Raw genomic sequence first — 141,553 nt, 5'->3', positions numbered from 1 at the left:
CACTAGCTTCTATTGAGATATATTAAGAATTAAATCTTTTGATCTAATTTGTAAGTTAGTACCTATTTTTATATATTTTTTTAAGTAATTTAAACTCAAATTGATTAAGATGTACATTAAAACTATTTTCGATTAAAATACAAATTTGGAGAAAATTTTGAAAAATATTTCATTTTAGCTGTGCTGTATTTAAAATCGAAATTGGGGCAGCGAAGAATTCATTAAAACAAATATGCATCATTACTCACATGAGTCTCTTTCATCGTCCCATACATCTTTCAAACAATTACCCACACATTAGCCATACCCGAACGTTAGCATATTTAACTTTTCTAATGTAATCAACAGATCGCTTCGACTACTCTTCAGTAGTCATTTCCTAACAAGCAAACTTTCATAAAAAAACTAAACGATCTCGCTGTGTCACAATTATGTATATCGTCGCGGGAGAGACTTGGAGCCGAAGATGTTTCCAAACAAATCGAGGCAAGTCAAATATACAAATGCAAATACGACAGCTTCTTTATGTAAAAGGCGAACGACCCATTACGCCTGGTTTTCCTTGGCTCCAATTCTCTAGCATACATTATTTTTTTTAGAATTTGTAATCCTTTTACACCTTTTTGCCAACAAATAGGTTAATCGCATTACAGCATCGCAACATCACACTTTGCAATATTTCTCGACAAGGATTCTGAAAAAACTGACGGCATTAAGATACACGTAAGAGATAACCACACTTAGCGTCAGAGGATACCTCTGTCTAGAATATTCATCAAATGGACACTTACCGATACCATTAGAAACGGCGTCACGAAAATATCCAAGCATCCACGGTTCCTTCGATTCTTCCCATGTAAGAAGACTGGTTCTCATATCGTGGTCACTTTCCACATGAGATTTACCACACTTTCTTCACACAATCTCTCTGTCATTTCTCCTCAGTTTCGACGGAGCGCATAGGATCCTTATGTCATATCAATTTCGATCGCGGCGTAAGAACAAACGAATCAAATGAAGGAAATCATGAAGGAAATTCGAAAAATTTAGTTCTACACTAAAGAACACTAAACCACATCACAGATTATCGCACAAAGCTTCGTCCAGGGCGCCAAAGCGGAAGCATTCTCCTTGCAACTCCGTGTATCGATTAGCGTAGCGATCGCGTAGCCCCTAAAGACCAATCTCTAAGATCGAGCACAGTGATTTTTACACACTTCAAGGGAACACTTCGATAAGTGTAACTGAAAGCAGCTCGTTCCTAGTTATGCTAGCCTAAGCGTTGCTAGTTCGACAGCCTTGAAAGTTTCCCGTTTCTGGGTCACGTTTGATTAACATGGCACAATTACTGTATGGAACATCGCGATCACTTGACGTCGGACTCCGTTGGTTCCATTGGATCAAGTCACATGGACGAAAATTTACTGTCTGACACTCCTGAACAATTTTAATCGCCTGATCTGATAGCCTCATAGGCGCACGAATCACAATATACTTTAATAAAAGACTAGTAAAATCTACTGTACTCCTTTCCAAGTAATATTAATTTTAATAATGCTATTGCCAGCGGTGCAAACATGTATGTGTCAAATTCTGACGGATTGGGCTATTCGATTCGAGAATGGTAATCGAGGCAAAGCAAAAAAAAGAATGTTCGATCACTGTTCTACGAGAACGTGGTTCAGCTAACGTTAGACTACGGACTGTCACTTTCATCGATTGCTTGCCGGCTGAACAAGCCGGTTACTTACAGGAGAAAGTAAGAAAACTAAGTATTGCGCAATGATCTGAGTTACAGCGACTGAAATGATTTCTATGTAATAAGAGTGAAGATAGAATGGTGGTTTATTTGCACTCTGGAACTGGTAACATTGAATATTGATTGGATATTATCATGCGCTGGCTAATATCTAATTTAATAGATTCAATAAACCATTAAATAGACTTCTGGGTGGTCTTACTTAGAAACTTGATCATTAGAGTCACGGTTAATGCGTAGCGAATGGTTTAATGATCTAGTTTATAATTTAATTTGAGGCTTAGGTTTTTTCAACGTTATTGAATAAGGTAATTGATATTATTAATTTAGATAATAAATACATCTGTTGCGGTTCTTAAATTTCAAGAAATTGTTCTGTTTGTGTTAGACCAAAGAATAGAAAAAAATATATTCGGTTTTACTAATTAATATGAAACTTTTTTTGTGTATGAATAAAAGTTGATATGTATTAATTTATGATTTAGAGAGAATTTCAACTAATGAAAAGAATTTTAAGCTAAAAGAGTTGAAGAATTTCATGACACATGCATTCTTTTATTCTCGAAAAATTGGTTTTAGTAGCGATGATAATGAGCTGCCGCGTTGACGAATATATGATACGTGTATATTCGCACACGCACGCACGCAATAATTAGCAGAAATCGACGATATCAAAGATCCTATTACATCTAAAGTATGGCGAAAATAAAAGGTGTATCCGTGAACGGAGTTTCTTTCCTCAAAAGTGAACGCAGCGTTTTAACTGCATTCAAGCATCTATTTTGCGAAAGGAGAAATTTCACAATCAAAGAAACTCAGTGATGCATACTGTTTTGTTGAGGACTCGTTATGGAATACACATTTTTCGCTTTCTAGAGTTGTCATAATTGTAGCATATGACAATATTTCAGATTATTTTAATACTGACATTAACATTGATACATACTGATAATTTAGATCAAAAAGTCTATTTCAAAATAGATGTACTTATTTTTCTTCTATTTGAGAACTCAAATATTCGAGCTTCCAAATACGCGATATTATGACGATTAGTTATTAGAATTAAGTAAGTAAGTAGATACTGTATTCGAATAGTCAAATAATCAAATATTCGAATAGTTGAGTATTTAAATATTCAAGTATGCTTACGCTTCAAGATTCGTGAACTACCCCATTTCCCTGTTCATCTATCCCAGATCTGAGATAATCTACACAGATTAAACTTAAGTACTCTAATAGTAAATTACGCACATTTTTAATTATTCGAACACTTGTTCTACACAGGTGCCTAAGTGCTCGATCGATTGCATACACATCGACAGATGTTCATGTATTTACATACTTCAGATATTTAAACTAACCATATGTATCTACTTTCATATCCACTGTTTCATCCACTTGTCTATCTATTTTTCTATTTCACTTACTCTATATTATCTACATTACTTATCACAAGTACTTATTAAGTATAAAAATTAATTTAGTGTCATACTAATTCAGTAACATCTCCATTTTAAATCTAAAATCCTTTCCCACTCTTTTCCAATTTTCAAATGTCGACTTCTAAAATGATAAATGGGATAAAATCATCGAAAACTTTGAAGTATAATAAATATTGATGCCCAAATATTTTGTGACAAAGGGTATCAAATTAATTTATACACCTAATACGTCTGACCAATCACTCTTCATCAAATTCGGAAAAATATTATTAAAACATATCATATTTCCATCTATTCAGTTTGCTAGGGTCAGTTCACAATTATTTCTAACTAAATGGTCAGTGTACGATGCGTCGAAAGGGTCATTCACTCATTCACGATGATGAAATCTTTTGTTCCCGATTTTCGTTGCCGATATTGCTGACACAGTCAGTGGTCGAAGTATGGGTCGTTCCATCAAATCCTGGGGGTTATTTCGCGTCGTCGACGTCGAGAGTACGGATCATTGGCAGGAACAACCTTTCCAGCAACGTTTCGAAGTTGTTTCGCGAGTGACATACCCACGGCTCATCGAATGGGAACGATCCAGTAAGGAAGGGTTGCTTTAAGAGGTTGCGAACGTGAGTATCATTTCTTCTATGTTCTTTCCTGGGACTAGTGTATCGGAAAGGGGATTCCAAATAATGTATAAACGCTGCAGCTCACAGACAATTTGGGATTTCTAACGAGCTGATAAGTACAATCGTCTATGCGGGTATCATGTTCAGATCATGTTCAGATCGTGTTCAGATCATCGACGAAGTTCTTAAAGATTTAAATATATGGTTTCTTTTAAATCGTTTTTTTTATAGGAATTCTTCAATATGGACAGTGAATATAAGATTTCGACGTCGAACTTAGAAAATTTGCCAATAATAAATGCAGAATGTTGCGAAAATTTCAGGGATCCGCAAGTTGTTACAGGTATCCATTGATTGAATTAACAGTAATTGTATTCACAGCACACGTTTCTCGTATCGTTAATCACTTACATTTTAATTGGACGAAATAAATGTGATGAATTTAACTTACACTAATTAAACAACGATTCCAGTTGATCCTGAAATTAATACGAAATGCATTAAACCTGTGAAGGTCTCCAGCTGGTGGAAGTTGTACAAATATTATAAATTGATGTTTGTGTCTGAAATTTTGATTGGTATATTCATACTATGCGCTATTGCATCTGTGTTATATATGACTCTGACATCAGGTTTGTGTTCTTTTTGTTGAGTTTGGTTTGCATACTTAGGTGTTTATGATTGATACGTAGAATATAATTAAGAAAGTATTAAGAAATTTCTCAAGGACGAATTTCATAGGTTTCTAATTGATAAAAAATAATATAAAAAATTTACCGTGATTCATTCCCTTCATCCATAAAATTTCAGCATAATGTATGCATTTTAATATTACAAAGTAGCTATGCGATTATAAATATTCAAGTATGCAAATTCTTGTAGTTTTCAAATTTTTAAAATTTCCCTGACAATGGAAACAGTTATAAATATATTTGAGGAATTTAAAAATTTGAAAATTTGAAAATTTGAAAACTTGAAAATTTGAAAACTTGAAAACTTGAAAATTTGAAAATTTGAAAATTTGAAAATTTGAAAATTTGAAAATTTGAAAATTTGAAAATTTAATTATTAATTGTTTTACAAAGATTTATTGTATCGAGCCAAACAAAGGGAAGAATCCTTTCAAGAACAGACAGAAATCAATAAACCACTTCCAGACAAGCAGACAGATGAATGGAACCAACGAAACATGTACAAAATTGTCTATGACGATCGTCTCAGTCCAGAATGGCAAACAATACTATCGGAGTTACAAGAAAACCGTCTGAAACGAGATGCAGATCTAACTGCTTGCCAGGACATCATGGATCTTTGTCAGAAAGTCATTGATTCGACGTGGAGGATCGCGAACCTCGTTAACAGCAGTATGCCCCATCTACAACACTTCTTAGAAAGTTTCTCTGCAACCTCACCAGAGTCCAAATCACAGTTCATGGAGCTGGTCAAGTGTTTGCAATGTAAGAATATGATAACATTCATCAACGCATCTGCTCCTGAGAACAATCATCTTATGATGAATGAAGACACTGACAATAAAATCAAGAACAATATTAACATCATCAGTACCTTATTAAATAACGACAAACTGGACAGCGAGAAAAAGTATTCGGATTCTAGTTTCACAGAACGTCCCAATATTGAAAATATAAAGTATAATCAAAATAGTGCCACTGTGTCAGTTTTCAACGAACCTCAGAACAAGCGCAGTAATCAAACCACAGAGGGACAAGATACAAATTTCGAGGCAACCAGAACCACAGAATACAAATTAATGTTCGCGGAAGTGAAAACGATTAATACAGTGACAAATGTGCCAATGATACCCGAAGCGGAAGGAGCAGCGAACCAGACGATCAGAATCGATGATATGGAGCAGACCGTAATCACCCTGAATACGACGGCCAAGCCAGACAGAGGCAACGTGATGGAAATCGTAAACGACGTGGTGCATCCTCCGATGCATCCTTCAGACGAAGGCCTGGCGGAACAGAGCGAGCCGAAAGGAGAAGCTGATAACGGTAGATGCATTATTTATTATGTTCTTACCATAGTTGTGTATCAGAAGCATTTTGCACTTAAAAACTCAAATCTTTAAGTTAATATTTCTATATACCACTGACTATATACCATCAAAATACGAAATTAGCATATCCAGGTTGACGAGATTTAAAAATTAAAAACTAACTAACTAAAATAAATTCTATAAAACAAACTCACTAAAAAGTGAGGCTCACACTTAAAAAACTCACTCCACAAGAAATTAAATACCATATCATTAAATACTAACAAGTAACGTTACCTCATCGATGATTTTTCAAGCGAACCTTGTCTTGTAATTATTTGCAGATCCGAAAGATGCCCGAAAGTCAGTTCTCTCACAGAACTCCAAAAGAAGGATCGTTTCGAACAATCATTTTCAAGCGAAGGGGAACTTAGACACCGCGCAGGGAATCATTCCCACGGCAGAGACAATAAAATCCACTCAGCAACTGCAATTGACTCCGACGATGTCTTGGATGCCTTACCAGGTTTGCTTCTATGGGCCACCACCGAATGGTGGTCCTATGAAGCAATCGGCGCCAGGTCAAATGATGTACCCACCATCCTCGCCAGGTGTCCCTTACCCTCTATCTATGCCTCAGCAGCGACAGGGTCCACAGAACTCTGCCAATCAATCGCCCAACTACGTGCAGGTCCAGGCGCAATCTGTGCAATTCTTACCGATGCAACCTTACCAGGGGAACCCTGGAGTACCTGTTAACCAGAGACTCGGTCCGACAGGACCTGGAATGCAAAATATGCCGACGTATCCTGGATTCCAGCCATCTCCCAGTGGTGGAGCTGGAGGATTTGGAGGATCTGGAAAGTCACCTTACTATTGCACTTATATCCCTGCACCGACGTTCCAATTTCCAGCCATCCCTGGAGTGTCGGAATATCAGAGATCTGCCTCTTCTGAGAAGAATGACACGCAGAATGTGGATGGAGAAGGTGAGTTTGAGTTAATGATTGGTACTAATAGATGGTTGCTTATGGAATTTGAGGTTGCACTAGTAGCATATGAATTTTAATTTGATTTTTCTGGTTGGGGTAGAAAATCGGAGGAATGTCATTTATTGGGCAACGTGTTAGATATCTGATATCATGCAATGAGTAGAAATCAAGAGAAGACCAATGTAAGGAATTTAGGACCCTATTGCCTCTTCTACACTGTCTTCCCTATGGTTCATATTTTCTTGAATCAGATATACAAACATGTTCTTCTATTTTGATAATCAAGTGTATATGTATATATGTATACTTTTGAGATTAGGGATTTGATATCAATTCATTAGTAGAACGACATAAAGAGAGTCATGGGGAGTCAGCGAAGTTTCTCTGGGTTCTCATTTCTGCATTGTACATGAATAAGTAGTAACGATGTATTGCCTGGAAGTATTGCCAGTAGTACAATTGAGAAAGACTCTCTCTGTGTCATGGTACCTTTCAAGTTAAAACTCATTTGCTAATCAGTGCCTGCTAATAGTCATTTTACTATTTTTTGGGAAAATTATTTTATTTGTGCAGGGTCCTTTATTCCATGCCCTTTCAACAGCATTCAGTGTCGCAATAGTGGAAAATGTATATTGAGATCGCAGTGGTGCGATGGCCAAGTTGATTGCAGCGATGCTAGTGATGAGACGTCGTGTTCCTGTCGAGATCGAATTGCTCAGGAGCGACTTTGTGACGGGTACTTTGATTGCCCACATGGGGAAGATGAACTGGGTTGTTTAGGTAAATATAATTCATACATGCGAATATTAGAATTGTGGTCATTTACCAAGTTGGTAGTTTGATACTGCGATACCTCGACCATCTAGGACTATAGAATTCCAGAACTCTAGCATCCAAGGACTTCGGAGTTTAAAAACTATACTATTCTAAAATTTTAGGAAATAGATAAGATAATATTTTAATAAAACAGTAATTTTCTGACATTAGTAATACGTTGATTGCCATATCATTCATATGTGAGGGATAATTTTAATGGTTGCGAATAAGAATTGTGAATAATATTAACATACACAACTAAATTAAACATTTAACTAAAAACAAATTATTTTAGAGTTAGAATCACTGTCCAATTTTTCTTGAATTTAGCGTGGCATTCAAAGTGTTAAGCTGCACTTGTACATATGCAGTAAAATAGAATCCTACCTCGCCGATAGAGTAACAGCTAAACTTCTTTTTTGATTTAGATGTCAAATAGCAGCACGAAATATAGACAGAATCAATAATTAACGATATAAATTACCTGCCTACATATTTTTGTACATAAAGAAATAAAATTGAGGCTCAGTTGCTAAATGATCGTGCATGCTTTGCACAAGATGGCACCAGGTACAGGTTTTAGTCCTCCATCAGACCTGTCTTATCTGCAGGACAGAAACTGCACTTTGTAGGCACGTTATATAAAATCCCCATGTTAAGCCTCAGACAAAATTTTGAAAATGATACTCAGCCCGAATAACTCTCAATCATTTTTAGAGGGAAATCTTCGCTACATTAGGATAATTTTACTTTTATTTTTGACCATGATACTTTTCAGGCTGCCCAAAAACTGAATTCAGTTGCAACGATTGGAGCAAACGGTACACCACTGATAATTGCGTTCCTCTTTCTCAACGATGCGATGGTGTTAAGCAATGTGCTAATGGGAAGGATGAAATGGACTGTAACATACTTACACCCACGTATATTGAAGGAAAAAACGTAAGATGCGATTTTTCCTACTAGTAATCTGCAATTTTTTGTTATTAACTGAAACTAAGTGTCCATTCAAATTTCTAGGTGTTCACGGTTGGTTACACCGAAGGATACCTTCATAAGAATTATATGGGTCAGTGGTATCCTGTTTGCACAGCGGTGGACTCTTGGGCTAAGGATGCTTGTATCTCTGAAATTGGACCTGATATGAAGTGCGTAATTACATTTCCGAAAGTAATTACTATAATTAGGAGGGAAGATTAAACTTTAAAAATTTGAAATTACAAAATTTTCTAATATTCAAAATTTAAAAATTTGAAATTACTATATTTTGTAATATTCAAAATTTAAAAATTTGAAATTACTATATTTTGTAATATTCAAAATTTAAAAATTTGAAATTACTATATTTTGTAATATTCAAAATTTAAAAATTTGAAATTACAAAATTCTCTAATATACAAAATTTAAAACAGTTAAAGTTAAATTTCTAATTTTTTTGAAGTTAAACCTTGAGCTTCCTCTATACCCTGAACTTCTACAGGAATATCTAAGAATTTTCTAAAGTAATTTTTTAGCTTCGTAGAATTCTTGTTCCTTTAAGATACCTATTTTCTTTAAATCACTGACTCATATGGCCAATTTTATTTCTAGTGGAGAACCAGATATAAAGATTCACTCCATACCAGACAACGTGTATCAAGGCCCATATTTGGCCGAAATTCAGGACGAAATAAAGTTAATTCCGTCGTGCATGAACACTGCAGTCTACGTACGCTGTCCACCGTTTCCTTGCGGAACCAGAGTTTTCTCGAGTCAAGACTCTCTTCTACGTCCTTTCGTTCTGGAGAACGAGGGTCGAGACACTTTACCATATTTCGACTCGTCTTCGCAGATGGTTTCTAAGAATAAAACTGACAAAGAAAACGAAGAACAGACTACAAAAGGAGATGATATTGTTGGTTCGCAATTGCGTGTGGTCGGTGGACGTGCAAGTCAACCAAAAGCTTGGCCGTTTCTGGTCACTATCTACAAAGATGGTAAATTTTATTGCGGCGGAGTTATCCTGAACGAAATGTGGATCTTGACAGCCGCCCACTGTCTAGACGGGTAAGGATTCAATAAAGAAAATTATTGATCTAGATTAGACCTGCATAGTTCGTTATTTTATCGCGAGTAAGAGTAGAGAGTACTCAAGAGCATGCAAATTCAGTAGTCTTAAGATGGAAACGATATATAAACCTAAAAACTTGAATGTCTTCAAGTGGGTAATCTTAGAGATAATGATTTACTTCTGGAGTCATTATTGTTTCATTTCTTGAGTAACCAAGAGCATTCTTGCTTTTAAGATCTCATTTATGTTGGCATAAACTAGACATTGATCATTAATTTTTCTGTATGTTTGTCTCTCAACAATTTAATGTCTAATTTAATGTCTCTGGCATTCCGTCATACAGATACATGAGCCACTATTATGAGATCCACGCTGGACTGCTCCGACGACTTTCATTTTCTCCGATGGCACAGTCCAGGAAAGCTAGACAAACCATAATATATCCGCAATATAATAGCAAGGAACTGAGTAACGACATTGGAATGATCATGTTGGATGAACCTCTGCGTTTCAATCGATGGGTACGACCCGTTTGCCTTCCAGGAGCGGATATCTTGGGTGATATGTGGCGACTGAAGCCAGAGGCGAATTCAACTTGCATAGCGATCGGGTGGGGTGCTATGAAGGAACGTGGACCAGATCGTGAGACACCTTTATATTTAAATATAATTTAAATTTAGCGATGTACGATAAGTGAATCTTGAACTTATTTTTATGACAATTATAGCTGACCACTTGAGAGAAGTCGAGGTGCCCATATTGGAAAAATGCAAATATGAAAGTGATCAGAATGAAGCGACCATTTGCGCAGGATATCCGCAAGGAGGACGTGATGCTTGTCAAGGAGACAGCGGTGGTCCTCTAATGTGCAGGTTATTAATTAATTAATTATTCGAGGATTTGTAATTGGAGTTAGTGCAAACTACTTTGAGGCTTAAAAGATCAGTATTTAACTAATAGGTAGATATTAATTCTACATGATCTATAAACTAACTATTTAGTTCTCTGTAATTTGAAAAACTTTTAAAGTAGAATTTTGCCACCATTGTATGAGTATTTTAAAAAATTCTTCCATGATTATTTGCAGAAATCCCTACTCAGAATCACAGTGGTATGTGGCAGGCATAGTCAGCCACGGGGAAGGTTGTGCCCGACCAAATGAACCAGGGACTTATACAAAAGTCAGCTATTTTCTGAATTGGATTCAAGAAATCTCCAGTACGTTCGCTTATATTACTATTATCTCTTCATAAAATGTTTTCAGAGATTCCTTAGTCTACTATAAAATTTTAGACAAATATTGTAGATGAAGATTTTCAGTTCTAACTAAAAAGTGTCTTTATGGCTCAATTTTACAGTACATCTAAACATTTTCTATATTTATTCTCAGGAATACGACTGTCGAAAATAGTTGGTAAGAGAATAGAGATTAATAAAAAATGTTTGATTTTCAGGTGGTCGAGGAATGCCTCCTCTGAAACGGATTCCTTTGGAAAAGTGTCCTGGGTTCAGCTGCGAAGGAGGCTTAGGAAGATGTCTGCCCATCGAATCGCGTTGCAACCAAGTAGTTGATTGCTTGGATGGAGAAGATGAAGTTAATTGCTACAGTCACCTAGATTATTCCTTGTACATACAACGAAACAGACCCGATCCTAAATTCGAGATTGAACTTCTAACGAATATAACTTCTGTGGCACCTGAGATGCCTTCTAGCAACGGTAGGTGTCCCAGAAATTAATATTAGACAAAAATTAACTTGAAAAGAGTGGTCTAGAGAGTTTACCCAGTAAGTAAGGCAAAACTCAATCCCCTCATTTGAGTCTGAAATCCATCGTTTCGTCAACACAAGAGAGAATTTTGAAAGAACCCTAATAATGCAAATCTAAAATAGGATCTGTGAAGACAGAACTTGAGTTTATCACTTTGGTTTAATTTCGTTTCAGATACCACACTTTCTATGGACAATACTGATACGACAACAGAATCATTACCAACGTCAATGGAACCTGTTACAACATTTACCTGCACAAGGTAAAAAATTCTTTTTCAGAAGAGATTTTACCTACTCGAATATTCTTACAATAAAATCTATTTTTTAAATATACAGGTTGCTTCAAAGTATCTCGATTAACAGAAAATGCGACAGAGTGGTAGATTGCGAGGATAGCACCGATGAACTTAATTGCACTTGCAAGGACTATTTGCTGAATCTCAAACCAACCGCTATTTGCAACGGTTATATAGATTGTGATGACAAAACAGATGAGGAGGACTGTGGTAAGTAACATTCTACATCTGACATTTTTTCAGGAAGACAATGAAGAGTCACTGATTACTCATTTCACAGATATTTGCTCCGAGGACGAATTCCACTGTAGGAACAGTAGAAAATGCATTCCAAAGTCGAAGAAGTGTGATTTTGTATCCGATTGTGAATTTCACGAAGATGAAATCGATTGCTGTGAGTTGTGTACATAAATGTTGCATTACTTCCTACTGACTTTAAAGTTTCATAAAATGTAAAAGGACAGTTAGGCACTAGACACCTAAAAACCTGTTGTATTCCATTTATAGTCTCGCTAACTAATGGGCAAACCGTGTATCTGGACGCGGATGAGCGACCATTTTTTAATACACAAGGGGTACTAACGCAATACACTGCTGGCAAATGGCAGCCGACGTGTCATTATCCGAGAATTCATCAAAATCAATCGACGACCACGCTTATCGGGCAAAAAATATGCGAGTACTTCGGATTTGCGTAAGTTTGCCTTTAATTCATTGACCTTCTTTAGTACTAGATCTTGGTAGTGTTTCTACAACCATGAAATAGATAACATGAAACGATAAATCAATATGAAACAAACAATAAATTCTAAAAAATTAAAAAATAATTTTCCACGAACCTTCATCACGTTTTGAAGACATCCTATCCCAGTGGGTCACTCTGAAATAAATTAAATATTTAGTAAAACTAGCTATAACTTAGCAATCAGAGTAATCAAGTGAAAGCTAATAACATTAAGTGATGTTTTTATTTCTCAAGGAACCTACTATCGGCGGATTCGACGACTGTGAAAGATTCCCAGCTGGAAACGATACCTTGGGATAAGGAAGACACTACGCTTCAAGGGGACCCATCAACTACTTTCCGAAACGACAAGAATAAAACATGTCCAGGGCTTTATATTCGTTGCAGACCGGTTTTCAACAGTAGTCTGAGCGCACACCTAACTGTGGATGCGGACACCGGAAGTCGTGACTACTTCTGGCCATGGCTAGCCGCCATCTTTGTCGATGGAAGCTATCGCTGCACTGCGATACTGTTAGATACTAACTGGCTACTTTCAGCGGCGAAATGCGTCGAAAATGTCAAGTAAGTGAAGATATGTTGTACTTTAGAACTTTATGTGACTATAGAATATTGTATCTATGTCATTCAAGGATTATAATTTTTGAAACGAAATTTAGAGCTAAGCTGCATGTAGTTTATAGTATCTATTTAAATGGCTACAACTGTGGAGTTCCATGAATTAAATATTTATTTTTTGACTAATTGTGTATTAGAGTTAACAATATAATTCAGTAAAGTATTTTTAATACGTGGCTGTTCTTTTTCGTGTATTTTCAGGTTGAACAAGAATTATACTACAGCTGTACTCGGTTATGGCCCGCTGTACCGCTACGTCGACGGTCCCCATCAACAGGTATCGATGATCGACGAGGTTCAATATGTAAATAATTCGGTGTCAGTACTTTTACATCTAAATGTACCAGTGAACATTACTCGTCACGTACGACCCCTATTCCTCGAGAAAAAGTAAGTAGACATGTGTATGTAGATCTGTATATAGAAGATGTGTACGTAGAAGTCTAATACATCTAGTCAAATAAGTAGATACAGATCACTAATTGAATATATTTTAGAATCTATCCGCCAAGAGTGAACGATACGTGTGTAGCAATTCAAACTGATGAGAATTACCAAACGAAATCTGTCTTCCTGAAACCAGTTTTGGAGAACTGTCAGAGTTGTCATCGATGCTTCGTAAATCCTTTCGCCTTGGAATGCTCGGTAAATGTTGTAAATAATTAGAAACCTTTGCTTATAAATCATAAATTACTATTTTGAAATTAGAATGCTAGTTTTCGTTTCTGTTCCAGAAAAACGTAACGTCAAATTCGAGTGGAATAATATTCTGTTATGGTATAAAAGGATGGTACCCTGCAGCCACGTTCCAGAACCAAGATAGTCCCTGTGACTTCCGGAATACGAAAACTTTAACCAGTATCGATCAGATAAATCCTTATCTGACGGAAGCTATAGGTAAATTCACTTTGAGTTCAAAATTATGGAATGAACCTACAGTGTTGAGGCTAAAAATTATTTAAACTGGATCCAGATGGCGCTAGATCCCCAGTTAAGGCAACATGCCATGGGTTCCGATGCAATCTTGGCCAATGCATTCCACTGGATCGCGTTTGCGATGGGGTTGCTGACTGTCGGGACCATGGCGACGAGGATCCAAAATACTGCAGCCGAATTCAAGAACAGTGTGAAAATAGTGTGGAAGGTTGCAGTAAGTACTGCAGTGCTCATTAAAAATAATAAAAAAAAGTGAAGATATTGTATTTAAACAATGGACGAATTGGTAGGTTGCACGAGGTCACAGATGCGTTGCGGCACTGGCAAATGTGTCGACAAAAGTGCATTTTGTGATAGGAATGTTGATTGCCCTGATGGATCGGATGAGCCCTCCATGTGCACATGTGCGGACTATTTGAAATTGTCAGCACCAGAGAGATTATGCGACGGTGTTCGACATTGTCTGGATAAAACTGACGAATCACCAGAATTCTGTCCATGCAGGAACTCCAGTTTCAAATGCAACACGTAAAGAAAAACTATATTCTAATATTTATTTATGGAGTAGAGGTTCAGAGATTTCTACTACATACTTAACTTTGTTATTCGTTTAAGTTATCTAAAATTTACTCTATTTGTTCAAGTCTGATTTTGAGTTTGGATTTAATTGGAGGGACACAATGTCTATTTGGTCATGAAATTCATCAATTTTTTCTTCCACAGAGTAAAAGGTGATCATTTATGCATTCCCCAAAACTTTATTTGCGATGGCGACTGGGATTGCTTGAATGGTGAAGATGAAGCAGTGTGTACAAAATTAAAACAACCGCTAGATGGCAGGTAAGACACAAGATGATGCTTTTTATCAGAGTTTTTATTTATATTTCTTTTAGTGCGATACAACTGTCCAAATTATCTTTATTTGTTTAAATGTACAGTACAATTTTCTTGATTCTCAGAAAATAAAAGTTAGTATTGAATGAAAATACAAATCATAGAATCCTGATAGCGCTCGATTTGAAATTGGCGCGTTTTTTTAACTTAATTAAGAATCAAATATGTGAAAGAGAATATAACAAAATACATATAGACATAATCACTTGTCCATTCTAAAACTCTGCTTTCCTTCTTCGCACATCAAACTCTAAAAAAGTGTTTATTATGCTTATGTTCTTCGTTCCTTGTTGAGATAACTTATATTTTACATTTTCTAATTGATATTATAGTGGAGCTGGAGAAGTAATTCAACGAAGTTACGGTGTGTGGCATTCAATGTGCTTTTCAAGTCCAATTACGCCAGAAGAAGCATCTGATGTGTGCAAAAAGATGGGATACTCGTCAGGAAGTGCTAACAACAATACTGAAATTACAGGAGATCCAATGATCCCCAAACTAAACAATTTTTACATTGTTAGGCTAAACGATTGGAAATGGATGGCCCTGAGAGACGATAAACCATTTATAACTTTAGTTAAACCTGATGACAATTGTTATCGGGCTTCCGTTAACTGTATTTAACATCTTCATGTCAAAAATTACCATCATAGTCGATTTTTTAAATTCAGTAATTTATTCTGTATTTATTAATTATTGCAATTACGTTCATCATACTTTTTAATTATTCATTACAAAATAGAAAAAGAGTGTTTCACCTAAGAACATTGTAAAACACATCACTTATAAATAAAACTGTATATTTGATTTCCAAAAAAATTGTCTGTATTGTTTCAGTATATCTGTAAGATACAAAAGATATAAAAGAACGTATCTCTAAAAGTCAACACAAATGGCAAACAATATTTAGATGCTTTCAGGAAATTTATAAACAATTAATCAAGATGATATCCTTTAAAATTCTTATCAGACCATTTTCGGAAAACATTGACATCACAGCTGTCACACATAAGATACTATCGAGCATAAAAGTTTGCCACGATAACAACTGTAGCTTCAGACAGCACTCTTATATCGAGTCATGTTTAAGGTGGGATTTTCGCGACGACAGATCGCGAAACCGCAGGAAACCGCCTCGAAAATCTCTTCTGAGGTTGTGTCTGCGTCACGTTCGAGGTAACCGTACGGATTAGTCACTTGGGGAATGTGAATGGACAAGCGTTTTCGAACCACGCCGTCCGAAGGCAGTTCGCCAGGAGGAGCAGGCAGCAGTCGTTTACCTTCAACGGCTGCGACCTCATTTGTGACATTCTTTCTGCCCCCTTCTTTCCCGTGCTTCTACGCTCCGCTCGAAAGTGTCCCGCATCGATTCAGTACTTTTGCCTCCACGCAGCCTCGCGTACGGCTTCTTTTTTCTTCCCTGTGCCTCGCTGAAGACACGCGGTGACACGGTTGCGTAACCGAGATCACATTTTAATTTCGAACGATTTGAATCGCGATGAAAGTCTCGAGAGAAGCCACCAGAGAGAAGGATGATGGGTCTTCTCTGGTGTCGAGGGGATGTCTAATTCAATATCTCTGAAATAAGAAAGCTTCTCCTCTACGATCCATATATCCGCAAGAAAGATCATTCAGACTTCTCTTTGACTCGCCAATAATGTTGAGACTCCAATATCCATCAGCTCGTTACATACAATATTTAATCCAGGATTCCTTTGAGAGGTTACGACCTAAGGATCTTCTCCCTTAACGTTGTCAGATAAGATTTTATAGCTCGTTGCGAACTTTATGGTTCAAATTCCGAGCAGGCTAGGTAGGAAAAACGCTCGTCGACTCGTTCTGCCTGGCGTGGTAGGGATTTCAAGCATCGCAAGAACCTTGCAGAAGAAATAATATAGAGTGCAGTGATCTCGAATCGCATTACATGCTCCCTGATCGTCGATCGCGAGAAGAAAAAAAGGAGACGAAGACGTGAGGAAAACAGCGTCGAATGACTGCGTCTATGATCCGAGGATCGGCGTCTACGCGACCACAAAGATGGCCGCTGGCGGTCGACGATCGGACCTTTCTTTCCGATCGTGCAATGCGCCGATTATGTAATCAACACGGCGTACTATGAGTACGTGCAATTTCGTTCCAAGAAGTACCGTTGACTCTGCTCGCTTCACCGCCTAAGGTACTTCGTTTCCTTCTGCAGCGTCCGTGGGGCATCGTGAATGCTCAACTCTCTTTCTTTCTTGAAGAGGAGAGGAGGGACGTGCGAAGAATGCAGTGAAAAATTTGTTCTCTCTAAGAGTACGAAAGAAAATTACTTGTTGAAGCGCCGTCGTGTAGCTCTTTCAAGACGTTTGGCGAGGAATGTTCGTAAAGTTGGAAAGAAAAGCGCGCGATATTTGAAAGGGCTCGGAGTAGAAGGTACATTTTAGCGATGGTGGTGAGCTTCGAGGATTGTAAATTAGGCTGAGTGTCAGAGAAAAATAGTTTTTGGAAGTGTTAGAAGTACAGTGGAGATTACCACCTTTAGTATTAGGTTTAGATTAGATTTAATTTAGGTTTTAATGTGAATACTGTAGGGGTTGGTCTAAAATGAGATAGGTATTATTGGGTTAAGTGTTGATTAAATATATGTGTATATTACATAATATATAATAGAATATAAATATATATGTATATATTATATAAATATACTTCGATTAACTGAAAAGTGTCTACGTATAATTTGGATTCTGTCGAATATAAAAGTAAAAGTATGTAAAGTAGTTTGAAAAAAATTAAAAAAAAAAAGAAAGTCGCCAAACGCACCTTGAACTTATGGTAACCTTTCTCCAGCGCACCTGTGACGCTCCCCTTGTAGCTCACGCAGTTTCTGCTGTTTGTATTGTCATTTTCACAATACTTATTTTTAGAAGTCTTCAGTAATTTAAGTTTCGTTCTTTAATACAAATATTATCTTTACAATATTACGGAACTTCTTTCAATTATAATTCATTATGTAAAAGTACAGCTAATATAATTGAATATTAAAACGTTAATGTTGAAAATTGCTCGTTATAAAAGTTGCTAACTAGATCTCTAATATTTTCCAATTTGTTCTTGCTTGACAAGAGGGAAGACTACATTCATTTCAAGTTGATTTCTCATTAAACTTTGTAAACTAATCGTCCCGAATAAATTAATATCTATTACGTCTGGCTTGGCTTACTCTAGAAGGAATGTGTAAATGAAAATGAAAATTAGGTATGTAATTTAAAAACTTGTGTTTTCTAAGTGAAATGATACCTGTGTATTTTGCAATAATTGAAAAATTATTTTAAAAAATTCTACTAAGTACGATCATACTACGCTGCACGCTATATGCATTTAAAAAAGATGTAAAAAGAGATAAGAGTCTATATGATGTACGAAGCCCATCGTGAGGTGTTTATTGAATCTAAAAACAGAGATCTCATTTACTTCATTCTGCATACCACAAATATTCGCAATCAGATCGTAAGAACCGAACGACAACCTGCTATGGCGAAACCAAATTATTCCATTTGAGACCTTCTTTGGTTTCTGCTCGTTGCTCAATCATTTCCATACCTGAGTAGTTTCTCTTTCGCATTTCTCGCGGTGGACACGCGCAATTTCATTTTCTACGGGAAACGAGCGTCCGACGTTAAAGACCAAACCCGTTGCGCTTCACACATAAAGGCGATATTAACATGCAACTTTTCAGTTTTCTTGCCCCTCTGTCAGCGATTATTCCGTACCTTGTCGCTTTGTCCAGCGGTTACAGTGAAATATCCCTTGAAGAATTTACGCAAGCGTATCTCTGTAGCGCCGATGCTCGCAAAATAGAGAAGTTCGCGCGACTCGGGATGTTTGCATTCAATTGATTATCGCTGATACTAAATAAATGCAAACATACATGTGATTCGTGGGCGATTTATCACATCTAACGCATATTTCCGAGGGAAGCCTTTCACTTAGAGTAAATAGAGGAGGCAGTGCCTCTTGGGCATAGAAATCATAGAAAGCGTTATCGATCCTCAGGTTGTATTACCTTACACAGGAACTATATAATTATGTAAAACGATTTTTTGTGCAAATGTTGTCACCTAAACTTTTTGAGATAATGAACTTTAGATATTTTTATACACAAGCTTCTCCTAAAGTATCTGAGTGGTCTTCTTCTGACTTCCATTAAAATGTTTATTATGTAACAGTAGGCTCATTAATTAAAATATGTTTTTATTATGAAGTCGTTATTACTATCGTATATTTCCTCGCAAAATAAGGTTGAATCATCAACACGTAAATAGTTTTTAAACAGGTATCTGTTTTTCTGTGTAAGCTTACTTACACTGAGTTACGAGCTTACAATAAGTAAATATTATAGTACACTTTCTTCAGTCTATAATTGCTAATACTTCCTACAGACATTTTAGTACCTAATTAACGTAAACTACCGTGCCCTGGCCATTTACAGGCGCCAATATACACAGTAAATAAATAGAGCTCCCAGTTCCCTGCTTCAAGCGCGGGAAAAATGCTTAAACTGCCGCACTTAAAAGGCGATTTATTCTAAAAAATTGCATTTCTCAAGATTCATCCTCAGCTACGCTAATTTCGAATAATCTCCGGTTCATCCATTAAAAATACCACGTCTCACCTTTTCGAATCGTTTCATCTCGAAGCATCATTTACATATATCGATTCGACCATAAATCACGCTTCTAGCATAATCCTCATTACGTAACTACGAGCAGCAGCGGTTTAAAGCTTCGGCGGTCGCAACTTTCGAATGCCAGGGGTCCGTGAACCGTGTGCCATAGAGAGAGGAAAAAAGCTGCCACCGTGAAAAGCTGCCTTTACCTATATCCATCGACGACGTGAAATCGTTCGCGATGCGTGAAGGCTCCGCGCATCGGCGGGGAGTAGACGGGATTCGATACCGTTACACTTGGCAGCTTCCTGCCGCGAGTCCGAGCGGCCTCCATCGGCTGCTCGCCTCTCCTCTGCATACTTATAGTGCCTTTTCGGTATCGTCATTGTCACCTACTCGCGCGCGCGCGACTATACCGTAATCCCTATGACCAACTGATCACAAACGCTCGCTGCACGCTCGACAGTCGACGCGCGGGATCAGCGACAAGCTTCGCTTCTTAAGAGAAGCTGAGCAACTTTTGGTTGGAAGATTAAGTCGAGCAACTCTGTGGTTGTAAGGGCAAACGATCTAACTCACATGTTTCTGTTTTTGAGATATTGGCGTTCATAGTTTCCAGTTTCAGTACTATCTTATGGACTTGGGTCTTCTTGAGTCCTTGTTTTTAGGTGAAAATTCTTTTAATACCTCTTGTTCTGTCTGAAAATATGAATTGTATATTTTAGAGGTCAATTGAGATTTTGACTCGAATTTTTTGAAAATGTGATGTAGGTCATTTTGCCTTGCAACCATTGAATCAAGGGAGCAACTACGTTCAATCGTCACCACTGATCCACAGCTACTAACCATCACCACTAACAACATTTCAAACGTAGAAACAACAGGTTCAGTATCTGTACCTGAGATATGATGAAAATGACATCAATCGGCTCTCTGAGTTCAGGAAACGGATCCAATAAGTGTGACTCGAAAGCTAGGTGCTAGAGTGGTTTTACTTTCCTCGAAACGTGTGTCTCTATGCGAATTGATTGGAATTGGGACGGAATCGAGAATAAATGAAGGGAAATTCGCGCGACGATGAACATAGAATCTTCGATGACAGTTGAGGAACCTTCTGCGTTTAATAACTCTATGCGTTGAATAATGATGGGTTTCTTCAATGGATCGGTTAGATTTCTTCGCATTTTTCAATGTCGGCGGCGAAACGATTAACATATTTTCTCCTAATCAATGAAGAATTTGAGTTAAGGATTTTTCTTTGAACATTCTTCGTCTGTCTGTTTCTAATAAAGGAATTGCATGAGGTCTTTCCGATAAAATAAGTAGAACTTCAGAGGAGATAAAAATGAGAGTCAGGACTTGTAGGGAAGCAAAAAGTTACAGAAACAGTAAGAAGAAGTAGGTGAAAATCGAAGAAGGAACAGATAGGGAGAACTATGTGGAATTAGGGAGGGTCAGAAGGAGTTAGAAAGGATTAGGAAGAATTAAGGAGAGTTACGCAGAGTTAGAGGAAGTTAAAGAGGATGAAGTAATTCAAGGAAAAGAGGGATGAAGAACAAATTTACACAGAAAGTAGTAAAGAATTGTACGAAAAATAAACAACAATAAAGCTGCAAACCAAACGGAGGAACTTAAATCATGACACACAGATTAACAATAACAGAATTAACAGAGCAAAAGGAAAACACAGATAAAAACTGAGTAAAAGCAGCAATGTAAGGAAACAAAAAGCAACAGTACATAGCAATACCAATACATTTCTTCATTGGGGACACACAACGTACTAGAGACGTCATTTAACCCCAAGAAATGAAGAAGAACAATTCAAAAATCCCTTTCTATATCACAAAAAAATGTTTAAAAAATACCATATTCAAAAGGCTATTAAAGAAACACCTGAAATTAATGTACAATAGAGGATAGTTCTTCTTTCCACGCAACAAATAGCCCAAACCCATTAGCAAGCACGAGTTCACCGAGTACACAGAAAAGTTCTACCAAAGGGAATCCACTGACGAAAACGTGGGCCGTTTCACTAACGGAAAAATGTTCCCCTGTATCCGATTTCAGTCGTTCGGCATTCCTCGCCGCAAACGAGCATCGTGCATGCATGTACTCCGGAATAAAGAGGTCGTCGTAAATGTCCCGACGTTAATTTGCCAAGAGTTTTGTAGGACACGGAGGCAAGGTGAGGCGACGGAAGAGACAGCCGGAGGAGCGGCTCTCTTGTACAACCTTGTACACCAAGGTAGCGCACGTTACACCGACGATACACCTGTGTGCACAGGCTGGACAACACGTCGAACGGTTTCTCGCGCAGGTCGATGTCCTACCAAAACCACCTAATCGTGTCGCCACTCTCGACGGTCTAATACGACAAATGAACTTATCGCTTATCGACGATACCACGAGTGTTTCTTTGTTACACTGAATAATGAATTTGAATTTTAGAATAAGTTCAGCTCAGAGAGGGGAGGAAGACTTGAGTTTCGTGTAGAGATTGTGGAATGATATGGAGGGTGTGTAGAAGATTACTCAGGAGCGAGTAGAGGAAATGAGAATTATATGATCGAGAAGACTAGCATGGTATTTCTGTGAAACGGTGTTCAAGAAATGGGCAGTGAACTACTTACGAAGAATGTAATACCCTGCTTACTGCTCTTCTACGTTCTTTTAGTTCTCGCAGGTGTTAATGGTCGTGGTAATTTCAATTATCGAGTAAAGTTAACGAAGAAATGAAGAATAGAAGGAAAGAGGAAAAGAAGAGAATACCATTTCCTTACTTTGATTAAATCGATTTCGTTTCTTCATTTTAGTTTAGTTTATAGTTGAAGCAAATGTAAATTGTGAAATAACATGTGAATATGTAGTCCAATTTATCTTATGGCACCTAATTATAATTGAGTTAGATCTATAAAAGTCTATTTGTGTTCAAATTGACTGACATTTAATTTTAATGAAACATTTTTGCTTGAGGGGTTAAATTAGAAAATTTGCGTTCACATGGTCGTCAAATTTTATAACTAGAAACTGCGATGGTTGAACAGGTCAATGTCCCCAAAAATTATTGATCGTACCTCATTATAACTTCTCTTCGCATCTTCCGCGCCTAACGCATCTAACACAGCGCCAGACGTAGCAATGAATTATTAATGGCTTTTAATGAAAGACAATTATGAGGAAAAAAATCTCATTGCGAAAAAACACTAAAAGAGAAGAAACTACTCCTAAATTATAAAAAGAATCATATATTTTCTCTTTCTACAATAAATTAAACAAGCACGCCATGTTAACATTGCGATTCAGTAATTTCGTCAAGGAAAATTCATTAGTCTGTGGTCTCTCCTCTAAAATTGATTAACGTTGTTCTTTCCGCTTGGACAAATTCTAACACTTTCTAAATACATATGTCACAATTCACAAAATCTTGATGTTCACGGGTTAAGTAAGGCCTATGGAGATCAGTATCCAATTGAAATCAGCGTGTACTTAATTGGACACTCGTCCCATCCATAGCGAAACGTGCAATGATTTAGAAAGTGTAGCGAGATTCGTCTCAACTGCAAAATAGAAATCACAGAAAAAAGTAAACAGCTTTTTCTAATTATCATAAACGTGCCGTGATACAGTTAGCAAACAGTTCTTTAACGTTGAAAAAGGGAATCGTCTGTAACGTTTAAGAACCAGTTGTAATAATGGTGAATTTGCGTTTCACGAAGGTTAATGACCGCCAAAATTGGTCACCTATAACCCCGAGAAACGTTAGTCATCACTTTTAACAACCTTTCTCATTTAAGTACACTCGGCAGTAAAATTAAAGAATTATTAATTTTTGGTCAAAAATATATCGACAATTAAACTCTCGAACTAAGCTTATTTTAAAGGATAAATCTTCTATTCATATTGATAAATAATCCAATCTATTCTAAAATATCTCTCCGTCTTGTTCAACATGAATATTCCATAGTTCTTTTTCGTAAAATTATTATATTTTCTCATTTCGCTTATGTTCTAAATTGTTCTTCATAATTCCTTTAAAACGACTCGAGGAATTTTAAATAGTGTCAAAAACGTTACATAAGGTCATCAACAAATATTGCAGAAATGCAAAGCTGTTGCTCTGCAACCTTGAGGGACAGGAGCTCTAATCGCTTCCACCTTTATCCTTAATTTATTTTACGCTAACAGCAACAATAGGAGCAAATAAGTATGTACCTTGATAATTGCGCGCGCCGTTTTATCTTCTCGTTCGTTTCATACCGGATGTCCTCGTCGTCACGTCTAGACCTGAAAGAAAGGAACGCACGTGAGTCACGATGTTTTATTTAAACCTTGGCTTTAGATGACGTAAGGAACAAAAGAGCCAGGAAGATGCAAAAGAACATATTTCTGTGATTAAGATTCCCCCCGAGAAAGAAGATATTCGATGCCATCTTGAGAGCCTATGGAAGCAACGTATCTGCTCGCTTATACCACGTGAAATTATGGTATGCAAGAGGAAATGATTGAAGAGTGCTGTTTTATTCTTATATCGTTGATCGAGAATTCCAACTGTACCATCGATACGACAGAAGAAAGTCGAGAAAGCGCGTAATCGACGCACATCGAACTCCTATGGTTGTCGAACGAGAGCAACGATGCACGACGGGAGATATTTGCAACTTAGGGGACCATGCTTTACAGAAAAAGGAGAATTTATGTTTTCGATGGGTCTTTTTCTTTCCCTGGGTCAATGATACATGTAAAACGAGATTAAAGAAATGAAGGTAGTTGAAGTCAACTTGTTGGCAATTATATAGAGATATTGATAATGATAGCCTAAGTAAATGAAATAGAATGTACAAGTCAATGCAATTTATCATAAAATTGGTAGGTAAGAAGGAGTTTTTGTTCCAGCACGTGTACAAAGTGTAAAACAGAACTATTTCACTTGGAAAATAGCATTAAAAAAAAAACAGGAAGAACTATTAATATTTCAGAAAACTGTACGTAGTTTCCCTAAACATTGTTACATGCTTTATTTTAATTATTTTTTCGTAGTTCATGCACCCTTTTTCACTGACACAACCTGTATCATAGGAACATTATAATAATTCGAGTGGTCGATTACTGGTGGCGCCATTATCGATCGCGCATGCGCTCCACGTTCCATTCAAACTGAGTTCCCTTGTAAACGGAGTACATACTCTATACAAACATACATTTTAAAGCAAAATTGATTTTCCTAATACATAAATAATATTCAATTCAATATCTAACATAACATGCATTGCAACCTACTAAGATTTTTCCCTCTAAAATTTAAACAAAATGCACGATATGGTCCACCACGTAAAAAATATTCTTCTCAGAGCTTAAATATCAAGTTTTGCTTTCTATCATCGCGAATGACAGAAGTAAGTGAAGCTTCTCGATCCCACAACGATCTCATCTAGGATTACCGTGTTTGAAGACATCATTTTACATACGAAACATTAATCCACCATGACGGCGAAGAAAAGATCCACGATCGTGTTACGTCCGTCGAGCTTCAGTTAAATTCGTTTCCTATACGTTCTAATTGCGATGGACGTAACACTTTTTTCCCGGGTGCTACGGCGTTCAGTTATGCAAGAGAAGCACGCACGAGGTATCGTGCTTAACGGGCCGCGATTGAACGCGATCGTTTTTAGCTTTAATTAACGCCAAGCCACAGAACGTCAATAGTTAAAGAGGATCATAAGGAAAACTGCACGGATGACGACCTGAGCGTTTCTGTGACAGAGAATTCCACGTGAAGTGCATTTCATTATCGTCTTATCAAGTCTATTCCACTCGGAGGCACTGACTGAACTAGGTACTCGTTAAGTGCACACGATACTTTAATGGGTTTATCGCCGTAGCGGTCATCGATGACTGACACTTGGGTTTATAGTGTTTTCTTGTCCTCTTTCCTTACAACGATGAATTACGGTCGTAGAACAATTCAAATGCGAAGTAATATATTGAGAGGAAACATTGGTATATTATAGTAATTAAGAAAGAAAGCAAAAGTGTAGAATCTTTGGGAACTTAAGAGTTTGTTCATTTATCTTGTAATTATTCTCTACCTAGTTAGTTCATATGCTTTTTTATTGTTTCAATTAACTCTAATTCGTACGACCTGAGACAAATCTTAGGCGAAGAAGTACAATATTCACGTGTAGTAAACAAGCCTTAACCTTTGTTAATTTTGAAATAACGTTAAAGTTATTTCTGTTTTCTCCTTCTATGAATCTAACTAATTCATTAAGATTATAATACAATTACAATTCTGCAATCCAAATTCCTGGGTCTCCAAAATATATCGTTAATAGCTTAAAAGTAGATCACTAACTTTCTAAACCTACATTATATAGCTATGTAGACATGCAAACATGTTTCCTTTAAAAAACGAAAATATAATAGAATGAAAATCTGTAACATATAGTTGAGGTTCAATGCTTTGTACATCAATGCTTCCAGAACATGTAACTCATATTGTTCCACCTCACAACCGCATGCATACTCCACATCTATCACTGTTACAAACACCCTTCAGAAGAGCTGTCAGCCACCCGTTTATCGATTATTCACTCCTAAAAAATCCCTCGGTCCGTTATGCAATTAGTCGTGCGCGACGTATACTGCGATCTCACCATCAGTTGTTTCAAGGTATATAGGTATCCTGTTAGACCAGAAATTAATCCGGCCAGGTTAAAGTTTGCGCACGACTGCCATACTTGCCCGCGGCCATTTATGACGTCGCCTGTGAGTACGTGCAACGATGCACCCGTGATCGAGATTCTGCATCATCCCGTGGCAGCCCTGGCGAAACTTACGTCGTTCGATCATTACTTTCATTCAGGTCTGGGCAGGGGGAAAAAGAAATCCGGCGTTAATCGTACCGCGAACAGCGTGACTGGCGTCGAACTCACTGGGCGACCTTTCTTATGCGCGCGTCGATGTCTCTCGCCCGAGGACCTGCACACGCTGGTCCCTCGCGATTCCACAGTCTTTCAGTGTCTAGATAACGTGATATACTGATTGCCTGCTGGAATTTCGGTGCACGTTGAGAGTGATTATTATCTTGGGGATAATTTATATTTATTTTGTAAGTTTGGTGTTTAATATATTGTGAGTGGAGAAGTCATTTTCTCTGGATTTTCAATTGGAGTAGAGCATTAAGATTGTGCTTGACAAGAGGAACTTCCTTAGACTTTTATTTAGGTATTTTCGGGAGGCTAAAAGTATTTTTCATATTTATGATTTTTATATTATAGTAAATGAATTTTTTCAGTCACTTCCTATGTTGCATAAGTTCCTTCGCACACTAGCCTCTTGTTAAAACAAAGCTCTCTTCCTAAAAACGATTTGTTATCGTTCATTCGCCGCTCTTGTAGAATATTCAATTACCAATTACGATATTACTTCACAAGCATTTCTTATCTCCCGTCTGAAGATAGAAGTGGTAGTACCCCGCCCGAAACATTCAAAACGCGTTCCAGAATGCAACCTCGCGGGGTTCCACGCGATAAACAAACAAGGAGCCGAGGATCGTGCTCGGTTCCCTTCGTTCTGCCGGCGACTCAAGCCGAGCACGAACCTCTTCTCCTCCTTCTCTTCCAGCGCCTACGCTCGCGTCTGCTTCCTTTTCTCTTTCTCCTCTCCCGCCACTGTCGAGGAGGGCTCCTTCGCTCAGGTAACTCGCGCCGTTCACCTGGAGAGAGAGAGAACCGGGTGTTCAGTCTCGAACCGGTGGGCCGGAGGGAAGGAGCTCCGTGACCCTGAATCCATTTTCTGCCTCTGCTGCTTCCCCTTTCTTCCTCTTCGTTGCCGGATCTTGTCGCGATTTTTCGTCCAGTAATCGTGAAATTTGTGCCCACGGTTCCATCAAACCCTCCGCGGTTCCGTATTGTGCCTTATTCCGCGAGATTCATCGTCGTGAACGTTTGTGCAGTGAATTGTCGTCGACTCGCGCGAAGACCTTCAGTGGTGTTCATGTACCCGGGACAAGGATCACGCAGTAGAACGTAGGAGCAACAAACGTGAGTTAATTAATAACTTCGAAGGAAAATAACACGTCGGTCGTTCTTCCTCGGAGGATCGTTGAGACCCGAGGAAGCAACACCTGCTTCGTCCTCGCTCCAACTTCTGCCGAACACCTGAATGCTAGTTCTCCCTCCCATCCCTAATCCTTGGACAAACTTGGGTCTATTCACGAAAATATGACGCTCTTAGGTACATATTGCTTTATGGGGGCTGGTTGATTTTTCGGGAACACCTGCTCGCTATACCTTTAAATTTCCCTTGGAGACTAAACTTCTAGTCCTTTGGTGATGGATGGGACTTGGGTTCAGTTTTGGAGTACTTGGGGATGAAATTGATTGAGAAGTTACTTCTTTAATACTTGTAATTTCTACTCCAATATTTTTGAAGAGATTTTTGGTTTTCTTACGACTTGTTTAGCTGGTTTAAATTCTTGTTCTGATGAGAATGGTATTATAAGACATAAGAAGACAATATGCTTAGAATCTATGAACCTTAGAAGCTGAGAAATTATTTCCTATGAAGAGTTAACTCCAAAAGTTTCTTTAACTATTTTTAGACTATTAAATTTTGATGATGATATTAAAACCTTGGAGATTATCAAATATGTCATACAGTACTATGCTTGAAGGTTAAAATACAGGTCTGACAGAAAAATGAGTCGTTAATTTTCTTCGATTCTCGCAACAAGAATAAACCAGCATTCAACTTTACATGTCTTAATATTAAGATCTTGAAAGTCACTACTAGTAATTGAAATCGACGATGAAAAGGAGAAATGGCAACATAAAATATTTTCTTACGTTACCCTTTTGTTCTATTTCGAGCGTTGGAGCGAGCAATGCCGAACGGTACTCTGTTCCCTTCGGCTTCTTCCAGCGTAGAACTTATGCGATTTTCGTTCTGCTCAGTGAGCTGTCGCATACATTGATGCGTGCTATTTAAAACTATGGAAACGGAAGTCTCAGATTTATGGTCTCATCCTTCATCCCACCGTCACTTTTCCATGTGAATTTCCGGTGGATTTACACGAAAGACTAAATACTTTAGAAAATTCTTTAGAAAAGTGATAGTAATATTTTGGGTCCATGATACTTTCCCAAATGGATAAACTATGTTCAGATAACACAAATTTGCAAATCATTGTTACAACGAAAGTGAAACGTGAAACTAATCTTAAAGTATATAAATACTTCTCATAGGTATTCGTTCAGATCTTGGAAGTTTAAAAATAGAGAAAAGTTACCGATTTTAAAAAAATAATATCTTCTCAGAAAAAAAGATCATCAGAGTTATAATTGATTTAATGTAAATGCATCAAATCAATTTCTACACCTAATACCTTCTTTTACATCCTCTCAATTTAATTTTAATCTCTGTCCATGAGTATGTAGTATATCTCCCAAAACCTAGCATTTTTTCTCTAGAGTGATTCTGCATTTTCGTCCTCAATGAGAACCACTTATTTGGCTTACCAAATGCAGGGACCTAAGTCCATGAAATTCGCAACGCAGAACAGGCGTAAGAACGGTTAGGCTGGATTTATGGAAGAGAAAGCTCGTTCCTCGAATAACGAAACCCGAATGCCCACGGCGTTCTGCGTTCCATCGGCACGTGAACCGACAGCAGACCATGGAAATCGAGAAAATTGCGCGTAACTTCCTCGAAAAATGCCCTCTGCTATAATATTCAAACAATTTCAAACCCCTCCGAATCTATTGTTTCACTTCCTATTCATTTCCTCAATTTGTCTTTCGTTCGCGAAGCAAAGTAACAAACAAGGCATCGTTGCGAGTGTTACCAAGAGACAGACCAATAATAACAGACACGAGAAAATAGGTCTGCGAACGATGGCGGCGTATAAATTGCTATCGGAATTCCGTGGCTCGGTACACTGATGCAGTCCTGGTATCCTCGGGTCAGACGTGGGCAATAGGGTGCCATTATTGTAAAGCCAGTAACAAGAAATATAGGATTATGCAGGTTTTAGGTTAGCCTGATAGGCAGGCAGACAGGCAGGTAGAGACTGGTGTGTGGGTGAATCTGTAATGGGAGCTTGTAACGAGAAGCTTAAGGTCTTGATCCCATTTATTGCATTTTTATTCGAGTGACTGGCGTCAACTTCTTGTGTCTTTTCGAGTCTTTAGATATCCTTTTGACTTTTCTCAGAATTAACTATACACTTTGTGCAAATAAGATTGATAAAATATTACATACATTCTTTTCAAATTGTGCGTTTAATTTGAAGTGGAAACAAGTGTCAGGAGATAAAACCAAATGAAAAGTAATATCTATGTGCTAAGTGTAGTTCATTAAATCACAGATTGTCTACTTTGAAATACAATGCAATCCCTTTCTTTGCTTTAAATTGACGAATTTAGCTTTAGGTATTCGAAAGTAGTAACCTACGAATTGTGCGTTAATGTCACGTGTAGATACCAATCGCTACATGTTTCAGAAGAATGCAAACATAAAAATATGGAATCCACTAAATTCGAAATCCACAATATCAGGACTTTATTGTCCCTTTTCTTCTGAACTCCTAATGCTTCGTCATTTGAAGTACTTTGTATCAATGTCACGTGTGCCTCATCGTTTAGGAAACTGAACACACAATCAAGAGAAAAATCCTTTCATGCTGCAGCCTCGATCATGATTTTAACAACGAATTCACGCGAATCAAGGTGTAACTTGGTTAGAGTACCGTTATCTCCTGAAGAGTCCGCTCGTCCTAAGAAATTCCGATCGCGTAACAAATTTTGATGCTCGCAGTCCAATCCCAAGATACCTATCTATATTCAATTCATCGTTCAGTGAGAATTCCTTCTTGCTCCCTGCCTACGAATCGACTTCTATTAAAGGACGGATTTATTAGAGGGAAAATAGTAGAGTTATCAAAGTAAATAGAATAGAATTGGAAGTTCCGAATAAGGATCGACTTCCTCGTTGCAAGAATAATTACATTTCAGTAGTTCATTTTTTATCGCGTAAACACGACATAACTGCTTCAGAGAATCATAAAGCTATGGCCACGCCCTGCGTGCTACTGGAACGTTATTCTTGTTAAACTATCTATCAGGCCTAACTGTACCGGGTCTATCGTGAATTCACTAGTCATGTGACTCCTTCCTTAGACAAAGCTTAAGCTCGTACACCTACCAGCTAGAAGTGTGGGAGTCACAGTTTAGTAAGTGTCATCATTTCTGTTAAACCTATATTCAGGGTGTTTTTGAGGTCAGGATAAAATTGAAGAAGAAGCGGATTCCTGGTAAAAAAATAAATCGAAAATATGGAAAAAAACTTCTTCATATGAGATAGCAGTGAACTTACAATTAGTCCTACTTAGTATTATCTATTAACTACTTAATGGATCCTCGTACATATCAATGAGGGGTTCAACTCTATTTAAATTACGTTATTCATCATTTCACAGTAGAAGTGAATGAACCTGAGTGGATTCTCATGCATATATGAATTAATCTAACGTATGAGCTCTTATTTCATAGCCTTATTGCTACAGTATTCCTCCGTTATATGCTTATTACTATACGTACTACTTAAAACAATTTAGAGCAAACGAGTTTTGCTCGTTGTGTACTGTTCCTCATACCTTCTGTAAAATCACTAGGCTACCGGTACATAAGTTGACCTCAAAAACGTGTCTCTTTATTAACTCGTCAGTGAGTCATGAACCCATAACGAAAAAACATTGTACTTGTACAGCTTCCTGTACTGAACCAGTAATGCCACCATGTAAAACTTATAAATGTTTACTACTTGCTGAAATGAAATATGTATAATAACCATATACCGTCTTCCGTTACCGACTAATTAGGATTAATAGTAGGTACTAAATAAATTAGATTCATTAATAAATTGAAAAGAATACAACCTAACCCTTATCGTATCAATACGAAATTACTTTCATTAAGTTTCAAAGTTTAAATATAGAATTTGAGGAATCTCTGAGGTTGTAGAGAGAAGAAAAAAAATTTAAATGTTTGAAAATTTATAATTCAAATAAGTATGCAAATATTTGGAAATTCAAAAATTTGAAATGCCTTGTGTTGAATAGTTTTGGAGTCTCTAAGTGATCTTATCTCGGTATACTACAGAATTAAGTTCGTGCGAAGATTGTAGATAATCGATTTGCTAAAAATTCGATCGAACAAGGTTGTAGGCAGGAAACCAGTAGACCGAGTTACGAAATATCTTCGCAGGATAAAAGTGCAACGTGGTCGAACCGCATCGCGTCGCAATCCAGACACACCCTGTATAATATGCACGGTATTCGAAGCTAGGCGCTCCTTTCGCGTTTCTGCGTCTCCTTGTCCTCTGTACCTCGCGGTACACGGCTTTCTTTGCACTGTCCACGTGGCTGCCTGTACCAGTCGTCTGGCTTTATCGGTCGACGAACCGCGAGAAATGTGAAACTCGATGGTCCACGGATAGCGTCGCTATAAAAGTGCTGGACAATGTGAAGTTGTTGGTCGTACAGCGTTCTACTTGGGATACTATGCTGTAATTCTAGCTAAATTACCATTCTTCAGGATGAAAATCGTGGAATGGTACTTTAGATTGCAATAAAAGTTGTCATTTCGAAAAGTAATCTTCTAATCTTGTCAGTTCTTTCTTCAAAGTGTTCCAATCGTATTGAATCGACTGGACGCTTCTCCGTAATCGTATCAATTTTACTGAAAAGTGATTCAATCGTATTAGCTCCCTTTAGTAACGTTTTAGTTATATTCACTTCCTTCAGCGAAGCTCTAATCACATTAGTTTATCTTGGTAATGTAGTCACATCAGTTTGTTTCAGTAACTTCTCGATCGTATCAACTGACTTCAGTGGCACTTCAATTACATCCGATAGGTTCTACAAGGCTGCAACCGCATTCGTTTATCTCGATAACACTCCAATCGCATCACTTTGATTTGACAAAGCTCCCGCCATTTTGGTTCACCTTAACGATCTCCAAGTTTGATTAGTTCTCTTTAATAATGTCCCCATTACATCACTTTATTGCAATTGTCCAGTTGCATCAGTCCATCAGAAAACATTTCGAACCTCTCTCAAAGTTTAATCATCGAAGAACTTACGCTCAGCAAATATTTTTGCTCAATAGACAGCAGTTTTTCTAATCGTCCTAGGAAACTTAGGTAATCGCGGAAACAAAACGAAACAGGCCATTGCGCAAGAAACAGCGACACGCTTTTCGAGCCTCGACCCTGAATTTCCACTGGTTCTTTATCTATGACGCCTTCGATATTCACAAATAAACGGTAAATTCTACAGTCCTAACTGAAACGCAGATAACCGTCATAAAACAGTGGATCATACTTTTTTAACGACCATGGGAGTTCATCGTACCTTCTTAAAAAGGAGATCCACCGCTGGAATCCTCTTACAACAATAATCACGTTTGACTTGTTCTAATGAGTCGAATGTTAATGTCGCTGACCAATAATCGATGGTCGCGTGACCAGCAAACGCTGAGTAGACGTTCAACGAGCACGTAACGCAGTTAGACTCCAACGAATCTTGATAATTGCGGGTAGGAATTCAACAAGAATTTATCTGTCCCACTAGCGCGTAATTATCTAATTAACGAGTCTCGAACGAGCTACAATCGAGATACGCGTTCCTGAATCGAGCTAACAAGTATATTTGAACCTCCGCAGTTTAGGACGGAATCGACTGAGGCTGAGGCCTACGTTACTTTGCTATTGGTAGGCAAACTTCGAAGCGTGTGACTTCAGGAATGCGCTTGCACAATTCTTGATACGCGTTGGAAGGAACTCGAACGCTTTGCAGTCGTTCAGTGAACCCCCAGGTGGACGATCGCAATTGAACTCTGCCTCTAACCAGTTAATTCTTACGTTCAAAGTAGGGTCGCTGCGCTTTCACAGAAAATTTATTACTTTTTAGGTTGTTACTCTGTGTAAAGTATCCATGGATGATTCTGCGACTGTAAAGTGAAGCAACGTAAGCCACGTTTTGAGAAAGTTTGTGCCTATGTCTTCTTTGAAGTTTACGAAATGGTACTTTGATACTTTCCACTCAAGTGCATATTGTACATATTTATTCTATGACTGAAGCTTGCGCAAGTGTATCCTTCTCATTACTTAAAAGAACTTAACTCGTTAAAAAGGAGGACACACTGAAAAGAAATTTATAACATAGAATTGAAGTTCAAAGCTCTGGCCATCAATCTTTCGAAAATATAAAAATATGACTATTGTTTCGCCTCATTATGAGATTTCTTATACAGAATATTAAAATTCAAGTGAGTATAAATGCTGTGATCTCTTCGTGCTAAGTATAATAGTTAAATATTAAGGATAACTTGAAATATGACTTTTAAGTTTTCACAATTTAAGATAATTACAGATTTTTTTATCCTTATATTCCTTTTGACTGGATGTATGTGCTATTAAGGTTTCGTCCCCAATTTTAAGAGCAATCTTGCTTTGTTCATTTCTGGCGTCAATAAGCCGTCCCGAACAAGGAAGTTTCGTGTGGGTACGCGTTTATTCGGACTACACCCGATCCTGTGGTGAAATTAAACGCACGCGAGTTGAAAAGGCTGGCTGCATTGTCGCGTGCAAAGCGTCTACAGGGGGACAGAGCGACGGCGACGCGACGCGTCGAGTTCCCCGCATAAAGACGAGTCTTCCCACAGACAAACCTGAAACGTACACCCATTGCCAAAAGCTGCACCCCTTGATTCTTTCTCATAGGTGAGACGTGCGTTTCGAACATGCTGGTTTTTTTATTAATCATAAAAAATTAAAAAATTGTGTTTGTCAACCGAATCTCAAGTAGGATATACAGTAGAGGGTAATAGAATGATGCTAGTTCTCAAGAATACACTTTCATGAATACCTTCATATAGTAGCATAAACCTGGTGTTACACTTGGTTGTTTTCTAAAGCAAACCTATATGTGAAAAGATGCCAAGACTGTAATTTTGATTATCACAGATGGTTATTGCTTACGTGAGAGTAAAATTGGAATTACTGATATTTTTACAGTGGTACAATTTATATAACTATTGCATCATTTCAATTCTATTTAATAAACAAGGCATTCGTGTAAAACTGAATACTGTAAATGAGAAGATAGTAAAACTTTAGCTAATTAGACATTTATATCATCTGCATTCTCTTTTTCATTACTCGTTTCGATTATTCGGCGCGTTAACGATAAGAATACAGTGAGGCTGAGAGTTCAACTACAATTTAACGATGGTCGATCATAATTCGACTTAGTTTATTAAGTTCATTAATCGAGATCCTCTGCTCTTGCGCGTGTTCTGCATTCAAACTAAATAAATTACGTTTCTAAGAAGCAAGCTTTGCGCGAAGAGAACATCCATTACTTAAACATCAATAATCATTTCCGGATAAAACTCTCAAGCAATCTGATAATAAAGCGAGAAAATACGGGATCTTGAAAATAAGACTCGAACCTAACAGTAAATCGAGATAATTCGAAAGAAATCCAAGAAACCATTTTGATTACAGAAAACGAGGAGAAGAGTCTTTAACCGCGTTTTAACGTCACTTCTATGTAGACGAAGAATGGCGATATTCTAATTATAGTAATACGATTACCTCAAAGCGTATCATTAAACCAGCAGTTTTTTTCTTTTTTATTACGACCGAAGGCTGTGTTCCCCGTTAGCTGCGTGTAAAAAGAAGTCGAACATCGGGGCGATTGAGAGCGCATCGATGATAACCGGAAATTAGATCACATCCTCTGACGTAGGGGATCGCACCTTCGGCCATGAAGGTAACCGCGCATGCGCTTCTTACGTTGCTACCAGTGACGCCGCTTGGGGTAATTAGGCCAGGTCGTTCCATTCATCGAAAGAAGCGCGACTTCCCCACAATGAGGCATTCAGATGCCCGTATCTCGTGATTACGATTTACATATTATGAGGTAATATTGGGGCTAGGCGTTCCTCTGAAATGGAGCTGGGTCTCACGGTTGCACCTTAACTGTGTCTATCAAGATCGGGAAATATCCTTTGACGCTAGAATTCATATTCACAGTATAATGTAACAATCTTACTTCGCATATAAATAATTTTTTACCCGGTAAAATGTTGAGAAACGCATTACAGAAATTTACATATTTGAAATCGCTGATACATATCGTAGTCACCTGAAGATACTGTTAGATATCAGACATATTTAAAAGAAAAATTTAATCCTTGAGGAACGGAGCATTAGTACCAATAAAAGCACTATGCAAATAAAAATGGAGCTTACGTTTCTTGAGGCTATTATAATTATTCAGAATTTATTTACAAAAAGTCTCATGAAGACATCGGTAGGATAATACATGCTATATTGTACATTTAGTAATGATACATGAAAAAATAAAGGTCCTTACGATACAAAAGAGTCATCCTCAATAGATTAAATCACTTTTCTGTAATTTCTATATCTCTGACAAAGCTCTACATAAAAATTATAGATGTTAATATAGAATATAGAATTAAAATTCAAGTAAAATAGTATGTGAGTAGTACTGTCCATCTTTTGCGGTGAACTGCGATATGGATACACAGGCGGATATACACGGCGATTGGACTCGCCAATATCCGCAACGAAAGTGAATAAATGCTTTCTTTTTGTCGGTTGTTCGTTCACCCGTGAGAGAATGAAATTAAGACCCATTCGTGGTTATGTAAACGAGCCGCTGAGTACCTGCTTTCGTCTTGGACGACTGAAGGCACAAGTTCATGGTAATTAAAAGTATCGAAGGTAACCTGACGTTACAGGTAGACGAGATATTAGATTGTTCCATTAATGACGCAAAGATGTCACAAAGATGTCTTCGTGTCTCGAATCAAAGCATGGCTCGAGTACCTTATTGTATCGATTACCAATTTCGTCTAAGAGCGGAAGTCACTGTGAAAGTCCATCTAAGGCGGCGGAAACCATCGTTGAACAATACGAACCGGTACCTGGTTCCGTGATCACCGTATTTATAGAGTTCGATGACATTAAAATTTCTTGGTCTGACAATGTAGCAAGTGTGAGCGTATAAGGAGGTGTCATCCTTCTTCTTATGAAGAAGATTATTGTGAATAAAACTATCATAAAACCCTTGCTAAGCAGATGCCTAATTAGTGACCAACAGAGTGTTCAAAATCTGTGAATGATGGAATGTAACAATAAAATGTTAGCAGAAGAATAATTATCCTGAGGGACTTTTCAATTAGAATAACCATTTTCCGGAAGGACAAGATTGAAAACGATTGCAAGCACGAATGAATGAAAGAGCAGTAGTAATTCCACGGACTGAATTAGTTTTATTTGTAAATCTCATGAAAACTTCATGCACATTCCATTGAAAGAAAGTAGTGAAATGGGAAAGGTACCAATGGAGACGCCATTGATGAACAGGTGTGCTCCCAGTAGACTTTCAACTATGTTTTTTTCCTTTAAAAAGGCACTTTTCTGTGCCTTTAAATGTAACATTATCTCTCCTATTTTGAATTATTTTTTTCTATGAGATAAAGAAAGATAATGAATACTACTTAATAGATAAGGATTGGAGGAAAAGTACGCAACGAAGTGTCCTTTGTTAGTGACTGCAATTAGTTCGGCAATTTTCATATTCATCGTACTGATACCATACTTTCACAATTAAAACTACAAGAATCTGTAATGGCCCAATTAAGATTTAATGTTGAGAACTTTTTGTCAGGAGAATGTCTGCATGCCAACAAAATTTTGTTTTTCTATAGACAGAACTGATTCAACTGTCGTTATAAATAACTAGGTACGTAGGTAGAGGTAGCATTTATTTTTCGTATGATCGACAGGATCTTCGATTACCCATCAAAGTAAACGGGCAATCGATTAACTAGCCGCATTTATCTATGTCGACATAACAGCTGTTAAAATTATATCGTACGAAGATCCAGTTAGAAAGTATGTTTCCAGTATCATCGTAATTACCGTTTTACCAAGCACTTCCTGGTTACGTTGAAACCGTTATTTGGCACAGTGTCTAAAGAGATAAATTTCCCTGCAGGATGTGGATACGATACGCCACAAACATTGAATCGATAAATGTTGCAAATCACCACTACTTTTAATTTAACAAGTAATAATTATTTTCACAAAATAAATAAGTTGAGACACAAGATGTGTATGTTCTCGTGAATTAATATAGTAGTTTAAAAATGTTCAATATAGTTCATTTATATTTATAAATAATCATTTATAGTTATAAATGTTCTCTATAGTTCAAATTCTATAGGATTTTAATAATGCATATTTTTCTTGCAGAATTTTCTTTCTTCAAGACTTTAATTTTTATTATAATTCTTTTCTTATGAAAGAAGTAATTTTGTTAACTCGCGTACGTAATATAATTTTAAGTCTTTTTTGTCATACTTTCAATACCTCTAGTATTAACTTCAGCACCACTTGCATCCCCTCTAAACTCACGTTCTCCATAAATAGTTTCTGCATAAAATTCTCATTTGATTTTCTCTTGTCACAAATTTCATTCCTCGGTGGTCATTTCATGGTAAAATTCAGTTTCATTAACATAGATTTGGACGTGTTTAAAATTTTGCATGCATCGTTTCATTGTCTACCAGGAAATCCTAATACTTTCTAATCCTGACCTACAACCTGAGATCCGACAATCTTTCCTCTTCTTCCGTTTCTCTTTTTTCGCGAGTCAACGCGTCCTGGTCGTAACGAACAGCGATTATCGCGGCCCGTTAATGAACCGTGAGGCAAATTGTACGCTCGAATACCTTATCCGCGGTTTAATTAGCTTTTACTTGCCTCCTTCCTGCGCGCCGAGCAAGCCTAGTCTCGTTAGAGTCGTTCCGTGATGTTTCAAAATTTCCTCTGTTACGGAACAAAGTTCCTCCGCCTCTTTTCAGCTACGTTATACACGCGACTCTTCCGTTGCGGCGATTTCAACAGTGTTCGTCTGATTATCGAATCGGCAAGCTGACTCGTGCAAATCGAGGCCTCCTCGCTGGGGAGACCATGTTCCGTGGCAACGGCCATGAAGAAGAACACGAGTCTTAATTTGATATAGTCTAATTGTTGCGTTACATTAATGGTGATAAATTTCTCTGAGCTCTTCTCCTTTTCTAGTCCATAAATCTCCGCTTTTGGAGGTTGCACCTTGTTCTTTTGTTCGTTTTCTAATTACTCTATCACACAGGAGGAAACACGTTGGCTTTTTTAAGAGTCACGAAATAGCGCGAACACTGAAGCTGCAGATTAATTTCTCTGCGAAAAAGATAAAACGCTTCGAAGATTGTTCGATGTGGATACAATTAAGATAAGATTGCATGACACGTTAAGGTCACCGAACACGACTACAAGTACTCAATTCAGCTACCCTTCTACAAGGTGATCCATTTAATTGGAAACCCTTTAATGACTGTTGACAGCACTTACAATGCTACAGCATTTGCAATAAATGTTGTCAACACTCGAAGGGTTTAATTTAAACTGACCATCCTATACTTTGCTCTAGCCTGAAGGCTCTGTCTATAGTCGCGTATTAAGCACCAATTTTCTGCTTATAGTATTTTCAATTCTTGTTACAATTATACTTACAAAGAATTCTTGAATAACATGATTAATTAATTTTAATTCTAATCAAAACTCACGATATCAGACTTACGTATATTTCTACTGCATTTCTCTATCTGTATCTCAGATCTTGTTCAAATGATTGTGTCCCACGCATAAACAGTATCAAAGCAGAAGCTAACAATCTGTAGTTTCATGTCTACTGTCGAACTACACATTCCCATAGTAAAGACAGTATTTCTTCCCAGATAAGACATCTTCCAAGATGTATCTTGTGTGAACATAAAAATTATACTGTGAAGAATTCAATTTAAAATTAAAATAACTTTGACGAAAATATAGTTTTCGAGTTGAAATTCGTTCTATAGACATTTTTTTATTTTATTTGTTTATTTGTTCTATAAACATCATTTTCACACAATTGACATCAGCATCAGGAGAGAAATAATAACATATTCTTGCAAAATTTTAACTGAACAACAACTGGTAGTTAATTTCCCTTTGAATATTCTCTTTTAAGCCATGGGTCTACTAGAGATAATGTTATTGGAGTCCACTATCAGGCCCAGAATGAAATGTCCTTTTTTCACCTTTCTCTCCATCTTGGTTACCGTCATCATGTTGTCAGAAAATAGAAATCTCCCTTACGTTTATCTCTACAATTTTCTATTTCCAAGCTGTGGCAATTTTCTCGCAAGGGTGCACTATGTTCAAGATACACACAAATCGTCGATCGACAGAGCTTAGAAACAAGCCGTTACGCAAGCAGCGATGTCCAGAGCCAGTCTCTACGACAGTTCAACAAGAATTCTTCCCGCGAGCAAGATAGAGCGTCGATTACACGTGCGCCGCACACTGTACGCACGTCCGCGCGACGGGTTTGCGGCTAATTGCCAGGGATACACGGGTGACGCAACTTGGGATCTGACTAGCGAACTCGTGGGAAATGCATCGCACACCCACACCCGCCACCTCGCGTGGAAACACGCCACGGATCGCGAAAGTTTATTATTTCGCGGCTGAAGAGTTCATCGCCGTTATGCGGTCGCTTTTATGCAACGCTCCATTGTTCTTCTTCACGGCGGAGACACGGTTGCCCTCGATTTAAGCAACTGGAATGTATATTCGTTCGTATGCTCACTTTTCTCCTTGAAGCGTTTGGAAACTCTAATTTAAGGAAATCGGATTTTTAAAAACGATAGATGAACACACAGCCTTCTGATGTTGGGAAAAGGAGAAATGGGAAGTTGTTTATTCTTACTAGAGTGTTTGGGTCTTGAATGCTGTGGTATCTAATGGGAGTAATGTTGGTTGTTAGAGAAGTATTGTTGTTTGCAATTATCAGAGATTACGACATGATGACATATGATTTAATGATTAGTTCTTAAATATGTATCTACATATTATGTCTAGTTACGTGTCTATAATCTTATGATACCTAAAGTGACAGGTTCACAATGGTTTTTCATTGTAACAAATGGTTCATTTAAAAGGTGAAACTTTCACATGTAGCAAGATTGCAAAGGTTGCCTTTCTTCAATAAATAATTAAAGTTCCTTACATTTGTGTTAAATCTACACTGTTCCATCTGGCTTACTAAAGCCCTTCTGAAGAAACATTGTTGATTAGCATAGATTTCTTTGCATAAAAGCTTTAGTAATTAGCAATTAATATGCTAGTTATATTTACTTCCTAAATATAGCACAGGTTTATAAGGAGACAGGAAATATGTAAATACGCTTTAAATCTTGGGCTGCTGACAGTAACATCGACCTTTCGAGAGTTAAAGGCCAATCATAGCGGTACTTCTTCTATCAAGGCCCTAATATCAAAATTATCCACATTTCTTCACTTCCTGAATCATCACTTCGTTACGCCTTCTTTTTACGTGCAAAGAGATTTATAAACCCATTCGTGAGTACTTCAGCCATCGGTAAATCTATTTAATCCTTCCAAGCGGTGAATGTGAATCTACGATGCACCATTTATTAAACATATACTACAGGTCAAAAGTTTGAAATCACTTCTCAATCCTCGTTCAAATTACATTATTTACTAAAATACCTCTGACTCGAAGTTAATACTTTCAACTACTTAATGGTCATATTTAAATATCTATAATTATTTCTTGTAACTTAAGTCGGTTATTTAAGAATATATTCTTAATTGGTAATATTTTATAAACAACAACCAAGAAATTTTTCAAGAATAAACACTCTTCTCTTGTTCTCGGTTTTCATCCCACTTACAAGTACGTAGATTTCCTCCCACCTGTGACCAAACACTCAATGCAAATCTCTTAAGATGAGACAAGCTAGACCAATATCTCGATGTGAGCCTCCAGAAGGTTCAGTAATTAAATAGCAGCAGACAATACACCCGAATGCAACGACACCGATAACGGTACCCCGAAGGTGTGCCAGAGCTATCTGACCTCTGCTTCCAAACGTGCAATTAGGTCGCGCCTCTAATCACCGATTCAGTGGTCGATTCATTTCTTCTCATTGCGTGGCGCGCACGCGTTCGGTATTTCTGGGCGCGTAGTCATTCGAACGCGCGATGTTCGCTCGACGAGTGGCCGGAAGACCCGTTAGCCGCGCAATCGACAGGAAGTCTGCGCGGTCTAAACCGGGAGATTACGATTACGCTCGCGAGGAAATCTGGCCAGCCGGACTAGGTATGCGAGTTAAACGCGCCTCTACGCGCCACCTTCACCTCGTGACTCGTCGATAATCGACCGTACGGGCATAACGGTTTCCTCAGGGGGATTCAACGCTGTTCCGTGTCTCTTCTTCGTGACGTGGTCGCTGGCGCGTCCAGCTGTTGCGCCGGACCGAAACCAGGAGAACTGACACCTTTCGGTCGGGGATGATTATTTGATATGGAAGCACTTGAAGTACTGTATCAGATGGTCGAAGAAGTAACAGTTGCAGTTTCATGATGGGAAGGATTAATCATATTGAGTTTAATGGGTGTTTGAAGAAGATTAGATTTCAAGTTTATAAGAATCTAATGCTTCTAGTTTTCTAACATTTAAAAACTTCAATATTTAGGTATTCAATTATTCTAATATTCAAATTCTCAGTTTTCAAATTGCGTAAGTAGTGTTTTAATATTCAACAGTTTTAATATTTAAATATTCAAATATTTCAGTGTTTAAATATTCAAATATTGAAATTTTCCAGAATTCAAAAACTGTAATACACGTACAAATATTCAAAATCTTATATATTCTGACACTTAAATATAAAAATCTAATATATCAACTTTTTGTATTAAAAAATTTTAAGTTCTCAAACCGCAACATCTTCTATTATTGACAACATTCAAATACTCAAACAGTTAAATATTTTAATACTAAAATTAATTTCAAATGTACATGGTGTTTCATAATATGTGTGACCCACTTCAGGAATTGATTGTATGCTTAAAAATAATGAATAAAGTCATCTAATCTCATGTCCTCTCTGTCTTCGTTTCTGAATGTATAAGCACTCCAAGATTCAAAATTTTCAGCTTCTTTAATTGTTCATACCTTTTACTTCATTCATATTCGCACCAATACTTTAAATTTGAAATACTACATCCATAACTTGGACATGAAGTTATGACATACGCTACATCATCTATAATAGACTATGATGCATGAGTTTCTTTCGTTTGGAGAAACTAGCAAATGCGTATAAAGGAATTGGAAAGTTACGGTAAACGACTATCAATATAACAGATTAGAACGATCATTAATTGACAACCAGTCAATACGTTCCCCAGAAAAATCTAGGAAAGAACTTTTTACTTGACTGACAGATTGACCAGATAGAGTAGCCTCTTCTCATCGATGATGAGCGAACGTGGTGTAGCGTTATTAAATAATGACTCGACGTCTGCGGAGATTTATCACGGTTCTCGGTTACGGGGCAAGGTATGCAACCATCGTGCCACAATTCAGCCGCAGAAACCGTAAGGAATTTTATGGGAACCGGTGTGTACATCCTATACACGCAGTAGGAACAACTTTACCTTCCGCATATTTTCTAACTACTACGAAAAGCTTCGTTGAGCTCTACCTGCGTTGCGCATAGTTCACTATTTCCATTGTATTCTTAGTTTTTAGCCCTCGTTCAATCCTGCTCGTCCTCTTTTGGGAGAACTGCGCGGTAGTTGCGTCACGATCTTTCGGTGGTCGAGGAGGTTTCACTTTCTGTAATTATTCCCTTGTTCCTTGATGAGACTACAGCGATTCGTGGTGTATCTGGCTGATGACACTCCAGATATGCACTTTCAGTTTAGAATCTTACCTGAAGGTTGTCTCGATATAAGCCCACTGGAACACTCACATTTCCTTAGGGGTATTATCAGATAGGAACTTGGTAAGGTGAAAGAGTAGTTCTAAGAAAAGCTGAGTGCACCTTGGAGCTTGCATTGACGAAAGGACACTGTATTCTTTCGAACTAACATTGATTTGGTAGACTTATCTTTGACCCTGATTCTATACACATACATATAAGTGTAAATTGAATCTAAATTAGGGTTGCTTGTGAGCTACTTCTGAAAGTCAGTCTCCGAATGATGTCCTGATGACACCAAATTTTAAAATGTACTCACTTTTCTTTCTAATTGTGAATCACAAGAAACAAATCTCCAATGATAATAACAACTGATTTATTCATAGAGAATCTTTCTTTCTGTTATAGGAATATGCTGATAAGGGAATTGGCGGCCGTATGGGTCGCCGTCCTCTTGTGCCATCTTCAGCTAACGGAGTCTCAGGTAAGTGTTCGATTAATATTCCGCTATGGCTTGTCGATCGCATCACCAACACCATTGTTCAAGCTACAAACCGCAATTGTCGATCGTTTCACGCTAGCTTGACTTTGTGACCCGATATTATTGGCAACCATTACAATTTTTACATACAACTTTTTATAAATCTCAGAAGAATAAAAGATTGATTGTAATTGTAAATAGGTACCTATATTACGTTAGTCGTTAAGAGATAATTCCTCCCTTTACTAGTTGATCACCTTTTCGACTCATTGACCGAAGGTAGGGTTTCATTTATCTTTAATCACTGCTTGCAAAGTAAGTGCCCATACTCAGAGCCAAGTGTGCAATTTCTAGTACGCAAAGAGTAGAGATCCTTGAACAATGGACGAACTAAAAATTCCCTCGAGGAAGGTCCCTAGGTTACAAGTTTAAGCTTGTTGATTTGCGTGCAAACCTGATCTCTGAGCATAACGCAACTGTAATTGCAATTCGTGAATGGAAACCGGCATTGGGAATTCTCGCTCCTCGAGCTCTTGCTTAGGATTCTTGGCAAATTGAACCGCGGATTATGAAGTAATTGGCATGTTGGCTTCGCGCAAGAGCCGCTACTGCCCACCAGGTCGCGCAAAGACGTGTGTTGCGAGGTGAAAGTGAATTTCAGCACGGGTTCGCATACATGCGCGTGTGCCCTGCTCGCCAGACAATATTGCGGCATATGTAAAAGGGGTTGTACAGTTGTAATATTTCACATGTAGGAAGTGCTTGAATCGGCAAAAAGATTAAGCTTCATATAGTATTCGTTTCTTAGAGAAAGACAGAATAAATGATAGATATTCCTTATTTGAAATGATAATGAGTCGGTCTGCTGCATATTGGGAATTTGCATATTGGTTTTATTAGACTGAGCCTTCTAAATCGCAAAGTTACATCAGAATTACTGCATCGAGTACAATTTTAGGTCATAAAATATATTAAAACGGAATAAAATACTGAACAGAATTTTTCATTGCAAATCTGTGATAACATTCATATAATGTATAAAGAAATACTAATGTTCAACTTTCTTTTGATCTATCAATATTCACCACTATCTTACAAGCTACACCTACAGAAACATCGAACAGTGTAATATCCGACAAGAGGTAGACTAGGTAGAATGACCATATACCTATTTCACTTCCCATTAATACTATTTAGTACATCCTAATCTGCGTTTGTGGCACAGATTTCTCTTGCGAAAGAGAAGGAACAAATTCCATTACGCCTTTATAAGGCTGTGCATGCTCGATCCTGCGATTACCAGCGTAATTAGCCAACAGACGGCCAAACCCAAGATTCGCAACTGGAGTACAATAGAGTCCCCGTATGCGGGAAATCAGCTCGAATTATGATGCATATTGCGTAAAAAGACACTATTATCACGAAACAGCGAATTATGAGAAAGAAAGTGGATCTTTCTTTTCGTCATCTAAAAAACAAACGTATTTCGTGTTAAAAATGTCGCGTGAAATGGCAAAGGCTTTCAACGAGCAGTTTTATTGGCATTGTTATTCTCCACTGGGGGAAAGTGAAAAGAACTGCTAGATGCACCTCGGTTTTGCGACCATCTTCGGCGAAAGACGCCTGATATACTCGTAGAAACCTCCAATGGATTTCCTCAGTTACTTTTCAACGGGATATCAGTAGCGTTACGGTAACTGCATTCCTGAAAGACTCTTAAGCGACAGCGGGGCGTACAGCCACTGAAATTCCACGCGGTCGTGCGACAATTACTGTTACATTCCACTTGTTGTAATTCATGCTGATTTAAGAGTTGTCGTTGCATGATCATTTATCATTTATCTAATTTTGAACGAACTACCTCAAGCTAGAAATGAGAGAGGAATAAAAAGTGTTGCAACTGTAACAGAAGTAAGAAATGTAAAATTTATTACGTCACGTTTCCCAGCGTTGCACTGAACCAAATTGTCCCAAAGTAGCTTGAACAATCAAAGCTCTGTATATCGTTATCTTAGAGACGATTCTTAATGCATCCGTTTCTCTGTTACAGGTTCCTATCACGAATGTCTTCACCTGTCCGAACGGTGAGTAGTGTGAAGGTTTTTTTCTGGTATGCTGTAGTTATCTGAGCAGGTAACTGTTCAGGTGGACCTTGAAAAGGTCGCGCCTGGTGGTCTTATACCTGTTGTCAGGTAGAGAAGTAAATGTGTGGAGCGAGGTCATGCTTTGAAACGATTTGAACCTCTCTCACGCTATGGAAACATTTGTTCTTATTTTATGTAAGCGATTTTAGACGCGACTCATTTTTAAACATAATAGAATTTATCATAGAGTCGAATACAAAATGATTCTTTATTCCTCTTCTTCCACGATGTTGCATTTTAAGGAATTTAACTCTGACGACGCGTAAAAGAATGCGCGCGCAGGACAGACCGAGAACCACTGGCGCGCATGCGTCCAAAAGACCGCGGCCTTAACCATTTTGAAAGTCGTTTTTCTCGGCAACGAAAGTTTGTGCGAGAAAACGTTATTTCACATTCTCGGCGCAGCTTCGAACAAGAGATCATATTTTATCCTCTGCTCTATAAATTGCACTGTTCCTTTTTCAAAGTGGTCGCAGAAGAATATCGAATCCAAACTCGTACAGCGAATAAATCACTCAACGGACAATGAGAATAAGAGTTCGGCCGTTCGTAACGTTGCTCCACTTTTCCTTGTTACTGGGCGGTACAATTAAGTAGGTTGCACGTATCAGTATAAAGCTTCTCGATCGTTAACCGTATTCTGTCGCATGCGTTAGAAAATACGTTTTGAGTTTGATGCAGATGAAGCCATTTGGTAAGAGAAGAGAAATAACGCGAAGAACATTCCATTCAGCTTCAAAAACAACTTTATTTTAATCTGTTATTCTTGGTGGATAGCCTTGAAGGCCAAGTGTTCTGTGTAGCATTCGATCTACGAAGGTCTGACTAATTGACGGGTAAAAAGTTAAACATGCCCGATAACTGCTATCGACCCTCAGACATTGGTAAAAAAAATATCGCAAAAGACACACTATGAAGGCTAAAAAGTATATTACGACTGGTATGACGTTGTAGAACTTTGTAATCATCAGTTAATTGCATACTTCTCATTAATTAGCGTTATAGGTGGATTCAGATCTAGAGATCGTATAGCTTTTGTCTTTTGATTGGAAGATAAAATGCATTCGTAAATTCATCTTTATTTCTCTAACGCTTTCTCACTCATAAACAATCTTAGATGTTTAACATCAATTTGATGACCAACTGTAACTACGGAATCATATGTGTAGTATTAGATCCAGTGTTACAGAAACATCATAGACCGATTATTCTTTAACAATATAACATGTTGCAGTAAGGTTTCTGTAAACAACATCGATTACAATTAAGTACTAAGATAATCCATCCGATAAATCATGAGTTATTTAAGCAATTCAAAGAACTAGATCACAAAAATCCTTAAGAATGCTATCTTATGTCTGAAATAGGCTAACTCTTTGATAGAAGATGAGTAATTTTAATTCTGCACAGATTCACACCTTACAATCAAATCTGCGCCAACATGTAAGTTACTTACAAACTAACAAACTGTTAGAGTTTCAATATCTCCATAAAGTCAAGCGTTTTCACCAACTCAGAAAAACTAAACTTGTCTGTCCTGACCACCCTACTCAAAGTCCATCCTAACATGGTCCTAAAGTCTCTTAGGCCCATCAAACAGGGAGTATTTTGTATGCAGGTACCCAAGAAGGTTCCCAAGCACCCAATAGTCGTTGCACCGCGGCTGGCCCAAAATCCTCGACCTGCTGCACAGAATAATAGCATACCGATGGCCGGTGGATCACGGCACAGGTAGTTGGAGGGATGAAGGGGCGAGTGGAAGGCGAAGAAACGAGACGGCATTCCTAAACCGTGAATCCTTCTCCTTCCTCTCCTCCATCGGTTGCATCTCCGCGGCGCGCGGTCGTCGTGCATGATCCTAAAAATACACCACGCGAATTCGCGTCACGGTTATCCGCCTTCTTCCGAGGAAACTCGACCATCCGCGCATACATCGACCGCTGGAACGGGATTCCAAAAAGTGGAGCATCCGGCAACGTGCCCGCATCCAACACTCCGTCGCGTTCGATGTGTGTAAACACCAGCATACCGCGTGTTTCCGTCGTGCCTTCTGATCGGTTACCAATAATTAACTTGTTTATAAGATGTTAGTAATATGAGCAGTAATATGGGTGGAAATGTAGGTAATGGCGAGTGAACGAGGTTTAGGTTGAGGGATTGATTGCGAGGTGCTGGTTTAAAGACTTTGAAAAGAGGATCGAAGCTTTTTCATTTTGCAATATATATATAGAAATATTTTTATCGAGGGCCATGTAGATACTGTAGAATGCATAGTAGTTCAGGAGATTTTATATGAGGATAGTTAATAGATTATCCTAAAGTAAATCAATCCTGTTGTAGATAGTGCTTTTTGTAGTTCTTGCAACCTTGCTTTACTGTACTTCTGGAGAACTTCGAACTTATAATCGCTTTTTGTAGCATTGTTTCTATTACATTTATGCATTTTGTTTTTATGTTCACAAGAAAGATCCACAATAGCTATGTATTACGATACTTCCTTACTCTGAACACGTCAGAAGTTAACGTTGAAGTTAATTAGCATTGAAAAAGAATTAGAAACTGATTCATCGGAATGTAATTTTAGTATCGTTAATTATCATGATAGCTTCCTTTAGTTCTGCAAATATAGAATCCTTTTTTTCTTATTAGAGAACACGATGTATTGCTGCGATTTATCGAGAGACATATGTTAATACATTAGAAAATATGCCGTGTATGCTGGAGATTCAGCGAGAAATGTTAATAAATACAAGGGGAACAGCATACGTGGTATGAACATGGCTGTTTGACCTTTTAAAAGAAAGGAAGGCCGTCACCGAGTCTTTTGCGGTGAGCCCAACGCAAGTTACATCAAGAAATCATTGAGGAATCGTCGAGGAATGTGAATAAAATTTATTTTGCGCAAATTATTTAAGATACATTATAAAATTTATAGCAAACGATTTTTAACTCCACCTCAATCCTTCAAAGGATAATTCAGATTACAAGACAAATTGTAAGGAATGAAACAAATATTAAATTCTTTTTATTCGGAGAGCAGAAGCAAGCTGGATTTGATAACATAGTGAGCAATACTGTATTTGGTTGGTAAAAAAGAGAACTACTAACAAAGTACATACAATAGTAATAATATATACTATGTAGGAAATAATAGACTGGGTTACATGCTGCATGTGCGGTAGGCGCCTTATTCAACTCACCATATCTTGGAAACTAAAGTTTAAATATCAAAGATGCTTACAACATTAATCCTCCATCCTCTTATTACGAGCTGATCGTAAATTAAACTGTTGAAACGCTTTGTATATTATATTCCTTAACAATATTCCTTAAGAATTTATTATATCTTCGGTACTAAAATTTTTGTTGGATAACTTATTTCCTGTTAATTCTGACCGAATAGAGTGTCAGCCAATAACTTCTATCTAGCTGCTGTTTCAGCTTTGTAATTCAGTTCTGTATTAAAAAGTATCTTGTCATGTTCGAATACAAATTTTGTTGTAAACCATGTCCACTCACCGAAATTTGTTACTATATTACAATCTTTAATTCATTTACTCCAATGTGCGATGGAGATTCATTTACCCCACAGTTTGTTCAATTCTCAAAAACTCATTCTATTTCCAAGATGCATTGAAGCAAGTAGGATAGTCGGTGAGACGATCTCTCCTGACACTAATCGATTTCCCGGTAGACAGATGAAATACCAGTTTCTCTACATCCGTGTAGACGATGCGCTGATCAAACGAATGTAACCACTTTCGTGTCCACTCCTTTAAAAATAACAATCGTTTATTAAGTCCTCGAAAAAATTCACAAATTTCACATTCACTGAGCAAACATTCAAATTGCGAACACCCGTCAACACAAATTTACGCAGACCTCTTTCAGGATGTCGACCTCAAACGTTGACAAAAACTGCTGGGACTGACAAATGTTGTTTGTTCAACAACGAATAGTCAGAAATGCGCAGAACTATTCACTGACTTCTCAATTCGAACCGTCAACAGCACGCGAGGAGGTTTCACTCGGCGGCGATTCTCTTTTACAATGTTACCCGTTTACCCACCGACCTACCTTTGACTCTTGCGCACATGGTGCATTGCACTAAAAACGATCGAGGTCGTTATGTCCGTCACTGTCTGTACAGGTCACCGATTAACCGCGTTTCCCGTGTCAACGTCACGTTGAAGGCTCCACCAAGCGTGGGCTGATCTACCTGTGTCACGTGACTGTCTTTTTTTCAGGATTAATTTATCTGTTTGAAAGATACTTCCTTCGTCTATTCCTTTTACTATTTACTCGCTATCTATTACCAATATTGGCAGGAACTACTTTATATAACAAATTGTAGGAGGATTGTGATTATTCATTGCTGATGGGAAAAATAGATTTACTTGAGGATTGAGGGTACTTTGTATTTTATGGTTTTTGGAACGTTTCGAAGGTTCTATAACGGAGAACAGGAATGTAGGAGTTGCAAATGAGCATTTTCGAATGTTTTATCACAGACAATTTTTTTAGTTGGTTAGAGAATCCACTGGTTTAGATATGTTTGCAATCATGGTTCGTCTGTGGATTTCTAGGCTACCTACTGTTGCCCAATTATGTATACTTGTAATCGACACATGATAAAAACTATGGTTCTCTTCTGTACAGGATGGGAACTGAGAGGCATACATTGCTACAAATTCTTTAACATCAGGCATTCCTGGGAAAAAGCAGCGGAACTATGCAGAAGGTAAGTAGATGAATCATCAATAAACTTCTTTCCTCAGGGAACATCCATCTTGTGGAAGTAGGTTTTCTAACGCGTGGGAGTCACTATAAAGTTTCAAAACCTTAGAACAATGAAAACTGGACATATGGAAAGTTTACTATTATATTTCAATTCGTAAAGTACCAAATAAATACCAAATCTTTGTTATAAAATCTCGTTTCATCTGGAAATTTGTATGGAAACATTACAAAATTAGTCTCATCTTATAACCAAGTTGTCACATGCTGAGATGGAGCAAGAGGTGAACCAATTGATGCTGCATTTGTAGGTACGGCAGCGAACTGATGGTAGTGGAGTCATACAGCGAGAACAACATGTCTGCGAGCATGATTGGCCGGCATTTGGATCGTTACTGGCTGGGACTGGCATCCCTCGACGATTTACGAACCAACACACTCGAATCAGCCGCAGGAATGCTTGTCTCTCAATATGCTGGTTTGTAAAACCATCATTCGTTTCGTCTTCTTATGAAAAATATGTGCTTGGTCCTACATTTTACACTCCGAGTCCCCTGGTGATGCTGTGGATCTAAAGAGCTCGCAGTCTTTGTCCGTAGCCCAAATTTTTAAGATCCAGAATATTTTTTAATATAGTTTTCTACCGACGGAACTCGTTCGTATGTACACGTGTGTGCACCGGCCGGTTTTCATTGGGGTCACGGAAACGGGGAACTGCTCGCTGTGTGCAGCACGGAGGCACACTTTTCCCACAACAATGGCCAGATACCGTCATGTTTACGTCTGTTACGGCGCAAGTTACAATTTGTCTGTCTGGCGCATCACATTGGCGTTTGCATAACAATTCTCTCACTTTAACTTTCTGCTGGAATATCGTAGCTATAATTTAAGAAGAAGAAATAATTCTTATTTCGATCTATGTTCAAGCAACGACCATCTTTAAGATTCTGGAATCCATAGTATTAAATGTAACGAGTTCTTTTGGGCTTCGAATACATTCCCAATGTACTTGTTTTTTATTTATACAGAGAATATTACTGAAAATCTATTGAAAAATTGCCTGAGCTTTTTTAACTCTTATCACATCAAGAAGAAATCACTCATAACTCAAATATGGAATTTCAAAAATCGAGAATAGAAATGGGTTGTATGAAAAGATTTCGAAGATTTAAATTAAAACTAAAAAATTTCGATATCTTAAAATAATTTGGAACTTGGGACATTGAAGATCTGTGAGACACTCTTTTCTTCCACGGGAAATATTTAAATTTCATTAACCCTCAGCTAGTATGGTATCAATATTATAATATAATTCCATTAGAAAAAATGATTACTAATAAATCATAAAAATTTGCAACTGTTCAATTTATCAATGTTTGAATATTTTTCACACGAAATATTAAACTACTGTCACTATGCTATACCAGTTAAGGATAAAAGCAAACAAAGGGTTGAACCTTGTCGGTATTCAGGTTTCTGGGCGACGAGGCAACCGAATCCGCAATCAGGTGAATGCGTGGACGTCGCCTTGACGGACGACCAACAGACGTGGGAGCTCACCACGTGTGAATCACTGCTTCCTTTCATGTGTCGTGCCAACGCCTGCCCATCTGGTAAATGATTTCACCTATGACGCAAATTTAATCATTGGTTCCCGGTGTCATTCACACCTACTGATTCCTACAGGTTCATTCCACTGTTCCAACGGTAAATGCGTAAACGCTGCTTTCAAGTGCGACAAACAGGACGACTGTGGTGACTTTTCGGACGAAATAGACTGTCCCACGAACTGTCAGTACTATATGGCCAGTAGTGGGGACGTCGTGGAGAGTCCTAATTATCCTCACAAATATGCACCCCTTAGCAACTGCAAGTGGACCTTGGAAGGTCCCCAGGGTCACAACATCCTGTTGCAGGTACCTGTTGCTCAAAAGTGTTCTCAGTTCCTTTGATGAAAGATATGTAGGTGGAACACTGACATTCGTCTGTTCCAGTTCCAAGAGTTCGAGACGGAGAAGAGTTTCGACATAGTACAAATATTGGTCGGTGGAAGGACAGAAGAAAAGTCCGTGAACCTAGCAACGCTCTCCGGCAAGCAGGAATTGAGCAACAAGCTTTTCGTTTCAGCTTCAAATTTCATGATCATTAAATTTAGCACGGATTCGTCAGTGGAGAGGAAAGGATTCCGCGCTTCCTGGAAAACTGAGCCGCAAACTTGTGGTGGGATGCTTCGAGCTACACCTCAGGGACAAGTGCTCACTTCGCCTGGATATCCGCAGAATTATCCTGGAGGTTTGGAGTGCTTGTATATCCTGCAGGCTCAACCTGGTCGCATTATGTCTCTGGAGGTGCGTAGCTAGACTTAATCGGAAACAAAACTGGTCTGAAAATCGTATGCATTGTATCACTACTTGCACTACCGTAAATAAGTGTGGACACTTCCTTAAACCATCACATCTCTGTTTTAATGAAAATCTCTCTAATGTTATTGATGTCTAGACAAGATTCGAAGACTAGACTTCAAATAATGATTTAAATGAAATATTTGAAAAATTAAAAACTTAAAATTAAGAAACTAGAAACATTAATTTTGTTATTTTCAGATCGAAGATTTGGATCTCGAGATGAATCGCGATTACATTCTAATTAGAGATGGCGACTCGCCGATGAGCAGACCTATTGCTAGGCTAACAGGAAAATCCGAGGATAATCCGACGGTAATAATGTCCACTGGAAGCAACTTGTACCTGTACTTCAAGACGAGCCTTGGCGACTCTAGACGCGGCTTCAGCATTCGTTACACGCAGGGCTGCAAAGCCACGATTGTCGCCAGGAATGGCACCGTACAATCGCCTTCCTTTGGCTTGAACGATTACCCCAATAACCAAGAATGCTTGTACAGAGTGAAAAATCCACAGGGAGGACCGTTGTCCTTGAAGTTCGTCAACTTCAACGTCCACAAGACTGATTTCGTCCAGGTAATGTCTTTCAAAATGAAATTCTTCATCTGAGAAACTCTGGATTCTTATTTCTGAATGTTTTTCATAGATATACGATGGTCCAAATACTAATGGTCTTCGTTTGCATCCTGGAAACGGATTCACATCCAACACTCGACCAAAGATTACTCTTACAGCAGAAAGTGGAGAGATGCTTGTTCGATTCACCTCTGACGCGTTGCATAGCAGCTCTGGTTGGCAAGCAGAGTTCTCAGCTGGTAATTACGAATCTTCGAAGGGATTTTTCATTTTTAGAAACAATTCCTCGAATTATTAAAATTTTTGCGTTCCCATAGATTGTCCATATCTTCAGTCTGGTGAGGGTGCACAGGCCTCCAGCAGAGACACGGCTTTCGGCACAGCAGTGACGTTCTCTTGCCCTCTGGGTCAAGAATTCGCAACTGGCAAGTCGAAGATTACTACAGAGTGTTTGCCAGGTGGAAACTGGTCCATCACTTATATCCCCAAGTGTCAGGAAGTCTACTGTGGGCCAGTGCCCCAGATAGACAATGGATTCTCAATTGGATCTTCGAACGTCACTTACCGGGGTTTAGCCACTTATCAGTGTTACGCTGGGTTTGCATTTCCTTCTGGTCGTCCCACCGAAAAAATATCGTGTATGGCTGATGGGAGATGGGAGAAGAAACCCTCTTGCTTAGGTTAGTGTCCACAACTCATTGGATTTCAATCATAAATTAGACACTGCATCCTACAATAGTACTTATGTGTCTCTTTTATAGCTTCCCAGTGTTCTCCACTTCCCGAAGCTCCTCACTCGAATATAACTATACTAAACGGAGGTGGTCGGAGTTACGGAACGATCGTTAGGTTCGAATGCGAACCAGGTTACGTCAGATCCGGGCATCCTGTAATTCTCTGCATGAGCAATGGAACTTGGTCCGATGAAGTACCAACGTGTTCCCGTGAGTGTTAATTGTATTCAAACTACTTGCTTGCAATAAGTTGCAAAACCTGTATCCATGTCCCCGATACGAAATTGACAATGATCTGTCGTGTAGGAGCAAAATGTCCTTTGCTGCCCACGATCAAGAATGGCTTCGTTGTTGACTCGACTAGGGACTACTTTTATGGAGATGAAGCCAGGGTTCAGTGTAATAGAGGCTACAAACTCTCTGGGTCCAATATCATACAGTGTGGGCCTAATCAGCGTTTCGATAATGTTCCTACGTGCGAAGGTATGTTTGCTAATACTTATGGCTTTGAACTGAGGATATTTTTATTCACAAGGGCAATATTTCAGATATAAATGAGTGTGCCTCGAGTCAATGCGACTTAGCTTCTACCGAATGCATAAATAATCCTGGCGCATTCACGTGTAAATGCAAACCAGGCTTCACTCCAACTATGGAGTGTAGACCCATAGGCGATCTTGGTCTAATCAATGGAGGCATTCCTGATGAATCGATCATCGTTTCGAGCTCGGAGAATGGATACAACAAAATAGTGAGTACACATTACGAATAGAGTATAATAACCAAAAATTTGGTTTTCAACTGGCCTAAGTTAATTCTAATTCCGTGTTTTAGGGAGTTCGCATGAACAATGGGGATGGATGGTGCGGCAACAACATTGAACCTGGCACAAACTGGGTGATGATCGATATGAAAGCACCAACGATTATTCGAGGCTTCAGAACTCAAGTAGTTGCGAGAGCAGATGGCAACATAGCATACACATCAGCTGTTCGAATTCAGTACACAGATAACCTGACTGATACATTCAAAGACTATACAAATCCTGATGGAACATCAGTAGAATTCAGAATACTAGAGCCTACACTTTCAGTCCTGAATTTGCCGTTCCCTATTGAAGCGCGCTACATCAGATTCAGGATACAGGACTACGTCGGTGCACCTTGTATGAAGTTGGAGATAATGGGATGCACTCGCCTCGAATGTACCGATATCAACGAGTGTGCCACAAACAATGGCGGTTGTCATCAAAAGTGCATCAATAATCCTGGCAGCTATGCTTGCATGTGCAACACGGGCTACGAGTTGTACAAGGGTAACGGTACGGCTGGCTTTTATATAGAGAAGTATGAAACTGGTGAAAGGGATGGGGATTTGTACCAAAAGAACAAGACTTGTGTACCAGTTATGTGTCCTGCTCTGCTGGCGCCAGAAAATGGAAAACTCTTGTCCACCAAGGTATAATTTAATATAATTTAATCAGACTTTAACTTGAATTATTGAAATGATATTTTCATGATTATTATTCTCTACTTATAGCAACAACATCATTTTGGAGATCTTGTAAGATTCCAATGTAACTTCGGCTATGTACTATCCGGTTCCTCAGCCGTAATCTGTACATCCAGTGGACTGTGGAATGGAACCACTCCAGAGTGTCAATGTAAGTAACCACAAGTTATCACGTGTATAAAGAATTAAAATTTTATCGGTTTGTATCCAATAACTAATATCTAAAATATTTAATATTTTCCGTAGATGCCAAGTGCGTGTCTCTACCAGACGACAAAAACGAAGGTCTATCAGTGCTCCGTACTGACGAAACAAGTGTCCTAGTGCCGTTTAAACAAAACGTTACTCTGAAGTGTGGTAGTAATGGTCGATATTTGCGAAATACAGCTTCCTCGAGCTTCCGTCAGTGTGTCTATGATCCGAAACCAGGCCTACCAGACTACTGGCTCTCTGGAGCACAACCAGCCTGTCCACGAGCCGATTGTGGCAAACCTTTACCAACCCCTGGAGCTGAATACGGCCAATATCTGGACACGAAATATCAGTCATCCTTTTTCTTTGGTTGTCAGGATACATTTAAACTGGCTGGACAGACGAACCGTAATGACAACGTTGTTAGGTGTCAAGCTAATGGTATATGGGATTTCGGTAACTTGCGATGCGAAGGCCCCGTCTGTGAAGATCCTGGTAGGCCCAGCGATGGCTACCAGATAGCTAGAAGCTACGAACAAGGATCTGAGGTCCAATTTGGTTGCAGTAGACCTGGATATATCCTTATCAATCCTCGACCTATTGTCTGTGTTCGTGAACCAGAATGTAAAGTTGTGAAACCTCTGGGATTGGCTTCTGGTCGCATCCCAGATTCTGCGATCAATGCTACTTCGGAAAGACCTAACTACGAGGCCAAGAATGTTCGTCTGAACTCAGTAACTGGTTGGTGCGGCAAACAAGAAGCGTTCACCTATGTTAGTGTCGACTTGGGTCAGGTTTACAGAGTAAAGGCGATTTTAGTTAAGGGTGTAGTGACAAATGATATAGTAGGAAGACCAACCCAGATAAGATTCTTCTACAAGCAAGTTGAAATGGAAAATTATGTGGTGTATTTCCCGAACTTTAATTTGACCATGAGGGACCCTGGAAACTATGGCGAATTGGCCATGATCACCTTGCCTAAATACGTTCAAGCACGCTTCGTTATCTTAGGAATTGTTAGTTATATGGACAATGCTTGTTTGAAGTTTGAGTTAATGGGATGCGAAGAATCAGTGACGGAGCCACTATTAGGTTACGATTATGGATTCTCTCCATGTGTCGACAATGAGCCTCCAGTGTTCCAGAACTGCCCTCAGCAACCAATAGTGGTGCAGAAAGGAGCTGATGGTGGGCTACTGCCTGTAAACTTCACGGAACCGACCGCTGTCGATAACAGTGGTAGTATTGCTCGTCTAGAAGTTGAGCCTCATAGCTTTAGAACACCGCTGCAGGTGTTCGAAGACACAGTCGTGAAATATGTGGCGTTTGATTATGATGGAAATGTTGCTATTTGCGAGATCAACATTACTGTGCCTGGTCAGTAATTAATTTCTCTCCTTCCTTAGTAAACTTTCACGTAATCACATATATCATTATCTTCCTGTAATATTGTGATCATTTGCAGATTTGACACCACCCAAGCTCAGTTGTCCTCAAAGCTACGTGATCGAGCTGATCGATAAGCAGGATAGTTACTCGGTTAACTTCAATGAAACTAGAAGGCGGATCAATGCTACGGATACCTCTGGTCCAGTCAAGATCACGTTCGTTCCTGAGAGAGCTGTGATCCCTATCGGTGGCTTCGAGAATGTAACTGTTTACGCTACAGATTCAAGCGGAAACAGAGCTTCTTGTCACTTCCAAGTATCGGTGCAAGCAACACCTTGCGTGGATTGGGAGTTGAAGCCACCTGCTAACGGAGGACTGAAATGTGTTCCTGGTGACAAGGGTTTGCAATGCATCGCAACTTGCAAGAATAGTTACAGATTCACCGATGGTGCACCAGTGAAGACGTTCATGTGTGACGTTAACAAACACTGGTCTCCGTCTTCTGTCGTTCCTGATTGTGTTTCTGAAAGTGAGTTTCCTTTTTCATCACTTCTGAGCCTTCTTCAATATGGTTAGTAGAAACACAGGTTACATGTGTATTGTATTTTATAGACACCCAACAGGCGAATTATCACGTGGTCGCTGCAGTGACTTATCGTGCCAATGGCGCTGTTTCGAGATCGTGCCTTCCACAATACCAAGATCTCATGTCGCAGTACTACATGAACCTGAACAATATTCTGACCCAACGTTGCTCCGCTGTTAACGTAAACATGAATGTATCGTTTGTGAGGTCTGTGCCCTATTTGCTTGAAGAAAATGTCTTGAAGGTGAGTTTTAAGACTTAAACTTTGAAAATGATCTCTGTAACAAACCCTCGGTAACAATGGATTTATGAATTTCAGATGGACTTCATTCTTGTTATCGTTCCCGCTATACGCCAACCACAGCTCTACGATCTTTGTGGCTCCACATTGAATCTGATTTTCGATTTGTCCGTGCCTTCTACAAGTGCAGTTATAGAACCTCTGTTAAACGTCTCTGCCATCGGAAATCAATGTCCACCTCTTCGAGCTTTGAAGTCATCTATTACGCGAGGGTTCACGTGCAGCATTGGTGAAGTCTTGAACATGGACACTAACGACGTCCCACGATGTTGTAAGTATACACTTTTCTTTATACTTCGTATCATAAATCACCTGTTCTAATGAAATAATAGAGATTCCACCATAGCAGCTGGAAATTAAATTTTATTGTTTCCAATCTCTCGTACATAGTGTCACTACATAACCATGATACTTGCAATTATAGTGCACTGTCCAGCTGGTACCTTCGCAGGAGAAAAGCAAAAGCAGTGTACATCCTGTCCGAAAGGTTTCTATCAAAACAGTGATCGTCAAGGATCCTGCTTACGCTGTCCATTCGGCACGTACACCAGGGAGGAAGGCTCAAAGAGCATCGACGATTGCATACCGGTTTGCGGATATGGTACATACTCGCCCACTGGTCTAGTACCCTGTCTCGAGTGTCCCAGAAATAGCTACACTGGCGAACCACCAGTCGGTGGTTACAAAGATTGCCAGACTTGTCCAGCTGGAACTTTCACTTATCAACCAGCTGCGCCAGGTCGCGATCGATGCAGGACGAAATGCTCTCCTGGCATGTACTCCGACACAGGACTCGCCCCATGCGCTCAATGTCCAAAAGATTTCTATCAGCCGCAACACGGAGCAACTACTTGCGTCGAATGTCCAACCAACATGTACACAGATGGTCCAGGTGCAGTTGGACGAGAAGAGTGTAAGCCTGTGCAATGCACAGACAGTGTCTGTCAACATGGAGGTTTATGTGTGCCTATGGGACATGGTGTCCAGTGTCTCTGTCCTGCTGGATTCTCTGGAAAGCGTTGCGAGATCGATATCGATGAGTGTGCATCCCAACCGTGCTACAATGGAGCAACTTGCATAGACCTGCCACAGGGTTACAGGTGTCAGTGCGCTAACGGATACTCTGGCGTTAATTGTCAAGAGGAGAAGTCAGACTGCACGAATGACACTTGTCCTGAGCGGGCGATGTGCAAAGATGAACCTGGATTTAATAACTACACTTGCTTGTGTAGATCTGGGTACACGGGAGTGGACTGTGACATTACTGTAAGTTCATTTATAATTTAATCTTTTTAGAATCAAAGAACATATTTGTTCAATACTTCCAAATTTGAGTAAATCTTGCTGTGAGAATAAGATATAAGATTATTCTATCTCTTAATAATGTCTTTAATTTCAGATAAATCCTTGTACAGCGAGTGGAAATCCTTGCAACAACGGCGCAACATGTGTAGCTCTGCAGCAAGGACGCTACAAGTGTGACTGTCTGCCAGGCTGGGAAGGCCAAAGCTGTGAAATCAACACCGACGATTGTGCTGAGAAACCTTGTCTATTAGGTGCTAACTGTACTGACTTAGTTGCTGACTTCAGCTGTGATTGTCCTCCTGGATTCACCGGCAAACGATGTCACGAAAAAATAGACTTGTGTTCGGGAAATCCTTGCCTGAACGGTGTGTGCGTAGATAATCTGTTCAGCCACGAATGTATCTGCCATCCTGGATGGACTGGAGCTGCTTGCGAGACCAACATCAACGAATGTGCCATCAAACCATGTCAAAACAACGGCCAGTGTATCGATCAAATAGACGGATACACTTGTACCTGTGAGCCTGGATATACAGGCAAGCAATGCCAGCACACTATCGATGACTGTGCGGCGGAGCCATGCCAAAACGGAGGAACATGCGTAGATCAGCTGGAAGGATTTGTTTGCAAGTGTAGGCCAGGTTTCGTGGGACTTCAGTGCGAGGCAGAGCTGGACGAGTGTCTGAGTGATCCTTGTAGTCCAGTTGGTACCGATCGTTGCGTAGACTTGGACAATACTTTTGTGTGTCACTGTCGCGAAGGCTACACTGGCTCCTCCTGTGAGATTAACATCGACGACTGCGCGTCTGATCCTTGTCTGAACGGTGCCACGTGCAGAGACGAAGTTGGAGGTTTCAAATGTATGTGTCCTGAAGGATGGACTGGAGCTCACTGCGAGATCGACGTTGGAATGTGCCAGAATCATCCTTGCCAAAACGATGCAGCCTGTGTTGACTTATTTATGGATTATTTCTGCGTGTAAGTATCGTTAAAGTTAGTTGTTAAACATTCCCTTCAGTGCTCCTTCATTTGTGATTCAATAAACGTTGTTGATTAGGTGTCCGTCAGGAACCGACGGAAAGCAATGTGAAACAGCACCAGAACGTTGCATTGGAAATCCATGCATGCATAGTGGTCGCTGCCAAGACTTCGGATCAGGTCTTAACTGCACGTGCCCTGACGATTACACAGGAATCGGTTGTCAGTACGAATACGATGCCTGTCAAGCTGGGGCTTGTAAAAATGGAGCCACTTGCATCGACGAAGGTCCTGGATTTACTTGCATTTGTCCACCAGGATATACAGGTGATTTATACTAGAAACCTCAAAACTACTGAATCAGTAGTAGAAATAGAGTGTAATCGAAGTCTTAACTATTCGATAGGAAAAACGTGTGAAGATGATATCATCGATTGCAAAGAAAATTCGTGCCCTCCATCAGCCACATGCATTGACCTCACTGGAAAGTTCTTCTGTCAATGTCCATTCAATTTGACCGGTGACGATTGCAGGAAATGTAGGTGTAGACTGTGTTTTAATGAATAATCGAGTTGAAAAATGATTGATGCTAAACTGTTTTATTTTTATAGCCATCCAAGTGGATTATGACTTATACTTCAGCGATCCAGCTCGAAGTAGTGCGGCCCAAGTAATTCCATTCTTTACTGGAGCAAGGAAGAGTCTAACTGTGGCTATGTGGGTACAGTACACTCAAAAAGATGAAGCTGGAATATTCTTCACCCTATACGCTGTTAGGTAAATCATTGTCTAATGATTTTGGTCATCATCTTAAATTTATAAAACCTCTAACTCTTAAATTTTATTTCGTTTCTGTAGTTCGCCGCATGTTCCAACGAATCGCAGAGTTATGGTCCAAGCACACAGTAACGGTGTCCAGGTTTCTCTGTTCCATGATTTGCAAGATGTCTATCTACCATTTAGAGAGTACGCTACCATCAACGATGGCCAATGGCACCATGTTGCAGTAGTCTGGAATGGCGAGAATGGTGGTGAATTGATTCTTATCACTGAGGGATTAATTGCCAGTAAAACTGAAGGATATGGAAGTGGTAGATCTCTGCCAGCCTAGTAAGTTATTCAAATGTTTCAGTACATTTGAAATATCTAGTACAGATCAGTATATGGAGTGAGTGTAATAATATAATAATACTTTTCAGTGCTTGGGCCGTCTTAGGCAAACCACAGAGCGAAAATTCAAAGGGTTACACTGAGTCTGGATTCCAAGGTCATTTGACTAAAGTCCAGATCTGGAGTCGAGCTTTGCACGTGACTAATGAGATACAGAAACAAGTTCGTGACTGTCGCACAGAACCTGTACTCTATCAAGGTTTGGTACTGACCTGGACAGGATACGACGAAACGATCGGTGGTGTTGAAAGAGTAGTACCATCCCACTGTGGACAAAGAGTTTGTCCTCCTGGATACGGTGGCAGCAAGTGCCAGCAATTGGAATCTGACAAAATCCCACCGAAGGTAGAGCACTGTCCAGGTGATCTCTGGGTGATCGCCAAGAACGGTTCTTCTATAGTCACCTGGGATGAACCGCGTTTCATTGATAATGTCGGCATAGTCAGAGTTCAAGAAAAGAATGGTCATAAATCTGGACAAACGCTGATGTGGGGCACGTACGATATCAGCTATGTAGCTTATGATCAAGCTGGAAACTCTGCTAGTTGCAATTTCAAGGTTTATGTGTTATGTAAGCTAACCTTTGATTAATGTTTTGTTAGTACGTGGTTGGTTAATCATTGAAGAGTGTTAATCATGATTTTCATCCCCCAGCTGATTTCTGTCCAGAACTGCCTGATCCAATTGGAGGCTCCCAGCAATGTAAAGATTGGGGCTCTGGAGGGCAATTCAAAGTTTGCGAAATATTCTGTAATACTGGACTTAGGTTCTCCCAAGAGGTGCCCAAATTCTACACTTGTGGTGCAGAAGGTTTCTGGAGGCCCACTAATGATCCATCTCTTCCACTGATCTATCCTGCTTGCACAAGTAATGTTCAATCCATTTTTATCTTTCCTGTTGTTTCAAATTTCAATATTTTCATTACTTCCATAGATTCTAATTTTACTGCTTTATCTAGGTGCTACACCAGCCCAGCGTGTATTCAGGATCAAAATGAACTTCCCGACGTCAGTCTTGTGTAACGAAGCCGGCCAGGGAGTGCTTAAGAAGAAAGTTCGGGATGCTGTAAACTCGTTGAACAGGGACTGGAACTTCTGCTCATATTCCTACGAAGGTAAACTACTTCCGTTTGTGTTTCATCCGATGTGGGCGTGTTTCACTTATTTCCACTTATCTTTAACTTCACTTCACTTCGTTTGTCTACAGGAACTCGCGAGTGCAAGGACTTAGACATTGATGTCCAGTGTGATCACCGCGTACGAACCACAAGGGAAACAAATGAAGAAGATGATGGAACCTACATCATTTCCGCTGTTGTGCCAGCAGAACCGTAAGTTTCTCTTTTACCTTAAGATCTCCTACATACGCTTATTCTCGGTCGTAACTGAATTACGTTCATCTTCTTGAGAGTCGTTCAGTTAATATTAACTAGTAATTTAGCTACAAGCAAAGCTTCGATCAGTCATTTAATAGAAAAATTAAGTTAGTACTGAGTATTTGTTACTTGTGTTGCATCGTAGAACGAGACAAGCGCGGCAAGGCAGTGATACCTACGAGGTGGAGATTTCGTTCCCAGCGATAAAGTAAGGACAGCTATCGATTTAAGCCATGTGCGAAATGTATCATTGTACATGTGTTCTCGTTATTTGGGGCTCGGTGTTAGCCTGACTTCATCTTGCATTTTAAATACCCATTTTGTGATATAAACATGCCATTTTATGGAGCAATGCATGAAATGTACGCGGAGAAAAATTAGAATCTGTTTTACAAGTAGCCAGTCTTTATCAATTTTAACAAACAAAACTAAGAAAAATGATAAAAAGAGTTCTTCTGAAACAATCAAATATTTTCTCCGTGTCCATCTGCTAAAAGAAAATTGATCATGGCGTAAAAGGACAAAGTTGGACAAACAATTAACGTGCGATATTCTGACGAATATTAAGCTGACTCTAACTGACTGGTATGCACGTTGTTACTAACTGTTCATACATGACCGACTAGTATAAATGGGACACGATCATATGCGGGTACTTAACTAAGTACCAATGTATGAATGATTAAATAACAACTGTAACTCGAACTGTATAACACCTGACAAGAAACTAAGCTGTTAGGTCGAGGCTATGTTCTAAGTATCAATACACGAAGTGCTTTCATAAAATTTCGAATCACGGCCACGTGAATTCCTCTACCCAACAGCTTCTTTTCGCGATAACAGAATATTAAGAGCTGTAATAAGACACTTAGCATCAAACATGTTATATATTAGAATTCCAGGATGTAATTTATCATTAAACATGTATGTAGGTATAAGATTAATAGGTGCCAAATAATAGGTGCGCGGTTTAACCTGCGACACAGTATACTACTGATGAGGATCCGATGGAAAAGCTGCCTGACTATCTTCGCCTTAAGATAACGGCTGTATATATTTGCGCATACTCTCCTTCATCTATCGCTAAACCAGACAACCCATCGATTAACAGACCGTTAACAGAGTTCTGTCTTTTCTAGCGATCCAATCGTGAACGCTAACTCCAACGAGAGGGCGACAGTTCAGACCCTATTGGAAAGACTTATTCTGGAGGAAGACCAGTTCGATGTTCACGATATATTACCCAACACCGTACCTGACCCAGCGTCCCTTACCCTTGAATCTGATTACGACTGTCCTGTTGGACAGGTCGTCATGGCACCCGACTGTGGTAAGTGATAACTGTACAACATTAACTGCACCACAGATGTGATGGGTTCACAATGTTTCTACTAACTCGGCTTTCAGTATTTAAATAATAGGAATGATATACATAAATAATTTACAGAGATCAATAAACTGAAAAGTTTTGAATATTCTGTATACAAAAATCCACAGTTTCACAACTCATCTAAATATTCTTCCATATTCTAATCACAGTGCCCTGCGCCGTGGGAACGTACTACGACGAAGAAACAAAGCAGTGTCTGTCCTGTCCAGTCGGAAGCTACCAAAGCGAATCAGGTCAATTAAAGTGCAGCTCCTGTCCCGTGATAGCTGGCCGTCCCAGTGTCACAGTTGGACCAGGTGCTCGAAGCGCAGCGGACTGCAAGGAACGATGTCCAGCTGGAAAGTATTACGATGATGTGGCTGGACTCTGTCGAAGCTGTGGCCACGGTTTCTACCAGCCCAACGAGGGTACTTTCTCCTGTATGCTCTGCGGCCTAGGCAAGACCACTAGAACAGCCGAGGCAGTGTCTCGCGAAGAGTGTAGAGACGAGTGTGGCTCTGGACAGCAGTTGGCTGTCGAAGGAAAGTGCGAGCCCTGTCCACGAGGAAGCTATCGTACCCAGGGTGTCCAGGCTGCCTGCCAGTCATGTCCTGTAGGCAGGACAACACCGAACATGGGATCGGCAGCGATCGAAGAGTGCTCCCTCCCCGTTTGCGAACCAGGAACCTACTTGAATGGAACGTTGAACGAGTGTATGGAGTGTAAGAAGGGAACTTATCAATCGGAGCCCCAGCAGACCTTCTGTATACCTTGCCCGCCGAATACTAGTACCAAAGGAACTGCAGCAGTAAGTAGGAAAAGTTAGTCCCTGCAAAGGAAGTTCTTGTGTCTTACAGTAGCATTTAATATTTTTCTCTTTGAATTAGACCAATAAAGCTGATTGCACTAATCCTTGTGAAACGAGCGACGCTGAGATGCACTGCGATGCGAACGCCTATTGTCTACTGATACCAGAGACTAGTGACTTCAAATGCGAGTGCAAGCCAGGGTACAATGGAACTGGCACAGAGTGCACAGACGTTTGCATGGGCTACTGTGACAACGAAGGTGTCTGTTTGAAGGATTCGCGAGGACAACCATCCTGTAGGTGTAGTGGTAGTTTTACTGGGAAACGGTGTACAGAAAAGTCTGAGTTCTTCTACATCACTGGTGGTATCGCTGGTGGTGTCATTCTCATCATTTTCGTTGTCCTTTTGGTTTGGATGATCTGTGTCAGGTAAATGGAGTTTAGTATTATAGAAGTCTGAATATGTTTGAAAGAAGCATTTGTGAATCTAATATAATGAAATGATCTTCAGAGTGTCCAGAAAGAAGGAGCCTAAGAAGATGCTCACACCAGCGACTGATCAAAACGGCTCGCAAGTGAACTTCTATTATGGCGCACCTACACCGTACGCAGAATCCATTGCACCATCTCATCACAGCACTTACGCTCACTATTATGACGACGAGGAGGACGGTTGGGAGATGCCAAACTTTTATAATGAAACTTACATGAAAGGTAAACTGTAAAAAGGTGTTTTACGACTTTCGGGAGCATGCCTCTAACGATTCTATTCGTCCCTTTCAGAGAGTCTACATAACGGTAAAATGAACAGCCTCGCTCGTTCGAATGCCAGCATTTATGGGACGAAAGATGATCTTTACGACAGACTGAAGCGTCACGCGTATCCTGGGAAGAAAGGTTGGTCCCTCTCATGAATAAAAAGACGAGGATACATCTCTGTACCAAAAAATAATAGCTTGTGAATAATTTACATTTGCAGACAAAAGCGACAGCGACAGCGAGGGTCAGTGACTATAAGGTGTTTTATGAATATAGAAAGTAGAAATGACTGTCGACACCTTTGATACACCGGCAACGAGGAACGTTGCCAACCCAATTATTTATTATTCCCCAGACGAAGATTGTACCGGTAACGCGTCTTCGGAGATTCGTGGACATTCGCGAAAAATGAACTGAAGTCGAGCCCGTGAGATCACTCGAATCTACACTCGACCAAGTACATACAATACGAAGCGTGTTAATCGACGATGACATAATCGAGTCCTGGAACGGCGATCTATCATCGTCCGATAAGATCGTTGTTTCGGCACCCATCGATCAATCGACGGACTCATGGAAATTATAAAATGAAAGTGCGTGTTTGCTCACCACGCGCGAGGTTGTAATTTTTTGTAATTTAATACCGTCTAGCCGTTAAGAACTATTCTATTAATTAACTTTTACGATTGACGGTGCGAACGAGAGGAAAGAGTTTGTGTGCATGTATGTTAATACACCTTTATACATAAGCGAATTTATATTTTGTTACTATAGATATGTATCACACGCTGTAAAATAATGTCATGTAGGCGCATGGAAACCGAGAAAAAGATGTTTTAGGTTGAAATTTCAGTTGGTCTTCTGGGTGTAAAAGATAACGTTTTGCTACATGCTGACTCATTCTAGAATTGATTAGAATGAAATCGGGGATAACGAGAATAGTTCCAGAGCGTTGCAAGTGTAAATTCGACCATGCCTACGACGCTGTTTTCCACTTGTATTGTAAAAACTTTTAACAAACGGTTGTTTTTTTATTAATAAAATGTATTTCGATAATAGACTGTTTAACCCTATGTTTTACTTTCGATTTGTTGTAACCGTCTTTTTGAATATTTTTTCATCCAATTTGATTGGTATGATTCTGTACATTTTTCCATCGAAATGAATGCCTTTTTCATTATTACCGTTTTTTGGGGGGAGTATAATCTTTTTTGTGTTATCTACATGGTCTTCGAAGAATTTGTCCAGGTCGAGCTTAATGTTACAGTCATTTTCGTTTTCTTCTACATCTGAAGAGATAGTATTTTCTTCACTCTCTGTTTCTGAGTCATTGGAACTGGTAGAATAATCCGAATCTTCGGAATTTTCTGAATTTATTGAACACAAATTTATCATAAAATTTCAATTTTTTTACGTTTTACAGCGAAGTATACTTCTTTATATGTATACCTTGTGCCTGTCCTTTGGTCATTATCTTTAATAGTGACTGAAATGAATTAAAATGCTTACCATTTTTATGATTTTCTTACAGTCACGATAAATAATTTTTTTACCTTAAGGCGATTTGTAAAATCTGCAGAATCTTTTTCATCCATTATAAATTTCTGTATTTTAATTTGTTTTGTTTCTAATTGTCTAGCTAGGAACTAAAAGGTGATATTTTTTTGATTGAAATTATTTTTTGTTAATAGGTTAAAGTACGAGAAGACATTTTGTTAAATGTTTAATCAATAAAGTCGTTCATCATTTCAATTTTTTTAAAACTGTTTAGACTTCATTATAAAAATATATAATACAAAATTTCATATGGAAATTCAAAGCAATCGACTGTCTTCTCAGGGTGGATAAAATTATGGCGTAGTTTCGTTAGACACCGCTAAAAATTAACATAAATTATACTAATTCTACGGAACATTAAAAAATATTTTTTATACTTCTAGTTCTTTATAAAAAATATTTTCTCATATCTACTAGAATATAAGATATCTTCAGATTGCTTCAAATAGTACGGAAGATATGAAAGATAAAATCTCAAATAAATAGTCGCTAGGCATATCTATATTTGTTCACAATTAGCTATATAGCTTATATAACACTCGATTTCATCACTAGAGGGCTTCGAAGATAACTATAGTTATTTGTTCTCATTAGTACCGAGACCCAAAGTTACATTTTCTTCAAATGAAATCATTTCTTTAATTTTAGATCATTCCTAATAAAGTAAATACCAAATAAAACACAAAATCTACGTTTCCCACTTTATCACGGCCCAAATGTTAATTTCAGTCGTTCCACAAATTTAAACACCATCTAAGATCCTACTACATACAATTCTTAGCACTCTGACGAAATTACACAATGCGTCATTAATGCAAAATACTCAATCGAACATTCCATAGCAACAACACATTACATTCTTCCATAATCAATGTCCATCGCATTATCCTCCGCTGTCCCAACATTCTTGCATCATTCATTTCATCTGTAAGAAATATAATACTCCAAACCCTTAGTAACATTCATTGTTTCCTAGATCAAAAATAGCAATAAATCCAGCCATTAATTAACAGTCCCACCTAAATCCTTGTGCTACCGAAACAACGACAGGAATCTCTCATTTTTCGAGGAAACAGCAAACGAAAAGAAAAAGGACCATCGAGTGAAACGCATAATCTTAGGTCTCGAGTTCCGCGCGTGTGACGTGTCACATTTGTTTCCACTGCTCAGTTCCCTCGTACCGATTGGCTCGAGTTTGCGTCACTCGAAACTGATTGGCCAGCAGTGACGAAATTAAAGATCACGTAGAACGAACCAGCTCGGAACGTGACGAGCGTAGTCTCGTGACGTGGGTTTAATCCGGCACTGCCGTCGTTCCAGCTCGCATTCAGCGAAGAGGATTTGTACAGTGACGGTGGTGCGGAAAGTTTGTGCTTTGGTCACGGTACGAGATCACTTCAAAACAAACGCATTTGGGAGCAAGACATCGTTCAGTGCATTAATTCTTCGCGTTCCAAGTGGAAGGAGCAAAAACACGGATTGTCTCAGGGAGGGTGAGTGAAAAAGGACCATCCTCGTTGGTATGGTGTTATATAATTCGAGGTAGGCATAATTTCGGCGTTGGTCGAGCTAATCTGGTGGACGACCGAAAAATTACGCCGTGTAACGTAGCCGTGGATCGATCAAACGTTTGCACGACGCGATTGACTATATTTTGCGCGGGTGTAAATATAGTATTCCAGAAAATTCTTTGTCATCGGTGTAAATTGAACGTCGCAGGAACGTTTTTTGCAAATTCGGGTATTCGAGCATTGTGCATACTTATATATATTCTAAGCCGGTTCGCTGGGATACGATTAATATAAGTTAGCGGTGTCTGTTACGTAACGAGGTTAGTAAGATAGCAACGTAAAATGTACGTTGTCTGACTGTCTGTACAGCATTTGCTGGTCGATAAGAGATATATATTGTGGAAAGGAGACTCGATAAAAACGTGTCTGCTGCGTACGAGGAGCATGATCGTTTGGGACAGTCCGTGAACCGCACGGATGATGGAGCACGATTCTATTGAATCGATCCACGTTGTGTTGCGATTGCATGCCTGTACCCAATTCTTAATGCGTAACACGTTTGATTCAGAAATCGAGGTGTCATTGATGAAAGAAAGCAGAGGTTGTAGATTTACGCGTTCCGCGAATGTAAATATTATGTTGTATGCATATGTTTGCTGGGAGCTGCGTTTCTGGGCAAACGTGGTTCTGTTGTGGTAGAAAAAAGTTTTAGAGTACAACTGACTGTATTATTTTAATCAAATGTTTTTCTTTTTATGTTGTAAGCAATTCATTGCTTACTGTTACTCTGCTTTTAATTCTGTCTGATGATTATGGTTGGATACTGTTTTAATACCAGACTTAATATTATTTATATTATCTCTAACAGATCAGATATCTTTTTCAGAGAATATTAATACCATTATCATGATAAATTAGCATTACCTTTCTGATATAGTAATTAAACTTGATAGAATGAGTTGATTGTTTCTTTATCTTAATTTTTAGAGTTTTCATATTGGAAAGAAGAAAATAAATAGAGTATGTAAATGAATGATTCATTATTAAATATAAGGTTTTTTCTCCTTATTGAAAATTTTACAGTATATCTTTTAACAACTTCTGTTTTGTTGTAATATGGTAAAAAATATGTTTCAGATGCATTAATTATTGCCGTATAAAGTATTATTTTTGCTATGTATCAAAAGTTTGATTAGAATTCTATCTTTTGCTTATAGGTGTCCAAAATCCCTCCTATTTACGAAAGCCCAACGACCAGCAACATTTCATTTGAGAAAAGAGGCGTGTATAGCGTGAGTATCTTAGTATAAGTCTGTATAGGCTTCTGCTAAGGAAAATAGTGTTGAAAAAAATTTAAGGAAAAAATATTCTAGGTATCAAAATCATGCAACCATCAGCCTCTTCTGTCATCTGCTTCTCGTGGCGTGAGATTGCAGCCACTAGAGGAAAAGTGTTCAAAAATGGATACAGTTCCTTTGCTATCTCCAACAATGGAGTCAGAATTACTAAAAGAACAGTGGGTATTTCCACAGCCAAAGACAAATATAATAAAGGAAGAGGAAAAAGCAGCATCCTCTACATGGGAAGAGAACTTCCAGGATTTAAGCGGCTGGTGCATAGACACGTTCCAGGGTCAATGCGGTTTTCATATAGGTGAATCACCTACTGCTAAACTATCAGGTTTGTATAAATTTATGGTTACAATATAAATGTATAAGGGCCCTCTTAATATTCTACATCAATACTTTTAAGGTACGAAATACGAGGGCTCTAGCATTTTGTCGTCAGAAAAGGGGGGATTGATAGATTTGCCGAATGTAGAGGCTGAAGAAAAGTGGAGCACAAGAATGAACTCTGTTAAGTTAAACGAACATTTGAACAATAATTGCCCCAACAGCTTACAATCTATGTCCGATGTAACTAACAAGTGTCAAAAGGAACATCATACTACTTTACAATCGAATACATCCAACTCGTGGGTAAAGCTAACAAAAGGAACAACACCCGCTACAAATACAACATCCTGGAGTAGACAGAACAATTCGAACGTCAGTATGCCACTCCAATTCAAGTATCAAGGAGAAGACGCAAATATGGATGATGCTTATAAGACTTCCGTTGAGTCTACTGAAAATCAGCGAGATTCGTGGGATTTACTGTACTCAGTTGCAAATAACGGATCGGACACGTTCGATTTGTTGTCATACCTTTGTGATGTGAGTTCACAAATATCACTGTTTACTTCACACGATTAATGGTAGATACTAGCTTATAAAGAATAATCATGTATGTGTTTTAGGATGAAATGCATTCTCCGGAAGACAGTGTTTCAACAGACTCTTCGGTACTATCGAAACCATCATGGTCGTCCACTAAAGTGCAAACAATAATTCCACAGACTCAAACTAAAGTGAAAACAGAAATTAGGCCAACCGCCCAAGAAAATGTGCGAAGTCGAGCAGCATCAACCAGAGCTTCATCTTCTACAGCGACACCTAATACATCTCAAAAACCAGAAAAACCAAGAACATCTGTTAGCAACAGAGTTGAAAAGATCTCACATAATAAAGTAGTAAAACGGGGGCGACAAAGCAGGAGACGTCATACCGATACCGATTCAGAAGATCGAACGAATGCTCTACATTATCGCGAATCTCGGGAAAAGAATAACGAAGCCTCGAGAAAGTCACGGATGAACAAGAAAGCGAAAGAGAATGAAATGACGATGAAAGCAATTGAATTGGAAAAAGATAATAGGATACTGAAGATGAAAGTTGAAGAACTGGAGAAACTTGTAACATCAATGCGCAGTGCGTTACTAAAATCTGCTTTGAAAAAGGAGTCTTAATTGTTGTACTGTTCGAAGTATTCGTTATGCGCGAACGATGCGTAATTTTTTTTTGTTTTTGTAAATGTTCTGAGTTTTATAGTGTGAATACATACACTTGAAACATTAATTGATTTACATTATTCACGTAATTACGTACCAGAAACTGGTTATAGTACTGAATTAGATTCATCATTTTGTTAATAGATAGTTTCAAAAAAAAGAATTTTATTTTAATTGTAGCAAATGATTCTTCAAAAGAAAAGTGTATTTGTCAAAATATGTTTATTACATGTACTCTTTTGTAAATGTTTGCTGCACAATGTTTGTTTGTTTTTCAAGGAATATTTAAAATATTTTTTATTATATTATACGATGGAATATTTTATTGTTCATGTTAAGAATTGAAAAAAGGATACGAAGTAAAGATAAAGATAAAGATGACTACAGTTGAAAATATATCCTTCTAAGAGGTTTGAGAATAAGAGATCACATAATCATATTTTGTTCAGGCTTGTGTTGTACCTGATAAAAATATAAGTGTAGAGGTCGGGACAAAATAAACCTATGATTGGTAAAAATATAATTTTTCTACTGGCGTGGGCACCATAGTTGCATGATGTACAATAATATTCGAATAAAGAAATTGCTTCGAAATTTATTTTGTAGTAGAGAGACTTATTTTTCTAGCTTGTTCAGGATACAAATGTAAACTATAGCTTATTCAAAGATTGAATAATATATCCGACACTTGTACCACAAGAGAGCATTTATCTAAATTCTAGCGTTATGTAATAAGAATCTTCATTTACGAATAAAACTATTCTCCAAAGATTTATCCGTGCATACTTATTAAAGCATTGTCGTAATAGAATACAGAATATAGCTATGAATAATGTATTATATTACGTTAGTCATGAATTGAAACAGTGATTCAGAAAATTTAACAAAAAAATGTGTACTACCTTACAAGCAAGAAATATGTATGTGAAATAAATTTCTGAACACAACATTAATAGAAATATATCACTGATTGTGAGTAAAATTTCAATCAATTCAATCATTTGATTAATTTCAAAATAATAGAATGTAACGTGTAATGTAATATTGTATGTGCTATAGCGTCAAAACTCATACGAATCTGTAAAATTATCAATGGAAAACAGGAAGAAATTATAAATTTTCAAATATTTCCGCCATTAGAAACATACAATATTGGAATCTATTAATAAGATGTGTATCAATCAAAGAATAACTATCTTCTTTATGATTTCAATGCTCCTTGTTAATTATACAATGAATATTAAGAATGAAAGATATAATAAAGAAATGATTATATTTACATTTATTGTTGAAGGAAAAATGTCCAATCCATCCCTCTGAAAGATCTGAACATTATCCGTAGAGCTATCCAAAGGATCATACTTAAGTTTCACACAATCCACACACACGCGCGCGATTTATCGTATTACATATTACGAGACGGACAAAGTTTTAACGAAACGGAACAAATAAAAAAGTCAAATCTTCGCGGCTATGTCACGTCAATAGTTTTAGAGGCAATGCATCGAATGTCGAAATTAATACCAATACTTTTCGTTTCCTCACTAGCCTTTACTTTTCCTATTTTACTTCTAATAAATAATACAAGATGCGAAAAATAACACTGGATTTATAATACTTATTATTGAAATGGAAATGGACAACCGAAAGCGGTAAAACTAATGCGCATGTGCAAAGGAAGCAAGAAAGAAAGCATACCATACCAAATATCCTTTCTCTATCCCAAACCTCGAACCCACGCCACGAATTATTTACATAACCTTGAGCTATTTTCTGCAAACTATGCATTGTGCAAATATAATTAAGTACATTTCAAAAACTACCGCAATGATACAATAAAACACGATCAACAAATCAAGATCGTATGCCCAACTATGGCAATCGCGAAATGTTCTCCCAGCGTTTTAATGCCCCGACCACATTCCCACAAAATTTATACAAGCTTTTATACCTCTACGTTTACCAAGCCCATCGAGTAACCGAAATGTACCAGCAAAACGTCGACACACTTCCTCACAGCCCAAAACTCCGCCAAGCTAATTACCGCGCCACCGCGATTCAAACCGATCGACCGCCATTACTGAGGAAAAAGGGACGCGATGCGCGCGCAGGTGTCGCCGTCCCTTCCCGCCAGGCGTCAGTACAGTGCGCTGGTAACAGGTGGTCCACGCTGATTGGTCGAGCGCGGTGGAAGAGGAATAGGTCCGGCCAGGGTGCACGTGCGGCCGGTCCCGCATTCACGCGTGAGTCGCGAGCGCGCGCGCATCGTTCTGTCGCCCATAGGAAGTCCACTTTACCGATCGAAGGTCACGAAGTCGAGAACTCGAAACACGCGCCGGGAGTATTTGGTTTCGCGAGACCTTCCCTATTGGTGGGCCAACGCGTTCGCAAGTGCACGGGTGTTGGCTATCGATCCCGGTCGTCCCGATTTCCTGTATGCCTATTGGCGCCTCGGTTGCTAACAGTGCGTCGTATGGTACAGTGCCGGGCTCCGTTCGATCAGTGGTGTGGCCTTACTGTTGCGCTCGAGATATTTGTGCGAATTTTCGCGTTCCCCGTGGCGATCCGATCGGCTCGAGCGGGAACACGGGCCGCTGTTCATCCTCGATTGTAAGTACCGCCACTGTGCAGCAACCACCTCGACCGTCCTTTTGTTGGGTTTTGCAATTTAACAGTCGCCGCTACAGCGTACTGCAATCGGGTGCACGTGTACGCGCGTGCATCCAACAAGTCGGTCACATTGAGCCGGTGCTCCGTTCCATCTGGTGCGTTTCGATCGCGTCGAATGGATTTATTATCGCGCGGAGGGGTGACCCTCTTCGCGAACGGTGCACAAGCAACCCGTACCATCACGTCGCTCGTATTTTCGTGAAATTTGTCTATGTGCGACGGCGTGCGGGTGGATGACCACTTGTCGCGCCTGGTGTGGGACGATCCGTAGATATCTCTTTATTTCATTTTGTACCATGTATATAACGTATTGCTTTATTTTTCTTGTGCTTTTTCATATTTTTTCGATAGGGGGCGTGAGTGTTAATATTATTTGAATGTTTGGCGAGACCTAATGTTCTGAGGGTGGTTTTATTTTATTTTATTATATACTGTATATGTATTGTTTAAAATGTTAGAGTATCTTCTACGTTACGTTGAAGGATTTATTCTGTTGATTATAGCGCTAGTTTTGCATGGAGGCGTTTTCTTTCTATTTCATGAATTATGGTGATCAATATTTAGAATGTTGGGTTTGCGCTTGGATTAGGCCTGGATAGGTTTAGATTAGATCTAGGTTAGAAGTAGATTGTGGAGTTATATTTGTGGAGTTTCCACTGTTACTTCACTTTTCTTAATCTAACTAAGATCTACTCATGGAGTAACACAAACTTAACTCAGGCATGTTTATCTTTTCGTCATTTACCTTTACTGTACGATAAGAAAAAGGATCTGAAGTATTTCCCGAGTTGAGTCATGCTGGTATCGTGAATGTGAAATTAACTGTTGATGATTATACCGGCTGTGCCATGTGGAAGTCGAATGCGGGTAGGGAAACACATTACAATTCTTTCTAAACCTACATCGTGGTCTCTTCTATTCGTTTTATTCAAATCTACAGTTTGCAATGGAAATTGCTTTTGTACAGTATGGTGACACATTTTGAGTTCAGTTTCGTTAAAAAGAGGTTCAATACGCGGCCAACCTGTTCTAAAGAATTTTTTCGAATTTTAGAGATGCTTGTTCCATAAGCATCACATTAAATGATTAAGCATTAATTCGACTTTTTCGATTATTGATCGTCAACATGACGCAACACCCCGCGCGCCTCACTATCGGATCGCGTTTTGGCGCCAATTAATAACCACGCTCAAGTATTAATTTCGTTTAATTGAACGTCAATTTAACATCACTGCAGGACCGCGTTCAAATATAAACACCACAGCCTCAAGGACAGAAATTAACTCGTAGGACCAGATTTTTACAGGCGTAATCAAACAGACAACATATCTAGTGCTTCCTGATAGGCGTTTCGTTGCGATTCGTCTCTGGTCGCTCTATGGTCGATAGTTTTTTCGTACGAAACTTTTCCCCCGACTGCTCGCTTTCTGAGCCTTGCAATTTGCTTAACGAGCAAAGCGTTAATGATAACCTATTTTAATCGGTGTAGTGATTAGCGTTGAAGGGACGTAGACGCTTCGACTGCGATCACTCAAAAGGTTAGTGCATTCCTTCTGGAGTCGTAAAAATAATTTAGCTACGCTATAAAATGTTATAGACCGTATAGAGCCATTTCGTTCGCTCTTTGAAACGGTGCTCGTGTCCTGTAGCATTTACTACAGTGTACGCTGGCACAAAAATGTATGTACCTATTCCTTATCTCGATCACATTGTCACCGGAGACGCGTCTTCTAACATATGGAACAGGTGCGTGTCGATGGTAACGATACCGAAGAACATTTTTTGTGGCATACTGTGTCTTTTCACGTAGAAATCGTGTGGATGGAACATTTAATTACTGCGTCCTTTCTCATTCGATTTTCCTTGAGCTATACCGGTTCTGATTGACACCGAGTAAGCGGAATCTTCTGCCGAGCGAAAGGTCGAACGCGAGAAAGGAACGTTGATTTGCATAAAGACTCTGTGATTCTGAGGAATGGAAAAAATTGGGGAAGCCCTTAATAATGTTTCAGTTCTTTCTCAATTTGGCTGTCTACTTTAGGGAAACAAAGCTGGTATCTAGCTGATGCCTGCAGCTGCTGATAATTGTCGGTATTGTGCAAACACTGTCTGCAAACATTAGACAGTGAGCTGAACCCAGTCTTCGTCGCATTTGTATTTTCTGAATTTTTACTCTTTCGTCGAGTGAGCTAAGTATCAGTTTTGTACAAGATTCATCGTGTTTTGGGAAGTCTTTGGGAAGACTCGATTTGTGCAATTGTAAATCTAAGTATAATTGTAAATATGAAAATTGACTGCTTTTGAAGGAAGATTGGGAGGAAGTGTGCATGAGGGCTAATGAATGTTTAATTCTTTAGGTGGCACGTTTAACACGTTCTGTACACTGTGGGCCACTGATGGTTCACGATATTTATGTTCGGTTAAAACTTTTATCGAAAGAATAAACACACTTGTAATTCTGCAATTAAAAGAACTCTACAGGAAAAAATATTGCAAATTTTTGAAAGCAGTTTTAGAATATTTTTGAAACTGTGGATTTTTATAGCCATAGACCTTATTTGAATGTAATCTACATCTTAAAGGAGGCATTGAAACTTTTAATACATGTACCCACATAAGATCGATGAATATTCCTTCAGAGTTCAATAAGGGAAATTATCCTTGAATTTTTCTGAAATAAACTTCAGCCTTCTTCTGCATGAAGTGCTCCGTCTCACGACGTGTTCGATTTTGCTTGTGTTCTCGCGAACAGTGCACTTAACCCGTAGCGACAGGTCCATTGATCTCGTTACAACGCGCGGCGCCCTGCAATGCGGTTGTGCATCATGCCACCATATAGAGCAACAGGAGACATTAAATGTCGAACCTTGAGTGCTTATATTCTAATGCAAATTCTCCTACGCCATTTTGCATTGTTGTTGGCGCAATCGTGCGTGGGATGGACAATGTTTGAAACTAACATGTTTGATTACGAGTTTCCTAGTTTCTAAACTGGATCTGCAGGACTTTCAAACTGCATACTAAGATGCCAGGTTATAGTCATGTTCTTCGAAAATTAGAATTCAGGGTTGAGAGAAATAAAATTGTTTTACAAATTTGAAAATTAAAATAATGAAGAAATTTCAATTTAGACAATGTGGATATTAACAAATTTGAAAACTTCAAAATCAGAATATGTATAGATCAGAGATTACAGATCTTCAAAATTAGATTTAGTATCTGAGAACCTCGGCAGCTGCACGAAATACTCTTAAACATCAAAGAGAGCGAATTTTCGAGTAAACCTTCACCATTAAATAAACGTTGTAAGATGTTATTCTACGAAGTCGTAACATTTTCGAAAGAGGAAGAATGAATGACCTAAGCATCATATGTTTAATATTATTAAAAGTCTCCGATATATTGAAAATTTGTTATCGAGAAAAATGCTACTTTCAGATCACCGCGTTGGTATCCTCGGACAACGATGGATACTCGAGGCAAGATCGTGTCCATAGTCCTCTGATGATCTTTGTTCTCCATGGGCAGAAACTACGATTGGCTGGGAACAGTAGCACTAGGAAAGACCGAGAAAACCGAGGATCATGGAGTTCTACGACGTGGGAACGAGCGACCTTAGGGAGTTGTGGGAGTCTTACCTCTCCGAACCGGTGAGTACCGCTCTCTATACGCCCCTTGTTTTCTTTCGACTATCGCGTCACGATGGACACACGTGTGCTCCGTTTCTCTCATGTGTTTCATTCATGCCGAGAAAGTGGTCGTCTTCGATTGATCAACGAAAGGAAACGACGCCCGAGTATAAGAAAAATTGGTAGGCGGTGTCCCTTACATTCTCCACTTCCTTTTTCTGGGAAGAGCTCGTTGTTGCATTGTCAGCATTTTTTAACGTGTAATTATTTATGTTTGCTATGTAGGGAAACCAACACTTGTGATTAATATCGAATGATCGCCTTCCACGATTTCCAGATCTTGTTATGCGTTTTTTTATGATGAGATTGTCTATGGGAGCTGGGAAAGGAATTTTAACAATTTGTTTTTAAAAGAAACGTGGGTTTAATTGAAATAATATTTGTGGTTCTATCTGTGTTACAAATATTTATTAATGAGAAAATAATAGTTATATAGAGTATAATTCGGTTCTATGAGATCATTTACTTTTGGGGGATTTTAAGATTTGTTTTCAGTCTTCCATTTCAAGGATTCTAAATTTTTTCTGAAAAAATCGTTTCTCCAAATATCGAATAAATAATGTTACATATAAATATCGCTGAACTTTATTACCGTATTAATTGGGTGGTAATAGGGACCGTGTAAGTAATTTTATTAAGAAATTATTTCCATAATTAATTAGCACGTCATAACACAATAGTAGGCTATTAAAATTAATTTTTCGAGAAGGTCAAGACACCGTTCTGTTGTAAAATTAAATGTAACCTTTGATGAAAATTGTGTGAGACACTAACGTTATAATGAATTTGAATTTTCCATTTGCTTAATGGAAAATTGTATTATTTCTCCCACGGTTCTGACGTAATATTAATGGAATATCTACTACAATTATTTCACGAAGCCTGTTTATGCATATTTATGTATTCGCGTATAGAGTAGAACTGTTCTATTACGGTTCGGTTACGTCTCGTAAACGTGACATCACGAAAAGGTATATTCTTGAAACCCAGCAGACTAGAGTTATAACAATATTCCATAGGAGAAACATGTGTGTAAAAGCTGCGCAGTTTAGCCATCTGTATAAATAATTTGTCTAGTAAGGAATCCACGTGTGTGTTCTCTGGCGATGAAGAAAGTATTAACATCGTAGTTTGTAGTACAAGGTTTACTCAATTGTAGTATGACAGATAACAGTTAGAACGATCGTTAAGAAATGAATATTAAAAAACGGGTCGAGAAGTCGAACGAAATTCTATAATTCATAGAAAAGAAGCACCGAATACGACGATGTTCTGTTATCTCTCATCTGACATTTGAAAATATGCCTTTATTATTCGTCCATTAAATTCACTGAAACACGCCCCATTGTGTCACGTATATATCGTGTTTACTGTTATATTACTCACTCGTCTCTATTGGTATAGCACCCTTAAGCCGATAATCGCATTGCCGTTTACTAATTACTGTTTAACGACCCTAGAAGGATTCCCTTCTTATCGAATATTCATAGCGTAATTTCCCGACCTTCTGACTTGTCGCCCCCTTTTACGATCATTTTCGTCGACCATGTTTTGCTGTACATCAAACCCTCACCCAGTTATTCATAACATTACACAAACATCTTTAGTTTAGTCTCTATCTCTCAGTGAGTCTTACACAAGAAATTATCTAAAAACATGTACGCAGACGCCTCCGATAATTTTTCAATTACTCATAATAACGATCTTATCGTCTCTTGCACATGATCATATACGTATACACGCACGTATGTATAAATTAGCAGTATACAGTTGCAATCGAACGATGCACCAAACGAACAACCGTAAGAAATGCGCGTCTTGGTTTTTTCTAGAGAATTATGCAACGGGATGGAAAAGTCACTAGAACGATACGAATGATCAGTGTACTGCACGAGGCGATGGTTTCGCGAAAGTAACCGAATTAGTTCATTACACATTGATCGACTCGTAAAGTGTATGACGAATTCTCGGTGAGACGACTAACAAATCTTCTCGTAACAGAAACTGAAAGGCAATCTGTGCCTTGATGCAGGCCCGACGATCGCTCGTCTTATTCGGGGGAGGGAGTCAATCCCCTTTTACTCAATTACGTCATCTCTCAGACGGTGTTGTGGAGGCACGGAGTGCTTTCCAGCGAGCGAAGTCGTTAAACTTAACGGTGGTTGCCAGTGGAAAGGTTCGTCGGGATCGTTGTTCTGTGAACACACAGACCCTGTAGGATTGAGAACTACAGTAGCGACTATAAGTTTCGGTCGTTGGCCTAGCATTCAAGTCGCCGCCTATTTCTTGCCGTTCGAAGTGAGACGCTTTGGAGCAAGACGATATACTCTTCTGGAACATGTGTTACCATTTATGGAATTTTTTTCTTAATAATAGAAGCTTCGGGATTATTGAATTTCTCTTTGATCTATTTTTTCAGTCGTTTTCCAATTCTTTGTCTGTGTTATTAGATGCAGCTATTTCTATCGCGTTTGCCTTATAATGCACTTTAGCTGATTAATACGGTCATTAATACGATTAATTAATACTGATTAACATCTTCTCGTGATTTGTTTACTTATAAGGACGTTTGTTGAATATTCTGCTTAATACGTAACAGTGATTTATAAGTAGTAAATCTACATGTTTTCAGCCGATTGATCTTTTTCTTTTAATTCAGTTCACTGTTATTTCCTCGAATGCTAAAGATACGAGGTCGTTTAGTTTTTCTTTGGTCTTTTTCCTCATCGCTCATCACGGAAATTTTTAAGTGACAGTTTATTTCTTTTTAATGGGACTACGTATTTATTGTACAGTTTATTGTAATTAATACACGCACCTTTAATAAAAACTTTTTATGAGCTAGTAACATTAAATAGTGGTTTAGTATGATGCTGCACAGGCTCTCAACTACTACTCCAGAATAGATTAATTACTAACTACTTACAGTTGTACATGTAGCACATATACTGAAGTTTCACGGAAGAAGTAGCGATTATTTTTATAAGCTGAAGTGCGTAATTTATGGTCAGTATTCACGGAAGCCTTTCGCAAAATATCGTTTAGTAGCTGTTAACATTTGATGTATTCTTGGAACTAGCTCACTATCCACGTAATTGAGCTTCTTGGGAGATTGATAAGCACAATAAATTCGATCAATAAGAACATAATGTAAGCGTATAAATTCTGAACTTGTTACCATGATTTTTAACCGATGAATACTGCAAAATACATCCTTCTTTCGTTCAATCTGGAAACTAAAATCTCACAACGATATATTTATTTTAAATACGACAATCAAACAGTATCGCCCGTATTTTCGATAATGCTGGTTCCTGACGTTACTATTTATAGCGACGTTTTGCAAGTGATGTCTCTGACAATTTAAAACGACGTGGGACGTATCGCACGTACCAAATTGCAGTAAAACTAGGGTACCGAGTTGCCAAGGACTCGACCTGCAGAGATTATACCAATGACGGCAACAAAATTGAGCGTTCTCCACTCGTGCCGCAGAAAATCCTTAGAATCTTCTTTTAAAACACAGTACAAGTGTGTCGTAATTAAAAGTAGATTAAGAATAGATAGAGTTTATCTCAACTACTACTGAGTACGGGTACTCATTGTCTTAGTTTTACCCTCGTGAGAAATCAACCATTTTTAAATACTCCGCTAATTAAATCTTGCTCCATTTTTCTTCAGGATTTCTTTTACTTTTTTTTACAGACAAGTAAAAAAAATTAATGAAATTAATTACCAGGCGTTTCGTAAAGTATTGTTTAGGCGTCCAGCTCTTTCATTCAGCGCGACATCATATAAATTCAGTAATTGTCGATTAACTATCTAATCTAATTAGGCTAGTGATAACGACGGCCATAGTGTCATGGATTGACAGTGTCTGGCTCTGTGATGAATGTTGTGGTTGGCTAGTTTTCGGTGCGAAAACCGGAAGTAGCCTTATGTCGAGTTCACAACCGGAAACATTATTGCAGGAGGAAGCGACTAGCTACGCTCGCGATACAACGGAATTATCCTTTCCTTCATGTATTATTTGTGAAAACTTGTGAATTTGCGCGTGCTTGCATAGTCTGTCACGCTGACATGTTTTTGTTCAACATGCAGCAGCCATGTGCCGTTAAATACCGGTAAAGTCGGTCTACAGAGACAATAAGAAGTTTCCTGTAGCAATCATTCGTGTTTACGTAATTGAATTCGTGTGTCGTTTCTCGATGTTTGTTTTGGTGGTTCTTGCCTAGGGATTTTCGATTGACAGTCGGAATTGTGGAAGTAGAATGACGATACTATCATAGTAGTATTACGATATAATAGAAGTATGCATAGATAGCAATGCTGTGCTAATATTTACCATTTGTTGTATTGTTATTGTATTATTACAATAGCTTTCTTATAACAATATGCTGTAGATTGTTTTATTCTACAATGGAACGTGTACTTATTTGAGAAATATAATAAGGTAACATTGTAACTATTTTGCCATTATAACTCAAAAACTTGTATAGTATAACGGTACAAATGATACAAAATTATGATATCATAATTTTGCTTTATATTCTGTCTTGTGCTTTATTATTATTTTACTTCAATTTTTTAAATATTATGTAGCTTAAGTACATCTTATAATACGTACAATAAAGTTTCTGCAATTAACTACACTTGTCAATAAAAGTAATTCAAATGACAATTATTGACTCATCTTGTACGTAACGATTAATCTGCACTTTATTTTTTGTCGCAGTACAATTTCGAAACTCCATTTACACTGAAATCACTTACCCTCGTAATCTCAAGAATACTCTGTTTATTTGTATTGGCTTCTTAGAACGAATGTGTCCAAATATATTCATGAAACCTCAATGGGAATTCCAGCAGTTTCTATGTAGATGTTAATGAAGGATAGGTACCTCTGTTTTACTCCGAGCTGACTGTGTCCATTCAGCTATTCTTCTTTATACCCCTTTTTTCACGTTCGTCTCGCTTCCTTGATCGCTGTTACGCATCAGTACGGTCCGCGGCAACAAATTGGAAAGGATGAAGGTTGTCCGCAAGGAGTTCACTGTACCGTGGCCTTTAATGTCGGCTGTGTAGAATCGGGTTTTCCTCGAACGCGAAAGTCGGACGTGCGTTTTACGTTCGCGATGCTTTGCTGCTTCATCGCAATCGTTCTGTTTTATCGAAATAGGAAACGGCGAAAACTTTCCCGAACAAGACTTTTATTGCTCGTTAGTGATGAATTTTTCTGCTAATGTAAACTCGCTGTCTCTGACTACGAGTAAAATGGAATGAGGACAAAATATTATCATTTGCTTCGAGGCATTTAGTGGCATTCGTAAAATTGACTATAAAAGCTTTACTTTTGGAAAATTCCACGCGAAATTGTTGCTATTATTGACATGATAGCTAGTCACGAACGCCTTCACAAGGACACACAGATAACTATGCGTGAGTCGTGTAGATAACCGCTCGGGAACGTTATCCTTTGTGTATGCTTAACTATAATAGCTGAAACATTGTATTAAGTAGGTTGCAGTTATTCAATTGTAACTTTTGCGTCTATAACTGTAGGCATAGACATAGAATCCTATAGACATATATTTGAATTAAAAGAAATTTTCACATATCACCTTAAAATTCTAATTTTTGTTAAAGAAAGAGATTGTTGATTCAGGTGGCCTTACGGTAGATTGATTTTGAAATTTTTATTCAGTGTTCAAATTTCGAATTTTAATTTTTTAATTTTCAAACATTTCTATATGTTTTTATGTTAGAAGTCGACTTTAAATGAAAAAAAATTAAATTTGCTCGGTTGTGTAATCACGCGATTCAATACGTTATATAATTAAGCGGGTTGTTGAATTTTCGTAACAAATGTTGTAATTAATGGCTTATTGATTTTCATAATCGACACCTGTTGCTAATTCACTCGTCAAACGTCGTCTTATTCACTATCGAATGGAGAAGTAACAAGAATCACTCGTAGGTTATCAGCCACGTGTTTCGATTGAAAGTCACATGTACAGAGGAAATACTTATACTTGCTCCATATTTTAGGCTGCACTTACTTCGATTTCATTAAAAAAAAATGGTTATCGAAACGCCTTCGACTGTTATTCCAAATTGTAGCTATTTTAAAAAGTGCGTGGGTGTTATCTGGTTTAATGAGCTCAGGTCTCAACAAGGGTACTTTCCTCTACCACCTTACTTTATCAACCACTGGGCGAGCACTATCAGAGGAAATAGATAAAGCAATCTACAATCAGCCATAGACGAACATTCATTGAATTAGTTACAAGGGTACTGTTTAAACAAACTATCATGGAATGTATCGACTTCCAGACTTCTTATTTTAATTTTAAATATTCTATATTTAGATAACAGTACTTGAGATTAATTATTAAATTACGGTGAATCGATCTGAAGTACTTTACGCTACAACTTCGACCGTGAAATTGAAAATAAGTATGAAAAAAAGCAGCAAACTTTTACGGAGTGAAACGAAAGGTACGCACAGAGTCTTGGGAGTGATAAATTCTACTTTCTCGCTTTTCACTTGACACGAAATTACTGTGATGAATAGTAAGATAGCTTCTGCTAATTTACCTTGGCAGTTGATGTGAAATGTAAAAGATTGTGAGATTCACTGGTTCTATGTATTATTTATACATTTTTTTTTCTTCAGTTGAATAAATTCGAAGTTAGTAAATACTTCATTAACAGAAAAGGAAAATTGTAAGTCAGCATGATAATCAACTCTTCGTTCACATTTAATGATATAATACTCAACCTGGAATGTAAATACAAATTCTAAACATAATCTAATTACGAATGCGCATTGATTGTCAATGAACTATTTTATTTTACGATTCCTCAATAAAAGAAATACAAAAACAGTGCTACGTATTGAACGAAGTAATGTCGTGGCGCTATGATATGATATCTGTAATCGAAGATACAGGTGATACATTATCACCCATTAAGTAGAAGGGGAAAGAGGGGGAATGAAACAGTGATAAAAGTGAGAAGCTACTCTGCCTTTATGGGAGCGATTCAACATTAGCAATGCTTTCACTCAATTAACCATAGGACGAAATGATTCCATTTCGTTTAATAAAAAACTTAAGAAATTTAAAGTAATAGATTATATTTTTGTGTTTAAATCATGACCTTTAATGTTCGTTAATATTTTCTCTCTTCTATGTATTTTATATATTTTCCCTGATATTTAAATTTTTGAATCTTAAAATTTTCAAATTCAAAAATTTTTTAAATTACAAGCCAGTACAATTGTTTCAATTCTCAAACATTTGAATATTTAAATATTTAAGTACTTAATATTTTCATATTTAAAAAATCTTTTACTTTGTTTCAATTTCTGAATTCCAACTTCCAGACAGATCTGCAATATATCTACTTGCATATCCACTGATACATTCAGTATTAGCACCAAAAGAATTTTGTGTATTGAATATTTAGTTCTCGTGGCGTGATTAGAATTAGTTCTAAATATAGAGTACGAATTATATCGCGTTGGTTCCACTCGATAGTCCGTTGCTCTGTTTTTCTTCTTGAGGAAGGGGCGGTTTTATCGGGCACGTAAAAAGTGAGTAGTTGCAGGTATACGACTGTGATAAACGCAGAGGTCATAAACGATTCAACGTAAAATTGCGCGCTTCGTTATACGTGTGCAGGCTTGTCGGACCGATAATAGTTTATCTACTACCGAGCGTGGTTTCTATCGAGTTGTTTGAGTTTTTTTTGTTCCTCTCCTTATTAATTTTTCTTCGACATTTCCTATACCCTTTTCGGTTCTCGAGAAGGACCAGTGCACTGGCATAAACAATCGCGTATGGTTTGAGGAATTTGTATCATCGCGGTTTGTGATAAATCAAATCAGGACTGGAGTGTTGGGTTATCAAGACAAGTTTAAACCTCTGTCACGAGTAATTCCTGTGCAATGATGAAGAGATACATTTGAAAGTCGAAATGAAATTCATTGCATACGAATTGGAACTTACTTTGATTTCGTTTAGCGAAAATTTTTGTTTTCGAGTGGTAATAAATTAGTATTATATAATTATTATTATTACGGTTATGAAGCGTAGATAGAACTCTACAAAGGAAAAATAGGGAAAGAGAGAGTTACAGAAAGAGAAAGAAATATATGAGAGATAGATGAACTCATTTTTTAATGATATCACTATCTATTGCACTATTGTAATTGGAATTTGATATTTGAATACTTATATAATATTACTGCAATATACATGCTATTATGTTATTATATTAGTATTGAGTTTTATATCATTACTGTATTCATTGCTATATTCTTATAACAGTATTACTATATTACAATTTAGAATATTTAAATTTTTACTGTTAATATATTATTGCTATCGTTACCATGTGAGTAATGTATATAGACTACTACAGGTACTATATTAATGCAATATCATCAGTATATTACGACTGCAATAGTAATATACATATTTATGAGTGCAAGTGAAATGCTGTTACTGTGTTATTCTAATGTTATTATTTTATTATTATGTTAATGTTGTATCGTCATTACACCGTTATTATCTCTCTACTTATATGTATATTACCTACGTTCAAATATGCACGATATTCTTACATTTCTTGCTTATCACATACTGTGAGAGTAGCAGTGTCTATCATAGATTATCATCTTTACCTTTATCATGTTAGCAAATCAAATTTTGCAATGGCATTTATTGAAAATTTGACTTCCTGTACCCTAAAAATATCGTCTCATTTCTTATTAAAGGTTCTGGTATCACTACATATATCAAGATTAAATATATATATCATGGCTGTACAATAATACAGACTAATTGCAAGAATTCTGTTAAATTCGTTTCCAGTTGTTCCATACAGAAAAAGTACATACCAGTTTATCTGATAATTCTTAAAACAGTATTTTACGCTTATCAGTCTACGTTCCTCAACAAACGACTGCTACACGTTTGTTTCGGAATTACTGTAGTCCCCCTTTAACACAAACTGATGTAACCAATGGTGACTCGACTCACAATCAGTCAATTGTGTTAGTAGCTTTTCTTAACGTTATAGATATTCGTTACAACACAGACGGTTGTTAAAAGATATACATGACATGAAGGAAACTAGCTTTTACAAACAAGCCCTCAAGTACGATAAAAAATAATTCCTAAATCCTCAAGTCTCCACATTTATACGTATATTATATACCTACAAGTAAATATTTCTTATTCCTAGACAATACAAAATCAATTTCTAAAATTAGTACCATCATCAATATTAAAAAAATTTCTCACAGCGTTATTAACTATTACATTACGATCGAATAGAAGTTAATAACGAAGGAAAGTTATCAGCGAATTTCGCAAAACTCTATTACATATATTTCCGTCTCAGCGTGTCAATTTAAATCATTCCTGCTTCATGTAGATATACAAAGGTAATAAATACCGAAGTGTCACAAATTGCAGCGTGTTTTTCTTATCGAACACCTTCGACCTATTATATTTGTCATGTTTGTCTGTCGCGTTCAATTCGAAAGGTGAATTCCTACGAAGAAGCTGATCGGCTTAAGACAACGTTTCGACCCTGGAAAGCGCATTTTCCCCGAAGCCTGAGCCACCGCGTGTAATTCTCGGTTGGAGTCGTCGACTACCTGTTGAATCGACTGCCACCTGAGCCTTTGTCGAGGGAAATGTTGCTCGTGGTCGTCACGGTCCCGGGGAGGAAATCGAGGCGTAAATAATTCCCAAAGGTACGTGAGAACTCGGTTGAATTCCAGAGAAGAGGCTGTGGCTTGCTCCCTTGGCTCGATCAACCTGCTCGGCCACGATTTTTAGGGAGGAAGTTAGCTGTCCCTTTACGGTATTCCCGTAGGGAGACGATGAATTATTTGGAGCCGTGAGGATTACTAAATATTTTACACATTGAAAATTTAAATTTTATTTCCTATGGTAAATTTTGTTGAGTCAGTGCTTTACAAATTTGTTCAATTTTTTATTCTCATTAGTGATGATTAAACTGTACATATTTTATACTTGTTGATATTTTAAATTTTCCATAAATATCTAAACACCCATGAATATACTAACAAAAATTGAGAAATTATACAAATTACAACATAGTAAGATTCTTTTAGGATCGATTCTTTAAAATGTGGAAGGAAATCTTTTTTCTTAGCAGTTAGTACCAAACAATAGAATTCTGAATACATCTTGTATAAAGTGTCATAAACTCTAGTAACTTTAGCATTCATCAAAAACAAATACTTATATTTACTACTTAATCTGTATGACACTATTGCATACACCAAACGCAGAAGGGTTTAACAGCTTGATAAAATAAAAAGTTAAGAACATTTGATATAATTTATGTTCTCTTCTGTTAAATTCAAAAACAGCGCCTTTAATCTAATTTCGTCTTACGCTTGCCCAAGTCTGTGACGTGATTTTCCTAACAAAATCTAAATACACTAACGATTATGGAATTTAGCCGTTTAGAACATAAAAAGCCTTTAAAATGTTGAAGTTTATTTTAGGCAAACATTCAACCGATGTTATGGGACGTACTTCCGGTATTTAAAGTCAGACGGGTAGGTATTTTTCTCCAGCGTTTCAGGGTTTCTAAAGTTTCTCGACTTTCCTGAGATAGTCGAACGCAACGAGTGGTACCTGTTCGGAAGGGATCAGGTTTTGAAACGAGTCGCTATGCCCGGTAAAGAAGACCTGTCGTCCTCTTCATCGCAGTCAGTGCGGCTCGTAGTTCGTTGGGCATGAAGAAGGAGGGGAAGAGACCTAAGTGACGGGGTTTGGATGAGACTCTCGAGGACGTTCACCTTTTTTCGTGACTTCATCGAGACTGGTACACGCTGGTAAAAGTGACTTCTTGCCAACTAGAATCCTATAGGTCGCCTTGTGCCCCCCCCTGCCGCGCCTGTACCCTTTACGATCCTCGTGGAGAGTCAGCGGAAATTTTTGGACGTAAGGTAAACTTACGTCCCTGGCTGCCAACTTCGTAATCTTCTATTACTAGATTTATGAACGATAGATGTTTGCTAGTTTTTAGTTCCTGAGCTTGGGATAATTTGAGACTTTTGGAGGCTAAATTAAACCTGAGTGGAAATAATTTGAAATGAGGAGTAGAAATTTAAATGAATATTTGAAATGTGTTACATATACTATTCTTTATTTCAAATTTATGTTTTGTGATTTTTATCCTCTATTTTAATTGTTAGCTTTTTACGATTACTTTTAATTTTTGGTATGAAAAATAAGCAGAAATAATTTAGAGAAATTAATGGGGTTAAAAGTTATGACTATTCTGTTTGCTACTATTAATCATGTTTTTATGCTAGAATTGCTGTGACTCTATTTTATTATTATACTATAGTACTGATACCATACCAGTTGAAAGTTAAATATGATTTAGTGAAAGTAATCTTATTTTGTGGTAAGATTATATAATTAGTTACTTACATAATTATCCTAACTTGGAAAACTTTGATAATTTCGTGCCTTTGATTTAGAAAATGTGGTAACTCCGATATCAATCGAAGAGATTTCATAATTTCGAATTTCAAGCCTCAGAAATTCGTTGCTTTAACTCTCTAAAAAATTCGAAATTTGAATATTCCTTCTCGTTGCTTCATTCTAGCTTTCATATCGTAATTCCGAGGAGTCAAAGGATTTATGTAACATTGAATATCTGATTGCCTGACCGGATTGGTGGAGTGTTTTCCTCGAACACAGACCGATCATTTCTATCTCACAAATGAACGAGCATTATCAAGTAGCTCGACCATCAAGATCGTAAAAGCTTAATCGGGACAGTTTATTCTAGGAGAACATACAATTCGCAATAAATTTTCGGGCCGTGACTCTGCGCGTTTCTCTGAAACGAGTCAAGCAATTACCAAGTCAGTGTACCATGGAATTGATCGAAATCTGATTGAAAAAAGATCAAACGCTTGATTTTGTTCATTACACAATGTTTTTTTGCGCTATCGTTCGAACATTTTCCACCTGCTTCCTTCACTGGCCGTGACTTTGTTTCTTCACGCGTTGCTCCGATGCGTGCAATTGAGTTTCCGAGCCGTGCAGTCAAGTTTATTGCCAAACTGCTGAGAAGAAAGGTCAGTTCTGCTAAATGCTTGAAATAACTTCGTGCCTTGCTGTTTCCTCGTTGCGAAGTCATGATTGTTTTCCTCGTTGTTGAACTGGGAATACCAGTTTCCAAGATCGTATCTTCGTTATAAGACTATCTTCTCTGTTGTTATGGATTTTTAATTGATTTCAAAATGAACTTTTCACTGTTTTTATATTAATTCGTGATTCATCTTGACTCTGAAATATCGTAACGGTTCACGAGGAAAAATGCTTTTTTCTGTTATCGAGAAGTAGAGGTATGGAGGGTATCTTCAATCGTGTTTGCGCCAAGACAGTAACTGTCAGTCGGTCGATCGTAGTTTCATCATTGGTATTAATTCGCAGAGCCATACGGGAAGTGCAAGAGCCGACAGTGTCGTGGCTCAGCAATTTTCTCTGACAGTTATTTCGCTGGTTCAGCCTGATGGTGTCAGTGCCGCCACGAAATTGTAGATACTTGCGGTTACTAACTGGCAATTTCCATTTCGATATTGTGACAACCCATTGCTTTTCAGCCGCCCAGCCATTGCGAAGGAGAGTGCCTTTGGTTGTAAGAATCGTTAAAGAATTCTTTTAGATTTTCAAGCTTTGTTGTACTTTCTCTTTGTACTTTTTACATTCTGAAGACTTCGGAATTTATCGGACAAGATTGAAATTATCTTCTGTGAGCTTATGTAATATGTTTTTGACGAAAATATTTTGCAAAAGAATATCTTTTTGCGAAAAGTTGAACGATTCTTTCTTAATTTAAAATCAAATGTATGTTAAATCAATACGATATTTTTCTTAATAGAAAAATTTATCTATAGAAATCAATATAATATAGGGAATAGAATTACCGCTTACTCAATCTTATGTGCAAAAACGTGTCTTCGAGGATCTTCTGTGTTGGAAATATAATAAAAGTTATTTTAAGAGAAATTAAAATAATCTAAATTAATATCTATTATAACACGTACACTACCGGTCATAAATTCTCCATAAGAAAAATACAAAAAATAAACTTAAAAACTGTTCCTTGATCATACCAGCTAAGAATAAAATGATCTTCCTATTCCTCATAAAATCAACCATTTCCAATCGTCACTAAGGAATATAATCCCAGGAAATCTATCTATTTCGATCCTCTCAGAATTTCCAAGACTTATCGCTCCTTTCATGTTCCACTCCTTCAAACGAATTCCACGTCTTCGAACTGATTAGTCTGAACAATATGCATACACTCTTTGTGGCTCGAGTCTTCCATGGGCATCAGGTGGATCGCCTATGAAAACACTCGTATCTCGCAAAGGATGGAAAAGAAAATGCCCCGTTACCCAGTATGCCTACTTCCGGCGGAAGTGAAACGTGGATGGCGCGAGATAAACGCGGCGATGCTGCGACCAAGGCTTAATGGAATGGGGCAGAGGGGTAAATGCAACAGAGGGAGGGGAGCTGGGGAAAGATAGGCGAGGGAGAAAACGAAGAGTCGTGTCGCGACCTTGGGTCCCGAGTTCCGCATTGCTGGACTGCAACAGATCTGGCGGATACAGGCGTTTCATGCCTCAGTTTCCAACCTGGAACGCGACCGGTTGTTTCACAATTTTCTGTCGCTCGAACCAAGAACAAATCTCTTCGTTTTGATCATTTCGTCGAATCGTCGGAGGACAGAGAGTGTCGTTCGAAGCAGAGCTTTAGGTTGCTGATTGCTGATTGTCTAAGGCAGAATAATTGTCTGCTTCTGGAAATTACGAGGTTTGTTGTTTCCGTTAGAGGAATGTCCTGTTACAGAGGAAAGACATGCAACAACAAGACGCGAGTGAAGTCGCTTGTAGAGGTATGGAGGATGATAGATTAGAAATTTTGAATACTATTCAATTGAGGAAATTTTAAGAACTGGAACAAATAATTTGAAAATTTGATGTCTGAAAGTTTGAAACTTTGAAAATTTGAATGTTTGAAGATTTGAAAGTTTGAAAGTTCGGAAATTCGAAACTTTTTAAATTTGAATGTTTGAAGATTTGAAAATTCAAAAATTCGAAAATTTAAAAATTTGAATGTTTGAAGATGTGAAAGTTTGAAAATTCAAAAATTTGAAAATTTAAATGTTTGAAGATTTGAAAGTTTGAAAGTTTGAAAATTCGAAAATTTTTAGATTTGAAAATTCAAAAATTTGAAAATTTAAAAATTTGAATATTTGAAGATTTGAAAATTCAAAAATTCGAAAATTTAAAAATTTGAATGTTTGAAGATTTGAAAGTTTGAAAGCTTGAAAATTCTAAAATTTGAAAATTTAAATGCTTGAAGATTTGAAAGTTTAAAAATTCGAATATTTTAAATCGCACGTCTTGGCATAGTATTGAAGACTCTAATTGATCCCACCTTGGTACGCTAAGGGTTAAGCAACAGAGTACAGCTCTTAGCTTGATCACAAAGAAGAGAAAAAAGCACCAAAGGATATGCGCCGACTCGCAGGTTAAACAGCAAAGGTAGAACCTTTTCGCGCCTTCGCCTCTGCGCGTTACGAGTTCCGCATTACTCGCGCGCGAAAGGAAGAGGCCCTGCGGAATAAGGGCGAGCCCGTCTGCTAGGACGACTGGCTCTCAGACCAGCTCGACCTTCAACTTGACCGCTCGCCGAGCGTGAGCGCCCTTCTCCGTGGTCTGCGCAACGCACCATGACTGCTCTTGTACAATTTTAGACGCAGGGTCCTTGACACCTTCGCCGAGACAACTGGCAGCCATTGACAGCCTCGAACGTTGTCGTCCCACTCTCGTCCATTGATTTGCACCGTTCGTCCACTCTGTGCTTGGCAACTACTTACGTGCGCGAGCGTGAACTGGAGACGAAACCTTTCTCCAGTGGTGAACGGTAGCTGTTTGCCCCAGGACGAGATTTCTTCCCAAGCGGGGTGAAAAAAGTGGACAGTAAGGGGAAAGAAGCGACCTTCCTCGATTGGCTGTAGTGTTTCCTTCGATAATGATATTAATTCTTTTGTTGGCCTATTTCAAGTGGAATGGTCGACGATGATAGAAAGCTGTATTCTTGATGGTGGTGAATGTATGCATCGGCTAATTATAGATGGTGAGAGAGTAGGTCTAAGCAAAACTGGATTAATGATGGGAAAGATGTAATATGATGCGTAAAATTGAGATGAGAGTATAGAAAAAGCTATTCGGTACAGTTAACTCTGTTGTTATCTATTTATGGATGGGGCAAGAACTTTGTTAGTTTGTTGAGCTCTGGTTTTCATGTTGTAGAGGAGAATTAACGGGATCTGAGAGAGTTCCAGATTCGTAGTGGGTTGTATGGAAGGAGGTAGTTTTGGAAGTTGAAAGTCAATAACAGGGTTGTGGTGGTATGGGAAAAATGAAGTGGAACTAAAAAATCTTCAATGGGAAGAGTTTGTGCTAATCTCATGAGAATATTCCAGCTATAAATGGTCCTGATTAAAGATGAATCTAATTTGCAAGGATAATTTGGGCATCCAGTGTTCTCTTTTTCAGCCTTAATTTGAATACTAGAATTACTTCTAATAAAATGCAGAAAAAAATAAGGTACAGTTGTGTGTATAGGATGATACATCTATCTTTAGAACTTAGAGATACTCAGGAATTGCTAGTCACACAAAATAATTATTCATATGGACACCATAGGTACACCTTGAAGGAGGATCTGGTAATTAGCACAGCGTGAACCTGTCCTTAATAAAATGTGGAGTTCACCTTTCACATTTTAAGGCGAACCTTTCTTTAAGTTAAATTCACCACACCGTAAAATTGAAATGAAGGTTTAAGCACTTATTCCGAATTCAGACCTCGAACCTTCTTCATTGAAATTCCTGACACTAGCTCTCCAGGCGTTAGTACTTATTGAGAGTAGAATCGACTAGATCTGATGGTCAACCTTTAGAATAAAAATAACGTAACCGATGTGGTTTACAGACCTTTTAATTTTGACAGCATCTTTTTCTATATTTCTTAGAACTTATTTTCAGCTTAATTTGCCTGTTTGAATTTGATGTCAGAGTTTTTTTAAATATATTAACCAAAGACTCTGAAATCCTCTATATATCAAATAAAATTTCCTTTGCAATTGAATCAAGAAGGGTATCCTCGTACTCAATAATACAATAATTAATGGAAACACGAAAAGCTGGAAATTGGACTGTGCGAAGACAACAGTAATATAAAAAAAATGCTTTTGTTTGCAGGGACTGGGCCAGGATGTTCTAATGGGAACTAAGGAAGAAGAATGGGGCAACGTGCTGTGTGTTCGAGACAAATCCTCGCTGGGAGTGGTTTTGAGGGATCGTTTGATGACGGACGCGGCTTTAGGAGGTCCTCGACCGATAAAATCGGAACACAGTTACAGTCTCCTGACGTCCAGTCCACCTCCGAGCCCTGCGACGCCGGGTGCCAACCCACACACCCCTAATTCCGGCTCATCCGCTGAGACGGTTGATGCACCCTTATCGAATACTAATTCCTCTATCGACCCTAATAACCTGGACCACCACAAATCGTTGGACATTCGCAGTAGAATTGATGGTACGTGGGAAAACTCATTTTATAGCGAGCTTAACTCTTATGAGTATGCAGTACTCACAGAAGTAGTATCTGATTTGTTGTTCTTATATTTCTATTAGAGTTCATCGCATTAATAAAGAATTGGTCTTTTATGAAGTGTATTTTTTTCTACTTTTTTGGAAGATTTAGAAATTTTCAAATTTTTATATTTTTAAATTTATAAATAGATTATACAGAGCAACTTCAATTGTTAATATATCGTAAACCATTAGTTACATGGTTCACAAGTGAATATTTAGCCTGATATATTTGAAATTGGCATAGCCTAATTAAAAAGTATGCGTGTCATAGTTTGGGAATTTATTTCATCCAACATTTTACCTTTGTTTTAGAATAGAATAATAGATAGAGCAAAACTGGCAGTTATTCAAGCTAGTTAGAAATAGTAGTATAGAACTCTCTGATTTTGAGCGATAGATAACGTTTACCCATATTATACCTAGAATATCTCATCTTTCTCTCAACTATAGGTTCTCTTCGATCTCAAATGTTAGTATAATATAATATCGCAGTTGATGGAGTGACGTTAATGCGCAAAGTACTTTGAGGTCTCTGATACTGCTATATTAGGACCTATAATGGTAGAGTATACTATTACAACGTATAAGCAATAACATTCTTTGTTTCTAGGAAGTAGAGATAAATATATTCTGATTGACCTGACGGGCAAACGTTATCAATCCATTAACCGTTGAAGATGACACCGTTTCCTGGATTTCTTGACATATCAGAAGCCTCTAATTAGAGGATCTCATTACCTTGTATCTTGATTACCATTACACACGCACCATTTCCGTTTCATCTTTGAAACTGTCATTTATTCTAAGTAGTATTTTTATTTTCAAAGCTTAGTAATGTTCTTGGCTGACTAGAATTTGCTGAAGATCGATCCAAACTCAAATTTCCTGCACTCTGTAGTATATATTCAGATTCGTGACAAAAATAGCAAAGTATAGTATTTTCGTGTTAGAAATTCATTACTAGATTCCTTATACGTACATTTTGTAATTATTTTGTGTTAACGAGTTTACTTCGACATATTATCACGACTAAATTATTTACACATGAGTTGACTTTAGAAATACGTCATTACTATAAATTCATTTTTAGCAGATTGTGAGCCTATGACGAGTACAGACCGCGAGGAAACTTTATAATTAAATAGTTAATAGAACGTAAATGACATTAAATCTTTAGAGCCCAGAGCTCTAGATCTTCTAGATCTCTAAATATCATGTGACAGATGCTCGAAAATTTACCACGAGGAATAGACATAGAGTTAAGTGCAAGGGGATTGTTTTCATTTCAGACATGGAAGAGGAGTGTTTCCCAGCAATTTCGTTGAACACAGCCTCGGGACGCGGCGAATTGCCCCCGTCATTGTCTTCGTCCTCTACCTCCACCATTATCCTAAAGAGAAACAACGACCTAGTACCTGAAGATGTGGAATGCACAGAGATCAAAGGGGAACCGCTCAGCGCGCCCAGCAGCCCCTCAGAATCCTGCCAAACGACGATAGTAGACGACAAGAGTACAATAACCATGATGTTCCCTCAGAGTCTTCATTTTTCGAAGAACCACCTGTCTCAAACCAGCGACAGTGAGGAAGACGATGAGGAGTATTATCAGGTAGCTTGTTACTCATTTGCCTCATTGTCATCTCGATTGATGTCTTCTGAAAATGAAAATGGAATTATTTTGAATATCCTTGGATCTCTAGAATCACACTAAAGGACAGTTTAGTAGATACTACTTGTTAGCTACCTGATTCGTTAGGTGCCTCATACTGGGCTTGGGCATTATTGAAATAAAATATTTAAAAAATGATTACTCGAATAACACATTGTATTATTTTGAAATAATTACATTACTTATTATATATTTTAAATATGGAAAGACCTGGTCTGAATACGATGAAATCAGGTCACTTTCTACTCGGACTCTGAATGATCCACGAGGATCTGGAATAATCTTACAACGGTTAACACCTCTCAACTATAGTTGCTTTAGATTTTCTTCACACAATAGTATAGTAATAGTAATCTTAATTGACAATCGTTTAGAAATTCTGTATTGCCTATGGAATACTGACATGTTTCAAAACCATAGAAATCTCTGTGTTCCAAGGGTATGGAAGTAGAGTACAACGAAGCAGCCAGTGACGAAAAGGGTGCAACGCTGCACACATCGAGGCAAGGTCTACCTCCAACACCGCCGAGTAGCGCGAGTTCTGATAGTGAAGGTGCTGTTTCCGCTTCCTGTTCGCCGGAACGTCGCGATTCCCAGAGTTCTACGCACGCACAGAATCTCAGAGGTCTTCTGACACCCAGATTGTACGTCACGAACAGCACACATACCACTAGACAGCCAATCCACACACCCTTGATATCCTGTCAGCCTGTGAGTATAGCACGTAGCTCAGAAAAAGATGACACAGACTGTGAGACATATAAAACGTAACGTGTACTCAATTTTGCAGAAAGGATCGACAGGTGTCCTCACGCTGACCGAGGAGGAGAAAAGGACGTTGATTGCTGAGGGGTATCCAGTGCCCACGAAGTTGCCGTTAACCAAACAAGAGGAGAAGTCACTGAAGAAGGTCCGCAGAAAAATTAAAAATAAGGTGAGTAGCACATGTTAGTTTATTTAAATTTGGCGCCTTTGGTGATACGAAATTCTTAATGTTATGTGACGAAACAGTCGTTGAGGTGATTTAAGTGCTCAGAAGTTAGAATAAGAGTCTTGAAAGTGCTTCTTTTCGATTCAATTTTCTTTTTCTTATCTTCAATTTTTGTATACACTTTAACTTAAGTTAATTAAGGTCAAGCTATTTGAATTCAAGAGACATGAACTCAAGTAATACTTATTTATTTGAAAATCTCCACGAACATTCCGGCTAACTCGATGTCTCAAGAATGGGAGGAACAAAAACGCAATTTGAATCGTCATCGTGTGCTTGGTGTTCCAGATATCCGCGCAGGAATCGCGTCGGAAGAAGAAAGAATACATGGACGGTCTGGAAAGACGAGTCACCATGCTGACGAATGAGAATTCCTCGTACAGAGACAGGTTGAGCGCCTTGGAGGACACAAACCGTGAATTATTGAAGGAGCTGCAACGTCTACAAGCGTTGTTACAATTACAAAATTCCTAGACTTCATTTCTTCATCATTAGATATATTTCTTTGTGAGTCTGTCGATTCGCTAGGACACTTTTGTGTCGTTTATAGGAGGTACCGCGACTCCGCAGAGACTGGAGACCAAAGGGTCATCCGAATGTTTATCAAGAGTGTTCCTGATCGTCAAACGTCAAAATTAAGATCGTTTCTTCCTCCTTTTTCGTCCCTTGGTGCAGTCCATCTGGCAGGTGCTTGTAAGACAGCAGCCTCTGTCGAGCCTTCTTCTTGTTTCTAAGTCAGACGTTGGAGTTAAGAGAGAGGAGAGCCTGTTTCCAGGGAACTTGTGCAATTTCTTTACATTCCTGTGAAGTCTTCCTTACGCAGAGTAAGTATTTTAGAGCGTGATCGCTACTTAACGATCGATTTTGCCTAAGACTAACCGAGGATTCGTTTTGGGTCGTGTCGTCTTCCCAGTTTCATTGAATAGTAATCGAAGAAACTCGATGTAAATTAGCCGGGAGTGCCTTTTTCTTCTAACGATCGGCCGAGGAATATATTCTAATTTTTTTTGTTAATTTAGAGAATTGTAAAGTTGCATTTTAAAGCGCAGCGAATGTTTCGATCTTCGAGTTTGATATTATTTAAAAAAAGGAGGTGGATCGATGAAAACAGCTGCATCTAAAAGAAGGTACTTTCTTTTCTTGTTCGATAAGCTGTGTAGGATAATTTACGTGATAGATGGGACGATTGATTTCCATTGAAATTAGCAAACGGTTTAGCGTGAAAGTTTATCTTAATAAATATAGTATTTAACAGTGTTCTCGTGCACCTCGAACTAATCGTGTATTTGCATTTCGATATTTATATCGCCGAGGGTGACGAGAGAGCTCTTAAATTCGTCCGACAGTCAGTGTACTTGTATGGGTGCCCATGATAGTGTGTAATAACGTACAATTGATAACAGTTTGCAAGAATATGAGCGCGTAATTCTTTCGCAGGTAACGGATTTCAAAGTGGCGCAAATTTTTCTCGAGAGAATATTATATATATAGGAGTTTACTATTAGTTTAAGGATAATTCGTACACGAATTTGTACATTATATTTTTCAAACGAATATTTTCTCGCGTTGAGAGAATATTTTCATTAAGATTTTAGCGACAATGGTGTAATGACGACGGCGACATCGATCTATTTTTAAAATGCGCGCCACAGAATATAGAAATACATAATGTTTTCTAGAATTAGTATGATAAAAGGGTGCAGTGCAATTTTTCATGATAAAGCAACATAGAAATGTGGAATGAAATTTTCTTGTTTAGGCTTTCATTTTTTATAAAATCAGGTTTGAAAGTTATTGAAAGCACAGTATTTTAAATGAAACGCTATAATGATCCTATTAAAGGTGTGCTTTGATACCTATCAAACCAGATTTTTCAAGGAATGAAGCTTGAGGAAAATGTTCGACAATTCTAATGTATTCGTAACGCAGAATCATTGTTGTTTGATTGTACTGCAAGATTGTGCTGCATCCTATTTTACGATCGAGTTTAGACATTCATAAATCAATGCTCGAGAATGTGTTATCGTCTTTTTATCTTCTCATGGCTTATAGGTACAAATATCATCCATTACAGTCAAATAGAAACGTTAACGAATGATTTTGAGAGACTGTCTCGAACATTAACGCTGCCATTTGTTGAAGATCAAACCTTTATTACCTATTTAAATTCTAGTTATCGATTGCAGAACAAAGTTATTCAGTGTAGAATTAGAGTGTTTCTAACTACACCGAATAAATGAATAACTCAACAGTTTGCTATCGGATATAATTGGTAAAAGAAATCATAAATTTTTACATGCATCGTGTTGGTCATATCAATTTTAAACTCTGTAACATTTTCTTTAGAATATGTGTTTTCATTTAGAAAATGTAAAAGTACAGAACAGTTCTAGAAGCATTACAGAGCAAATATTCTGCTTCTAGTATTTTACTACGTAAAAAATATGACCCTATTTTCTGAGCTTTCTTCCATAAAATTTTTCAATTTGAAAAGCTAATTTAATTCTAGAAATATTTGTAAAGGATAAAATTATAGGCTTCCATTCTAATTGTCTCTAGCTTTTAGTAACAAATGAAATACATTGTTTCCAATGTTGGATTGCTTAGAAAATACTGTTTTTATGAAGAGAAGTTTGAAGAATAGAGTTTCATTTTTTACGACAGAATAAATCCTTGACATATTTTCTCCATGATCCTTACGATGTGTGTTAAGATTATTTCGAGGCATTATCTCAAGAAAGTTACAGGGACCATCATACGAATCGCGTTTTTGTGGCGTGTCTCCCATTCTTTCGTTGATCTAATGAAAGGCATCCGAAAAAACGTCCACATCATTACTCTGACGCGTCTTTTCGTCGCGAAACTCCAACTCAAGAATGTTCGATTCTCAACGATCTCGTAACCAATTCTTCACGTGACAGGTACAAATTTTCTATTAAACTTCGATGACAGAAACGTGCAATTAGATTTCGTCGAAAGTTCAATCTAGTATTTGGGTTTATCGGAAGCGACCCACGCAGAGCCAACAGAGGCACAAGCTTGGTACAAATGAATCGAACAGGAACTTGGAGTTGTTTGCGAATTGTTACAAGGAGTTAGTTTGAAGAAAGAAGTTCTAACAATCACTGTTATAACTTTCTGTTGCTTCTCTGCAGTTATAAGATATTAGATGCATTCTTTTAATATCTTTCTAAATTCCTCTTCAAGAGTTGTCTATGAATTAAAGCCTACAATATAACAAATTTCGTCCAAACTGCACGATGCCCACTTAATTGTCCACGCCAAGACTCGAACCGCGCAATTAACGAGGGAGGTGTGTGTAATCTCGCGCGTGTACTTGCTCCGTGGGAGTATTTCCAGAAAAGGGTGGGGATAATTGTGCGACTATTAAGCGGGCATTGTCACACTTCTTCAACGACTAGCTCTTCGCGAGCTGCCTCGTGTTTCCGTGATTAATTAATAATCGTATATTCACGGACGCCTGGTACGCTAGGGAATCACAATTCGTGTACAAAATGCCAATTTAAGCAGTTTTATCGTGCAACAAAGAGTTTAATATATTCTATAAATGAAGCTTTATATAAAAATGATTACATATATATATATAGAGAGAGAGAGCGAAAAAGAGAGAGATATATTATATGTATACATAAGATGTTTCTATATAAATAGATAATATATGTATACACTTCAAGAAAAATCGCATACGTATACACATAAGAGAAAAAGAGAGAAAGAGAGAATGAGAGAGAAATAGGGTGCGTGTCACACACACCATATAATTTGTGTCGATTTCATTCGATCGTCGAATAAAATTATTATCCGTTTACGTCGCGTCTTCGTGTCTCTTGCATATGTGTGTATGTCGAGTGTATAATTTATCCTGAAGAGTCTTTACGTGTAATCGATGTTCATCCTGTTATCTTTACGAACTAGTGTACAGTGTCGCGTGTCCGATATCGCACGTGATTTTCACGATTTCGAAAATATTATATGACGAAGAATAAACACATGTGACTTCAATGCATTCGTTTAAATTTTGTTCAAGAAATGTTGGAAAAATTAATTAATCAGTTTTGAGCTGAACTTCGTATAGTCAAGGCAGTAGGTATTGGGCTCTCTAGGTTGCTGAGCAGATTTACCCCCCACTATACTCTGCCTTGCACTCTCTGCTCTGCCCATTTGTAGTGGGGAGCAGATTTAATAATACTAAAGTTAAGAGTAATGATTTGATAAGTGTGTTAATTTTAGTTTCGTTTAATTTTGGAGATAAAATGAAATCTAACAATATTGCTGGACTTTGAAAAAGTAAAATGAAGAGTTAAAATAGTTAAAATTTGAAACTTACATGTTGAAAATAGTGCAATTTTCTTGTGGACTTTTAAGTGTCTAATTCAATTTTATGTTCATTAATTCATGGATACAATAGCAAATTAACGCTACTAAAATCTGTCCCTTTGTCAGTCAGATTATTATCAAACCTTGTGCTCAATTTGATAGCTTTTTCGGACAAGATCGTTATCTATGAAAGCAATTGACGTTTTAGTTACGCGAAGAATCTATTAAAACGTCGTTAAATCCCTTTTGACGAGATTCCGCCAGCTTTTCATTATCAGAGCTTATGATAGACTCTGTCTCAACGCTGTAACGTGCTATACTTTATCCGCCATCGTTATTGATGTCATTCTCCTTTAGTCTAAAGCTATGATAGAAATTCTATAGTATCCTGCTCTTGCTACCAATATAGGTAAATTAAAACTATTCAATTCGTGGCAATTTTCTTCGTATGATTTCAAAATATTTTATTTTCATATTCTACGTAGACATACAAAAAATATTAATTTTTTACAGAAAATAGGTTTCCATTAAATTTGAAAATTCCATTTTTGATATTTTAATGTCTAAGAGTAGACATATCTTCCAATTTTTCATTTGAAATTTCCTCAAACATCTGATTTTATTTTAAGGAATAAAATTAATGATTTATTGACTCATTAATTTTTTACACTACTTCTAGTACCTTTAACTTCGTCATAAAACGTCATTGTTTCATTCATCGATATCAATTTCCATTTCCTCTATACGATCCTCCACTTTGTCTCTCAGCGTGGCGAGACTAAGTGGAGCTTCCATACTGAGAATCTCTTTTTCTTCCTCGCGTTTCCTCCTCGATCTGTAAAGAGGGTTTTCAAACCTCCCGCCAGAAGGTTTCTCGGTCCTATTCTCGTCCTTTCCTATTTCCTGCACGTTGCTGCCCGCTGGCTCAGCTATTTGCACATTTCCCTCTGAAGTATTTTCGAAACGAGCAAAACTGAATGGTTTCCTGCCCTGAGGCTTATCCACTCGCACTCCGTCTCGAATTGAGAAGAAAATTTCTACGAAGCTCGAAAAAGTGCTGAAAAATTCAAATTTTTATTTACGTTTATTTACGGATGCAATATTGAGTTAGCTATAACTTGCAAAAGTCTTTGGAAAAATTCTCAATTGAATTTCATTTATATTTTTCTTAGATTGAAGACATAAAATATTCAGTGAAAAAATGATCCACATTGAACAAATGTCTCTTGAAAGAATTTATTTTAATACACAGTTTTATACCTGTAAGAAAATACTTGTGTTTAAATCTTCAGGGAACACTCTAAAAAGTGTATGTAATTTTACTACTATCAAGTCAGCTATATTTTCTGAATTTTTAATAGAATTTCCATAACATTGCAACATATTTATTTTAAATTTGATAATTAGAATTTCTTAAGACGCCAGAATTTCAAATTTTAGTGTTTCTACATTTAAATTTTTGTCGAGAGTTTTTCCAATATCCCTAAAGCAGAATAATTATCAAGGTATTAATTGAACTTTACTCATCTTATAGTTATTTATGATTTTTGCAGAAATTTCCAACGTGAATTTGTTGTCAATTTCTCTATTCTATCGTGAAGAACAATAAAGTGCTCGACTTGATTGGGAGGGTTGTGCTAATTAAATGCTACGAGCTGTGAATGAGAAGGGGTTCCTGGGAAATGCGAGGGCGAAACTGCCGAGTGTGAAACGCTAAATTGTAAATGAGATTCGAGTTCAGTGAACATTGGGCTATTGCCATCACTTTTCGCAAATTGAAACATTTTTCCTTCCACCTTTAATTCACCCCCTCATCTTTCTTGGTTACTACTTATCCCTCTTAATTATCTCCTCTTTCTTTCATCCTTATTAAATTCCAGACACAATCCTTATATAACTACGAATACTTCTTTGTATCTTATTTTCGAAACTTGTTCACTTATCAACCTATTCTTTTTTCTTTTTGCTTACCATCGAACACCCTCCTTTCCTCCCTTTCAGTTTTCGATTGTCACTATTTTCTAAATTCATGATTTTGATTATTATTTTAAATTTCTGTTCTCTGTAAATTTAGTGCTATATCTCCACCATTTTCTAGGAATCTTTCCTTCATTAACTTGTTTATATTTTTCTTGTTTTTTTCTCTCCTCACATTTTTTTCTCAGTTCGTACGCTGTCTATAGCCTACGCATTATTTATTTGCATTTTATACAATTTCTTCTACCTGGAAAATTTCTTGTGTAGGCACACCTTGTGGCTGCATTTCGTCCCCACCATTTCTCACTTCGCTGTAAGGAGCAAATAGTTGGAAAGGGAACTTCTAAACTCCTACATGTTCTCTCGAACGTCGACCCAATACTAGTGCACCTACAGTTTAGTGTTCCACGCTTAAACACTGATACATGCATTCACTGGAATTCGGAATAACCCCCAGACTCTGCTTCCGCGAAATCCAACATTTGCATACAAGCACCACTTCATGGAGGAATATTATAGAAGTCTATTAGAACTTCTATAACGTGGACTCCAGATCTCAGAAAGAATCTAAAACTGTCTTCGAGAAATAACGAGAATTTATATTGAAAAAGTTAGCAAGAAAAAGTTATATTGAATCGTGACGTTTTTATAAACTATTAATATCAATTATTAATAAAGTTAATATCTTTGCATTATAATAAGAAGTGGAAAAGTGATGAAGAAAGTCGAGTCGATAGTTGAACAAGAAATAAGAGTGACAAACAGATATGAAGGGAGTTGAAGAATTTCCACGTAAAGAGTCTCGGAAAAGTCACGATCAACTTTTCTATAAGCTCTATCCGCGTGACCTTTATAACCGACACGTGGAAGTCGAAAAGGGCAGAGATAGAAAAAAGGACCTGGGAGGAAAAAGTAATTACACGGAATATGAAACACGAGATGCAGTTTGCAAGTGGCTGCTTTACTCTTCTACCCCCTCCAACGATTACCCGTTATAAATAGCAGATCGAAAGTCGGAGAAATGAACTTCTATTGCACGATTATTCCTACATAAGGATGATATACATACGTCTTTAAAGTTTGTTTGTTCCACCATGGATAAATGTTATAATTATCGAAACACTTACCTCAAAAATGATTAAACTATATTTTCTCTGGGACAAGAAGTGAAAAATGGTAAATTTTTAAATTACTTTGATTATATGACTGTAATTATACTTACTATTTAAAAGAGTACCCGAAAGCCATGAAACCAAGGAAAACCAGAAGAAGAATGATTAAAGGTATTCCAAGAAGTGGAACAAGTACAGCGGCCAGCCGGTGGTCCTTCAAAGCTGCACCTGCAGTTTCTACGTAAAGTACCTCAATTTTCATACCTGTTGACATAAAAAAAGGAAAAGAAAAAAGTCTGTTTAAATATTAGCAGAATGTAATTAGTACTACTTGTATAATAAGCCCTAATGGTTATTTAACCCTTAGCTATGGACTCACACTTTCGAGATACGCAGACATTGATTAAAATTTATTGATATTAAATATTTTTAAAATTGATATGATGTTAACTTGAATGTGAAAACGAAGTATGGCATGTATTTCCAACTTTCATTATAAAGACTTTGATATTTAAACGAGACCGATAATAATAAAATATGCAGAGCCTACCAAACTCTGTGTCAATAGTTAAGGGTTCAATATTAGCTGAGGATAGCAATGAATGGAGCAAAAATGAATAACATTCGCATGTTCCAAATTTGAAGGCTAGATCGCAGCTTTCTCAAGAAAAGAATAGCATTTGACATGCACTACCAACGACTGTCGCCATTAGTCGTCGACTGATCGAGAAAATTGCATCGAATCCACAAAAATGTCTCCTAAAGTTCGACTCGATTTGCCATGCATACAATAGACGCTGCTTATAAGTGCTTCTTGCTTATATTCCGCGAATGAAATCTACAGCAAGGACAATAGCTGCTCCACGGAAAAATGAAACAGTATCAATCACATTTTCTCGGAAAACTTTGCGGAGTATGGTCAAAGAAATTTTATTCAAAGAGGGAGGAATTTTACTTAGCAAGGTCTTCTTCATATTTTCCACAGCTTCGAGGATATCGATGCCCACGTAGTCGCGCTTTTCTTTTATCAGAACCTCGACTGTTCCGTCCCCGCCGTGTCTGACGTGCCACGCAATTCTTCCCTCGAATCCTTCCAAGGCTTCGCTGGCCGCTGCTCGTACCATCGACAAAGACGCTTTCCCCGACAAAGATAGTCGACCGCCGCAATATCGACAACAGTGGCCTTCCACCTGAAGCATTTCAGAACACCTCTGTTTCGATAAACTAAAAAGAGTGCAACCTCCTTTTAAAGATGCGGAGGAGGACCTCCATTTTTAGCTTCGATAGAAAACCTCTTGGTTATAGTTGCGATCTTTACTGTGAGTATATTTACTTGTGATATTTGTATTGTCTTGTTAGAGTTTCTTCACTGCGAGGAATTTTTGAATTTCAAATGTTTCTGTTTTCGATATTTAAATATTTATATTTTCAAATGTACTGTTATTTAAATATTTAAATTTTCGAATATACTGTTATTTAAATATTTAAATTTTCAAATATATCGTTATTCAAATATTCAAATTTACAAATAGATAGGTATATCTATCGATAAACAAATTTCCAAATATTCCGATATTTAAATATCCAAATTTCTAATATGTATCTATTTCAGTATACACACTTTCAAATATTATAATATTTAAATATTCAAATTCTATAATTCTTTTAATTTCTAAATCTTCTAATCTTACTGCATATTATTTAGCAAAATTGAAAATACAGATTATTCTTACTCATTTAATAGAGAAACATTGACTAGTATTCTAACTGTAATTAGGCACATTGGTCAATAGAAGGTTTATTATCGATTTAACTTACCTTTAATGGGAATTCACAAGGAATAAATCCACATCTTGGTCTCTCTATTGCACAAATTTCTTCCAAGTAGTAGCCATCCGGGTCCACCTGACAAGGACACTTGTCACAACTATACTGTGCGTATCTATAAAATTGAGTATGCAATCATTATTTCAAATCTAGTCAGTATTACAGTATGAATGTATATACTCATTTTTATTAGAGATTGATAGTGTCTAGATTACTTAGAAAATCCCATTAATTTAAAAAATGAACACACTTGACAGTGAATATCCCTTTGTCGAACACCCTGCGGTTCTCCATGTCTGTCCATTGCCAAGATGACAAAGTATGCTTCTCTTCTGACGTCCTGATTGATCTCACTTCTATTTCTTTCATTGGTAATAAAACGCTAAACGCTCGATTCTTGGCTGGAAGAACGATGTCGTCTTGACGACAAGGGACTTGCTCTAGGTGAGGAGCAGCTTCTGAACTCCCGTTCCAATTTTGGGGATCTGCCCAAAAGAAATGACCTTCTTTCGACCATTGACTGATTTTCGTCGATGATCCTCTTGATTCGCTCAGCTGTTGTTATACGATGTTATTTTATTTATTAATGTTGTAATGTATGAAATAATTAGAATATTAGCAAAAATTTTGAAATATTTCAATATTCATATTTTCAAATTACAAGCTACAGTTTAGGAAAGGGATTAATAATTAAATTTTCCTTTAAATTCAAGAGAATCAGATTTACACCTTCTGCTTGCAACTATGCTCTGCACGGTGACATGTAATATCGACTTGAGCTTTAACTCAATTTTAAAAGTAATCTGTTGTGCATTCCAGAACTTGTAGACGCGCGGTACATACTACATTTTCCTATTTCTCTATTACAATTCAAGCAATTAAAAATTGATTGTTTTGGCAACAAATCGAAAGTAATTTTAAAAGCTATGAACTTAAATGAGTACAATGTAGAAGATTTGACAAGAACTCAGTGATAAGAAAAAGCGAAGGTTAGTTATTTAGAAGATGAAAGAATTAAAAATGTTCAATATGAATGGTCAAAAACATTAGTAATTGCAAGGATGTTGTAGCTATATTACTTGCAAAAATTGTAAAAGCTTTAAAGAAATATTTCACGTGCGAAGAAGGTATTTTATAAACACTAATTGAAGCAATTTTGCATCTTTTTATATAGTTATCTACACCTACCTTCAAATGTCCATCCCTAGGTAAAATAAGGGATCCAGTTCTAGCTAAATCGATCCCAGAAAGCCTAAAATCGCCAGAATTCATCATGCCCACAGCGTGTCTGGTCTCCAAAGGGAAGATCACATGGCTGTCAATCTCTGGTAGCTGATTATCCATCCAGTTTTTTGCAGTTTGCCATTCCAAATCTGGCAGCCAGTATTTCTCAAGAGCAGAAGTCAATTTCATCGCAAAACTGAATAATATGGAGAAGTAATAAATTCGACATTCCATGGCTTGAAAAGACTTTTCAGACACCAGCACACTCGACACAAAAGGATTTCAATGGTTTCACGAGAGATTGTATTTCTTCCTTAGGAAACGCAAAATTCACTCTAGACTTCTTTCCTTCTTCTCTATGGAGAACATAAATAGCTAACTTGAATTTCCATAAATAAGAGAAATATTAAATTTGAGAGACTGGACACAGTTTTATGGACAAAAGTGTGTAGGTCTCGGCACTCAGTAATGAAACACTACGAGAATAATCGAAATCTAGAGTGGGCGTATCCGATTTTCAGTCGTGCTGTCGCAGACTCGTGTTTATCACTGTTGCCTCTGTTTTAATGATTTCTCGATCGAATAACGAAGAAGAAACTGATCATCAGCGACATTTTTATTAGTTTGACATATCAGATGGGAATTTTGGATTCTAGGTATTTGAATAACTACACACCAGGCTTTTCTGAAGAACATTTATTCAATAAATTCTTGAACATAAGTGTTTAAAGGCTTACAAGATCGACTTTGAAGATAGTACTATATTAAACCCTAAAACAATTTCAAATTTGATTCCTGAAAGATGACATACATTCAGATTTTTAAATTATAGTTCGAAGATTGTAACGAATCACCAATAATGCTTTTTAAGTTACCGTTTACGTTAACGACACGTTTGATCATATTTTCATGGGATTTATATTTTTACAGGTTTTCTATATCATTTAGATTGACTACTATTAAGAAATGCATATACAGAACTGGGCGAATTTTATTTAATATTCAAGCAAAGTACATTTTCAGTCTTTCATTTCTAAATGAATAAGTACTTTCAAACAAATATCGTTTAGAAACTAAGTTATCGATATATTCGACGTGATTCCAATATAAAATCGATTATGAAGCTGATAGATACAGCATTGGCGAATTTAATCTTGTGTTAGTAGAAGGGTACACAAAACCCTTCATAAGACTCGAGAAGCTTCAAGAATTCCCCAACAATAAAAGAAACACTGAATAATTTCTTTTAGTTACTCAATCACTGCCAAAATGATTTCCTAATTCAAATTCCAAATATCGCCAACAAACTATCGTTTCACCCAGATCTGCGAACGCAGTTGGAAACAAAATGGCACAACTCTACTGGGAAAGAGGAAAGAGACGAATATTATCAGATCCGTGCAAACGTCACATCCGCTCACCATCTTTTCATCCCTTCAATTTCTCAAAACCACCATCCACTCCCAGATCGACTTCGTGCACTTGTGCAAGGAAAGAACGGAACAGAGGCCGCAAGGATAGACGTTGAAACTTCAAAACGTGTCTTTATTGTTGCGTTATTTTTATATTTTGTCTGACAACAAAAGTGAGCGACATCGAAACGGAGCTACGTCGTTTACGCGATCTACTTCACCGGCTGGAACCAAAGCCGAGCAAAGCTTCCCCGAGGAGGACCTATTCGAACGAGTCCTCTTCGTCCTCGGACATCCTCTTGCCGAGGCCGAAGTGGTACCGCTGGCTGAAGAAGTCTGTTGGTCTCTTTCCGTTTCCCGCAGACTCGCTCGTCGACATGTGGACAGCCCTCTTCCCCAGGCCGAAGCTGTAAGGTTGCCTGCCACGTTTCTCCTCGAGGAGGTCGTCCAGGTTCTCCTGCGAGTGGAAGGACAAACTGCCAACTGGTACGTAGTCCAGGTTCATCCTGAGAGGATAGTCGGGGCTCTCGCTCCGCTTGCCTAAGCCGAAACTATACTGTTTGAGTCGCTTGCCCAGACCGAAAGAGTACTGGCGGCTCCTCTGGAAAAGGAAAGTTAGTATGAATTTTTGAAAAATGGTTGGAGGATTGAGAACTGCACCTAATGATTGCTTAAATGATGCACCGTGTTGCTTGTATTTGGTTCAATGCTATTTTGAAATAATTCTTAGGTTAGTGTACTTGACGAGGAAGTGATTTTTTATTACTTATATTGTCCTTAGGAGTTGTTACTATTTTTAATCTTTTTAAAAAGGAGGGAATTCAATTTTCGAATAGATTAGTAGAATTGTTAGATACGTGTGTAGGTGTTATACTATCTTACAAGTGGAATCTGTAATCTTCTTATGATACAGTGTGTGGGTCAATGCGATAATATAATTTGTGCTGCTTTGTAGGTATACCTAGTACCTACTTTGTGTGGATTACCTAATATTGTAACTAATAGTTTGGAAGTTAGTTTTAAATGGGTTGAATGGGTTAGGGATTCCTGTTGAGTTAGGCTAGGATTATGAGGACTAGTGTCAGTGTCATAAGTACCTTAGGTGGATAAAATTAAACTAACTGTAGCGTATCTTTCATATAATCGTGTTATAATCCCTTTATTGGATTTACATCACCATGTACTATTAGTATGTATATATGTACGTATGTACGTGTCAATATACGTCTCAATATACGTGTATTTCTATGTGAGTATATTCATTGTCGAGTTTAATAGTGTGATTTTACTGGACGATACACACATAATAGGGTAGGTTAATAACTTGATATTACATTATCTACTTTAGAATAGGTCAAACTATTCGGTTAGAATTATGTTTCTCATAAGTAGCCAATTTTGTTTCAGGAATGAAAAATTCGAAATTGAAATTAATAGAAATTTAAATATTCGACAATTCTATAATTTGAAAATTTAATCCTTTTACAACTTTAAAATTCGAAATTTTGAAATATTTGAATATTTAAATATTTAAAACTTTTTGAATATTTCAAAATTTGAATATGTGCGTATTTAAACATTTGGATATTTGAATACAAAAACACTAGAAAATTTTAATCAGTAACTCTTTTCATATTCATGTATATAAATCTTGTTTATTTCAACTTACTTTATCGTCACTGTTGTCAGCCCAACGCTTGCCAATACCGAAATTGTAAACTGGTAGCCTCTTATACTCAGAAACGTAAGTGTATGCTCTCTTTTCGGGGATAGGTTCGTCGAATCCCATGGAATTCAACATCGTATTATAATGTTGAAGATTCAACGACGAGGATGGTGTTTCTTCCATTGCTGCTGCTGATTTTCCAACAAATCCAATCATGCAAACGAAAGCAACGCTGGATGTGATTAAACTCATTCTCGTTTTCATCTTGAAACGTGGCACTGCTTAATTCTAGAGAAAAGAAAGAGATATTAAATTATTTACAATCTGTGTGTAACATTCATGAAATTATTCGGTGTTTCAAAATTACACGAAATATAATAAAGTGTTGCCTCTATAAACCAACACTTTGTTCGCCAACTTTAGTTCGATGAGATTAAAACAATTGTCAGTTTCGAATTCAGTTTAAACTTCCATGATAAAATTACAAACAAGCATTGGAGAACTTGTTTCTCCTAGAAATTTAATTTCTCGGTAATCTTAATCTTGTAAAAATTACATTTGGTTCTCATGTGCGAGTTGAGTTACAAATTATTCAAATCTACCGCGAAGTTCAGTTATAAAAAACAGAGTGCTTAATAAAACTGTGACTTGATGAATTGAAAAGAATTAATAAATCTCAGAAATACACCAAAATTTGTATTGTATAATAAAGGTGACAAATGTACTGCAAACGTGTACGTATTATGGAAAACTTAATTATGCAAAAAGTGCAGAATGTAATTAAGAAGAGTTCATAATAAACGACACGTTACAATATTTACATAATTTTCACATAAATGACCACAATCAGTGCTATAATTTACCTTTGAAAGGTAACTTTATGTAACTTATCAGTGAAGTTGTACTCAGGGGTGTATCGAACGCCGTCGAATCCGAAGGCGTGAACCAACTTAATCTGACAGGCATTAGAAACCAACGATTGGATTTAGAAAGTGGGCCACGGTGGCTGATTAAATGCTGATGTGCCTAGGAATCGCAGTAATCGCGTCTGTCCAGCCCTTGTTTGGTCAATATTTGATGCGAATCGCGGTTCTCCTTGGATTCTGCTTGGTTAGAAGCTTAGCTTAAAATTCGAGACGTCGCCTGTGTGGGTCCAGATTACGTGGGTAGCACAATCCGTTTGAATAATCGAAAGTTAGTACATACTACATGGTCGTTGTGACCACATTGATCGATACAACCAAACTTGAGAAGACGAGGAGATTAATGACTTTGGAGAAGTTGACGAACTTGAAGAAATGTAAGGAGTGCATAGGATTGATGAAGTGTTAAAAAATTGAAAGAATTACTGAAATGATTAATAGATACGTTAGTGAAATTAATTAAATTATTGAAGTTATTGAATCTACAGAAGCTTCTGATACTATTGAAGCCACTGAAACTATTGAAGCTACTGGAACTACTTAATCACTAAAATTATTGAAGTTACTAAAATTATAAATAACTGAAATTATTGGAAGTATTGAAATTACTGAAGCCACTGAACTATTACAACTTAACGATTAATATCCTCTAAGTTACATCTCATTCCTTTTTGCAGCATCGCGGCACTCTTTTCAGACTTTTCATGTTTCTCTGTTCACTAGCCTCGAATTTCACAAACTGACTTCGTCGGAAAATCTCTGCAATTCTATTGTATGAAACTGGTGAACCATTTATGAATATCTGATATTTTTTAGTTTGAAAGAAGTTGTATAAGTGCGGGAAAAGAAACGTGTGAATTTAGAATTATCTGGAAAATGAATGTGACCTAAGCTTTCATAAATTAAGATTGTTCTCAAACCAAAAATATACGTGCTGGATGTAATTAAAATGTAAATCATAGTCCATGGTGACGGAGGATATCCGCATGGAGCACCTGTTGCAACGATTATTTCTGGTTTATAGTTTTAAGTCGTCGCGGACCTTGAATTTAATTAACTTCTACGGAAATGAAACCTATTAATTAATCAACAAGATACTTTCAACCTTTTTGAATAATATTTTTCACCTTCCATTGTCAAATTTTCTCGTTGAAAAATAATTGAAGATTAACAACAAGGTTTCTGGATACGGTTAATTAAAATTTTCTAGAGAACTTTAAAGTTCTCTCAATTAGAGACCTGTGGAAAACTTTTCAGAGCCACTGCTTCTACTTTTCGCCACCGAAACAGCGATTGTAAACTCTGTGAATTAAATGAGCCGTGGAAATGTGTACTCGAGCTTTCGCGTTACTTGCCGCCTTCTCGCTGGGATTGCTACTTTAAGTGGAAGTTGATTTAATTTTCCAGACATCTCCTTGAAAAATGAAACAGTCGAGGAAATGTTGCCCCCAGAGGTTTCAAGGATTTTGTGAAATGAGATCTGAGAGATTAATCAAACGCTTCGGGGGTCGAAGGTGGATAGAATTATAGTTAACACGGAGTGAAGAACAACTGGTTCTAAATAATTTAGATAAACGTTTTTAATTGAATGTTGCCACATATTAAGAGGAAAAAGAATTATTTTTACACGTGTAACAAGGGATGTTATTTTCAACAAATTTTGTTGTACGTTTCTGTAGAAATAATATGAAACGTTTAGTGCTTTGCAATCACAGTCTCACTTGTGCGATACTTAAAGGTTCAAAATTGTGGAAATGTGAAAATAAATTTAAATTATATTTCCATAGGTTTAAGTCTCCAAGTGTTTTACAAATAAGAATGTGGGTGCAGTTGTTCTGAAGGTTTCATATTACACGCACAGAAGTGTCTAGTGGATTTTCTAACAATGCTTGTTACACAGGTGGCGAGACAGCTGTTGACAGTTCTTTGATCTATCAAACTGATGTTTCGAAACCAAACTTCGCTCGTTATACATGACAGAGATACCTTATACCTCCTTCTCACTGTTCTTCACAAATCATATGGCATGGTTTTCCTTATTAGAAGAAGAACGAAGATAATATTTGTAATGAAATATTGGGGAAGGTTATGTACCTACTCTACGAAATATGTTTCATGAATATTTTATAGTTTGGAATTTAGTTTTTTCTCCAATACTATAGGTTTCCATCACTTATACGTTTTACCACTTAATTCTATTTTAAAAAACCTCGTTTAAACGCTAAATTCCTCGCTTCAGTATTTTTCGTGAAAAGCATGATAACTAGGTTTACAAAGTTGCCTCCCTCGAGAAAAATTTTCATTCTTTTACTTTTAATTCTTGAAAACTCGTAAAAGACTTTTAAAAGTTTTGTTTAATCTTTGGCTTTGAGCTTGTGAGTGACATTAGAAAGATAGGTTTTGAAATATAAAACTTTTGGCACAACGTGATAGAATTTTCATTTTTATGTAGAATATGTCCTTTTAATACACATATGAGTATACGTAGGATGTTTTAACAAAGCTATTATAAAGTTCACTTGGCTAAACATTAACGATAATGGAAGATTTTATATTGCCTTTTAGGGCGACGAACACATGTTAATATCGTGCAATTTACATATTGCTGTGAACGATCAAACAACTTTTATATGAAGCGTGCATGAAAAAAGTTACAGTAAAATAATTATGCGCGTCTGATCGTAAACGATCATTTTCTACTTTCCCTGAGTTTCATTTATCGCTCGTTGGATGAATTACTAATTAACTTCTTGTCTCGTTGCATGCATTTATTAACATATGTATTACATCCATTATCAATTATTTAGAACATATGACACTTAAATTACAAATGTATTAATAACTTAATTTAAGATACTCAGATGAGAGTTAAAAGAAGAATTACGAAATTGTGTGTAGCGCGTTCGAGAAAGCCTTGACTTTTTCGCGTGACCAATTGGAATAGAATAAAATAGATTTCTCATTCGTTTGAAATTAGAAAAATACGATTGTTGACCGAGACAGGATCATCATCAAACTTCCAATTTTGATGCTAACTATTTTAAGTGAAAGAAATATTTTCTATCTAAATTTTCAATCTACACTATCGAAAGACTGTTATTTTCATTGAGTTGCCCGACTCCATTGAAATGCTTGGTTTAGATAAAAATATTCTTTTCCAATAGCTTCTAGTATATATATACTTTGTATTTCTTCTGTATCGATCCAATACACTTTACTCTTTCCTCTTGTTTGCATACGTCTGCACACACTTTTAATAATCCACTTCGTTACACAGACCAGATAAAGTATATCGCGAATATTACCGTCTAATCATTTATTGCGAACTAGCACGGAATAATCCAAGAAAACGCAAAGTAGTCAGCGAACGATTTGTAGAAGAACGATTCCATGTCTAATCTTAACTATACAAATTCTGATTAGCGAAGTTGCTGCCTACACACTTTCGTCAGCGTCTTTTAATTTACGATCCATTCAACGCTCCTTCTATTGAAGTCACCAGAGTAATCGAAGTCGGCCATCTTTTGTTTGGAACACATTTTTAGTATAATTTTTGGAGCCTAAGGATACTTATTCTCAAATAATTCGATAATTTCAATGGATTAACAATAGAAGAATTTTAGAAAAATCTATAAAGGTAAATTTTGAACTCAAAGACTAATCCTATGATGCCGGAAGAGAAAACAATACAGTAAACTCTACTAAAACACGATAAAAAACAGATTCCAGAATATAAGAAAATGGAGGAAAATCTCCAAAACGTTATATTGAGACTCCTTAGTGCTCAGATTCCACTCTAAAATCTCTTAGCGATTTGTTCTCAGCTTACAGTTAGTCTAGGAGCAGGAAATGACATTTAAAAATAATTCACCTCACCACGAACGACCCATCTATTTTTTTCTTTTCTAAGTCCTTTCTTTACGATCTGAAACGAAGGCACAACTCTTTTACGATTCAAAATGGCGACCGATTTCTCACTGTCACACGTTAGATCGAAAGGATCGAGGTTAATTCGAAGGATTTGCTAGCGGAAGTGCGGAAGAGATAGTCCTCCCATGGAAAAAGGAGAATTCCCTGAGCCACGGGGGTGTAATGGCGATCGCAGTGGTTGCGCCAGGTTCCCCAGCTGCCCGACCGGATGTCGAGCTTCTCGAGTATCGCGTCGCTAATGTCACCACTTTCCATGATCCACTCAGTGACCGGAAATGAAATTAACGCACCCTCCGACGTGCCCTAAGTCAGACCATCGGTAGCTCACTAATTAAATTTTAACCAGTCTCTTATTATCTTGTCAAGCCGAAGGCTTTTGTTGACCACCTCCAACATGATGTCCTACCCTTGCTTTTTGCCACTAATGAGATGGAATTCTGGTATACATTTTCTTCGAAGAATTTTAATTTTCCTTGATGTAGAGTAATCATACGAAGAGGCTTTTTAAAGCTACTTAAGAACGAAAAGTAGTGGTTTAATTTTAGGGGAGGTTATTTAAGTTCACTTTAATTGAGATGGTGTAAGGATGATACCTAGTAGTTAATAAAGTGTCGTAAAATAAAGTACAAGAATGAATTGAAGATTTCAAAAATATTAAAACCTACTGGGAAACTTTACAGACTTATAGTATTTACTAAAAGGAGTATAAAATGTATCAGAATAAGCAACATAGGTTCCAGAATCAATCGTTTTGATAAAACGTACGTTGCTTCACATTTCTTACAGATGTTAAATGTCTTCTTAATAATAAAGGCGATTTTACGTCGAAAGGATTGATTTTAGGACCTATATTTATTTGATATTTTGTACACTTCTAAAATCTCCTAAAGTTCCAAACCTTTTTTTTTAAACACCCTGTATATACAACTTTCAGACTTCAAAAGGTATCTGACAACTGAATTGCTCTTAATTAGTTAGCGATCACGGGAGTCTTAAACTTCAGCAAACAAACCCTCGTCATCAGGTGAAATTGTTTGGCTAGTATTAACTGTCTTTCGTTTACGTAGACCACGAATGAGCAGACGAAACAATAAGGATAAGGGTAGCGCGTTGATCAACTGCACGCAGGCACGACCCCACTCGAAGGGGATGCGTTAGTCCTGTTATTATCATCGATCTTATTAACGACCCAACGAACAGATACACTCAGTGGACCCTGGAATTGAGATCAACGTCACTTGTCGATATCCCTCCCCTGAGAGGAGGAAAACGCGCGGTCACGGTGTGAAATTAAATAAACCTTGTTAGACCACCATGTACATCTCATCTTAGTGCATCTTAGAACTTTCTTATAACTTTAAGATCGTCGTTTTTTAAGATTTTGGTTTAGAGTTCCCAGACTTTTTATGTTTTATTAAAAAATCGATTATGAGTGGAAAGTGGAATGTGGTATTTTGGTAAAAATATTTGCTTATGAAGAAAATTGATTGTAATTATCAAGTTTTTGAATTTTAATATTCTTAATTTTTCAAATCTTCTTTATGTTTTCATGGGTCTACATAGGTTTCGGAATTATATAATCCACAGTAGTCGATATATTTTTCTTTTATAAGTGAATCGTCTCCTTCGACAGTTAGGTGTATTATTTCTAAGAATTGTTCGTAACTGATATTTTCTATTGAAGTTCAATTAAACTTTCGACTCCGTCTCCACGAAGTTCCTAAGTTCTCATCGTTGAGACGTCACCATAACTTCATTCCAGAAAATTAAAAATCTTGAACGATGTTTTAATTTACGATAAAGCACCTTTGGAGAAGAGGTTTCAGGAAGCTACTAACAAATTTGATGCTAACATTAGACCCTGAGACATTGAACCGTGAAGCATGAAGGAAGGTTGACGAGAAATCTGTGACTACACTTGAACCGTGAAGACTCGTAAAAATTGTAATTGCATCGTTTGCTACTATTTCGAGAAGCAAGGAACATCGTAGGAGGAATTTCATGCATCACCAAGCGTTTCCAATCATCACCTTATTCTATGGAAACGTTGATGAAAACGATGGTAATCTCGTTACAGTATTTTGAAGAAAGATCATTCCCTTCTTCCACTTATTCTCCGAAAGAAAGATTACGAGCAATTTTTTGTCTCGATGCCAGCCTACTTTGTAAGTACATTTAACTAATATAGAAAAAGTGTAATAACAATCCTTCGAAGTAATTGAAGGAAATTCTTCTTCCTCTAAAAATAACTGAAGAGTCTTCACTTTCCAGAAGATCGATTCTATAATATTTGCAGTGTAAATAGAATTTAAAATTTCCATTTAAAAGAGCTGAGTACTTGACACATGTCAAAAGAAAGAAGATGGAATGATTCTCTGAGAAGCTAAAAATTTCAATATTTAAAATAGTAATGATCGTTCTTGTTTGATTCACAGCAAACTATGAAATTCATTCGTTTTCGTAAAACTGGCAAGAAAAGTATCAAGAATAATGGTATCCATGTGTACTACCTTTATGCATCACAAATTTCAAGATGACTGAGTGAGAATCGTAATATTCTTAAGATATTCTTGGAATTTCGATTCAACCTGACTCGATTCCCTCCTTACCCATCCTCGCTATCAAATGCCCAACATTTTTCAGATCTTCTACACTTCTAGCAACCATACACGTTATAGAGAAAACAATGGACCAAAGCATGCAGCGAGAAGTAGTTCAAAGAGCCTATCCAAATGACATCGCAGTCTTCAATCGCAGCTGCACGCTGATTAGCCCAGTTCCAGATTTGCGCGTGAAATAACACGACGAGAAGTAATAGCGCGCTTAATGCGCGCACAAGTGCTTGCTTATAAGCTACAAAAGGTCCAGCAATAACGGCGCTCTAATAACCTAGCTTGATCCATGCGTTGCTCTCTTCCCTTCTTTTCCCCCATCCTTCTTCGTGGAATCAGTCTTTCAGTAGTATCTCCCCGCGAGACAGCCCGCATAATGGCACGAGCACACGCGTCGTCGACTATTAATCGGTCCTCCCCAGCAGTTTTCGACCCCAATTTCCGCGACTCGAATCACGTGGTGACGTCCCGGGCTCTGGGCCAACGACTTGATTGGTGACTGACTTCCTCGGGTATTACGTTTACGCAAACACCTCGTGGCGAGGAAGATTTCATGCTTGAACTCGTGGGCGGTAGGTGGGGCGGTTGAATTGAGCAGAATTTGGCGTGTTAGTGGTTATTTGCGTACTGGTTATTGTTGGAATTATGGACACTATAGAGAGAGTTATGAGGAAAATGAAGAGTGGATATAGACATAGGGAAGCAAAGCGTAAATTAAGGTAGTTCTTAGGTAAACGTAAAAGCCTACGAGTTTGTTTAAATTTTGAGAACCACTAATTTGGATTATAGGAAACCCTTTTGCAAAATATGAAATAGATTTAACATATAGTTATCGAGAAATTATTAATAGAAGTTGATGCATTTTAATATCGCGACGCATGGCAGAAGCGAGAAAAGTCTGCTTCTTAGCCACTTTTTAAGATTGAAATAGGAAAACTATATTGAAGAATATTAATAAAATAAAAATCAGGATATATTGAAATATTATGCAGGTCTCATTTGATAGAGTTTTTAAAACAACAAACATGTATAACGTTACTGTTCGTGGTGATCCACAAGTATGTCTGACCAAAGACAGTCTCACTTCCCTTATTCCAATACTATTCCTCACGTCTACTCTTATAAGATAGCCGTTACTAAAATTAATTTTCAGCTAGTATAAGGTCACCATTTCTACTGCTTTAACTTTGAGTATTTAGTATGATAAATATCCATAATGAACTTACAAAAATCGATCAATTGGAAAACTGTCAATTTTCCGTATTCTTTTCTAAAACATTTCTTCAAATACTTCTTCCTCAAATATCATTTGAGGGTTAAAATAAATTAATGAATTCCGATTTGCTAATACAGAATGCCTGAAACTCCATACACTCGAGTCGAAGTAGCGAAATTATACTATTGCCTCCACAAAAGAGAAAATCCCGAGAACAATGGCTCGATGAATTCATTAGCTGTTCAATGTTTTATCTCAAATTTTGCTCGTAACCGAAAGAGAATTTCCAAGCGCTTGGATATCGGTGTCACGAGCACAATGCGCGTTACTAAGTCTCGAAGACTCGTGTACCTATAACGATTCAGGGAACGCAAAGAAACTTCGAAGTCTTCGCATAAAGCTGGATCTCGGTCATTGTTTATGGCTGTTGTCGCGAGAATTGACGCTAGAGCGTTCGTTTCAGAAAAGTTTGAGACTTAAGAATGTCATCAGATGCAATTTTCCATCTTGCGACGACGATTTTCCTTTTTTCCTCGCGTCCTGGAAATGAAGCTTCGAAGGCGTGAAAATCGGCCAGTTGCAAACGAATGTGAAACCTTATTCGAGTTGACAAGTTATTTGGAAAATATGCAACGAGGTAAGAGATCCATGATGTATTTGAAATTGCGCGCGAGCGAATCACGTTGAGAGATGCAAGCTAATTAAATAGTGAAGACTATATCAGTGAACTCTAATGATTTAGAATTGACAATTTTTTAAAACTTCGAATTTTTTCTAATATCATGAAAATATATGAAGAAGTTCCAAAACGTGTGTTCAGTCACGTCGAAAGGTATTTTGAGTTTCATTTTTAATGTGGAGAGGGAAATTTTAAATATCAATTTCACATTTGACAGGATGAATGATGATCTTACTTGAGAATTTTAAATGGCGTCTTTAATAATGATATAAGAAATACTTCATATCTTTACAGAGACTTTGTCAACCTAAAAAACTTTTGACCAATTTCCGACGTAATTGACATTCGTTCATAATGATCTAAAGAAACATGATTGATCTATACGTCTAAAGTATAAGTTGGAATTGACGTCAGTGGGTGCAAGTAGAATTATATTCTTTTATTATTGTTTAAAACTTAATGCCAGTAAAGGTAGTGAAAATAAATGTTCCCTTTTACAGGTTTTGCAATTTGTTCTATAGTTCATGCTTTATAGTACAATAAAATGTTTTCGCTCTATTAAAAATCTTGTCAGTGTATGAGGCTTAAGTAAAGAATATTGTTCGATTATTTTCATAAATATAGTAATAGTTCAGTTAGGGCACAAATAATGAAATTGAATATTTTATAACCAATAAACGTCGGTGCTAATCAATTATTTAATTTTATAGTACGCCTCGTTTGTTCGTTCCCGATTGAACATAATATAATTCGCCATACTTCTTGTTAACTTTCGTATAATTTGTCAAACAATGCTTAGGCAATTAAAACATATTTGTATATCTTATGGCGACTTGAAATTGTTTCCAAAATAAATGCTAGAACATAACTTATATGAATCAAAATTAAGCAATTGAATTATTAACTTAATTTTGCTGAAAGTATGAAATTAGTTGTAGAATACAATAAGACAATGCTTAATTCTATGAATATTTATATTTAATGATTTATATTTTTAGATTTATTAGATAATACTGAGGTAATTCGTTAACCAATAATTTTCTCGTATAATTTGCTATTGTAATTAGACAGATTTCGCTGATAGGCTTTCATTAATTCACTAGATGAAAGACCAATCTCTTCCTATTAATCAAGAAAATTAATGGGTTCTTCACCAAAGGAACTGTCAGCTCTGTAATCATTTCAATTTATTTCTATGTTATCACTTGTCTTCTTGACAGTAACTATACTGTGTAGATTGTAAATGGAACAAAAGTATTGGAAATGGAACATAAGTATATGTTGCACCTTTCTGGAATTCATGATATAAGGAATAGTTTTATAGAAGTATTGAAAAATGAACTCGAAATTACTATTTAAGACGGAAGTGAGTACTTTCACACATATACTGATATTACTGAAAAATTAGGATGTTGAATAAGTGAAAATGAAGGAAACCCACTTTCTGTTCATTTCTTTTGCAATTGTTTCTAAGGGTGAAGATGGGCCATCAATCTCGCTACCTTCACTGCGAGAAACAGTCTTTAAACGAGCTCACAAAAAAGAATACGAGGATACTTCGTGACGCCTTGTAACTTTAATTAATGAAGAAACAAATTGACAGTTTTTTCATTCACGAAGCCCAGAGGCAGTCACCTGTTGCGCGACCAGACCTTCCATACGAAATAACATCCAACTCTGTATTACATTTGCAGTTACAGGAATTCAAGGTCCTCATAGTTCTCATACCTAAATTAAGTTCACAAATCTCACAACATCATACATTCTTGTACTCTTGTACCCATTTCCAGAAACCTCAACATCTTAATACGCAAATTCAGGCTAATTGTACATCTTCAGAGAAAAATTTTAATGAAACTCGTGCAGCGGACTCAGTCATGTAGATACAATTATCAAACCCTGTAACCCCCCTTCTTCCATCTTAAACAACCCCACTGAATTCTCACCCCCAAAAAATACCCTTCCTCAAAATGAACTGCTTGCTATCGATCAAATCCTCGAATTTTCGCGAAAGAATCGGCTCACCTGTTGCTGTAAGAGCGCCGTGGACGCGTTCGCTTCTGAGATACCACCTTTCGCGCTCGCCACTCGAGTACACTTGTTCTTCACGTGACACGAAGCCGAGGCAGAGTTACGCTTGGACTGGTTCGACGCCGGGCGCCGCGACTTTGCTGTCTACGCGGGAATGGCGATCGGGGCATCGCGACGCCACCCTTTATATGCGGGTGTTTGTGTGTGTGTACACTCTGTCCTTTTTGTCCACCCCCGAAGTCGAACTCGATGTCTCTGTTCCTCCTCACCTTTGCGCATACGCGAGCGCCGACCGCTTCGCGTTCACTATTCAATTCCTTTCGTCGCGAGCGTTCGAGCGAGTTGGTCACCCGCGAAGGGTCGTGTCGTTCGAACTTTTCCAGGGGATACGTTCACTGACGAGGGGAACCTACGAACTGTTTCGGGAGAATTTTCGTCGGATCTTTTTGAGCTGTAGAGGGGATCATCGAAAATAATCTCATGAAGTATTAAAGCGTAAATCTCTAGCATTTTTGAGAAATAAATTATTGGAAATATAACAATTTTTGTTATATTAACGAAGCAGCATTTTTAGCTGATGTGTAGAATAACAAATGCACTTGTACGAAAGCATCATTTATTTGTGAAGTGTTCGTGATGGAGAGAACTCTATGCACTTTATGTTTTCATATAGACTACCACTCACGAGTATGTCAATAAACAATAAATTGAAGGTACACAAGATATTACCATTGATTTTTTCTTCTATTTGTTAATTATATTAATTGGAAAGAATAATAATGTGTAATATTTTTTAAAAATGAACCATTGAACACCTACGCGATAAATGAATTGTATGTTTTTGATCATTTATTTCTCAAAAAGGGGAGAGATTTGGGTTTTACTACTTTGTGGGATTATTTTGGATGATTCCCTTTACGGCTCAAAAAAATGTGAATGAGAAACTCGCGAAACAGTTCATAGGTTCCCCTCGTAAATAGAGGCGAAGAGAGACGAAGCGAACTATTAATCGAATTATTCTTTCGGATGAGACTACCATTGGTTGTTTGTAAAATGTTACATACTATATCTGATTGAAGTGTATATGTTATAATTGATTTTCCTACTCTTTGAAATTTGAAAGTTACTCAGAAGTTGTTTGATTTTTAGAGGCACATGTTGATAAAAGGAGAAGATTGATATGTTTTGTAGAATTATTATTGTGTGATTATATTGGTTTCACTTTTACTTTTTATAATGTGTTTTAATACGCGTTTGACAAAGTATGTAAAATATATTTACGTTTATTCTACAATTTTTTTAAATTCCTGGGTATTAAGGAGGAATATCAGATTTTAGTAAATGTAATTAATTTGGAATTATGAAAGCTATTGAATTGTGATGGAAAAGACATATCAAAGTCGGTAGTTTGTAGTTAACATTTCATAAATATTAGAGGAGTTGTTTGTCATCAATCAGTACAGTTTGTGTATCCTGTTGGACATATGTATAAAAATGTATGTCTCGAAATTAATAATTTTCATAATAAATTAACTATTTCAATAGAATAGAATATATTAATATGACATTTATGATTGCTTAAATTATATTTAAATGTGTTAATGTTTAACGCGAAATTGTGTGCTTTAACTACTCACGAAACGTAAGGGGGCAAGTGATTTAAGACAGTGTATGGTCAGACACGCGCTCGGGCCGATACCCTTCGTAATATATCTTCGTTAATCATTTACAAATGGCTTGTTTAAGGGCCTATGAATAATAAAAGTTGTCCAGGTTAATAAAATTTATACAATAACATACAAATATCACATTTACACGTAGATACACAAAAACGTTAATTTCAACCATTCGTCAGATACATTTACATTTACCTTACCTTTAAAATTCGAGTTTATGTTATTCTACTGTGTACTATCTCTTTAATTATTAATAATTATCCGTATACATATGAGAAAATCTAATTAATCATTACGTCTGTCAGTGCAATGAAATTTTATTCCATTTTCACCTTTATTTCCCATTATGCAAATTGTTTGTTCATATTTTCTCTTTGATGCTTTAGGCAAATTTAATTTCTTAGAATACACAGAAACATTTGCAAGCCTGTGATGTTCTGTCTCATTAATGGAACAAAATAGCATTCTATGAATATTGAACATATCTATTTTGAGAGATATCAGCATAGAGAAAATAGAGTCATTCTTATTCGTTTTTATATTGCGAACGCCATAGTGGTAATCGCTGTCGAATGTCCCGAGGCTATCATTGTGTTCACCCGGAAGATTATTTCGTTCTCGAGAACCACCTAACATGCAAATAAACGTTTCTGTGGGGTATTCCTTTTTTCCTTCCTTTTCGGTAATATAGACATGTGTGACCCACTTTTTCATGGAAGCTTTCGTTCCATCTGCTTCATGAGTTTTCACTTTCTTTAAGAAAGCGGTGGTAACAGATCGACCTCAGACTCTACACTTAGTTATTCCAGTCACCTGTGTATTTACGAGCTCGGACGTGGGAACTGTTGAAAAGCATAAATAATTACCTACTTTATGTCTATATAAAGCAATAAAAAATAGTTTTTGCAAAAAGTGCACGACATATGTGTTACAGAAAGAAATGAACTGTATTTTAAATAAATTAAAGTTCACTAAGGTAACTCAAAAATGTCGAAACAAATTGATTCCTTTTTAAGTCAACAATTCGCTTCAAGTCTGTTATTATACGTTCGAAATAACAGGAGTAAAAGCTAATAAACGTTTGTAAATTGAAGTGTGCCAGTTAAAACATTTAATCAATTAATTACGAACAATATTTTTAATCACCGAACATATTTTTATTTGACTAGCTCAGTTGCATCTCGAAAATTTTCATTCTAAACAGTCTCTAATCATATTTTGATAATTGCAGAATTATGCATGTAGAATTTATCTAGGAAACCTAATGCTTGTATAAAAGAGTGCAGAGTGAAATTGAATAAAAATGAAGCAAAATTTAACTTAAATTTGAAACAGATTTATAAATGGTTTACTTCAGGCATAATCCAGAGTACATTTTTTTCAGATATTGCTCATCGTCCATAAATTCTCTTTATAGGAAAGAGTACGGGAAATCGAAGATTGGTTTCAGCGTTTTCACAACCTTTCGCAAATGCGTGTTCACGCTTCCACTTCCGGTGAACACACAGGCCCCTCGCAGCTGCATAGGCACGCAAACACTGATCACGGATTTTTCCTCTCCTGTTTGCTTTTCACCAAGATTTTTTGCGACCAACCATTTATGAGTTTTCCCGGTTACGGCAGATGGAAGATCCTGTCATCAGGGACATACAGTTGATGGCACTTCCGGTTTCCCATCGAATTTCGTGGACATAATTTTGAACCTGAAATATACATATTTATGTAAAAATTTGTTCGAACTTTCAAATATTATTCTCATCGTTTTTCTTTTTTATCGGAATAATGAAAGATGATTTGATAGAGAGATAAACATAAAAGTGGTTTCATTGATACTTGTTTTAGTGCTAAAATATTATACAGGCTATTTCAGAAATACTTGACCTATCAAATAGTATACATTACCGTGCATAAGTATTTGGACATTTTCACGTTATTGGAAATTTATGAAATACCTACACATTCTTATTTATACTAACTATTATGAAATATTACTCTCATCAGTATTTGTAAATCTTATACAATCATCTGAAATGAGGTTTGTAGCCAGAAATATATCATAGAATTTGACTTAGTGTATTTTATATATTGCAATAATGTGGACGTGTCCAAATATTTTTAACAATTAATCTACTTAGGATTTAAGTAATCTATAATTATAAGGAAATTATACAGATCATAAAAATTGCAGAAGTTAATCGAAAAGATTAGAATCGAATACTTCGTGTGAATTTTAAAGTGTCGATAACAGTACTATTACAGAAACATAACTTTGGTCCTCAGCAATCTTACTTGCAAGAGTTCAAATGTCTTCGAATTCATAGTACCGTAATCCATCTCGGGCCATCTGAGGTCGCGTTCAAAATACTCGATCGTAATTAACGATAGCAACTTCGTTGAGCTTTTCTTACAAATTGAGCACAATACCACTTGAAAATAACAAATATTCTTATCAAATGATCGCGTAATTCACCGACGGACTGAAATATCCTTTATGTATCTCAGCGATGATTTTCCTTTTAGTGCGTTCAAGTCATGAAGAAAAATCGAACAAGGATCACAGCTGATGCGACAATGTCCTTCTTATTTCGTCCTAAAGAACTTTTACCCCTAGCTCATCCTCAAGATTCTAGTTGGCGGGGACGACAAATGATGAAAAAAGTTTCCTTGTTCGATGTAAGGTGTAGTCGACGCTGCATTAATGCACGCAGAGCTCTAATGCATAAAATGACTGACCATTATGCGGCTCCTCGTTTGCGATTGAAATTTGTAAAACATGTTTGTAAAATATGCGCGTCGTGGAATAAATCTCTTTCGAAGCTTTAGTTACAAATTTGAAACCAGGAAAATTGAAATAATAGCTTTACACTAATGAAAAGATTAATAAAAAGAGATAGGATGAACCTCTAGAAGCAATTATATTCGTTATTTCCTTGGTAATTTGTAATTTGAAACTTTAACGTGAAGTAGAAAATTCGAAATTAATCACAGCATGAGTAGATAATTTCCAATTTTCTGCCACAAATAGTACTCCACGAAAGCGTTTAAGGGTGAGTCGCGAAATAGACGAAAAAAGCTCATACATTTTGGGATATTTAAAATTGTGCATCTTGAATATTCATATAGACGAGTTGTCCGATGTGTTCCGCGTTAAGGATGACAAAGAGGAATAATATGCAATGAGTTATCGATCTTTCGTTTTATCTCGTTTATTGTATTGACTGGACGAGCAACACGTTACACGACTTGTGACGCGTTCTTTTTCGTAGAAAAAGCGATATGCGTCAACTGGCATTATTTCATACGTCTCGCGATTTTTCTTGGTTAATTGGACACTTATGAAAATATAATTTCTAGATGACCTACGTGAAACGACGTATTCTCTAAAAGGGTGATGATGTTTGCGTTTCATTTCAATGGCGAAGGACGTCGTGATTTTTTATTCTCGTTCTCAAAGGATTACACTATACCATACCTATAAAAAGAACAATTCTTTTTAAGCATAATGCTTTTATCATTGATGCAACAACTAATCTGCACTTTCTAGCCATCTACCCCAGCTACAAAAATAAAAGAAGACAACACAACATTACTAATTCACTGGAAGTATTACAGAAGTCATGTAAAAGTCATGTAAAAGAGTTATAGATTTCCTAAAAGATATAAACCTTTACAGTCTAATATATTATCATTCTCAACTCAACTGTGCATCAAAAGTTAAAGCAATGTGGTCACTAATAACCTAGTAGGTGGACATCTAGTAGGTGTAACCTTTAACTTCAAATAAGCTAAAAATGGTTGCACAAGAATGAATTTTTCCAGCTACTCCTTGCTACTACAAACACGTCCAAAAATATCGTTCAACCCAAAAAATCGCACAGCTTCGTAATTTCACGAGCATCACGTAATCCATATGCAGTTCAGTGCAAAACGAAGAACGAGGGAAGTAAATCCCAGCAATAGCGAAGAATGCTGGGGAATTCCTTAAATTCCAACGAACGCACGCTCTGCGATCATCGTGTAACATCGCGCAACAGGGCGTAAACATCCTTTCTTCTCTTGGTGTCGATTTTTTGGTCCTGACTCTCTTGCAATGCGAGCTGCACTGTCCCACCATGGATGCGTTTACCGAGAAATTGAGTTTCCTCTTTATTGGTCCACGCGCGGGCTTCCCGCGGTATTGCATCTATGATCGAACCTTCTTCTCAACTGAGATAAGCGAATGCAATAATATGCTCGACCCCGAATCGTTCTCGTATTGCCATCGCATCTTTCGGAATTTTGCGACCAGATCCTTGGTTTGTGTACGCTCTGAGTAAGATGAAAGTGACCACGTTTTTTTGATGCATGGAACGATATATTTAGTAGTCAACAGTGATCTAATTATCGACAATTTCTCTGGGTTTAAATTTAAATTAAGACTTTAGGTGGAAATTTACTAAATACTCTGAAATTGATAAAAGTAGGTTTTCCTTCGAGGGTCGAAAAAAATACATTAGTCGATTTGCTGTGAATTATTTGGCATTGGGAGACAACCATATAAAATTTTATTTTATTTTAGTTTCTTGGTTACTTTAGCTTAATTAATATTGTTTGAAGTAGGAAGATGTTTTAATTTAAAATAGTTAACAAAAATTGGTAAAACTAAAGGTAGTAAATTAATAGAGTGTTCATTTCTTAGTTTTAATCCACTGAATATTCTCCTTCTTCTTGTTTAAATATCAGGTTTTGTATAACCATCGTCATCATACAGAAAAAAATGATTAATATAACATTCTTTCACGAGAAACGTATAAATCTTTTCGAAAACGAAACGCCTACTCATTTCCGAATGAAAAGCTTTTGATGCATTGCAATATACAACACTTGCAATGCATCATTCATGCATTGAGCAAAATTCGCTTTATTAGAATGCACAAAGAAACGTAAACTTCACTTTTCTCTTTATATCAGCTAAATGTATTAAATTGAACGCATACTCCAACACATTCACAAAGTATTTATTTTTTTATTACACTCTCCTGATAACTATATCGAAAAATTTAATCCTATGGTCACGTCTCAATCAATGTTGTAGATTTTATTTACGTCGGCAAATTAGTCACGATGAATTTTATAATATTCGTGTTAACGCGTGTTACACCAGTTTGACGTAAATATGAATTTAATATATTAATTGCCAAACGCGATTACAGGTACAAAGGATCTCATTGTCGATAGTAATTAACGTTTTATGGTATCTAATAATCGAGTTCATTTATTCTGGTAATGTTAATACGTAGGCAGGAAAATTATGTAATAGATTCTAATCTTTTTACTGATAATTCTGCACCCCATTCTAATTTCCTCTATTACAGTGATAACATAATCAAACCTGACCAATTTGATAAATAATAAGAGTACAAGGATTTCCACTTTTTGACCCTCGATAAAGTTAAACATCGGAACTCGAAATGCAAAGAGGGTGATAGAACTGAAACCACGATGTCAATAGCCAAAAACAGATATTTCAAGTGATCGAAGTTCTGTCTGTGATCAGTGCCTACCAATATGTCTCATTAAAAGAAATTAAGGGTATTATTAAAATATCTAGAAAGCAGAGATTATTACAAATTATATCCATATATTTATTAATGAGAGCACATTTTTTTAGATACCTCTTCTAGTCACTGAAACAATAGAGCACTCAATATTCTTAGCTACAGTGGCTCCCTCTAAGTGCTCCATAACTAGGTATCCCTCGAATTTAGCTCTAGTGCCAATAATCATCACTCAAACTGTATTTTAAGACAAACCCCTGTCTGAAAAACACTTCAAGTAATTAATAAGATGACTCTAAGCAACAATAACACAGAATATTCCAACAAATCCAACTCAACTACTCGAACCAAAGTGTCACCCAAGCGACTTTTCTTCATTTGCTCTGCAAAGTGAAATCACCACGTAACCAGTGCAGATAGCTCTAGCCCACGCAGCACGTGTTCCATCGAAGGTGTCAATGTCGTTTTCATAATTATGCGATAGAGCGTGAGAACCGTCAGTATTCGATCGTACTCAATAGGAAGTTATCGTGTGTGGCGTCGATATCGATATCATTTTTATAACATGTGGGTCGTCAAGGAGGCACGCGTTCCCGACGGCAATACGTGATGATAGCGCGATGTCACCGCTGCTCGCTTCACACGAGGCTCATCCAAATCTCGTGTCCCGCGAAAACCGACTAATGGCTGACAATATTCGTCCCATGAGCTGCAGTTCTGCCTTTGGCGTAAATCATTCCGAACTGCCGCCTTTTATCTTACGTATTCCGTGGGCGCCGATATCGGGTTCGGTGATTGTAAATCACCTGTCGCAGACATCCGCGACACTCGCAGCTGGAATCGTTCGCGTGATATCGAGCTAGGAGCCTAATAACTCGATGGGTCGATGAAGAAAGTTCAGAAGGTGACGGAGGGTCGGTGGAAACAAGAAGCGGAAGATGAATTTCTGTATCACTGTTTTACGTGTTGTTATCGATAGTCCTCTGAGAGACGAGAAGAATAAGAGGTCCAGGATTGTAGTTACCTTTTCGTAAGAGTTGGAGTTTGGAAATTGAAATATGTAGAGACTTTGAAAATTTGATAATTCAGGAAATTATAAATATTTGATTAGTTGACTATTAACATACTTCAGAATTTAAATATTAGAGAGCTTTAATACTTAAATACTGATATATTTGAATAAGTAGGTCTTGAATATTTTAAACTTGAATATTTGAAAATTTAGCAGTTTCAATACTTGTATATTTGACCATTGAAATGTTTCAAAATTTCAATATTAAAAGATTTTCAAATTTAAATACTAATGTGTTTGAAATTTTAAATATTCGACAAATTTTAGTGAATGTTTGAATATTTCAACGTTTAAATATTTGAAAATTTGAAAATTTGAATATTTAAATGTATTTATGACTCGCTAATATCTAATATCCAGTACAAGTGTCTTTTAATTTCCTGCAAAAATTTAAATCAAGTTCAAATACCTATCCAAAGATTTTAAGTCTGCAACGAGGAGTCCTCAAGAACCATTTCCATACTCCTTGAGCTCCTAGATTGTGAAGAGTCTTCGTCTAAAATTAATACGATCGTTCCTCCTCTTGAAACAGCTTTCTTCTAACAATTTTTCTGGAAGTTATGTCCCTTAAACTAGCTATTGCAGCTACAGTAGCTTCTTAAAGTTTTTCTTGTCGTCCTGTCAGGGATGACACGGTCATTCCTGATACAGTTTCGTGCAGACGGTCATCTTTTACAGGCGTGTTCGTTCGTTCTCATACAGGAAATGGTAGAAACAAGGACACGTGGGTGAATTTAACAAATGAACTTTATCCAACGACGCAGTGTTTGCCAAGCGAGTTAATGAAATTGAATTTCCCGCGTGTCGTTCTTGCTTGAAATGTCACGTGTTTGGAAGCTAACAATGCAATTCGTTGTTCGAATATTGTGTTTATTTCAACAAGTAACAATATTTCTATATTTTCATCATAGAAACGTAGTATAACAAACTGTATGCTTAGAAACATCTAATTATAGTACTTTCGCCTATGAATCCCTATATTAATGAAGTATCACTAAGGTTCGAGTAAATCGTGGTACGAACCATGAGGATTAATTTGTCTTTAAAAGATCAATCAAAAGTGTCAAATTAAATTTTTTCATCTGAAACATTTTTGCATTTGGCCTTCTTTTTTTTAAAAGAAGCGGATTTAGAACAAAAACGTATTTAACAATTTTGACGAATTTTTTTAAAGAATAATCATCCTTTGGTTTTCACCACAAGTTATTTTCTTAGGGATCTTTTCATCCCTCCGTATTTTCATCTGACTCTGCCAGGCTAGATCACATTATAGATATATAAAATTGTCCTCCAGAAAATTATAAAATTGACGATTACGATCATGGAAGTAGTTAGCTGATCGTCACTAGAAACTATATCAAACATATAGTAGCCACTGTCTGAGGTAAGATCAGTGATCAGACTTGTGACTCTTTCCATCTCCTCCATCATCGTTCTTCTTGTAAGCCCACTTCTTCTCATCTCGATGACTCTTCTTTTCTCCATGCTTGTTTTCTTTATCGTAATAACTGTCTTGATCCTCACTGATTTTGTGACCTTTCTCATCATTGTAGTGCTTGCCACCTTCATGCTTCGCCTCTTTGCCGTATCTCTCTTCGTGGTCTTCCTCGTCATGATGACTCACCTTCTCGCTGCCGCCCTTCGACATTTCGTGGTCTTGATAGAACTCACCCTCCTTCTCTAACTCGCCCTCGTCGTTGGACTCGTCGAAAAATTCGGTCCGTTTCTCGAATTCATCCTGCAATCACATTTAAGAGTAGAAAATTTGACGCTGTGAATTTGAAATATTCTAAAATTCGTCTCTTAAAATTTGAAGCGTGTAAAATTTGTGAATTCGAGAGGTATTCAAAATGAAACTTCTTGAATTTGGGATATTCAAAATTATGCGCTGTGAATTTTAAGTTCTTAGGTGTCCTCTGACTTGTAAATTTAAAATTTCCATAATTTGCTCCATGAATGTGAGATGTTTGAAACTTTGCTTCGTGAATTTCAAATATTCAAAATTTGGTCCTCTTGAATTCTAAATATTCAAAAGTTCCTTCTACTAAAACTTCTACGAACCATCTCAGTAGGATTCAAATTTCAATAGGATTCTTCAGGAAAGAATCAACAATTCATTAAATTTAGTCGACGACTTAGTCAACCAATCTTGATCTCACCTTTTTGTGCACAAAGTGTTCCCCCTTTGTACTGTAACCCTTTTGGTGTTCACCCTTCTCATCGAATTCTGCTTGCTTCTCTCCTTTCACCCCCTGCTCGCGCTCCTCATGATATCCACCCTCCTCTTTATCGTTCTTCTGCTTGCCGTCCTCCTCGTCATAATAATTGCTCTTCCTTTCTTTGTCGTGGTGTCCCTTATTAGCTTTTTCGTGCTCGTGCCAGCTCTTGTAGCCCTACGAAAAATACGAAGTAGCGATACGATGTGAACTAAATACACAAGGGCAACTTGTCACCCTTATATTAGTGACAGCCATACTACTATTATAAATATAAAAGACAATCTCACAGAAATATTCTAAATCATTACCATTGCAACTACATATACATTTATCATGTATTAAAACCAGAGTTGAAAAAAAAATAGTATTTTACAGAAAAAGTTGTTCTAAATTGACAGAAAAGTTACTATAATCTCTGGAATATTTATTCCCAGATAACACATGACGTCTTGAAGATGTCTATTTTATGTCCATTTTATGCCTGAACATCTTATAGATGTAACTTGGACGTCTTTCAGATGTCTTATAAATGTCTTTTAAGATGTCCTAAAAACGTATTGATTTGTAACATCGAATGTCTTAGAGACGTCTTTTGGACATTTTTAGGACTCTATTGGATATCTTTAAAATGTTTTTAAAATATCTCTGTGCTATGTGGGTTATATTGTCCAGAACATTTTATGGCTACTTCTAATTTCAGAGACGTGTAATACTGGTATTGATGTTAAGAACCAATTGATTAGCTAAATATGTAAACATAATTACAGAAATCAGCTTCCGCTGACAGTAATCCAATTATCGTTCTACCTTCTCTCCCTTTTCACCCTCAGTCTCTTTGTGTCCCTCTCGACGCACAGTGCCCTCGCCCTTCTCAAATTTGCCGTCTCCAGCGTCGACTCCTTTGCCACCAGCATCACCGCCATCGCCACCAGTACTCTTCAGATGAAGGTCGTCCCCGTGGGAGGATTCGTGCGAGGAATCGTGCGAAGAATCGTGCGAGGAATCGTGCGAGCTCTCACCGATGGCATCGTCCTTATTCGTTTCAAACTTCTTGTCATCAAAGTGATCGTGATCACCATTGCCTCCACTTCCATAATTAGTCTGTTCTTGCTGCACATCCTCGTGGCTAGCTGCACCGTGATCTCCAATTTCACTGTGACCTCCCTCATCGGGGCTCTCACGTATCTCATATTTGTTCTCCTTCGATTCTCCTTCCTCGCTCTCAAAATTAGTGGCCGCGGCCACGCCATCAGAAACAGCTTCGACAGCCTTCTGCTCGCTCACATTCGCCTCTATATGCTTCTCCTCAGCTTCACTCGTCCCAACGTTCCTCCCTTCATCTTCACTTGCTGCCACGTCTCTTTGTTTAGGCTGAGACTCCACGTGGAAAACTCTAGGTTGCACAGTACTGACTTCAAAATGTTGATCAGGAGCCAGTGTTGCTACCATAGGCGGGTAGATCACTAAATTCGCTGAATAGGGACTCGGTGAGACGTAGGGTATCACTGTAGATGTTGGTCCAGCCGAGTGCAAAGTAATAACAGGGGTGCTGATGCTTTGGTAAATATCCAGACTCGAGGGAGTCGATGATGGACTTATGGGAGACACTGCGTTATTCACGTACGCGGTCTGCGCATATTTTACCTTCATGCTCGTATTCTCAGGTACATCAGTCTTTTCAGATGCTTCATTAGCTTCGTATGAAGGAGACCTGTTTCTGTCAATTTCCTGGTACTGTGACTTGAGCTTACTTACGTAAGGATTATCCTGATACAAAGGTCTCTCTCTGTCAGTTTCTTGGTATTCTGCTTTCGGTTTACCTACATAAGGTAGAGGAGTGTTCACATTCACCTCTAAAGTAGAGCTCTGCCTGTTATCCTTCCTCTCGTATAATCTTCTGTTTAAAGCAGTTTGTGGATCGCTATTGGACTTCATTTTTAAGTAACCAACATCCTCCTCGGTGTTCTTAAGCACGTTAGGATGAGGATCCCTGTTTCCAGGGTTATCAGACGGGGCTGTGCTTCCCTCCCCTAATTTCTGCAAATTATCCTCCTGGTTTCCCCTAGCAGCTTGCGTCCTGGAGAAGGGTCTAGGTACAGTATCATACTTAGACACTGCACTCAGTCGCCTAGGCTTCCTAACATCACTGCGAGGTTTGGAAGCTTCGCTTGCACGATTGGTATTGTCCTCTGAGCGATTATTTCGCTGATTCGTATTCTTGTCTGTGGTGCGCTGGCGACTCTTCCTCCTCCTAGTAGGTCTAGTGGAATAGGAACTGTCACTCGAAGGAGTGGTTGTAGAAATTTGCTCGGTATAATACTTTGCTCTCCTCGTTTCAAGGGACAACGAAGAGTGCGGCCTGTGCAAAGAAGAAACTCTTGCGCTGGGAGCGTTTTCGAGTTTTGGTTCTTCGGTTAGTGAGGAGGTTTGAAGATTCACTAATGGATGATGCTTGGGGAACCTTGGTCTGCTCACTTTAACTGGCGTTGGCACTGGGTACACGTATTCTATATCCCTCGATTTAAGCTTCGGCTCACCCTCCACCGATTTCTCACTGTCGTGATTGGGTTTCAAGTAATACTGCGGTGTAACTATAGTCTTCGGTGAGGCTGACCGTGGTACCTCGTAGTAGATGCCGCTATCATCTGGGACTATGGGGTCTGCGATTTGGCTGCTGCTTGCTGCAGAGCCTAGAAATGGAGACATGTTTTTGAGAAATTCTATCATTAATTTGTATTAGTTACATACAATTAATTCGTCGAATTTCAAAGCAAACCTTCAATTTCATAAACTTTCTAATTTTCAAATCTTCTATATCTTTATAAGTAAAAAAACAGATTCAGAAGCCTTGAAAATTATTTAATAATTTGTTTTGATATATTACAAATTATATATTGAGAGTTTATATTGAATATACTTTATGTGAGAGAAATAATTTCATTCTAAGTGTATTTTTAGCTCCATTCTTCTCTATATTTCAAATAAGTGATAATTCAAAGCAAGAATGTGAATAATCATCTACCCCTTCAGCACATCTGTATTTTTCAAGTAGACAGAGTTTCTATTTCTTTAGTGTTAAAACATTTTCAATTTAATTACCGAAATTGTCGCTAGAAACTGTCACTGTCTTCCTTTTCTTCTTCTTGATTTTCTGAGGTTCATATCCGACAATAGCCAATGCATGCTCAATGTTCTCCAGGTTGTCTTCGTTCATGATCAGCATCTGTGATTGATCCACTTGTTGATCGTAGGTGGATGGAACGTCATGAATGTCGCTTTGACTATCTACCGACGACAGAATCTCGTTATTGACCCTCCCAGGTCTACGAGCTGGCAGAAATCCACTTGTTCGTTTCTCCCGATCATTTTTATCGTTTAGAGGGGTCGTTTCTCCTAAGGCGATTTGTTGTGGAGAAATGGATGTTCTTGATCTTACGAATTTTCCACTTACTGTGACCGATCCTGTTATCTGAAAGAGATGAATGAAGGCAAGATTGATAGAACATGAAGGAAATACTAAAATATTCTGGAAATATTAAATATTGAATATTTTACAATTTATGTGACGAGGTTGCGAACCACGTTTAAAAATTTTATCATTGCTTTCGTGATTTTTATACCCTGAATGGTCCAGAATAGTTAAAAATACGCTACCGTCCTTTAGTGGCAACTTTAAATACACATTACACAAATATTATTTTTTAAAAATTATAAATTCATGTACTACATACACACTTGAAAGCAATAGCAAAAAATTTGCTAAAAAATTAATAATTTAAAATTTCAGTACCATAAATTTATAAACGTTCATTTCAAACCCTTCAATTTTAATTTTTCATATTTCCAACAAGTAGAGTTTGAAAAAACATGTACATATAATAAGTAGTTTGTTTTCGTTGAACACTCACGTTAAAAACTACTTCTTCAACATTACACAGAAAACGTCACAAAAGGAATAAGGAACGCCACTAATGGAATATCGCACACGAAACCAAATTCGATAGAAAAAAAGTGGAAAAAGCGCAAAGGGCAGGAAGAATTAGCCGAAAATCGACGTTACCAAGTAAAGAAGGAGCAACAGGGTTGCTGACGATAATCCGCGGGCTCTCATGGTTCGTCTGTGGACACGGCAAAGACTGAACTGGACTGCACTTCAGACAGGCAATTATATCGGATGGTTTCTTGTCTTAGAAAACCGTTCACGAATGATATGACAATTTCACAGCGATTAGGAGGAGCTCGCCCGTCCAGTCGAGGGTCCGTCGCCACCTGACGACATCCACGTCGATCCTGTCTTGATCATTCGTTGGATTGTGCTTCCTCCTTTCTCTGCAGGTTGCACAAGATCCTTGCTCGGCCTGATCGATCGTCTGAATCACAAAGCATCCCAAAGTCTTACTGGGTTAATCGACGATATTGTGTAATCCTTTGCCTCCATTTTCTTCCTTCTCTCATAGAGTCGGAGAGTTGTCGCAAGTAGTACATAACGACTTTATTAAAATCGTGGAAGTGGTGGAGCAATATGGCGGAAGAGCTTGTTCTATCACTTGGGGACTTGTTATGGACTCATTATCCTATGAACTTTTTGTTCATTGTTTTGTACATTGGGAGAACTAAGCGTGACTTATGTCTTTGCTAGTTTTTGGGGTATAGTTGAAGGGTAATACTGCCTTTCTTTAAACTGAAATAATTGACCTCAACTTTTGGAATTTAAGTGAGTTGTATGGGTGGAGGAATAGAAAGAAGAAAATGCAATAGGGTTAAAAAATAGAGATAACAGTTACAATAAGACACCTATGTAGAATTATGATGGCAGATGTGGTACAGTAGTTAGATGTTTCCATGGTAACGATTTTTTTTCAGTAGCTTCTTCACATTTTCTTGTGAAATAAATACTTTCCTTAATGACAAGGAATTGTACTTCTATTATACTTAAGGAAAATAAAATTTACGACAAATTTAGAGATCAACAGATTTTACTCGCTGTTTCTTTAACAGCATTTTATTTAAACATTAAATCGTATTAATACATGTTAATAATGCTTGAAATAATTGCGGTAAACTGAATAACAGAAACGTAGTTAACGATGCCATTACTTGTGAAGGAATTGAGACTTTCCTCTCGTTACATAACAGTATTGTATACTTATTTATAACTACAAATGCAAAATTATATTATAGACCCCTTAAGGGATTATTATACCATAAATATATCATTTTTTAAAACACTATTTTACAACATCCTTCTACAATAGTAGTAAACCGTCTTTTTGATTAAGAATAGACCAATAGTCTTTTCAGAACATTTCCACAGCGTGGACAATCAAGAGTGACTCCATTTACATTTCTGTCTCTCAAAGAAGTCATCAGTAATGCTCGTTTTTGCCCGATTCCTAACGCTTCCCTTTTTTCTAGCATTCAATACTCTCACTTCTGCAACAATCCACGAAAAAACCTCCTGCATCGCGTTACGTATTTCTGTTGCCGCATAATCCAGCCCAGAAACATGGGAAATATCCTTTTACGATTCGCCCTCTTAGATAATACGCCTTCCCGTCTTTTCGCGCGTGAAATCGCGAGCCGACGAATGAACATATCAGATCGGTCATTTCACAGCGGCTAGGTGGCAAATACGCTCGAGAAACCTGCCCCGTCGAATGTGGTTTCGCGTCGTAAAAACGCTAAAAGCCAGACGAACGCGACCTAAAGGAATCGTTAAAACTCGTCGAAAAACCGGCGAAGAATCGCTACTACTTTGGACCACACAGCTTTCTATCGCGTGACGTGGAAAAATTCGAATTAAAAGTTCGAATGCAACATAATCGCAAGAACGCTCGTGATTTCTCTTTGGAATTGTCTCACTCTCGAAGATCCTTGCGATTGCAACTCGGTGCGGAGTAAAAAGGACGCAGGTTTCGCAATCGGTCCCCGTGCAAAATGATTATCCTCGGCTCCGCGACACGGGACAAATCGATCGTCGCTCTCGCAATCGCTCGTCGCCTCGATTCTTTCGCCCGTCGTGTTTTAAGGCATTAACGTGACGATATTAATTTCGATTAATGTCGCGCGTGCACGTGCTAACCTGACGATCCCTCGGACGCGGCAAATAGCCCCCGAGCGAGCGAGGGAAATAATTGACGAGTTGTAATTACACGATTTGCTTGCAATCGAATTACTGCGTTTTTAATCCTGCTTGGTATTATCGGGGATGATTATTTATTAGCTGGATGATTGGCAGTTGGGACTGGCGGAACTTCGTTACATGGATTTACGGTAATTTGTACTGAAATCTTGAAAGCTTTTAATGTTCGTTTGCGTAATAATGATGAAAAAATAGGAGAGTGGAAGATTAAGCTATATCTATGGAAGAGGTGTTAATAATTTAAATTTGGAAAAGTTGGAGGAACTAAAATTAGGATTAATTCTATTAATCTTGTAATACCTGAATCATTTCTGTATGAACTATATCATGTAAATTTAAGAAGGTTGATCGTCGAAATTTATTAGGCTACCTCATATATGTATTATTAGAGTCTATTACACGTGATAAAATGTTTTGTTTTTGGTACGAAGTTAGTTAAAAATACGTAGTTTCTAAAAATGTAGAATATAATATATAAACTTAAAATAGACAGATTTAAAACTATTTTATTTTACTTATGTTAAAAAAAAGCAATGGGTAGTTTCAAGCATCCAATCTAAGAGATGTAATATTCTCAAAAATAAGAGGTCCAAAGTCATAAAATTCGAAAGCGGATGTCACAGTTGCTAATATGAAATCTGAAGAGTTAGAAGTAAAAAAAAGTTGCCTAGTGGGATGCATGTTGCGTAGGACTAGAGACTCCTTGAAAAAAAAAGAAATTCTAGATACCTTCCACAGATTAATTTGCTGACGGAAAGGAAGGTTTACTCAGCCATGTGTTGCGAAACGATTCTGACGTTTTTCCTTCTACGACCTACGCCGTTACCTTGCTAAAAATCCCCTTTAACTATCTCAAGGCGCAATCTTCAGCTCATCCTTGTTTCACTGTACTGTAAGTTTTGCGTCTGATCCCTACAATGTGTTCAGGAAAAAAAAATCATAAAATCCGATAAGAGTTGTTTCATCATAAGCTCCTTAATCCTGTACCTCAGAGCCAGACTAACCCAAGTCCATTTTTTAAAAAATTAAGTATTCATCAGGATCTTACTGCTTCCTTTTCATTTTATTAGAATAATAGAAATTTAGTTAAGTTACATTATAAATGAAGACAATTTACTGTAATCAGTATAAGCTGTCATAAGTATAAAATACTTTATATCGTAAATAAGTATAAACTACTTCAAATACTATGTTAAAGAGTAAGTAATCGCATTTGTCTATCAGCCTTCCTTCCTGTTAACTCTCAGGTACAGAATTCTTCATGTAATCCTTATCTTCTCTAAAGATATTGAGTTAAAATAATTAACAATCTTCATCATCGAAGGAGAGCTAGTATCTTCGTCGAACGAACCAGAGTGAAGAAGTTTGACAGAGGCGTTTGGCTTCCCGTCGTGAGAAGACTCGCAATTTCGCGCGTCGATATCGTGGAATGGCGACCACTTTATTCATCGTGGATAGCGTACAATAGAACGGGTAGCGGACCGTGGCCAATTTCACGCTGCGATTTTCACTTTTCACGCCGGATAGTCGACCGAGGGACAGCGCGACGAAAACGGCTTCTCGCTTGATCGGCTACCATGATCGAGCGATATTTCATCATTTTCGTTGCCCGAAAGCGAGGATTCCCTGCGTTCGGCTCGATTGTTGAATCTGTGCTCTGTGCTTTTCAACATCTCAGGCATGCAAAACTTTTGCATACACTTTGATGCTATTATAACTTACTAGAATTTCACTAGGGACATACGGAAGCATTCTTGTTTCTTAACTCTTGACTACTATGCTGTTAGTATTATGTTATAATATAGTGAAATCACTGCGAGTTCATAATAGAAAATAATTAGGAGTAGTATACAGGAAATTCACAATTTCTCAGTCTTTTAATCTCTGGTAATTTTCTTTCCATAGTATTTAT

The 141,553-nt window shown here is 37.5% G+C and overlaps 6 protein-coding genes and 2 long non-coding RNA genes across 14 annotated transcripts; 5 read left to right on the top strand and 3 right to left on the bottom strand.

The window, feature by feature from the left end:
* The first annotated feature begins 4,064 nt into the window (after window positions 1–4,064).
* Ndl (serine protease nudel) lies at window positions 4,065–15,565 on the top strand. The gene is made up of 31 exons (XM_076375168.1): window positions 4,065–4,154; window positions 4,203–4,254; window positions 4,295–4,453; window positions 4,526–4,562; window positions 4,632–4,641; window positions 4,687–4,699; window positions 4,907–5,871; window positions 5,918–5,966; window positions 6,168–6,812; window positions 7,389–7,595; window positions 8,410–8,573; window positions 8,652–8,779; window positions 9,222–9,677; window positions 10,025–10,323; window positions 10,409–10,553; window positions 10,769–10,899; window positions 11,136–11,399; window positions 11,446–11,467; window positions 11,573–11,577; window positions 11,625–11,712; window positions 11,789–11,958; window positions 12,029–12,142; window positions 12,256–12,442; window positions 12,728–13,057; window positions 13,313–13,501; window positions 13,609–13,756; window positions 13,846–14,008; window positions 14,085–14,261; window positions 14,338–14,575; window positions 14,771–14,887; window positions 15,274–15,565. Exons 1-31 carry the CDS (start codon window positions 4,065–4,067, stop codon window positions 15,563–15,565), a joined length of 6,054 nt encoding a protein of 2,017 aa, XP_076231283.1.
* Window positions 15,566–43,919: 28,354 nt separating this feature from the next.
* Window positions 43,920–67,372, top strand: Uif (sushi, von Willebrand factor type A, EGF and pentraxin domain-containing protein uif). The gene is made up of 36 exons (XM_076393219.1): window positions 43,920–43,991; window positions 46,039–46,072; window positions 50,792–50,873; window positions 51,181–51,347; window positions 52,342–52,482; window positions 52,556–52,785; window positions 52,864–53,217; window positions 53,473–53,847; window positions 53,918–54,086; window positions 54,165–54,527; window positions 54,609–54,791; window positions 54,888–55,064; window positions 55,130–55,332; window positions 55,416–56,039; window positions 56,121–56,244; window positions 56,340–57,662; window positions 57,751–58,203; window positions 58,287–58,504; window positions 58,580–58,832; window positions 58,986–59,827; window positions 59,961–60,844; window positions 60,924–61,171; window positions 61,251–61,382; window positions 61,456–61,621; window positions 61,703–61,954; window positions 62,044–62,585; window positions 62,669–62,881; window positions 62,973–63,128; window positions 63,221–63,344; window positions 63,535–63,597; window positions 64,529–64,719; window positions 64,929–65,566; window positions 65,646–65,995; window positions 66,078–66,280; window positions 66,350–66,463; window positions 66,546–67,372. The coding sequence occupies exons 1-36, from the start codon at window positions 43,920–43,922 to the stop codon at window positions 66,575–66,577; spliced, it is 10,695 nt and encodes a 3,564-aa protein (XP_076249334.1). The 3' UTR covers window positions 66,578–67,372.
* Window positions 49,734–69,066, bottom strand: LOC143188780 (uncharacterized). Its single transcript, XR_013003574.1, has 3 exons — window positions 68,902–69,066; window positions 68,739–68,807; window positions 49,734–49,905 (listed from the first exon to the last, which is right to left on the bottom strand). It is a non-coding gene; the product is annotated as an uncharacterized LOC143188780 (long non-coding RNA).
* A 97-nt stretch (window positions 69,067–69,163) lies between these two features.
* Window positions 69,164–73,054, top strand: LOC143188779 (uncharacterized). 2 transcript variants are annotated; one of them, XM_076393221.1, is made up of 5 exons: window positions 69,164–69,375; window positions 70,611–70,685; window positions 70,767–71,073; window positions 71,146–71,609; window positions 71,693–73,054. In XM_076393221.1, exons 3-5 carry the CDS (start codon window positions 70,854–70,856, stop codon window positions 72,239–72,241), a joined length of 1,233 nt encoding a protein of 410 aa, XP_076249336.1. In that variant the 5' UTR covers window positions 69,164–69,375; window positions 70,611–70,685; window positions 70,767–70,853; the 3' UTR covers window positions 72,242–73,054. The 2 variants fall into 2 exon arrangements, with proteins under 2 accessions (XP_076249336.1, XP_076249335.1); XM_076393220.1 differs by having other exon boundaries at window positions 69,164–69,424.
* Window positions 73,055–78,495: 5,441 nt separating this feature from the next.
* Creba (Cyclic-AMP response element binding protein A) lies at window positions 78,496–102,071 on the top strand. 3 transcript variants are annotated; one of them, XM_076393047.1, is made up of 6 exons: window positions 78,496–78,603; window positions 94,993–95,329; window positions 96,678–96,997; window positions 97,496–97,768; window positions 97,848–97,991; window positions 98,337–102,071. In XM_076393047.1, exons 1-6 carry the CDS (start codon window positions 78,538–78,540, stop codon window positions 98,520–98,522), a joined length of 1,326 nt encoding a protein of 441 aa, XP_076249162.1. In that variant the 5' UTR covers window positions 78,496–78,537; the 3' UTR covers window positions 98,523–102,071. The 3 variants fall into 3 exon arrangements, with proteins under 3 accessions (XP_076249162.1, XP_076249160.1, XP_076249163.1); XM_076393045.1 differs by having other exon boundaries at window positions 97,478–97,768; XM_076393048.1 differs by lacking the exon at window positions 78,496–78,603 and adding an exon at window positions 89,467–89,527 and having other exon boundaries at window positions 97,478–97,768.
* On the top strand, window positions 98,735–126,364 carry LOC143188661 (uncharacterized). Of its 4 annotated transcripts, none has more exons than XR_013003557.1 (3): window positions 98,735–98,872; window positions 104,631–105,792; window positions 106,121–106,912. It is a non-coding gene; the product is annotated as an uncharacterized LOC143188661 (long non-coding RNA). The 4 variants fall into 4 exon arrangements; XR_013003558.1 differs by having other exon boundaries at window positions 104,631–106,388; window positions 106,461–106,912; XR_013003556.1 differs by having other exon boundaries at window positions 104,631–106,912.
* LOC143177299 (protein amnionless) lies at window positions 103,098–108,760 on the bottom strand. Its single transcript, XM_076375167.1, has 6 exons — window positions 108,491–108,760; window positions 107,553–107,857; window positions 107,294–107,417; window positions 106,431–106,665; window positions 105,586–105,739; window positions 103,098–103,443 (listed from the first exon to the last, which is right to left on the bottom strand). Exons 1-6 carry the CDS (start codon window positions 108,758–108,760, stop codon window positions 103,098–103,100), a joined length of 1,434 nt encoding a protein of 477 aa, XP_076231282.1.
* Window positions 110,055–123,140, bottom strand: Apime-asta (allatostatin A). Its single transcript, XM_076393049.1, has 3 exons — window positions 122,990–123,140; window positions 111,608–111,892; window positions 110,055–110,539 (listed from the first exon to the last, which is right to left on the bottom strand). The coding sequence occupies exons 2-3, from the start codon at window positions 111,866–111,868 to the stop codon at window positions 110,201–110,203; spliced, it is 600 nt and encodes a 199-aa protein (XP_076249164.1). The 5' UTR covers window positions 111,869–111,892; window positions 122,990–123,140; the 3' UTR covers window positions 110,055–110,200.
* Window positions 126,365–141,553: the final 15,189 nt, after the last annotated feature.

This window comes from Calliopsis andreniformis, chromosome 3, assembly GCF_051401765.1.
Source record: "Calliopsis andreniformis isolate RMS-2024a chromosome 3, iyCalAndr_principal, whole genome shotgun sequence".
NCBI lineage: Eukaryota > Metazoa > Arthropoda > Insecta > Hymenoptera > Andrenidae > Calliopsis > Calliopsis andreniformis.
This window is presented reverse-complemented; position numbering and strand designations above follow the sequence as displayed.

Excerpts from the sequence above, each read along its gene's own strand:
- LOC143188779 (XM_076393221.1), top strand. The coding sequence starts at position 70,854 with ATGGATACAGTTCCTTTGCTATCTCCAACAATGGAGTCAGAATTACTA. Across the intron at positions 71,074-71,145 it reads ACCTACTGCTAAACTATCAG|GTACGAAATACGAGGGCTCT; the intron begins GTTTGTATAAAT and ends AATACTTTTAAG. Across the intron at positions 71,610-71,692 it reads TGTTGTCATACCTTTGTGAT|GATGAAATGCATTCTCCGGA; the intron begins GTGAGTTCACAA and ends TATGTGTTTTAG.
- Creba (XM_076393045.1), top strand. The coding sequence starts at position 78,538 with ATGGAGTTCTACGACGTGGGAACGAGCGACCTTAGGGAGTTGTGGGAG. Across the intron at positions 78,604-94,992 it reads AGTCTTACCTCTCCGAACCG|GGACTGGGCCAGGATGTTCT; the intron begins GTGAGTACCGCT and ends TTTTGTTTGCAG. Across the intron at positions 96,998-97,477 it reads ACGATGAGGAGTATTATCAG|AAATCTCTGTGTTCCAAGGG; the intron begins GTAGCTTGTTAC and ends TCAAAACCATAG.
- LOC143177299 (XM_076375167.1), bottom strand. The coding sequence starts at position 108,760 with ATGGAATGTCGAATTTATTACTTCTCCATATTATTCAGTTTTGCGATG. Across the intron at positions 107,418-107,552 it reads AAAGGGATATTCACTGTCAA|ATACGCACAGTATAGTTGTG; the intron begins GTGTGTTCATTT and ends TCAATTTTATAG. Across the intron at positions 106,666-107,293 it reads CTTGTGAATTCCCATTAAAG|GTGGAAGGCCACTGTTGTCG; the intron begins GTAAGTTAAATC and ends GAAATGCTTCAG.
- Ndl (XM_076375168.1), top strand. The coding sequence starts at position 4,065 with ATGGACAGTGAATATAAGATTTCGACGTCGAACTTAGAAAATTTGCCA. Across the intron at positions 10,324-10,408 it reads GAAGGAACGTGGACCAGATC|CTGACCACTTGAGAGAAGTC; the intron begins GTGAGACACCTT and ends TGACAATTATAG. Across the intron at positions 13,502-13,608 it reads CCCCTATTCCTCGAGAAAAA|AATCTATCCGCCAAGAGTGA; the intron begins GTAAGTAGACAT and ends AATATATTTTAG.
- Uif (XM_076393219.1), top strand. The coding sequence starts at position 43,920 with ATGCTGATAAGGGAATTGGCGGCCGTATGGGTCGCCGTCCTCTTGTGC. Across the intron at positions 58,204-58,286 it reads TCCTGATTGTGTTTCTGAAA|ACACCCAACAGGCGAATTAT; the intron begins GTGAGTTTCCTT and ends TGTATTTTATAG. Across the intron at positions 62,586-62,668 it reads TTTCAAGGTTTATGTGTTAT|CTGATTTCTGTCCAGAACTG; the intron begins GTAAGCTAACCT and ends TTCATCCCCCAG.
- Apime-asta (XM_076393049.1), bottom strand. The coding sequence starts at position 111,868 with ATGAAAACGAGAATGAGTTTAATCACATCCAGCGTTGCTTTCGTTTGC. Across the intron at positions 110,540-111,607 it reads CTGACAACAGTGACGATAAA|AGGAGCCGCCAGTACTCTTT; the intron begins GTAAGTTGAAAT and ends TTCCTTTTCCAG.